Below are 102,589 nucleotides of genomic sequence, written 5' to 3' on the forward strand. Positions count from 1 at the left end.
GTCATTTCTACATAATTCTGTCGTATTAGCTATATAGGTAATTTATATAACATTGTATAAAATGTTTTTGACTACAGAATTTGCTTAGTCACATTATTTTTACAAATTATTTTAGCTAATTTGGTAAATAAATAATATTAGCTACAGAATAATTTAATAATGTGTAAAATAATAATATAAATATATTAATAAATTAAACTGTTAGCTTTTTTTAAAATTATATTGTGTTTCATATTTATAAACCTACTTATACTATATAATCAGCTAGATCCTTTATTGTTAATTATTGAGATTTATATAATACTGAATTTTAATAATAAAAAAAAAAGTAAGATTAGTTTATTTAACAATCAGATATTATTAGGGTTAAAATTATTTCATCAACTCCATAACATGGTTTTAAAATAATAGATAATAATAATTTATAGCACAATGCACCTTCTATTAATAATGATATACACTTTTAAATAATAAATTTACAGCTGTTTATATATATTATATATTATCAGAACGAATGTGCTCTATAGAATTAAAAAAATAAGATAGCAAATATTTAATTTAAGCTATTAATATTTTCAACTAATTATTCAACTTTGAGCAAGTATGAATATTTGCAGTATAATTTGGCATGAGAAAATGAATATTTTTTCCAATTTGTTGATAGTTAAATACCTTTGAACGGCACATTTTTAACACGTGTTCAAAAAATTTGATAAATCCAATATACACGTGACTAATGAGAGGCAGACATATTTTCCTCGCCGTTAAATAATATACTCTTATTATATACAATCACACGCTACACGTCATTTCCTATTATTATTATTCAGGTGAGTAATTGTATTATTATATACTTGTATGATATGAATTACGTTTTCTCATTTGTAGCTAGTTTGAATACATATTATTTATCTTTAATCGACACTTATAAACAGTACATATACAACACTATCAAATTCAAATTATACGTCAAGTTGAATAGAACTTTGTGATTCGATAATATTTATACATAAAAGATACAAACATGTTTATTCATTATATTATACAAATCTAATACAGTAATACATATACAAGTATAATATAATACATATCATATACAGTGTACCCCACACAGAACTGAGATCTAAAAGCTTTTATTCATTTTAAAATAATGAAGCCAATGATGATTAATAACCCACATGATCAAATTATGGTATACATTATACATATAAATCATCAGAACATAATTAATATTGTAAATATATAGAATAATTTGTTTGCAATTAAAATAATTGAATATAAATGTTTAGAAAAATTAAATATTATTACATCTACTTAATTAAAATACTACTGATAACATACTAATGAGTAATGACATATGACAATTAGTTAACATTTATTTTATCATCCACCAAGTCTTAAATACGACCCCATAAAACTGGAAATAATTATAGAATGTGGATTTGTATATATTTTCATATATTTTGTTGAGACTATACTTTTCGATGGGATTAAACGAATAAAAAATCACGATAATTTGTTAGAGAACTCATAGAAAAAAGTGTATTAATGTATTATGCATATTGAAGATTTTTTCATAGGTATTTAAGAAGCTTATTTCATGCCTTCATGGGCCATGGCATATTGTATAGTAAAGTATTTTTTTTCTTTTTATACCTAGATTTGTTGATGTATAAATTCATAGGGTTAGGCTAATTTTCATTTGAATATTCAATCTTGTCAAAATTGAACTTAAAATGCCCATAAAAAGTGTTTAAGTTGCAGTAAAAATACAACTTTCGAAAAATTTTATAGGTTACAAATCCAAATAAATTTAATATTAAACTACTGGAAAGTATAAATATGATTATTAAAATTAAAAATATCTATTAAAACTATTAAATTCTAATATGAAGTTATATGTTACATAAAAAATTTAAATATAATCTACCTTATTGAATATTTTTTAATTATTTATATTAAATTTGTAAGTCTTAGCTTTAAAAATTGAACATTTTACAAAATTTTATTTTCAAAATAATTTTCAAATATTCGTAATTTTAATGAATTTGGTAAAAATTCTAATTAAGAAGTTTGTAAAAAAAAGTTTAGATATCTATAAATAGCACAAATAAAAAGATAAAATATTTTGAAAACTATATCATATTTAATAAATGCTAATATAAATATTTCATGTCTACAGTTATAAATTTTTAATTAAAAATAAAAAGAATTTGTCGAAAATTAGTTCTCTAAAATGTTGAAATTATGAATCTAAATTAAAGTGTGTCAGTTATTAAACTCGTCTGTGACGGAATTTGGCAACTTATTATACATCTACTTCATAAATTTTGATTTAAATTAATTAATATATACAATTTTCCCCATCAATTTAATCTTGAATTTATTTACGAGTACATTGCTAAATATTCAATAGTATATACATATTATCCATCAACATTAAAACAAAATAATATTTATAATATTTGATGTAATTTTAGTATTCATCCGAATTCTTTACTTTTTTTTTTTTAATTTATAAAATAATATTAGCCTTTAAATAAGTTTAAATACGCACACATTTATAATTCGAGATATTTTAAGGAAAAAAACAGATTCATTTAATAATTCAGAACAATATTATTTTTTTTTCGGTAAATCAAAACTTGTAACTTAATAATATAAATTCTAAACAATATAATAATATAAAAGGATAATTAATTTATGGATAAAATAAATCAACTTAGTTTACATTATAAGTTATAACACATGTAAAGTCATTTCTAAATTATAATGTTAAAACTATGATTTTAGTTTTAGACCTATTGAATAACATAAAATATATTATAATACAATTCAAAATAATAATTTATGTAAAATTGATTTATAAATATGTACCTATAAGCAATGACTAACTTTTAACTATAACTTAAACTTTGAATAATTCGAACGTGTATAGACTATATTTTTCACCTGCTATGTAATTACAATAGTTATTTTTGAAAAATAGTTTTTATTGCTAACAAAACGTGAGCATCATACAATAACAAAATAGAGTAATTACTTAAAAACTGTTTATAAAAAACATAGGGTAAAAAGAGGAAAAAAATCAAGAATTGCAATTGTTAAGGGAACCATATTTACTTATTATTACTATTATAATACTTTGTATAAGTACTGCTTAAAGCAGAGTGTACTACAGGAGGTGGTCAACGGGAAGGAAAAATATTTTATAACCAATCATATTCAATATATATTTTATATACAATTTGACGTTATATCTACGCTATTTCGGTTTTATACAACATCATAATAATATATAAAATAGTATTATATTACAATAATCCTGATTACATAATATTCAATACGTACACGACTATCGATTCTATTCAGGGTTGGATAAAAAACAATATTTTATTCAAAAAGTCAAAAAACGTAATTTCTTATGTTTTATTTGATTTAAACATGGATTGTTTTTTAATTCAAATTAATTTATAGGTAATATTGTAATTTAGACATTTAATAAAATCAATTAATATTTTATAAATATAGTGTAATGTAAATGATATGCAAGTATACATAAATTGTAAAAAAAAATCGTCCTTTTACAAATTCGGTTAATTATGTTCTTAAAGAACTTAAACTGACTCCTATAAATACACATTAAATTTATTTTTTATTGTACATATTTTCGCATATTTCAATTATTACAACTAAAAAGTGTATTTTTCAAATTTTGTTTTAAAACATGCGTTGAAATAAAATTGTTTTGTATATGAACCTTGTTTAATACGATTTTGCTTAAAACAGCCGACCCTGAATTACTATTACAATTTAAAATATAAATAATATTATAAATTTTATAATAAATATTAAATAGCCACGTCTCATATATCATATTATATACCTACTTATATAATATTATTATACGAGTGCGCGAGGTATAACGATCGTATAGTAATAAGGGTACACGAGTGTGCGAGTAAAGTCGATGACAACGTCCGCGCGCGACAACGTTATGTATCACACGACGCCGCTGGTGTGCAGTGTGGACGTTCAGTGCGCCTCCAGTGTAGTATAGTTGCCAGTGGTGGTGCTGTTGGTGACCGCGGCGGCGGTCACCACCACTTTCTGGAACGCGCCAAATATCTCGTAGACGCTCGCGTACGTGCCGGTAACGAACCCGAGCGCGCCCAACACCAACGTGGTGCAGTTCATCACCAATTTCCAGCTGAACAAGCCGTAACCATTGCCGCCATCATTAGCGCTGGTAACCGCCATATGGCATAGCGGCGGGAATATCAGCGCCAGGAACGTGCTGGCCACGGCACCCATCATCGATATGAAGAGGCTCAGATGTGGTATAACGTCAGCCGCGATGACTGCAACACGCAAGATAATGCACACACGTTATATTATAATAATATTATATACCTATGTTATTTATTAGCGGGGCTCGAAAATTCTAGCGAATGCATAAATATTTTTTTTTTTTGATAAGTCATAGAACATCGAAAGTAAGATACAAATTGTTTCACACTTTCCGACTTTCGTGATGTTGTACAAGACATTTTATTTTGATAATTTACACTTATTAACGATTTCTAATGCTATTTTGCTAATTTAGAGTTTTAAGTACAGCCACTAGTTATAGGCATATTTTTGTATAGTAAAGAAAATAAATAATATAATTCCAAAAAAGTAAGATGTAAATATACATGTATTTTGATCTATGAAATATTTTAAATCTATATATACATATATATTATGTAAAAAAATAATTTTAAGGGTTTCTTCATATACATATTTATATAGAGTGGGATAGTTAGTCTACATTCGGTAAAAATACCATATTTCCAGTTATACATTTGGTATGGGTATTAAAATTTGAAATACTGCTAGCCCTATAACTGATGTGAATTTTAGAAAAAGAAGATATTGTAGTCATGTACTTAAAATTTCCAGTTGTTGTATTCTTTATCCAAATATTTATGAGAACTGATTCAGCTATTTTCAATTTTCCATATTTCAATACGAACAGCAAAATGAAAATAGAACTTTGTCATATCTTACAACAATTTGTTTTATTCACATTTAATGCTCTTCAAATATTAAACAATATATATTTTTTTATTTTTTCCCTCTAATAGAATTTAAGATACCGTCAGCAAATACTAAAATCTATCTTGCACGGCTGCACATTACAAGTATTACCCATATGGACATATATAAATATTACGTATTACTGTATGATCATTATGATATTATACCTGGTAATCAAGAATACAATAAGGCACCGCGTACACGTGTTGTGTTAAGCACTCATAATTCGTAAATAGATACCTACAAGGCAGAATATATCAATACGACTTACGAGACTAAAAATATGTTGACATAAAATCCTAATAAATCCATAACATGAATGAAATATCATAAAAAATTGAACACGTGAACTAGACGTTTTCTTATGATCTGGCACGTAAGCTACAGAAAAGATTTTCATTCACGTCAATCATGTCAATAGGTACGTTAAAATCGTACATATAATAAGCATATATGTATTATGTATTATCAAAGCATAAAATACAATTATAAGCCCTATTTAAAAATTTAAATAAATACTAACAAGTAATGAGCACCAGTACTACACGTAAACCAGTTTCCCAAAGTAAAGGTGATCTGAAAGGGCCAAATTTTTTCTCGACTTTTGGCCATAAGATTTCAACTGGTACGTAGAATTGCAATGTATAAGTGCATATAATACCAAACATCATACTCGAAATTACAACTTTAGATAACCTGTAAAATACAATGATATATATGTACAATAAATTTGGTTTTAAAATCATATAAAATACTTACAAAAATTCTTCAGGTAAATTTAAAGTAAGGCTGCCTCGCACTGCATCTCCAAATCTTAAATACCCCATAAAACCGGTAAGAACTATAAGACTCGTAACAATTACCATGCCTACGTTCAATACTCCGAATGGAGACGAAAATTGTTTTGGTTTTTTCATTTCTTGCTCTAATGGTAAGACCTGAGAATATAATAATAAACATTAATTATAAATTTTAAAAATAGATACATATTTACAATAAAATTGTATTCCAGCAAAATTTACCAAACTAATTCCTTCGAATGAAAAAATACTGGTACCAAAATATAAAGGTATTGTTGTCCAATGAGCAATAGCGGATCTTGAAGATAATGGTGGTAGATCAATAGTACAATAGTACAGAATTACAACCAAACCCACAAGCATACACATGTTTGCTATTGCAGACAACCGTGCAATGAATTTTAAACTTCTAATAAGCGATGAAATCATTATAGGAACCATTGATATTAATATACTGATGTGCACGTCTAATTGTATATTATACCAACTCAACACCTGAAAACACATATTAACATAAGTTAAATTTGTTACTGGTATTCCTGTACAAAGTATTAATGATTTATATCCTGTTACTGCAATATTATGATTACCTATTTATTATTAATAAATTGAAAATTAAATAAAGTTGAACAATTATTATAAAATTAATGTGCTAAATTGAAAAGTACAGTAGCGTCGCTAATTCGAAGTACGTGGTAATCGGAACGGCTTCGAATGTACATCGCCACTGTTTTATTATTGCTTATGTAAAACAATAAAATAATAATCATAACGATTGTTACGACTGCATATCACACGTTTGAGTCGTTAAGATTCCATACGTCGATATCGATTGTTTGTCGCATGTCATACTTTATAGTGATTTAATTTTTTTTCGAAAAATGTAGCTACATGAAAATGGTCCCAAATAGGCAAATTTTAAATATATATTTACTTATAACCTATATTCTATTATATTGTAAATTATGTGATTGATTAAATATAATAAATTCTAGCGTATCTTTATTGTTAATATAGATCATAGGTAAAATTACTTAAATACAATATGACTTTGGCAATTGTCAAAAAACTTAAGGGACGTCATACCTATGTTGTCACTGAAACATACAACATATTACATTTGAATTCATCAGAATCAAGTTTGAGTTGTTAGCTTCAACATTAAAATTCATTAGCCTATATTATCAAGCTTGGTTACGAACATTATCTATGTAAACGTTGAATTTTACAATATTTCAATTTTTAATCGAATTATGATCATTTTAAATTTGTAATATATTATGTATTTACTCAAAAATCACTTAAAAATTAATGTACCTACATACATTTTTTATAAGAATATTTTAATTATTTTAAATTTAAAGTATAAATTGTATATAATATACTTTTGGTGTTAATTACACAATTAAAATTAATTAATAATATTATAAAAATCATAAATCATAATAATAAAGTATTATATTATATACAAGTATGTATATTTATAAACATAAAAGCAATTTGATACGATATTCTAGTTTATTTAACTTTTTGTAGAATATAAATTTTTATTTTTATTTTCATCTAATAAATAAAGAGCTATTAAAAATGTAATAATGTGGTGTTAATAACATTAAAAGACTGTTTTAATACTCGTTGAATAATTATAATAAATTAATGAAGCTTAATTATATCATCGATTATATCTTTCCTGATTTATTGTTGAAAACCAACCATAAAAAAAAATTGATATCTAATTATAAGTTTGCTATTAATTATGATACAATATAAATTATCGTGCATTTACTTGTTTAATATTATCGTTATCGCGAAAATAATACGATATCTCCACATTTAAATAAAGTAGAAAAAATATGATATAGAAAAATACATTTTGGAAACAATAGTTTACTTTACCTGTTGAATAGATTTTGATACAAAGAGAATATAAACACAACAAAATCCCAACTGAGTGATGACTATAAAACTGTTTACACTATTCCTGTACAACAAAATAAACATATTTACGTAATTAGTAAATCATATTACAAAATATACACATATATACATAAATATAATTTTATTAACGAAACAATTTCAGCACTATTATTAGTTAGAAATAATTCTTTAAAAAGTTATAACCATTGAGGAATATTAATTTTACAGTAATCGCAATATTAAATTGAATAATTTATTACATGTTGTTAGTATAATTGTTAATCAACATATTTTAATGTTTTATATATAAAACTATGATAACTATATAAGTTAGCTGATTGTCACTAACCGGAAAAACACTGAGTAACTTTGAAATCGCTGTGGTCCAGTTTGGAAAGATAATTCTACTGTCTCGGCAAATTGTGGATTATGTTGTAATTTAAGTTTTTCTTTAACACTTTTTGAACACTGTACCTAAAAATATCGTTCTGTTTAATAGGTATGTAATATTTTTATATAGTTAGTCCAGCACAGAGTGATTCACCAAGCATACTCATTTCCGTTTTTTATTTTAATCATACTTTTATTCAAATTACGATTTTTGGAATTTCTTAGTATTGATACTTAGACCATATTATCAAATACTTTAACTATTTTATACTATTCTTTAGTGATACAATGTCCATATTTCAAATAAGAACCATCCTTTTTTACTAAAATTATTAATTAAATGATTTTTTTGAATATATATATAAATCGAATGAATTGTTTCTACGTTTCTTAATGTATTAAAAATTAGTCCATAGTAAGTTTAAAAAATACCTATGACCTTAATATAGCTTTGATCATTTCAAAGTTATAATAATTAGTTATTAATTAATACAAATATATTACTAAATAAAAAATTGTGCTATAAAATATATTAATAAGGATTATTTACCTTAGTGCATTAAGTTTGATAACTCAGAAACTACTCAGACACTGAGATTATCAACATTTTCAAAAATATTATGAACGCCATATACCCGTATGTTCTTTATTATTTTTAATACTAGAATGAATTAACTCATTGCCCATAACTTTATAGTACCTAGGTACATAGTCTGTCTTTTTATGTTAGTTCTTTTTCGTCATTTTAATTTTTCAGTGAGTTATGAGCACTCTTATACTGTACTCATAATTTATTTATAAATTTAAATTTCGTAAACAACTAATCTAAAAGCACAATTATTGTTCTTAAGTACATTTAATTTTAATAATAGTTCAACTCACTGTAATATTAAAGCAAATAACATAAAACTGATTTTGCTTAACTCAAATTTACTATGTTATACGTTTATACACAAAGGTTATATGGCGTCTTCTTAAAAATTTACAAAAAAAAAAAAATTATTCTTATTTAAAAAGATAAGTCTAAATTGTCACAGATAAATAGTATTAAATAATCGAAGTATATGAAAGCGTGGTCTTGAATAAGTATACTTCATAATTCGGAAAATTAGAATTGGTATGAATAAATAAATTAATAAATAATATTAAAGCGATCGATTATATTTGGTGAATCGACTTATCAACCTATGAATAGTAATAAATATTTTCTTTCAAGTTTAAATATATAAAAACAAGTATCCATATTGAAATATAAAAATATTGTCCTGAAATGCCATAAATAGCACAAAATCTATATTCCCAAAATAGCTATAAATACGTTAAAAATTGGTCATTGATAATTTTTTTTATTTTATAATTATTAGATACAAGAAATTTGGAAAATAGCTACGTAAAACCTATCTGAAAATGTTCAAAGTCGTATAATTATATTTATTATGTAATTTGAAAACAATAAATAACCTAACTGGCCATCAACTAGACCAAAAGCAGAGAAAACACTCCTATTCATTACCAGTTAGAAAAGTAGCCAAGTAGGTACCTAATTATAAAATAATCTAAGTTTTGAAAAAATGTAATAAGAAATTAATTTAATAAGCACCTAATAATACATAAACGTATAAATACTCGAGTGACCTTTAGTTTTGTTTAGAATCATTTTAATTAGTGTTAATTTAATATTAATTGTTTCACAATTTAATATTTATTTTGGCACACCAATGGCATCCTCTAGAACCATTTTCTCCATATGTGAAAAATACTTTGTACTTCGTTTTATATACAAAATACAAAATATATATACATACTATATTTATTATATTAAATTTGAAAAAGTGTTTATTATTTGTTAACTATAAATTATAAAACATACCTACACTACAACTGTTATCTACTATACACATTTAATATATTTAATTTAAAGATCATATTTTAAAATATTTTTCAACATTTTTTGATTCTTTGAGACCAGGAAGTTCTAAGATTGCGAATAAATAAGGAGTGCATTATTTTATCAAACCGATAACCCATTAACTTTTGTATTATGAAATGGTGTTATTCATACTTAAATAAATAAATATAAATAATTTGACATAATATTAATTAGAATGAGAAATTTGGAAAAATTATTTATTTTATTACATTATTAGTTATTTATAAAATTATAAAAATAATTTATTAAATTATATCAAATCAATTATTATTATTTTTACTTGATATCTTAAAAAAAATATTCAAGTAATCTAAATAAATAATTTCAACGATCATATACTTGTTTTTTACCCAAAATATTACATTTAAACTATATTTACATTCACTTTTAATTTAACTAAAAATTTAAATAACATTTCCAATACCAAAAAGTATTTTTTTTCATTTTAATGAATAATATTTCTGTGAGCAAGAACCAAATCCCTCTTTTTTCAGTTTAGACAAAAAGGACATTAAGGCCAAAATCAAAAGGTTAATTTTGAGCGAAAACAAGTCCAACAGGTTTAACATTTTACAATAAACAAGACTGTAATGATCATATTATTTTTACTCAATGTAAGATAGATCGACTAAACATTAAAAAAAAAAAAAATTATTTATAATTTGATTTATGTGCGGGTATCCCATTTAATGTAGCACTTATTATTTCAAAAAACTTAACGTTTTTGAAAATATTTCTTTTAGATAATTTTAAATCGTTACAAAACATACATTTTTATATTTTTACTAATTTTTACCGTTAACATTTTTTAAGTTTTTTTCATTTAAAATGTAAAATATATTTTCTAAAAAACGTTCATAATTTTTTAAATAATCAGTGACTCCGTTAAATCGATTACCTTCAAGTATAAGTATATGTATAATACTATAATGTAATAGGTATATTAAATAATAAATATTATTAATAATTACCTACTCATTAAAGATTGAAAATGCATTATATTTTTATGAATAAGTTATAAAAATGATTTACATCGCCGGATTTCCAAAAAAATTAAATTATACACTAATAATACTTCATTATAATTATTGTAAAAGTTTACGTTGCAGTTGCATATTATCTACAATAGTAAACAATATTTAATGTTTATTATATTATTTTTAATTTTGTAATCCAACTTGTTGTCAGTATAAAAGTTATTAAAATATGAACTTAAAATTTACTAAAAACAGCTCTCCTTATTTATTCACTTAATATTTATTTAGTTTTAACAAAAATATTTGATTATTTATTTTAAAATTGTATTTAAGTTATCTCATAAATTATAATTATATTTAATGTAAGCAGATAATAAACATTTATGCAATTGGTAAAAATCTAAATCATTATTATTTATCAGCAATATAAAAGAATAAAAATAACTTGTTTTATAAATTACAAAGCTGCAATAGTTACCTACTACCTGAGTTAAAACCTGGTTTAACCATATATAAAAAGTTGAAATACTTTTGTTGAATAAAATAATTTTATAATAATTTCTTACTAATACATGTTGATTGTAAACACAGATAATTCCAATGATACATGTTAAAATTGGTGACAAAAGTAATCCTCCGTTTTTAAATGCATCTCCCATAGCTAAAATTCCACATCCAACGTTTCCTTTCAACATATTTATCAGTGTATCTAGATAACTAAAACAATTTTTAATGTTTATATAAATTGTATTTTATTTTATCAAGAAACGTATTATAGTTTATAGCACTTACGATGTTGGATGTGCAGTTGGATTATAGACTATAGACAATATGCTAAGTCTGTGTTCGGCATTTTCTCTTTTTATCTGTTCGTTTTTCCCATTTGACCGAATATTAACACAATCCGACTTCCATTTCTCTTTGGCCATATTACCGTTCTCAATCATTAAAAGCGACAAAGTCTCGTCGTCTGCGGATTTAGCTGATCTCGATTGTATGGATAATTTGTCACTTTTCTCAGATTGATCACCCTATAAAAGTAAACAAATAAACAGATAATTAACATTTTAAATTCTATACATTATAATCCAATCACATATTTACACTGTATAAAGTATTACAATTATTTAATTATTATACTGTTTTAAAAATAATTAAAAAAACAACAGGTTAAGTTTATTGAATAAATGCCTAGATATAGAAATTTAAGAACCTACTATAAAATGATAATTTCATTAAATTCCAGTTATATTATACAATAACCACATGTCATACAATATTATTTATCAATATTCATAGATTCAGATCAAATTAAAATAAATACTATACTTAATCAACAATATAAATTATATAATATATATATATCAATTATAATATAGATCAATATTAATGGATAACACTATTGTATCGATGGATCAGTAATACTCTTAAATATATATTTCATTTTTAATTATTAAACTATTATAAAATTCAAAACACTTATAGTCTTCTCTGTTGAGCATTTGAGGAAGTAGAAAAAAAGAATAAATAGATAAATAGATTCAAAAACAGCGTTGTTAAATTTCTATAAAATAATACATTTTTTAGTTATGAACTAAAATAACCATATATAATCATTCCAAAAATGTGTACACTGGTATTATAATATATTTATATTTTTAACAAAAATACTAAATGTAAGTATTTAAATACATGTACAATCAATGGTTTATTATTATTTATTAGGTAATTGTTTATATATAGTTTATAAAATGTATCAATGAAGGTACATAATTATAATAAAATATATATTATATATACTATGCATAAAAATATTGTGACTTTTTTTATATTTGTATAACTTGAATTAAATTTTTATTGTCTACCATTGTAATTTTTAACTTTAAATTGAAAGCAATTTTTATCTATATTTGTATTAACACTTGTTATTATATTTATATCTACAATAGAAATTAGTAATTACGGTATTAAATCAAAATATTATAAGTTTATATATCTACATTTATATTACTAAGTGGATTACATAGATAATAAAAATAAATTCGTTTGTGTGCATGTGTAGTGTGTAATTGTATATTGTAAAAACTATCAATACCTAAGTATATTAAATAATTGTAAATAAATTATCATTGTTTTATTAAAGTACTAGATAACAGCAAAGCATGCGTTCAAGCATGAATTCTAAGACCTAAGATGCATTTCTACTGGGCTTTCATGAATTAACAAAAGGTTAATTAAATAGAAATGTTCGCCTGTGTTGCGACTTTCAACTACAACTTCTGACACCAACATAATATGTATCAGCATTCAATGTGACTAATGTTTAATTATAGTTAGCAGTTACAGTACCTACTGTTCAATTCTGTTATCATATCATGTGTAATTATTTTTAGTAAATATTAATTGGTTAATGATAATAAATAGATTTGTGTATACATGATGAATGGTTTAATTTAATTGTAATTTAAATACCATAATTATAACTTTAAAAATTGAAATACAACTAGAAATCATAATTTATTTAACATAGTAAAAAATAACTTTTTTTAATATTTATGTATAGAACTCAAATATTGTAAAACTTTAAAATTTAAATATTATTAACCTATGTAATTGATTTATTAATATTTTTAAATTAATCTATTACATTTCTAGTGAATTAAGTAGGTTAGTAGGTATGTGACTAATTAATACCTAAATAATTGCATGTACTTGTAATGCATTTTTAATATAAATATTCATTTGAATTACAATAATTTATTACATTCACACATTATAATACACTTTAATCGAAGAATCAAGAAATAATGTTTACTAATATATTATATTTAGGGACTAGTATGCAATTGTATATTTCTATTTATTGATAATCTGAGCCTAATAAGTTAGTGGACGAAATTTGATTCTGCATATTTTCGTAGATTTATAATTATCACAGATATGTTGACATTTTTTAAAAATATAATGCTTATACTGAAAAAAAATAGTATTAATCTAATATTATTACCTAATAAAAGATATATACAAATAAAATTAACTATTTTTACCCAAACTTTGAATTTTTGAAAAATTGTATAGAACAATTTTCGATAATGATTTAGTATTTATTTATTCAAATTGTGGAATTTTAATACTAACTATAAAATGAGCTTAAAAACACAGATTTCTGTTGGCTCATTCAATCGAGATTTAAAGAGGTAACTATTGTGCAAAAGGCGTTGAAGTAAACAATAAATTTAAGCAAATCATGAAAAAAAATTATGGGTTTTAACAATTATCATACATATCTAACATTATATATCTAGAGAAGAGACTGCGATAAATAAAATACTAGAACTAAACAACAATGACTTTATAATATACTTAAAGTATGCCCAATATCTTCTACGGGTGTAGAACAGTTTTTCCGTTCAAAAACATATATCGGTCTGTATTTTACTTTGAAAATGTATCCAAGCATTTGTTATAAACTTTAATTTTCCAGGTAATCCATAAAAAAAATCTACTATTTAATACATATTTAATTAATTGATTATTTGTTCATACATTTTTTAGACGAGTAAACTAACTGACGACAAAATGTGCTAGTCAATACACAGTTCATTCAATTATTTCAACTATTTTTAATAATTTACAATTATTTAATACATCATAAAATCTTTTATACTAAACTTGTTTCAAAAATTATTATTAAAATAAATATTTTTTATACATATCATATTTTGCATATTTCAATAATAGTGAGTGCATGCATATTTCTTTCGTTTTTAGTGCATTTAATTCCGAGCCCTAAATTTATAATATCTATAATATATATAATACCAAAAAGTAAGCTAATAATTGTATTTCCTAAATAAATGTTTTTGAATTCTAGTCTCTACCAAATTTATATAGAATGAAATTCAATAATTTATAAGTTGTCTATATATTTTCATATTCACATAGACATATATAACTTTTATAAAAATAAATCGAAAACATTCTTGGAAATATAATTATAAGCTAATTAAAACTTTGATTTTTTTTTTCAATAAAGTAACATGTTTTCTCAAAATTTAAGTTTAAATTCTTACTGATTTTAGGTCGGCAGAAGCCACTAATTTTAAAATATCATTCCCGTTTATTGATGTAGTAATCTCTTCTGCGGGTAACATGATTATTCCAAATAAAATATCCTGTATGGAAAAAAAAATCTTCCTGGGAAACCAAACTTCGCCGAACTACCGAATCAAATAGCGTCTAGTTATGAACTAACGTGACCCTCCATTTAGATTTAAAGCAAACAATCGACTATACAAAAATAGTAGGTAAAATTAATGTTAACGAACAATATCGCTCCTCGTATCACCTTGATAAAACCTACCTCTTTAATTTTTCGTACAATCTAATTGAAAAATCAATTATTTTTATAAAGAGCTACTTGAAAATATACAACGTTTATAGATAACTCATAAGTACAACAAATACCAATTTATTTTACTAAAATTTAACTGTATAAATTAGTGTTTAAACTATTACTAAACATTAAGCACTAGGCCCTATGTATTTGATATGAATTCATAAAAAATAAAGTTTATTCATAGAATAAATAGTAGATATAAATATAAAATATTATGAATGCAATTAAAATTAATTTAATTATTTTACTACTTAAAAAATTTAAATTATGAGAACTAAAAAAAAGTCTTAGTTAAATGATTTTTATTGCATTGAATTTGAATTTTATTTATGTACAATTAAATAAATCCCTAATAGTCAACAACAATTTATTGGTTTTTTTGCAGTTACATCTAAAAGAAAAAACAAATTGTATTTTTAGTCAATTTAAAAAAGTAATAAAAATTCTATTGGTACATTTAGGCCATATAAATTTTGTTACATGTTGTAATTTGTAAATCGTAATAGTTCAATCATCATTACAATATCTTTATATTAAATCGTTAATACCTTACTTTACAACTTTATATTAAGTTTTAAAATTGAAAGAACAAAAATAAAAATAAATTTTCTTTTATAGCGATTTTTTTTTTAAATTTTTATAATTGATAGTATAAATGGGATAAACTGAAAACGGTGTTAATCAAAAAAGTTAAGGTAACAAACAGGACTTTTTGGAAAATTATTAAACAATCATGCTAAAATCTCACTCACACTTTTCAAAGGAGATAAAAAGTATTTTCTTTAAAATTATTAAAATATATTACGTTTACGACAAAATTGTCTATAATACCTATACGGTAGTGATTCTTCGCAAAATTATCTATTAGTTTATTTCATTATTTCAAATATATTTTTATGTAAGCGTAAAGGCTAGGTCAGACAAGCAGACTAAAGTTAACTAAATAAAATGTTTTATTTTATTAATTGTCTAATTAAATGTTTTATTATTTAAAGTATTTGTTCCCATTCCAGCGATGGAAACATATTATAATTGATATTTACTAATTATTTATTTAATTATTAAACATAATAAAAACGTACTCAAATATTCAAATGAACTTATTTACATTAATATTTAAAAAATAATCAAATACAAGTATTCAGTTATATTTTGTATTATAAGTCTATAAACCAGCGGTTCCCAAACTTTTTTCTATCGTGGCACATTATTATTAGTTATTATAAGTCACGGCACACTTTGAATAAATATTATCCACTTGTCGAATAATAAGTAATAATTAATCATCTCATAATTTAAAAAAAAAAATGAAAAAGTACTTCCCATATTTGCCTATTAACGAATATGATTGGGCGCGCAATCCTTTTGCAGTAACATCAGATATAATATCACATCTACAGGATTAGTTGAACAAGAACAACTTTTAGAACTTCAATCTGATCGTTCATTGAAATTAAAATTTATTTAATGAACTTAAACTGTTCCAGTTTTGGAGTCTTATTAAAACATAGTATCCACTATCCGATTATTACAGAAATTTCAATAAATATATTATTACCATTTTCTACAACATACCTACCTCTGTGAACTTAGGTTTTCCGCACTAACCAATATTAGAAATAAAAAACATGAACTACTTTTATCAGCTGAACAAGAAATGCTGGTGTGTTAATTTGTCAATCCCTCCTAGAATTGAACTATTATGCAAACAACATCAAACACACGGTTTACACTAAAATTTATTATTATATCTCTTTTTTTTGTAATTTTAAAGTTCATTTTTATATTAATTATATTTAAGTATTTGAAACAAATCATTATAGATTTTTTTTATAAAAAAAGTTCAAGTTATCGCGGCACACCTTTCAAATTTCACTTTGGGAAACACTGCTATAAACTATAGTCAATGGTCTAATATATAAAATGTTATTTACTATTACTAGGTATAAATAGGTATTATTTTAATAATAGGTATTAATTAGGTATACCATATAGACATAGAGATATAATATTAGTGAAATATAGGTAGATACCTGTAATATTATTATAAAAACTTGGTACTTGTTTTATCATAAAATCGTCTTTTAAACCAATAATTTTAACAATCAAATTTTTCATGTCTATTGCGAATAGAAATGTTAACAAAGATAAATAATAAAAACTAAAAATAACGCTGCACACGAATTGCGTCCCAAAATCCCTTTTCTACATGAATTGCGTCCCGGTGATATTAACGACTACATTGTGTCCCAACGTAAAAACATTATTTTCTTCCTTTTTATATAGACTTAGGGTTGTCAATAGCAAATTATAACTATCAATAGATTAAAAATATTAATTTTTGTTTGTAATATACAATTAGAAATAAGTAAAATGAAAATGTGTAGGTTTAAATTATAGCAGTGTGCAATATAATAATTAAAATTAAAATAAGAAATAAAAGTTATAAATATAAAAATTAAAAAAAAAAACTAGTAAAAACTTGGATAGAAAACCTAATTTTTTTTTTAATTTTTGACTCAAACCAACCGTTTAAATTATCCTCCACCAACTTTGACCTAAATGAAATCTACATCCTTTAATTTTAATTGATGGCAATACAATTAATAATATATGATGAATGAATTGCTTTTTCGAGATCGAAAAGTAATATTTTAAATGAAAAATTGATATTATTTTTTAGAAATTCAGATTTGAGATGTGTAAATATTTTAGTATAAATATCTATATTATATGTATATAATTTTTTTTGACTATCATTAATTACTAATTGATTAGTTATATAGATATTTAATGAAAATAATACTAATTAGTTTTTAATATTATAGAGTCCATATGATCAAATAAATAATACTGTCACATTAAAACCATTTTTAATTCTGAACAGAGCAATAGTAAAATTAACGAACGGACCTAACCTGGCATGTTTGTTTGTAAGTCAAAAAGGTTTAAAAATGAAATACAATATGTCAATATATCCCTAATAAGTTTCTCTTACAGCAAATAAAAAATGAATAGCCACAACTTATTAAGTGTTTGAACTGTACGAAGCTTAAATTTTGAAGATTTTAAAGCAACCTAAAATGTTTATAAGTAATTAAAGTTAAAATATTGACTACATAGGATAATCTAACTTACGCATTGGTATAATAACGATTCTTGTTTCTTGCTATTATTCATATATGAACTTAACATATCTCACTATTATTTACATTATCTGTTTTCATACGGCATGCACAGTGAAATTTCAAATAATTTAGAAAATAAATAAGCTATTAGTAATTAAAGCCACAAATATATGAAATTACTAACACTACCTCATGCAATATTGACATAAAAGTTAATTAATCACAGTAATATGATACACCAAATAATAAAATAATTAATAATATATTATACTCTATGTTTTTAGAAAAATAAATTAGTACCTATAATAGGTAGATAGTAATTTAAAGATGTATTTAAAATTCCTGTACGGCTATACCCTTCAACCATAACTTATATAATAAAACCGGTGTTTCCGAATTACATATGAAATTATTATTTAGGTCAAATTGCGTGCAATTTTTTCTTTACGACAGAGCTGATATTTGTATGCGTGGTTCATTTACGACAGAGCTGATTTACTCGAAATCAAGTGACATATTATTTAACATTTAGACATTTAGTAATAATGATAAAATGTATAATAAATTGTACATAGCAAAAAAATTAAAACGGGGAAAAGTAGGCAACCACTCTGCTGTACAATATGAGTCGAGTGTAAGTACCTCATCATTGAGTAGGTCACTGTTAAATTTGAATTCAATGATAAATCATTGCAAACGGAAAATAATACTGAGTGGAAACAGTCTGTCAGCCTATTATTATATAAATTACTGTATATTGCTATTAATTATTATAATATTTTTTTTTTTACTATTAGTAATACAGTATAAATTATAAATAGGTAATTGTATAAAATTAATCAAAATGTTTTGTGTATATGCAATGTAATAATATACGCGTGAACGTTTCAAATTCCTATAAAAAATATTTTTGAATTACAACAAAATAACTAAATTTGTTGTTCTTTATTTAAATATTGAATTTTGTCTAAACTTAAACTTCTAATGTTTATATAAAAAAAAAATAACTTAAATATTATTTAAATATTATTGTTTCAGTATGAATTAATTATGATGAACCTTGTGTTAAACTTTCCAATTTTAGGCATGAAGATTAAAAAAATTAAAAATGTTTATCTACAAAATAATATTCACGATTTTGACAAATTTTAAATTTGATGGATTCTTCGCTCAAGTCATCAGTCCCTTTTATTTTATTTTATTTTATTTTTATTATATTCCTATCTTATCAACACTTATACTCATTGTAAAAAAAATATATTTACAGATTGTATAATAAAACAAATTAAAAAAAAAAAAAAAAACTATTTATAAAAAGTTATTATGATGATGTGACAAGTTAAATTGTTTATTTAAACTCTTTAGTACTTATCAAGAATTAATAACTTAAGTTAATTAATTTTTATCTCAATTTTGAATTTATTTTAACATATATAACTTCATGGATTAATCATAAAGAAAAATAGAAACTTAAAATCTATCTTTGTGACTTAATTGATGGTATAGATTTACTATTCAACTAAATAACTTTATGTAAAGATGCAATAACAGTTAAAAAGTTAAAAAGCACTTATATCAGCTTGAAAATTAACTTTAGACACTTAAATACAAATATATTTTAAAATATTTATTACACTTATATAGTTATATGTCTATATAAAGATAAATAAATGTACATATTTTATATTATAAACAAGTAAAATCCTGAACTACGAAATGTTATGAATATTTTATTTTAGTTTTATAATTGTAGTACAATTTTTAATCGATTATTAATCATATTAATAAGTAGAATAATGCATGAAGTAAGTGACACTATCAATTTTCTACCTTTACAAATTATTGCTTAATCAGTCAAAATTATCATCTAAAAGTATTTTTTTTTTTAAATGAAGTAAATATTTATGTAATACTAAAATTTAATATATTTATCAGTTTATCACAATACAATACCAATTAAATATTTGAACAAAATGTTTGGTAACATAATAGTATACATCAATATACGTTTATAGGGTACTAAAATTGAATAACAAAACATTGATAAAACCAACGATACACATTACTTCAAAGTTCAAACCACGAAAAGATACACGTGTTTTAATATACTGACCCACATGAGAGTACCTACTGCTGTAAAAAATCCAGACGATTTTATTTATTATTATTGCGAAGGATAAATTTTACTTACTCAATCAAATGGGTACACATTTTTTTTATTGGCGAATAATAGAATCAGTTAAATAATTATTATTGGCTCATCCTGTTTAATTTATTTTTTATAAGTATAATAAGTTTATCTCGTGATAGTTTATTTTAAGTTTAATATTAAATTTAGAGTTTTTTATAAAACACCTGATTATATAGGTATGTTTAATTATTTTATAATTTCAAAAAAAAATCAATCAAAATATAATGTAATATTGTTTTGTTTTTTTCTTTAAGTTATGATTATGATAGTATAGTTTAAATTTCTTAGTCATAAGCACAATTTCAATAAAAAAAAACTGAGAGTGTTTAAGCTCTTCATTTTCCGGACATAGCGTTGAATCGCTGCTGAATGTGATATTATAAAAAAATATTTGAGGGTACTAATTTTAATTGCGCCTATGCTCTTATAAATAGTTCACTTTGCACTGCATTATTACGATATTTGTTACAGCAGGTTTATCATTATTAATTTAACTATGTATATTATATTAAGCATGTTCGTATTTAAACAGATGTAATTTCAAGTCGTACTTATCTATGTAAAATAGAGACCATCCCGTAAAAAATAAAATAAATAAATAAGTATACTTTAGAGTAGGTAACGCAAATTTCTCGGAGCTCTAATTACGAACTAATTACATAGGTTTTCATTATCATTAGTCAACAAAGATAAACAAGTGTCTCGGATTAATCAATGAACAATAAACTTGGATAAACAAATAATATTTATAAATTATAACAATATAATATAATCTGTTTATTATGTTGATTTCAAACAAGTACCTAGTACCTACTTATTATTATTTGCTTCTAAGTACACCGTACATATTAACTTAAGTTAAATACTAAGCAAAGAATAAAGTTGGTATTTCCACAAGTTTTTTAAGAAAAAAAATGTTTAATTGTTGTTGCATTAAACTATTATTATTATAATAAAAATACAATTAAATTAATAAAATACTAAAACATAATATAAGTAATAAGTTTTAATTTAAATTTTAAAATTATAGGACTTCACTCTATTACACAATATTATGAATTAATTCGTTTATATTTATGTAAATCACACGTAACTCAAGTGCATATACCGAGTGTCCGAGTATCAAAATATTACAATTAGTTAAATCATATATGCCAATATTTAATTAAGAATTTATTTTTACATTGAAAGCAGTTAGTTCATAATTCAAATGGAACAATACCAAGCATGTATTGTTGGAGAAAAAGCGCCTACCAATAATATTTCTATTCAAATACTTCAAAGACACAACTGAACCTTTTAAATTACTCAACAATAAACATCCGTGTGCAAACCTTTATTAATTTTGAATAATAATAGATGTACAACTTTGTTTTAATAATGTAATAAATTATTAATTTAAATAATTAAATAGATTTTATGATTTATACTAAAAAAATCATAGTAATGATAAGTCTCTATCAACTATTCATTTATAAACTATGATTATTTGTGTGAGTATATTTTATATTTTTATTCAAATTGAGTAAGCACATTAATTACTTGAAAAAGTATGGTTTTTAGTATTTTTTGAAAATTTGATCAACTCAATTTGTTATTATTTAGAATAGCCTTTATACGACTATTTTTTCTAAAATAATTTATATTTAAAAATCATTACAATTTTCAAATATAAGTGCTTAATATATATTTTAAAGTTTCAATTAAACGATTACAATGTATTTTTTTATTTTAGTTTATATCATCACACTTTAGAAAAGACATTTTACTTCAATCATGGCTTACAGTAAAACATTTTATATAGTTGGTACTTTGAATGGAAAAACCTAAGTAACTTTTTAATTATCGAGAAAACTAACAAAAAACAACAGGAGAATGAAAATATTTATGCAATGAAAATTTTGACAAAACCATTTTATTCTTTTTCGTAGTAATTCAAAAAAGAATAATTAAATATTAAAGATTTTAAATACTTGAAAAATATTTGTATAAGTATTTTCTAGACAAAATGACATTTTCAAAATGGTTTATCAATTTTGACAATTTTTAAGCTATTATTTAAACATTTTAAATGTTAAACTTATTTTCGATATATGTTGATAAAAATGTTATTCTTCGATTTCCGGTCAAAAAGCTTGACACAATTAATTCTCCATAAGTTATTGGTTTTACACCAATTTAAAATATTTAAAATACATAATATGTAAGAATGTTTTTTTTTTATAAGCATTAGAACATTTAAATGTTGACATTAAAAAATATTTAAACAAGAAATAAGATTTTAGTTGAAATTCAACAAATATTTAGCAATAGAAATTCCCTTCAATTTGGTGTATTACTCGTATTATTTTCTAAATGAAATTTTTAAAATATTTAGAAATAATTTTATAATTTTAAGGTATTTATAAATCACACCATATATTATATTACTATATCCATACAATTTTGTGGTACCTACGTTAATTTTGACTTTTAACTTGTACCTAAGTTATAAATATGTGTACGATGATTACCTGTGTCATTTGCTTAGAATCGTTTGAAATGATTGAAATAATTGAGATTCAATTTAACACTTTTGTCGACTGTTTAAAATACACTCAGTTTATATACTAATGAGGTATATATTCAAAACCTACAATATACGTTACTTTACTACGTTAGGTATATCATATTAAATAAAAAATATACGTAAGATCACCTTCATATTATTATAGATACTTAGCCACAAAGTAATAGACTGTCGCTAAACAAATATTTTACACTTAAAAACTTAACTGAAGAATAGTCTGGATAAAAAAAAAGGTACAGTAACTGTTGTAAAGATTACTTTTCTGTGGTATTGTCGTATTGATGGATCAACTAAACAAATATAACTGCAGTAAAGACAAACATATGTTATACTAAACTTCTAGCACTGGGTATTCTAAAATATGTACGTATTATAATTTATAATATCTATAACAGGATACAAACGTATACACACGATCTAGTTTGTATTGTATAATATTATACGTATCTAAACCAATTATATACTTGAATGTAATTAAAAATACAATAAATAATTATCTGTAATTTGTTTCCAAATTAAGTGAATTGCCGTTCCAAATTCTACATGGTCCATGGAAATGTTTAATAGTCTAGTGTTATTGCTTATTATAATATAATAATGTATCTACTGTAATAACTGTTATCCGTTTTAATTTTAAGTAACATTTTTATAATAACAAATGAAAAGTCATCACGATAATAGGTAAGTACATACCTACTATAGTAGTACCTATACCTACTGTTTATTGAATTTTAAAATTATGGGTTATAATTGTACAAATATTTTATAAAAATGTTTTATTTTGATTTTTAAACAATTTAGGAAAACTCACTCTTCGAATATACTAAATTCCCAATTTCTAAACATACTTATCTTAATACAACGAATTTAACTATATAGTTCTTTCATATTTTAATACCTATTTATTTCATATTGGTTAGTATTAGTATTAATTTACTTTGAAAAGAACCATTATAAAATCAATTTTTTATTCAAGTAATTAACTGTAATATTAAAATCAACAATCATAACTACGTATATAATGGCACCCGGCAGATGGATAGACGGAAACATCGGATTTTAAGGGGCTCTTGTTCTAAACCTATGTTTGTAAACCTAAAATTGATATATTTATAGATATGAGGTTTTCATCTAAATTATAATAAATTAGTAGAGTAGTTTATTTTTTACAATATTATTTATTCAATATCAATAGTACCTAATGTTTATCAGTTACAAATGATTTAGCGTTTATGAATGATTATCAATGTACATATTATAAATTCGAATATTCACGTTAAGTTTAAATGATTTAATTCATTTTTTTAATAATTCTCTTCTTAAATTAATTTAATGAGTTTTATAAAAAGTGTTTTAAATAAAAATAAATAAATTACTAACTTACGTGAATTGCCGATTATGTATAAAGTTTAACAAGTTGTAATTTGTTCAACTTAATTTACTGATGTTTTTGTTACTGATACTATTTATTACTGATGTTACCGTTGTCGTTTGAGTTTTCAACCAATATAATACATAGGATCAGCGTGCACGCAGTATTAATTTTAACATACAATATATTATTATGTATACATTATACACGTGGTCTTGAAAAATGGATCCATGCGCAGTCCGACGTCCGCTCAACAATGATAGCAACTATGTGGGCTTAACAATTTTTATATTTGCCTAATAACTGATGTATTTTATTTATCAGTAATATAAGATGTTATCTTGACACTTGTATAGTTGAATGCATTACAGACTTTTATTATAATCAGAGTCAGTCGGTCGGATTAAAGTAATCACGGGCTGTATAGGTAATATAATTGTTTAAACATGTTTGTACCATCAAATATGATTTATGAGTTACCTATATCAAAAATAATTATGAAATAATCGTGAATATTTTTGACTATACATAAAACAAATACAGAATGAAAGTAAAACACTTTGAATAAACAGTTGAGGAACTATGTATAGGCAACCATTATAGCACATAGGGTTTCTACTTTTTCGCATTGTAAACTAAAAAATATAACACTGTTAAATGAAATATGTGTCTATATAGTATACTAAAATCAATAAAAAAATGTATAAGTTCAATGTGATTTTGTTTATAATAATTTAAAGTTTAAATTACAATATAATTTATAAGGTTTTAGCTGTAATCCCAAACATATACGCATATTATGTTAACTACAATTTACATAAAATATTCAATAATGCAATTGTTATTCAAAATCTAATTTTCAGAATTTTAAAATATAATTAAAAAACATATTATTACATTTTTTAGATTTTATCTACTACTTAAAAAGTTTTCTATTATGATACAAAATTGTTCATACTAAAATCAAAATTTGAACGGATAGTTTTTGATTTATTTAATTTTGTGTAATACTGCATGCGAAGATAATAGGTTTGGAAGAATATATGGGAACTATGATAACTTGAATATGTTAACTATCATATAAGCATTAATAATTTGTTAAAATAGATAAGTATGATCAATACGAAATCTAATATTACATATATTTATTTATTTTATTAAACCTATTTTTTATATTATCTTTAATTTATACATTACATATTTTAATGACTGAGAAACTACTCGTCAGAATTTTGAATTAGGTAGGTATATCAACAATTTCAAAAAAAAAATATCCACTAAATAATTTTAAAAAAAGAGAGAGTTTTCATTTAAAAAACTGAATTTTGATTACCAGACACTCTTTAAGCGACGATCATTATAACCACACGTTATTATACATATATTCTGGATAGTTTTCCAAAATCAAACCATTCAATACCGCACAAACTGGTAAAATAACGCAAATATTTATCTAAAATCACTTATCAATTATCTTTTAGAACGACGCAAAAGTTATCATATTTAATCAAAATCACAAAATCATAAGTAATGAATTAATTTAATAGAATATTTGAAAGCACTATAAAATGTACATTTATTCCAATCTAAGTAATATCTACTATACGTGTATATACTGAATTTTATCTAATTATATTGAATTACTTTTAATTAGTATTAATATTAAAGAATCTCATATATTGAATTATTTTTACAACGTTTAAAATTATTAATTTTTAATTGTTAATTGCCAATCAAATGTGCGTGGTTTTGAATTATCAACCTTCCTGATTTCTCTTTTTAACAATATAAAAAAAGTATGTGGTATTAAACGGTCGAAAAATGAAAATGTGTGGTTTTGAACGACCTCTTTAAGTGGTACAAAAAAAATTCAAAATTTCGAAAATAGAGTTTTTGAATAAATCAAGAATTTAATAATTCTAAAAATCAGAATTTGAATAAATTTAAAAAGGTGAGCATACTTAGTGTATCACTGTGTATAGTGTACAGAGAAGCGAACTAATTTTGATTTATAGAGCAAATAGAATGCAATAATTATTTGCAAATATTAGTTTTTCGAAAAATAAAATTTACATTATTTATTTGATAATTATGCTTTATGTAAGGCAATAAATAATATTATCATAATAGTAGGTATAGTAGGTACCTAGTAAAAAAGTGCATTATTAGTACCTATAATTGATATTAGGTAAATAATTCGTTACTTTATATTTATTAGTCATTACTATAATTATTATTATTTATTCATTAAGACATCTAATGACTAATTATATATTTATTAAGTATTACCATATAATATACTATACTAATTGTATTACTTATCCACTAACTATACTACTCAAGACTAATGATCATTGATCTTACAATATTTTTACTTGCATATCCAATATTTTAAATCAAATTAATAAAAATTGACATACATAATACATTATAAAAAAATACGTATAATAGACAGTCAATTATTCCCCGATTTTTACAACGTTATGATGTTTACTGCCGATATCTTCTAAACTACTAACGCTTTCTCAAAGTCGGCATGCTATACATACGCACCAAACACATAAATATATAGCTATCAGTGAAAATTCAATCAAATTTAATCAAGTCAACTATATACTTCAGGATAACACAAACATAGGCAAAACATTGATTAATTTAAATTAATATCGAAAAATCTGTACAAGTGACTTATTTGAAAATATCTATCCAAGAAATTCCTTAAATAATTAATTATATTACTAGTTAAGGTATATACGTTTAACATGCAGGGGTTCTTAAGGAAAAAATAAAATCAGGCAATAAGTGATAACATCTCTTTTGTCCTCTTAAAAATACTAAAATATTATTAAATAACAAATTTCAAATGTACAAATTATAAAACAATCATATAAGGCCAGTCTAGTTCTATAAAATTAGAATCTCGGATCTTGCCAAGACCTATAAATTATTTAAATTTTAATATGTATCTATTAAAAGCTAGATACTAGCAGAACATATACATATTTGGCTATATTGATTTAATTACGATATAGGTATTAAGATGTTACCAGTTATTAGTGATTTCTTCATAATTTTGTTCTTGTGATGTATTATTTACTATAGTTTATCAAATGTAATTATTATATTATATTATTACCTATCATATTATTTTAAAGATTGTAAATTGTCTAATTTTAAATAAAAACAAAATAAAGTGTAAACACGAGTATCTAGGTAATAGTTATCCAGCTATGCTTACCCTTGAACCCTTACCGTGCAATAATTATTAATTCTTTGTCATAATTGCTTACCTACATATAGGCATATAGCAGAAGTATTTAAAGTGATACAAAATACAAAAATCGTCTTGATTATTCATATCTACAGGCTAAAGTTGACAACATGGCCCCTTAAAATATGTATTGTTCCAAATCAATGACTATATAGCCATAAAGATACGAGTGTTTTGCTCAAATGTTTTTAACTATATTGGAATGGATATTTGTAATTTTTAGCATATGTAATCCATAATAATATACATAATTAAACTTACGGACCTATACTACAACAATCCCTTTCATTCATGAAATGCTCGCAACGTGGATTAATTGTTTACAGTTGGTAGAACTAACACCCTAAGGGGTCACGATGTTTTGTAACGGCTTTGTTTTGGCCATATTCCAATAATGGTCACAAATATGTAGATGCACGGAACTCGTAAATTGTAGGAATACGCACGCACAGCTTATATAATTAGTCAAATTTCAATATTTGAAGAATTTTTGAAAAGATCGTGGTATTTAGAAATTCACCGAATATCGACCAGAGACAACAACATAAACCACCCAGTTACCAACACAAACAATTATTTTTAATAAAATAATTTAAATGTTAAAAAAAATAACAATTAAAAATTTTTAATTTTCTTCTTGGATTGTGAAAATTTCTTTGATTATCATAATATTGATAATGGAAGTTATATCACTCTCGATTTTTTATTTTTTTTATTTTTAATACAACACTTATGCTGATGATAATTTTATAATAAAATTATATTATATTATTTATAAACTATGGTAAAGAATTACAATTTACAATATATAAAAATATAGGCAATATTAATTTTAGAAAATAATTGAATAGAGTTTATGAGAGCCGAGAGGTTAAAAGAATGGGACTTTAAAAAACATTAACCACCAGGAGTAACAGGGGCTGGTTAAACAGCCCCTTGTCGCCCCTAAATACGGTCTTGACGATTATGTAGGTAATATAATAATATAATATAATATATATATAACCAATTAAGTACCCGCGCAATTAATTATTATGCGCACTTTGCGGTAAACTATATTAAACTCTTTAGTCTTTTATTAATGTTAGTGTGTTAGTCGTTACAATGTTACATTATATTGTTGATGATACAATATTACTCATTGGCTCTTACCTTGGTCGACAGTGTATTGCAAATTGAAAGTCCACCACTACTAATCGAACAATGAAAACCACGTAACTATAAACTTATTGTGAACGATATTATAAATTATTTAACTCGTAAAAAATTAATATGACTTGGCAGACGACGCTGAAGTGCCGAATAAACCCAAAATGATCACTATAAGTTTCCCGTTGATACTTTAGAAACTCTTAGGAATTACTCTTTGTTTTAATTTTAATTTACGTCAATCACGCGCCACCGCCACGGCTGTTGCGCGCGTTCTTAAATTAATCCGATGGCCAATCCGACCATCTGATTTAAACAATCAGCCGTCACTACGAATCGCCGCGCGTGTACCTAACATCGAAGCCATAATCCACATCATACGACAACGTATGCCCGCCTGCATAATATGGAACTTGTCTTCGTCTTACTAACGCATTACATTCACCAAATTTAACATTAAAAAAAATCCACTTTACTTTGTTATTTTTTTATATTATAGTAAATCAACCTATTACCAAATTTACAAGTAACTGAAGTAAGAATATTGTCTATAAAACCAGGGGAATCTAAGTTTGATATTTTAGTTTTAAAACAAATTATAAACATTTTAAAAATTTACAAAATGTTAACAACTTTAAAATAGGTACTCATAACTCGGCAATAATTAGCTTCAACATTAAAATATCTACGACGTGCCCTTTCTCTGTTATTAAAAATAACAGTAAAATTGATTCTTTTAAACGTTAAATTGGCTATTATATATTTATATGCATTATATATTCAGACTGCAGAGATAACACATGTGGTCTGGTGGTCATGTGGGCTTAACGTCTTATAGTCTTAGTGCGTACCTAATATGCCCAAAGAAACAAGTGAAAAGAATACTTAATGAAACATTCCAAGATTTCTGACGGAAAATGTTTGCAATTCGATTATCAATAGCCACAATGACCGAAATATCAATGAGCGTGTGTATAATTTACGCCAAAAACAACTAAAATAAAGTAAATTACACCACATCTAAAAACTGATTTTGATAATTTTTGCCACATTAAACTAGATAAAAGAGTGTACCTATTATGTATAAGTAATATAAGTAATCTGCGCAATTTCGTACCTATTACCTATTATACGTAAATTGTAATTATCACCAGCCACTAATTAATCAGGTAATATATTTATATATATTATAAAGTTAAATTAAGAAATATAAGCTAATATAGTAATAAGTATAAGTATAGCCTTATATTATATAGTATAGCGGTATAGGTACCTACATAGTACATAATATATTTTATGTACAAATGAGTAATATTTCAGACCGATTAATAATGAAATACCTTATACCTACCTACCTATTTATGTAAAAATCAGGAATTCATTGTTTAAATGTTATTTATTTACGTTTTATGTGCGATTCCTATAACTAATGTAGCCTCGAAATTTATCTGCTTTCCAACAATTGAAATTGAAAGCGTGTGGCGCAGATTACATAATTGATAAGCTATTTGCCATTATGTTCTCCGTCGTGCTACAGATTACCTAAATTAATATTTATTTAGACGTGGCGCAAATTACATGTTATTTTGTACTTAAGACGCATATTACATAGATGCGTAATACTTAAATATAGGTATCTATTTGTGACGTAAATTACAAATAATAAGATTGATGCAAAATTCCATCTCCCAGTCCAATTACACCTATAGTATAACCTAAGCCCTAAGGAGTAAGGAGTAGGTGGTGAACGTCCTTGCAGCATTTTACACGGTACACTTTTAGTAAAAGACGTACTTGTACCTATATTTATTGGTACACTTGATAGGTACCATAATCTTAAATACCTTTTTTTATATATAGAATATTTAAGAGTAAGTAGGAAAACAATTGAAAAATGTTAAATAGGTAATATTTTAACTTTTAAGATCATATTTTGAGTGTTAATTTTCAATTATTCAAATACTTGGAGATGTTACTAGGAACTAGGAAGTGTTCTACACAATGGCTGAGTGGCGTATTTACAACTTACTTTTGGGAGGGTGAAAAGTTCATTACAAGCTTTCCGCAGGTCTGTGTTAAGTATTTGTACACTTGGAAGTTGGAATGCAGTTTTTAAAACAGATTGAACGCCTGCGCCTCTACTTAATTTTTCCCAATTTGAGCACTGACCAATACTACTATTAGACATTAGTACTATTAATACCAATTGTACTAAGTTAATAGCTATTATTTTGTACTACTACACAGGTCTATGCTATATTTTTAAAATAGTTACATCTTACATGATCATAATATTATAAGTAATAACAATGGAAAATGGCTAGTGGGTATGCTATAATGAAAGTCCGGAAACCCCTTCCAATAGATTACTGTAATTCACGAGCTATATTGAGATTTCAGTAGAAACAACTACTGACGTCTCTTATTTTATTCGAAAAATTATAAAATATACCTACCTTATTTTAACAGATCGTGTGTCGGAGATTTCTGTTGACTTTATTAAATTTAAACCATAGAGCAGTTATTATTAGTAGTATAGTAGACAGTAGTATTAATTTATGGTCTTAACACTTAATATTCTTACCGGATTCTTGTGCATAGGGTTCGTAATCGGTATTACATAACATAATAAAACCGATCATCGTGATCCGCAAAAACAAAATAATCTGAATAATCTAATAAACTGCACGCAGCCATTGCACATTAATTACTAGCGTTGTTCTGATTTAGTTCGTGTACTATACAGCGACTAGTACATGATCTGAGACATAATTAATTGCCTTTTCAATAATGATCTCAGACCTCGACGAGTGATGACGGTAATATTACAACTACATAGGGCATACTGCATAGTCCATATTGCCTAATCATAATGGTTTTATGTGTTGCGTAGTCAGTAGTCACAGTTATTAAAATTATACCATGCGAAAACATATAATGCGAAAAAACGATTATTTCGGTCCAATCATTATAAATTATAGGTATTTACCTAAAAAAAAACGAGATTAGCGATCCATATAAAATATATTGTTCTATACTAAAACACAGAACAATACCTCTATCGAATAAAATCTAATAAATATCCAAATTTTTTACAAAAAAAATAAAAATACTTTTAGTCAATACTTTAATAGTGAAATACATTACGAAATATGGCTACCCCATCTATCGACAAAATCTACCAATCTATACGTGTATGTTTAACATTACCTATGCTACAACAAATATGAAATAAATGTATCTATCTAAGGAAATAAACGTGTTGTTGAATGTTGAAGCCTAAAATAAAAAGATAAGCATATGTCTTTATGATTACCCACGAACAACTTTCAATGATCAATTTCTTGACATTGGCCTTAGCCAAGAAGTAGGTGTATAATGTTATGGTTTAATGAGCTGATTATCAGTAGTACCACCAAGATTAGCATAAACTTATAGATTGTACTAATCAAAGCATTATTACATAAAACATAGGTAGGTACTAAACAAATAGTTATGAAGTGTTTATTACGTTTATATCATTTAAAATAATTAGAAATGAAAGTCTTTGTTTGAATAAGAAAATAGGTAAGTTAATATTAAAAATAAAAGCAACAGTCAACTGGCTAGTAATTTTGTATCTTATTTTTATACCTATCTACTTCCAGTTTACTTATGTTTAGAAATATTAGTATAATCAATAATTTTAATAGGTATAGACTTTAAAACATATTATACCTAATTATTTTTCTTTCTTCAAACTAGAAATTTTTAATAAAATTAAAACACATTACATTCAATATTTTACACATTAGTATTTAGTTAAATAGTCAATAATATAGTTTAAATTTTAGTGCGTTAAGGATTAAATTATTCAAGAAAAATAGAATATTAACTCATTAAGTAATCCAAATTCCAAGTAAAGAAAATACGTATAAGCGAGTATAAACTGAGTTTTATTTTTAATATCTTATGTGACACATAAACATCACTTTTTAAACATTTTTGTACAAGATCACATAAATCCCCAATACTCTGTAAATTGCTTTAAAAAACCAAATGAAAAAAAGAAAACAATGTTATGTTATTTCTATAAAATGTATGTAGAGTAAATAATAGTGATAAAATTTAAAAAAAAAAAGAACAGTCACTTTTAGTATAAAATAATTTATTTAAAAAAGAAATTATTAATAACTCCAAATACAATTAATTTTTTTTTAATAGAAATGCTGCGGTATATATTTAACTATTCAAATGCTTAATTATGTATAAAATATATAACTATTTAAAATATTAAAAGTACATTTACTGAATTACTTAATGAATCATTACAGTTTACAATATTAAATTATCTACATTGGTTTGGTTAAATACTCAAAAATAATGTGAAATATTATAAATATATTGCAATAATAAAGTTTTTTATAACAAGAATCTTTAACAATTCTGAGTTTTTAAATAATAATAATAATTGATAAATTGAAAAAAAATCATTAAATTAGATGTATTTTATTGAAAAACAAATAATAATTTAAAATAAAATAAATTGTAGAAGAGTTACATCATAAGTCATAACTATAATAAAAATAAAATTATATAATAACGAATATACATGCTACTCTAAAATATCCAATTACTTGGAATGTCAAATTGATTTTTGGGAATAAATGTATTTAATCCCTACTCTCTAAATCTAAATATATACATTATATATTTTAGTTTTGAAAGAGTAAATTAAATTAAATAATACTTATTAATTTTTTTTTTTTGCCAATCATGATCAAATTTTTAACTATAAAAATATTATGGCATGTCATAAATTATTAGAACATACCTGCATGAGGCTGATAATTAATAACTGATAGTCAGATAATAAAATATAATTTAATTGTCAGTATCAAGATATTAGGCATATGCCATTTTTTGTATTAAATAATTGGGAAAAAAATTAACTGAAAAATACAATACAATATATTAGTGTAATAATATTAGGAACGTTGTTGGTATCGTTGGATAGTTTGTTTTCCCCCACCAAGCTTCTAGATCAAAGGGTTTAAATCCTGAAAAAAAAGTGTAAAACATATTACTTGATACTAAAAATATTACAGCAACTTTTTAAAATTATTCCTTCTCTGAATCAATATATATTTTATTATAAATAGGTTCTTTGGTTTCACCCGAAATGTATGATAATTATAATCAGTATCTATTTACAATCACTTTTCACATTATAGATTTATTGCTCAATTTAATGGGTAGATTGATAAACCAAACTCAAATTATTATCTAAACTATTAAAAACATATTGCTTTTAGGTATCTTGATTAAGTTCACAATATTTTGGAGAGTGCTTATAACTATTTGTTCTTGTATAATTATGTAATAGAAATAATAAATAGAGATGGTATGTTTTTATTAAAGAATTTTGTATTGGCAATAGTCGCTATAATGACATATTATTGAATTATATTTATAATATATGAATTTAATATTTTGTAAATTATTTAATAAAAAAACTCATTAACAGTTAATTTATTAATTTGCGCTGTACATTAATGTTTAATATTTTTACTTTTAGTTTATTATCCGAGGGAGAAATTGTCTAGTTTGGAGGGTGGGGGAAACGTCATAGATTCAAGTATTACTTTTTATATATACTATAAACAACAGCAAGAAATGTTTTGTTATTTTAGGAATTATGCCAAATTAGTTTATTAAGGAAGCCAGTTTTAAAATTTATATATTTAAATTGTTTAAGTGTCACAGTGCCAATAGCACATCAAGTATTATTCTCTGGCATATATACCTACCAGAAAGGTTTAGCAAATTTAATAAAAATTTGACCAAACCTCAATTTTTATTTAACAGTTGGATGATTCAAATATTTTTATAATCTAAATAAGAGGTAAGTAGTTCAAATAACTACAGCCATTACATCAAAAGAATGTTATTATTACTTATATTATAAAACATAAAACTTTAAATAAAAAAAGTATTATACATGGCATCTAGGAATTAAAAAAATTCTTAAATTTAAAATGTTTATTACTAGCTAAGAAATTTAAATATTAATCAAAGCATACGAAATACTTTAGAATTTTAGATAATATTTTTACTTTTAAATTTAAATTTAATAATGGATCAATCTACTATTAAATTGAAAATAATAACACTAAAAATATTCTGGTGAACACAATGTCTGTTAGATGAAGATAACATTATTTACAATATATACAAGAACATTTTTTTTTCAACCAAATTTTAAAAATGACTTAGTTATTCATTGTTTATATTTTATAATTTCATAAAATTTAATAAGAATAAAAAAACAGACTAGTTTTAAAATCATTTATAATACGTAATTTGCAGTGGTACCGAATACATACTTTTATGTGTATTTAATTATAGTGGTGGGAGGGTGGATACATTTACATTCTAATCTGTAATCTTATGAATATACTGATTGTGTGGCTTTGTGATGGTGGAATTTAAAATATAACCATGGGGATAGTTGTTATAAAAATTTAAATGATTGCACTGGCTCCTAACTTTGTATATATTTGTATATGTAACTATTTTTGATAGTTTGTAATAATTAATTTTTATATTTTGCCCCCCCCCCCCCCAAATGAAATATAGATTGGCGCCAGTGTAAAATATTTGTCTCTACCATAAATAAATATAGATTTAAATAGGCACAAAAGGGGTAATTACAGCTCATATTTTAGACAGTTTTATGGAAATCATTGAGAAATACCCACATTTAAGAAATAACTAAACCATAAACAACTGATAAATTAAATTATGTTTTAACTACCTATGCTTTTAAATTTTTAATGTATTTTGTATATTTGTTAAACAAATGTGTAGAATATTCACAGAAATTTTACAAAAGTAAAATACATAAACTAAAAAATATTGAATTGTAATATCTTAAAATGTATATCTGTTACTGAGCATAAGAAGTGAAAGACAATGACTTGATAAGACAAATATTTTATTGTAATTAAGAGTGTAGGTGGGTGTATGGCAGGATAGTCTAGTACTTAAGTATTGGAATTACTAAGTACTAAGAACATATATATTGTTTAAAAATAATATTTGAAATAAATAGATAGGTTGTAAATGATTAGGTCAAATTGTTTTTGCTACCTACTGCCCTACATTAAATAACAACTTAACAAGATTGATATTAAAATGCATGAACCTGCAAGCTCTGCCTATGATGCTATAAATAACAATAATTATAATATAAATAATCAATGTGTTATCATAGCTATAAACTTAATTTTATAAATAATAAAGAAAAATAAATATGATTTAATAAAATGTATGCATAATACCTTTTAATGTATCACTATTTCCTTCTTCATAGAACTGTATATGAAAACGACCTAAAAAATTATAAATTAAGCAATATAGTATAATGTATTTTTATAAATTGTCATTCTCCTTATTTAAATTAAATAACTATATTTAGATTTAATATGGAAGAAAATTATTATTTATTTATTTTTTTAGTATAATTGTATCCAATCTTTTACTAACAAAGCATGCAAAAATAGGTGCCTTAGTTTTGCATTTTGAATAATTCAGTTGTAGTTGATTATGAATAACATTAATTAAAAAATAAAACAGATAAAAAAAACAAAACAAATTTGACAAAATTACGTTTTGTTACTTGTTAATACTAAACTTTAGTTTAGTTTTATCTATATACATAATTAAGTAACTCCATAATTCTTGAATTTTAATAATTTGTAAGAATAAGGAACTCACCATTAGATCCTTGGCATCCATTTTGATATTCTTGAAAAATAACATTCCATGCTAAAACATTAATAATAATAAATTACAAATTACTTTTAACCAAAGATATGTGTGTAAGATTTTCTTGCAGAATAATTATAGTAGGAGATCTTCCTTGGCGCATCATAAACAAGATATACATAGGATAATTATTAATTAAGTTAGTTTCTTTTAATTTATAATATATGTTTTATATTTTTTATGTTATACATTTTAGTATTTTACCTGCAATTAATTAGTTATAATAATTATAATTATATTTGTAAATACAATTGAAATTAAAATTATGTAGTATTATCACAGGCTAATGTTTTTATAGGTAATTCTAAAAATACTCTTAAATATCTTTAAATTATTTAACTTTAATTTATAAATGTGCAGTACATTGAAAAAAATATTACAAACCATATTTTTTAACATTGAATGACACTACTGTAGCTATAAGGTTTAAGCATATCAATGTTGAGTAAAGTTATAACTTAATATATTTAAGATTAGAAAAAAACGTATTATTAAGATGTAGCCATTGAGTGATGTAGAAGATAGGACATATAATTTTTACCATACATATACCTAACATATATTATTTTATACACAGTATAATACTTACAACCACCAACAAAATGAATAAGTTCATCATGTTGTGACAAATTATTTCGATCGTTTGTCGTAGATGAATTATGTTGTGTTGTTAATGGAAGAGGTTGTGCATCACGAGTTCTGGCAGAAGGTCCAGTTAAACGACGCCCCATGATAAATGTATTATTTATCCTAAAATTTAATGAATTTGATCAAATTAATAATATTGTTAAGTATATTTAATAGCACTATACAGTAAAAATGTTTAAAATACTTTAGAATTGAGGAAAAAAACAATGGAACTTAATTGAGCCAATTTCTATTATCTGAGAGGAAACCTAAATCAAAACAACGTAGCAGTGGAGTGTCACGAAGAATTTGGACAAGTATCCCAGACACAAAATGTATAGGTAGGTACTGCATTACTTATCAGCGGGCAGTTGATAGTTGTCAATGAATGACTTTTGAATGGAGGAACTGACAGTATCAGTATTTTATGAGTTGGTGAGTTGAAACAATTATATTGTTTCTAGAACAAAAATTGTTTTTTGCTTTCAATACAACTCAGTGTATCCTGAAGGCTGAAATGGTCTATAAAGATGAAGGTACAAACCAATGAAGAGAAATAACAATTTTGTAAAATTCGGAAAATAAATGTAGTAAGTCGAGAGAAATTATTTACTGAACGCCACATATACGCTGGTCAAGTATGTGGTAGGTGGACGAGCGAGTTATCTAAGGGGTTAACTGATTAAAAACGAAATTCGATTTTGGAGCCCGATTTATTTCACCTCACCTTGTGTCACAGCCCGTAGGCGATTGGATACTTGAAGTTATAGTATTTATTGTTGCTGTTGTTAAAAAGAAGTTATAGTTTTACAAGTTTTAAAGAAAAACTTACCCAGTAATCTGTGTCATTGGCTTTTGAACAGCCTCAGGTCAGTCTTATACAAGAGTACAAGACTGTGTGGGGTTATGGTACAACAGTGATAATATTAAGTGATGTGGATAAATATATTTTAATTGTGAAATATTATTCACGAAAAACAAAAACAACACAAAAGAAAAGTTTGTGTCGTCAACTGCGACTTGCGAGTGCGACGCACTACGATAATAGTAGTTACTATCACCGAAGAAAGAATTTATTATTGTCAAACAACACAACTTACTGTACCACGACAGATTGCTAAACGCATTTTGAGTAATAATTGTGACAACACGGGCAAAGTGATAATACAATATGCAATGTTATAGACCACGGTACATGAGCATGTTGAACCAGACGATGAAATTTCACTATAGAAAATAAACGGTTTTATTTATTTAAATATCATGGAATAGAAATAAATATTATACCAGGACGTGTCAAAACCATTATTATTTTTGAAAATATTCTTTTACACAAAATTACTCTAAAAAAGTATTATATTTTTACTGTTTTTTAGATTTTAAGCGGAACGATAAAATATGTACGCTGTATGATGTGTCTAGATACAGGGTGACCGTGTAGATAAAGTGCACACAGACAGATCTTTTTTCTATGGACCCATCGGTGTATATAGGTATTCGATGCCCGAATTGTTATTGCGCATTCGCCTTAGACACCATAATATTGTTTCATATTTATATATGTTCATACTCAGTCATACATACCTTATCCGTACGTAAAATGTTTAAAAATTATTCAGGGGAAAATAATGCATTAGAAGCTCATCGTTCATTTATATAATTTTATTTATTATACAATTGTATCTATATATTTATATTATTATTTATTAGTAGGTAACTAGTCTATCAAGTTAAAGATTTATTGAAATAGATATGATAGTGATGATACTGTAGAATGTAGATAGATACAGTATATCTACTATTAGTAGGCTACTAACCAACTTAGTACTTACTAAACAAATCCAAAAATATATTTATCAAAATCAACTGATTCTTATTATGAGTGACATGATGATGTCATTATGTGTTTTTCTACCGAGTATAGAACATGTAAATAATTTTAATAATTTTTTTTTGTTAATTTTTTTTTTTTTTTTTGTCATATTTATTTTTATTTGTACAATCTGTATAAAATATATTTACAATAAGCACAATAGATGGAGAATATATATAATAGGTCAAGGTTGGCTTGATTGAAGGAGCTATTCAGTAATAGCACTTCATGGCATGGATGGTAGTGGTTAGTTGACTAGTCGACAAGCAGGTCACGGCACTAACTGCGCTTTAAACGTCGGCCGGGGAGTGTTTGAGAGGAGAGATTTTGGATGAGTGGGTTATGATGATTTGCAAGTTTAAGGTAGAAACGTTTGTATAAGATTTTAGCGACGTTTTTTTTGACTGTCGGAATAAGGAGGTCCCTGTGGAAAGTATCATTTGATACGTAAAAAGGAGCTTTGGTTATCTGTCGGAGGCATTTGGATTGGAATGTTTGGATTCTGTTTGTGTTAGTCTTTGGCTGTTCCCCAAAGTTGAATTCCATAGGATCAGATAGGTTTGAGGAGTACTTTATAGATGAGAATTTTATTATGCAGTGTGACATATTTGGATGAAAGGAGGAAGCGAAGCTGTCTTAGACGATTATTAAGTACTAGTCGTTTGTTACGTATATGGGCAGCCCATGTTAGTCGGCGGTCTAGATATAGACCTAGGTAACGCACATTTTGGGCGGTTGGAGAGGTTAGTTGTTAAGTGTGATATAGGGCAGTTTATGGGTCTGAGTGTGAAAGTGCAGTCTATAGATTTAGATTCATTTAGTTTGAATCCCCATTATTTGTACCACGCCGAGAGCATGTCGAGGTGGGTTTGGATTCTATTGGATGCCTCGAGAGGGTCATGGTGGAGGGATAGGATGGCTTTATCGTCAGCGAAGTCACCAGTGGTGGTAAGGTTGGTAGTGGGTTGGTCTGATATGTACAGGTTGAACAAAGTAGGTGCTGCTACAGCTCCTTGCGGTACTCCAGCTCTAATTGATGATATATGTCAGATAAGGCTGAGCAATATCGTACGGAAAAATATCGGTCTTTAAGATAGGACTTGTAGATTAAATAGAAGCTGGGAGGAAATATTGACTTTAATTTGAAGAGGAGGCCATCATGCTAAACTTTGTCAAACGCTTGTGCTACGTCTAAGAAGGTGCCTGTGCAGATAAGTTTCTTTTCAAGTGATGAATAGGAAATTTTGTCGACTATTCGATGAACCTGGTGTATGATGAAATGGTTACTACGGAAGCCGAATTGATTGTCTGGGAGGTCTGTGTCGATGTGGATGTTTGAGAGGAGCCGTTTGAGTGTGAGCTTTTCAAATGCTTTGGAGAAGAAAGGTAGAAGGCTGATTGGTCTGTACGAGCTGGGGGAGTCAGCTGGTTTTCCGGGTTTGAGCACCATAATTATGATCGAGAATTTCCACAGCACGAGAAAGTATGTTTTTTGTTATATAAAAAAAAAAAAATTATAATTATAATTCAATGTATTTTACGAATTTGTTACAAAAAATTGATGATGGGTACAATTATTAATCATAAATAACTAAAAATATAAGTAAGCTTAGGTAGGTGACAAAATTCGACATGTTTCGACTTTTACATACATTGATTTAATTGCACAAATCTCTAAAAAATTGTGTTCAGAATATAGAAATCAATATCATTAATTTCAGTCTTGTAAAACTGTAAAAGATCATTTTTAAAAGTATTCAAGTACAGATACATAATATTATACTTGTTTTAAAAAGTATTTTTTTTCGTTTATTATTATTAAAATGTTTCAACACAATGGGTGCTATTACAAGTACATAAAAAAGTATTTAAATACTCAGTAAAAAATGAATTTGGACTATAAATACAACTACTTTAAAAAAGTATTAATACTTTCTAACAATTTAAAATTCTTTTTACCTTATAAATTAACAAAACCTATTTTCGGGAGTTTCCTGAGTGCGTCCCGAAATTACCTATTTTTAATGTTCCGAGTGCGTCCAAAATAAAGTAACACCCGAGTGCGTCCCCCAAAAAAATGGTCATATTTTTGGCATAGCTTTAGTGCGTCCCAAAAAAATTGTCATATTTTTGAAATAGTCTTAGTGCGTCCCAGTTCATTTAGAGTTACCTAGAGCGCACCACGAGGAGGTGAACTGGCTTACACCCAAAAAATATTTTGTGATTTTTATTCATAATAATATATTTACTATATATTGACTACCTGCATTGGGGAGTCAATTCAATTGCACCGCTACCGATATGAATTTTCGGTCGATTATGATTCACAGTAAAAAAAATGTGTTATTATAGATTATATTCTCGATTTGAATTTTTTTTTAAGTGATAAAAATTAAAACAACGAAGTTATAGTGTTATACGTTTTTCAAGGCATGTTTTCCATTTTTATACACACCACCGTGTACACATATATATTTTATAATTTATACATTAGTACTATAATTGTTGTGGGGCATTAGCGTCTTTTCCAGCTGGATATTTCGCCTTTATAGATTCTTACGTTTTGCAATAATGTTCTACTGAAAAATTTGTTTTTTCAAAGAAGTTTGAATCTTTATATTATTATAGTTTAAGCACTCTCAAAATCTTAGAAATAGATAAATTCGTCACTTAACTTCATCTTGAGTATGCAAACACCAAAATTAATATATATATATAAAAACTTAAAAAGTGTTAATTAAAAATTATTCACTGAATAAAAATGCTTAAAAATACTATACACATCTTCAATCCTCACAAGTTGTTAATATCTCATCTACAAAATATCGAAAATCTATAATAAAAAAAAATATTTATATGCATTTAACGTTAGAATTTTTACAAAATTCATAAAACCTGAGAAAATTATCAAATTATTTTGTAGTTAGAAATTCATAAAGACCTTTGTTCTTATAGATATGAAAATGTTGTACAAAGTTTTTTTATCTTCTCGATTTCTGGCGCCGGAATTATTTTTATATTTTGTAGACTACAAGTTGCAGTTATAACTTTAGAAGTACCTACGTAATGACATGTCTTTCTATCCACAAAAACGCATATCTAACCTGATTTAACATTTGTAATCGGATATGCGATGTTTCGAATGGGATGTCCATTTAAATGGACTTTAGTTTTTCAACCTATAGGTGTAGCCGTATATAAGAAACCGAAATATTAGTGTCAATTTTCTGAGCGCTATTTTTAGATCTTTCGACAGTCGGATTTGTCTTCTTATCCGTAGTGCTCTACTGGGAGGGTGACGTAGGGGGATCGAGTATGCCAACTATTTTTCAGACATTTTATCATACCTCTAAAATCATTTTTAAGGAGAGCACTTCATCATTCTAAATTTTTTTTCAAATTAGGCGAAACCATCATAATTTGTATTATTTCATAATCGCAGATCTAAAATTATATTTATATATAGTCAATTTACAACTTCTACTATAACGTGGTAGTGCGCCAGTACGCCTCTTTAGTGACATTTTAGGCCCCACGGTTATCATTACTCACTAATATTTATTATCAATTATCAGGTAATTATTTTTTATTTTCATCATTGTCATTAGTTATTAACTTTCAACAGTAAACAACATATTTAGGCCGTTTGATTAATACAAAATAATAATAAAATTAAAATTGATTCTGCAGTTAACGAAAGCTTTCAGTCAACTTAGTTACTAAGTCTTGGAATTTTACAAAATATTTACGTTATCATTTTCTATATATTAATATATATCATAGTACTAAATTTTATAAAAATGTTGATTCTTTTTGAGCTATTTATAGATATGTTAATATATTATTAGTTTTTTTCTATAAATGTCCATAGGAATTATTTGCCGACATTTAATTCTTAAAACTTTAATACAAGATAGCTATCCAGTGCTCGAATAAGGGGGGGGGGGGTGCGTAAGGAGACACCGTACCACTATATTTTTTTTTCACTGGAACGGGAGGACGGCACAAACTGATATCCAATATATTTTTTTATTAAAATGTGAATTTCAATTTATGTCAATTAATTAACGAATTTTACTGTCAATACAAAAAACAATAATTGTCAATTTTTTTATTTTCTACTGTAACATGTAGAACGTAGGTATTACCATCAAAATATATTATAATTTGAATTAAAATTTCTGTGTAGCTGAAAAGTGATAAAATCCCCTCACGGATCCGAGTTAAGTAATTGTGCACTTGAAACACAGTTTTTAAATAGTTGGATTGAGCTCCTTTACTTCATTTTTCCCAATTCAAGGACTGGATAAATTCTATATAATATAATAATATTAGAAAAATAGTCCAACGTTTTTTTTGTGCATTTATAGTTTAAAATACTTCTCTTAACTCATAAGTAATTCATAATGAAACCATAAAATTAAAGAAATATGTATATTACCTATATATTATTATCACAATGTTTATGAAATGTTCTCTAAAAAAAATTAAATCAATTCACTCTGAAGAGTAATAACTCTAATAGCAATATAAAAAAACATATATTTATTGAAATAATGGCTGACACAGGCTGCAGACCAATTACTCGCACTTTTTTTTTAATTTTTAAATTCCATTAATTTAATTATCATACAATTAGTAGTAGCTATAGTATTTACAGTTGAGATTAGTGATTACGTTTTTATTCTATGTCTTGGTTTAAACGTTGATCTGTAATTAATAATTATGAAATAAATAATAAATTTGTCATATTAATGCTGTAATCGAGCATACTTACTCCGTAAACAATACCGCCTTAACAACTTGTAATAATTATGTAAAGGATTTAGGATTTACTCTCACACGGAACCTGTGCCCTAATATGCACATTCAGATAATATGTTGTAAAGTTCTTAAACTACTAGGTTTCATAAACCGTGTCTCTTCAGACTTTCACTTGCTCTCCCCTCTAAAAACTCTTTTCTGCTCCCTAGTCCGTCCCATCCTTGAGTATGGTTCCGTCCTCTGGGACCCATCCACTGCTTCCGCACGTAGTATGATAGAAAGGGTTCAAAGAAAATTCCTCCGTCAAGCTGCTTACAAATTAAATGTAGTCTGTTCACCTCACGATTACACGCCAATCCAACGCCTCTTTTCCTTGGAAAGCCTCGCCGATCGTCGTCATTCAGCTAACTTGACATTTCTATCTAATCTTCTTTCATCTAAAATTGACAGTCCTGAATCACTATCCCGTGTTTCATTTAATGTCCCCTCCCGCCGTACACGATCATCTGTTCCATTTAATATACCTTTCTCTTCCTCAAACTACTATCTTAACTCACCGATCATCCGTCTTATGCGCATTGCCAACACTGACCCTTCATTCTCTCTCTAAATTTGAGCCTCGTTTCCTAAACTTTTAAAACTATTATTATTATACTATTATATTCATGTATTAAAGGGTTCGTCCCGTATTGTAAAAATAAATAAATAAATAAATTTACAAATACTCGTGTTTATCTTTGAAACTACAATAAAAGTTCCATTTCCTAGAAATTATGAAATTAATTCATTTTTATAACGAAAAAAATATAAATTGTATGTATTTATTATAGCATAATAACTGCAATTTAACAATAATCTGGTAAAGAATATTGGTCAGGTTAAGTTTGAGATTTTCAGGTTGTATTGGTAGTATAGGTAAATATTACTCAGGAAATAGGATAACCTGTTTGGGTGAAAAAAATATAAAAACATATTATTGTACAATTACCATATAATTGTTATACATATCTATGATAAAATACAATAAAACAAGGTCTGCTATTTATTTTTCTTTATATATAATGTATGTATTTATAAGATTAATAATCAAATATCACAAAAATTCCAAATCAAACAAGACTCCATGAACATTAAACACATAAATTTGTACGTTATCCTTTAGGACAAACCGCACACAATTTTAAAAGGAGAAAACACAACTAAATAAAGCTTTAATTATTAGTATATTTTATTTTCTTACTAGATGGTCATGAAATCCAGTTTGAAAGAACATATTATTATTTACACCTTAACAATTACATAACCACGTTTATTCTTTTTTAAATATTCATATTATTATAATTATCAGTATAATAATAGTTTTTACGAATTTTTAAAAAATATAAATATAAATAAGTTAAAATAGTTTTCGATTAAAACAGAAATAAATGGATCAGTCAACTGGTTTCAAACGTTAATGCGATTTGAAATTATAATTATTATAATAACTGTACATCGTGTTACCGTTTGAATTCACATGTAACAATTTATTAATAATATATATTATGATCAATAAACACTCAGTTTTTATAAGATTATTATTATTATAAAATATTGTAACAAAAACAGTGGAATTAGGCACAACAGTACAGGTTGGTGGAAATCTGACAGGGGGGGGGTTATAATAATATCATGGATAATATTATATCTAACAATATGGAATACTAGGGCTGGCTGTAAACTCTAAAAATATAAAAACCTGGAAGGCCTACATAAATACTAAATAGGTAATGTCAAAAGTCGTTTATAATGATAATATGCTAAAACAAAAATGAAAACAATTTTATGAAATATATACTAGGTTTATGATGCATGCACCATAGGCTTAAATATTATTAATGAAGTAGTCTACCTTGGGAATTAATATTTTTGATTACCATAATATAATGATAACAAAGAGTATACTTTTAAAAATTATTATTTATTTATATATAAATTGAATATATATTAGTAAATTTGACTTAAATTATAAAACAAAACATTTACAACAAATAATGGAACTAAATGATTTCAAAACAAGTCATCAAGGCAAGTAATAGAAATAATAATTTAATACTATTGAGCTTCAATATTCATTTATTTTTGCAAATAATTCAATGACTACAAAAGAATATACATTTGACACCTAAGGAATATAAATTTAACAAAACAAAAATTAAATTTTCAATCTGTTGTAACCTGTCAATTAATTAAAATTAAAAAGTATTATAAAGAAACGAATCGATTTTTTTTTGTTTTTATATTTTTAATTGCAATATATATATATATTTTTTTTGTTTCCTTCAACTTGGAAGAAATATACATTAATACATATTTTCATATACGAATTGTGTCAGGACATGGTCAAAAAAAAATATTTAATGATAGCCATTAGGTTACAAAGAATTTCTAATTTTCCAATCAAGCAAACCCTTCACCACAATAACTTCCAAGAAATATTTGAAATAATGTAATTTTGAAACACTGTGCGCTTGTATTAATATTTATTAATTGTAATGATAAAGACTCAAATGTAATATTTTTCAGTCACATGACTAATAAAATATACATTTAATTACCAAGGCAGTTATTTATACTTAATAAGATATATACATTTTGTATTAATTTTATATTACTAGGTACATGGTTAATTATGTTCAAAAAGCAGGTTTGCAATCATATTCAATAATATCTTACACAATTTTTTTTTTATTAAAGTCAGATTAAAAATCAGATAATTAATGATTGGAAAATCAGTTAATAAATTAAACCATAAGCTAACACACATTGTATAGACATGTTATGTATAAATATATTATATATTTATCAATATTAGCCTCCCATGACTAGTACTAAGGGAAATTATTTCCTAATTCCACTTAAATATGTATGTGTTAATTATTTAGCTATTTAGGTATTTAAAAAAAAAATAACAAGTATGTACATGATTAATAAAAAAATATACATTTTGTCAAAAGAAAAAATGTCATCCCAGTATCCTTCCAACTAATTACATTTTAAAATGTTCTTGAAATGTAAAATTTTAATAATATCCAATATCGAGACATTCAAAATGAAAATTACAAATAACACAATATAACCCAAAATAATTAAACAACTAAAAACAAAAAAGATAAAACAAACAAACAATACTTAATGGGGCTTCCATTATGAGCTTTTTTTTTCTTATTTTCTTATTTTGTTATATTATATATTTTATTTAAGCCATATACCTACTCTATTTTTAAAACAATAAACAACAAACATAACACATATATGGCCATTACAATACATTGGCGAATGTATCAACCACTATGTAACAATAAACAAAATAATAATAAATTAATAATAATAATAATAATAATAATAATAAATTTTTGTTTTTAATTTTTTCATCCAAAAATGAAAATTAATAGAGAATTCAGTGGCAATTAAATTAAGAGCATACATATAATATTTACACCAGATAATTTTATATTCAATTTATTGATAATATTTTAATTTTTAAATTATGTTTAAATGTTAGCAAATTCAAATGACAAATATTATGGTAACTAAAAAGGCAAATTATGCAATATATTTTTGATTTGAAGAGATTTATCTTAGATAATATATTGTTATGAAAAAATGTATTATCATAAGACCAGTATACAGTTTTTAAATTATCCCAAAACAAAAATGTAAGATTTGATGAATGTCCAAAAAAAGTTGGTAGCAAAAAGAAATCAAATAAAGTAGGTATGAACTTGTTGAACATGTCACTTTGAAATAAATTCAGAAGGAATTTTTTTTTCTGAGAATAATTATTAAAATAATGTTAAATTGAGATTAATACATTTGCTATAAGTATTTGTGTAATTTGAGCAAAACCAACTAAGTAAAAATTTAAATTTAACTATTTTGGAATTATTCACCTAGCATTTAGATAAACAATGTTTTGTTCTGATGTTAATTTTTAACTTTTTGCTTGATAGCAAAATGTATTGTGTTAAGTTATAATGATAAAATTATAGGATAAAATAAGGCGAAAAACCCCAAACAGATAACACTCATCAAATAATTTACATTTAACTACATCATATTATAATAGATTAACTATATTCTATACATTTGAATTCAATTTATTAAATGTATTGTTGACCATTTGCAATCATGGCCGTAGTAAAAATTAAAAAAAAAAAAATCTAGTCTACTAACTATAACTTAGTTTTTAATATATATAATTTTTTTTCTATTATTTCATCTTTCATTTAAATTTGGGAACATTATCAGAAGACATGTAAGTGGTATAAAATTATAAATTAAATTTTTCTTCTAAAAAAATAAAATAAAAACTGATGTTTACTTATATGTTTAACCATAAACCATTGTAACATTGTTCTGCTATAACATACAACTAGAACACTTCCACTCTGATTTTAAATACGTAATATATATTTTTATATGAATATCAGTAAAAATTAAACTAAAAAAAAAAGTTAAATAAGAATGTAAAAAAAAAAAAACATAATAAATAAATAAAATTGGTCGAATAACAGATGTGGATGACAAATGTATCATATCGTTTCATGGGATAATTTAACACTTTCATCTAAAATAATACAATCAATAAAAATTAATATAATTTAGCGTAAAATACAAATAATATTGCATACATTTTAATGTTCATAAAATTACTTGCATGATACTGTTAAAATTAAAGACAAAACAAAACAACATTGCTTATAAGTATAAATAGAAATATACCAGTTTATAAGCATTTTGTAATTTAAAAATCATCTGAACTAAACAATTAATGAAATATATAACAACACTGTGATAAGCAAACATAAAAAAATCAAACACCTCCTCATAAATTACTTCAAGCTTTTACATTTTGTTCAAATCCATTCAGTCAATACTCACAGTTTTTTTTTATACATATAAAAAAAATGTATAAGCACTTATAATAACAATTATTAAATAATGTCAAAAAATAAATATCAATGAAACTGAAAACTTGAGGTAAGAATATTGCAAGCTTACTAAAATGTAATAACATTAGAAATTATTGATAATTAAGTTGAAACATAGAAGTTACTTGTTAATATTCAAAGTAATTCATAATTATACTATGTCAATGCAAATTATGATTACAAATAATTCAAATATTTATAAATATATATATACATATATAAATATAAATATAAATATATATATATACATATATAAATATAAACTAATGCATGTTAATGTATAATTTTTTATCACAGTTATGTTATTTAAATCTTTTAATATATACATAAACATAAGTATATATGAATATAATATATCTAAATAGGAGAGTTTTGTTTCAAGGTTGTTTTGTTTTATGCATTTTTTTTTTTCATAAAAGGAAACAATCATAAGGTATTAAACTTATGTAAAAAAAAAACTAACAATAAACATAATAATTTGGACAAATTGAATAGAATATAATGACAGTAGGACGGGGATATATTTATCTATCACTGTTGTTTTCAGCCTATCAATTTAAGCATAAAACAATGTTACAATTTGTGTGTCGATACTGTCCGGTTCCTTCCACTTATTTGCCATACTTGTAGTGCATTGTTTTTATACTGAAAAATTAACCATAGATGACCTTGTGCTTTTAAGCTAAGTTAATTACAATAAATTTACATAGCATAGAAATTAGGCTGTTACTAAAATAATAATAAAAATGTATTAATTGATATTATGGGTATAAATATGTACACTTCACATAAAATTAATTTTATTTATAAACGTCTTATCACACATTATTTTTACAAGAAGTGCAAGTGCTGAAAGAATTTATGATATTTTGGATGATTTTTTTAAGAAAAAAAACCATCTACTGATGGAACATACAAGCTAAGTTTAAGTGTTAGAATATTCTGTTTTAAAACTTAATATTGAGATGGTAAAAAATAATTTTAATACTTACAGAACCGTTTTTTATAAGTTGAGTTACAACTAACTAATACTCAGGCCTTATATACATTTTACTTAGGAGACTTGGTACGATTGAATTTTGACGATCTTTCTTTCCTGGGAATTGTTCCCCGTTCACTATTTGCTGTTTTGTGTCCTTTACCAGACCGATTTGTTAGAAGACCATCTGAAATGTTCATAATCAAATCAATATAAAATAACAACTACTATACACTACATTACTAGAAGAATTATAACCATTTCAATTTGATGACTAATTAGTAATTACTTAATAAATCTATTTACGCAGATAACATATAATTAATCAATTATAATAACTGTATTGGAAATAGTTTTAAATTCCCACTTAATAATCAAATTTATTATAAAAGCTACTGATAGGAATAATCCAGAGAAATTACTCGAAATATTTGACTGTATAATTTTATCGAATAATTTGATAGGTTTGAAAATTCTCGAGTGATTTTTTCGGTATCAAAATTAGCTAAAATAATCAAATGAATTGACTCATTGAGTGATTCTCTCGAAATTAAACTGACCAATGTCTATAACATAAAATATTGAAATACAAATTAGTAATAACTAGATTATTATAAATATACCTAATAAGATTAATAACCTATCTTACCTATCCTATTCAATTACTTTTTCACACTTCTCACTCATACTTTCGAAGTATTTGTATTCAAATAATTCATATCATTCATAGGTAGGTACATTATTTTATTTTTTATTTTTTATTTTTTGATATTATATTAAAATAAATTGTTGAACAAATAAAACTAATAATACTCATTAATTTAAGAGCTAATTATCTACCGAGTATTGAATAATATGAGTTGTGCTGAGTGTAATGAAATACTAAATTGACCAAGAAGTTGTTTTGAGCAAATCTCTCGATCGTTATAATATCTCAATATTGCAATCACTCAATTATTCCTATCACTAATAAAAGCTAAAAAATAACTATATTAATAATAAAAAAAGAATAAATGGTAAACAATTTGTATAACAATTAATATGATGAGCTATTTTTTCTCGTTATACCTAAAAAATTCCTATTTATCTTTTTTTGAACAGTTGTGCGTGTCACTTTGTGATATACACATCATAATAAGCTTTTATAGATAGAAATATTATATTATTATAAAACTTTAAATTTAAGACTTAATTTCAAACAAAATTATATTAAAAAAGCTGCAACTATACCTGCTGTAACGTTTGATTGTTTAGATTGGGGTATCACAATAGGTATGGTAGTATCTTCTTTTTTTTTCTTCTTCTACAATAGGAGATTGCCCAAACGTAATAATGGTAGGAATGTGGCTCTCATTCCTTTCTTTGTGATGCTGTGCTACTTGTGCATAACTTAGTTTATGACCAATATTTGGAGAACCATTTCCATTAAGAACGGGATTGTTGTTAGCCATATCTGCAGATATTGTAACAGGTGGTTGTGGTATGACACAAGCACATTGTGATGGCAAAGCAGCCTTATGATTTGATACAGTTGGTTTAGTATTAAGAGATGTACCATTGGCTTTAGGCATAGTAGGTGGCATGTCAGATTTCGCTGGCATTACAGTCTTATCTGTAGGATTTATTATAGAATTCGAAGTCGTAACAATATCTTGAACCTAATAAAAAATAAATTATTTTAATCTATTATTAATATATTAATACAATCATATGCTTAACAAATACCTTTGGGTGCAAATTAATAGAGCTCATAGACATATTTGATACATCATCAATGATTGCAGTCACAGGTATAGACCCAATAGGAGGCACTGTTTGTAAACCATTTGGTAGACTCTCTGAATTCACAGTTAGGTCCTTATCATCAGTCTTAGATACAGAGGGTTCAGGCAGAACTGCTGACATACTCGAAGATGAAATTACAGTAATCCTATATATTATAAATAATAATTAATAATGTATAAATAACAGTATACATAACAAAAAACACAATAGTCAAACAAAATCAAAATTCACTCATATCCGGTTGTATTACAAATTTGAAATTTATAATAATACTTTTAGTTCTTTATTTTTGAAAGTTATTACTGATGAATAGAGAAAAAAAATTAATATAAATAAGTTATTTCACTTAAAATTAAAAAACCCTTAATTAAACATAAAATAATATTAATATTTGTAATGGTTCTGTAACAAAATTGATCAAATAATAAAATATAAATACATATACGGAGTGTCCTACTTAGATCTGACAAATGAAATATTTTCATTATAATCAATATTTAAAAAAAATGTTTTTTAAATATAATTCATTGGACACTTGCATAACATTTTTTTATTTTTTAAAACCAAAAATAAAAACTTAAAAATTGATACAAAAAATTTCCAAAATATTCAAAACAGTAATTTTGTACCTCATTTAAAAAAAAATTAGATGGTAAAAATATTTATTTAAGTCAAGTGGCTGATTTTTTACAATTTTTTTTAAATATCAATATTCTCGTTAAGTAAATTATGATCTAGTTTATGTAATACAACAATAAAAAAATAGTTAGATTTTAACATGCACCCTATTTCAAAATGTTAATATAAAATATTTTTTGATATTATAATGTTTCTAACATAATAATAATAAAAATCAGATTTACAAATTGGTTATTTTGAATATTTTTATTTTATCAATTTTTAAGTTTTTTATTTTCGTTATTAAAAATAATAAAATTAAAATAAAGCGCAAGTGTCTGAACTATATTTAAAAGAATTTTTTTTTAAATATTGATTAGAACAGAAGTTACTAAGTATATATATATATATATATATATATAAATAGATGTACAACCCAAAATCAGGTTCTTATATAAATTTACAATGTTTTGAGTTTTGCCAAACTACAAAACAATCTATTTTAAAGAAAAAATATTACAGTTTATCATTAAAAAAATAAAATGATTTAGATCTTCAATCAAAAGTTTTAATAATTACCTAGGATCAATGTGATTACGGGGTGACAACTGGTCATGGGGCAATGAAGTTGGTGACTGGTGTGGTATTGACACAACTTGAGGTGGTAACGGAGGGAACGCATCAGCAGCTAAATCAAAACTACCAGTTGGCAGCTGAGGTATAGTACCTGTGGTTACTACTTCTGGCCCTATTTCCTCATCTTTCTTCCTTCGCCTATATCTATATGAGACACAAATTTAAGTAAAATTAAAAATTAATTGAAAATAAAGCTTAAAAATCTAATTAATAGAATTGTCTACTTTGATAAATAAAAATACAATGTCAAATCAATAATAAAAGAATATAAAATACCTTGGTGGCAATGTTGTAGGATCTTTTGGGATGTTGATTGTTCCCACTTGACTGTCTATCAACTACAGTAGAATCTTGATTGTCGACACAGTTTCTGGTTGCATTAGAAATATGCAATGATCCACTACTACTAGATGACTTAGTTAGACTTCCATTTGACGTGTAACTACCAGGACGAGATGGTAAACCACTATCCGAAGCTGAACTTCGGTAATATTCACTACCACTAACAGAATTATGACGCATTTTTCCATTGGTACGACCACTATTTGAAACATGTTAAATTTATCAAAATTGCAAAAACAAAAAAATTATAAAACTAATTTATTGTTATAGTATTATACTACTTACGGTGCACGTGAAACATTATATCTTGAATTCTGAGGTTTTAGAAAAAGCTCCTTGAGGAGCCAATCCATTCACAGAAAATATACCACTAAGATCTGTAGTATAATAGGCACCTGTTGCAGGATGAGCCCAATGTTGAATCATATTTGTAGGATAATATGGTGACTGTTGCTGCTGCTGTAACTTATTAATAATATTCAACATAATATTCTAATCAAAAATTATTCAAAAATATTAATATATCTCTAGAAAAATAATTTTATATACTTACTATACTTGTAGATTAGCAGCAGCATAATTGACTGGAGCATATTGAGCTGGTCCTCCATTTGTATAAAACAATCTGGCAGCTTGAGGATGATGTGGGGGGTGGAGCAGGAGGTCCAGATTGTGTGACACCTGGGCCTTGATCTATGTATGGGTTGATTGGTTGAGCTTGCATTGGCGGAGTTCTAAAACCATTTACTGTTTTTATACCAGGAATTCCAGCAACAGCACCAGGAGATATTGGTGCAGCCATTGCGATTCATTGGTTTTGCTTTGATACGTGCCATAATTGGTCGACCCTAAATTACATTTAAAAATGAATCATTTATATTCTAAATCATACAGTTTAATAAGAAACATTTTAAAATGTATATAATATTAATTATTTATATTATTTAGTAATATACAGTGTTTCCTTTTAGAGATAACACAAAATATTTTAGTCCTGTGACTTTAGATTGATAAGGTTTTCGGGAAGGGATTGGGAATACAATACAGAAATACTTGCGCAATAAAATTTACACTTTTTTTAAAACAGCTGTTTTTACCTTCCAACCATAGCTCGAAGAATTAACCACCTGTATTACCGGTTACAAGGTATTTTTGGTAATTACTGTAACTTAAGTAATCTAAAAAGCATAAAACATGTATATGTACAAATCAACTTTTTATTTAACTATGATTATTAACATAAATATATATATCTTGAAAAACACTTGTATTTGAAATGTAATAATAACAAAATACGACTAAGGTAATACAATAATATTATAACAATAAAATATTCAATGGAAGTACTAAAAACAGTTATTTTTGTTGAAAATTAAAGTCAACAACATACCATGATACTTGATACTGATGGGTGGTATTTTCGGTCAATACCGGGTTTACGGTATTTTAGTTAATAACAAAATCAATAGTATCGCAAACCACCAGCTCTAGGATAATTGTTGAAAAATTTAATGATTTAAATTAAAACATTAGCTTGTTGTCAATCAGTAAATTTTGATTTTTGAGCAATGGTTGTGAGGTCAAAATGAGTTTAAAAAGTTCTATCTGCTGAATTTGGTATTAAAAACCCTGGTTGCTATTTAAAAAATATAGAAGTTATATTACACATTGCACACAAACAGAAACATTAAAATTAAGTATATTTCTGTAGTCTTCATCTCTTCCCAAAACCTTCAAAATCAATTTGAGGTCACTAAACTAAAATATTTTGTGTTAACTTTACAAGGAAATACACTGTAAATTCTATAAGGTATATATTATTTTAACATTGAAAATTTCAAGTTCAAGTAAATAATCCTGTTAAGACAAAATAGTCAGAATAAAAACATCTCAGTAATCACAAAATAATCTAGTACTTAATCATTAATAACTTCTTAACTGAAATTTAACTGATGTGAAAATACGGTTAAAATTATATTATTAATAAAGTAAAAAATACAGTTTCAGTTGATAGTGTATGTAATTAACAATCAATGAAATTCAATTATAAGTAATCAATTAACAGCAATATAAGTATGAATATAACAATAACTTGATTATTCATAAATTTTTTTATAGAACTGACATAAAAACTATATATAAGGAAAACTTAAAAATTATAGAAATATTGCTTCAGTTGGTAGTGCATGTAATAAACAATCACTAAAATTCATTATATGTAATAAATTATCATCATAAGCATTTATTTCCTTAAATAAATTTAACTTTGAAATTTTCCTCACAATTTTCAAAAAATTAATTCAAAATCAAAAAAATACATCAGTTGGTAGTACATGTAATAAAAAATCAACAAAACTAATTAATGTGAAAAGTAATGATCAATAACATTAAATTATTGCTCCTATAATAAAGTTAAGAAAAGCTCTTTTTAAATAATGTATATTATAATAACAAACATGTAAATAAATATAAATTAAAAATAATAAATATTACTTCAGTTGGTAGTGCATGTAATGAATAATCATTTAAGATCATGAAATGTGATTATTTATCATCATTAGTAAATCAATTAGGTATAGAATATTTAAGTTAAGTAAAAAATACAATAACAAAAAAAAGTAACAAACTAAAATTGTTTATTACTTATAAAGCTATAAATATTAATTCATATAAATAATGCTTCAGTTGGTAGTGCATGTAATAAACAATCAACAAAATTCATTAATTGTGATAAAATATCATCATAAGCATAAAATTATATTTTTTAAATAAAAACAATTTAAAAACTATCCTAACAATTTTCAAAAACAAATATGTTCAAAATAATACTTCAGTTGGTAGTGCATGTAATAAACAATCAATAAAATTCATTAATTGTGATAAAATATCATCATAAGAGTGAAATTATATTTTTTAAATAAAAACAATTTAAAAGCTATCCTAACAATTTTCAAAAAACATAAATATGTTCAAAATAATACTTCAGTTGGTAGTGCATGTAATAAACAATCAATAAAATTCATTAATTGTGATAAAATATCATCATAAGCATGAAATTTTTTTTTTTAAATAAAAACAATTTAAAAGCTATCCTAACAATTTTCAAAAAACATAAATATGTTCAAAATAATACTTCAGTTGGTAGTGCATGTAATAAACAATCAACAAAATTCATTAATTGTGATAAAATATCATCATAAGCATAAAATTATATTTTTTAAATAAAAACAATTTAAAAGCTATCCTAACAATTTTCAAAAAACATAAATATGTTCAAAATAATACTTCAGTTGGTAGTGCATGTAATAAACAATCAACAAAATTCATTAATTGTGATAAAATATCATCATAAGCATAAAATTATATTTTTTAAATAAAAACGATTTAAAAACTATCCTAACAATTTTCAAAAACAAATATGTTCAAAATAATACTTCAGTTGGTAGTGCATGTAATAAACAATCAATAAAATTCATTAATTGTGATAAAATATCATCATAAGAGTGAAATTATATTTTTTAAATAAAAACAATTTAAAAGCTATCCTAACAATTTTCAAAAAACATAAATATGTTCAAAATAATACTTCAGTTGGTAGTGCATGTAATAAACAATCAATAAAATTCATTAATTGTGATAAAATATCATCATAAGCATGAAATTTTTTTTTTTAAATAAAAACAATTTAAAAGCTATCCTAACAATTTTCAAAAAACATAAATATGTTCAAAATAATACTTCAGTTGGTAGTGCATGTAATAAACAATCAACAAAATTCATTAATTGTGATAAAATATCATCATAAGCATAAAATTATATTTTTTAAATAAAAACAATTTAAAAGCTATCCTAACAATTTTCAAAAAACATAAATATGTTCAAAATAATACTTCAGTTGGTAGTGCATGTAATAAACAATCAACAAAATTCATTAATTGTGATGAAATATCATCATAAGCATAAAATTATATTTTTTAAATAAAAAACGATTTAAAAACTATCCTAACAATTTTCAAAAACAAATATGTTCAAAATAATACTTCAGTTGGTAGTGCATGTAATAAACAATCAATAAAATAATTCATTAATTGTGATAAAATATCATCATAAGAGTGAAATTATATTTTTTAAATAAAAACAATTTAAAAGCTATCCTAACAATTTTCAAAAAACATAAATATGTTCAAAATAATACTTCAGTTGGTAGTGCATGTAATAAACAATCAATAAAATTCATTAATTGTGATAAAATATCATCATAAGCATGAAATTTTTTTTTTTAAATAAAAACAATTTAAAAGCTATCCTAACAATTTTCAAAAAACATAAATATGTTCAAAATAATACTTCAGTTGGTAGTGCATGTAATAAACAATCAACAAAATTCATTAATTGTGATAAAATATCATCATAAGCATAAAATTATATTTTTTAAATAAAAACAATTTAAAAGCTATCCTAACAATTTTCAAAAAACATAAATATGTTCAAAATAATACTTCAGTTGGTAGTGCATGTAATAAACAATCAACAAAATTCATTAATTGTGATGAAATATCATCATAAGCATAAAATTATATTTTTTAAATAAAAACGATTTAAAAACTATCCTAACAATTTTCAAAAACAAATATGTTCAAAATAATACTTCAGTTGGTAGTGCATGTAATAAACAATCAATAAAATTCATTAATTGTGATAAAATATCATCATAAGAGTGAAATTATATTTTTTAAATAAAAACAATTTAAAAGCTATCCTAACAATTTTCAAAAAACATAAATATGTTCAAAATAATACTTCAGTTGGTAGTGCATGTAATAAACAATCAACAAAATTCATTAATTGTGATAAAATATCATCATAAGAGTGAAATTACTTTTAATAAATAGATGTACTTTCTAAATTACCCTGACAATTTACAAAAGAATATCAATTACAAATTCAAAATAATACTTCAGTTGGTAGTGCATGTAATAAACAATCAACAAAATTCATTAATTGTGATAAAATATCATCATAAGAGTGAAATTACTTTTAATAAATAGATGTACTTTCTAAATTACCCTGACAATTTACAAAAGAATATCAATTACAAATTCAAAATAATACTTCAGTTGGTAGTGCATGTAATAAACAATCAACAAAATTCATTAATTGTGATAAAATATCATCATAAGCATAAAATTATATTTTTTAAATAAAAACAATTTAAAAGCTATCCTAACAATTTTCAAAAAACATAAATGTTCAAAATAATACTTCAGTTGGTAGTGCATGTAATAAACAATCAACAAAATTCATTAATTGTGATAAAATATCATCATAAGAGTGAAATTACTTTTAATAAATAGATGTACTTTCTAAATTACCCTGACAATTTACAAAAGAATACCAATTACAAATTCAAAATAATACTTCAGTTGGTAGTGCATGTAATAAACAATCAACAAAATTCATTAATTGTGATAAAATATCATCATAAGCATGAAATTTTTTTTTTTAAATAAAAACGATTTAAAAACTATCCTAACAATTTTCAAAAACAAATATGTTCAAAATAATACTTCAGTTGGTAGTGCATGTAATAAACAATCAATAAAATTCATTAACTGTGATAAAATATCATATGTATCAAATAATTTTCCTTGGGTAGATTTGATTTAAAAATTATCATGATAAATTTCAATAACATCAATTAATTCAATAAAATACAGCAGATGGAACTGCATGTTATTAATCTTCTTATTATACACAACGAATAATCACCTAAATTAATTAATATATGATTTATTATCACCGACCAAATTGGTTAGTTTATAAAAACAGTATAGTTCAATTTTAATTATTTTAATCTAAATCTAAAATTTCAGACCTTTAATTAATCATTTTAAACAAAATTTAGTTTAAGAATAGAATTTCTAAACATTTGGCTTATTAACAAAAATAAATTAATTTAAATTAATAAATAATATTCAGTTGGTAGTGCATGTAATGAATAATCATTTATAATATTGAAATGTGATTATCATCATTAATTAATCAACAAAGTATATAACAGTTATGTAAAATATAAAATATATAAAGAACATGTAACAGATAAAAACTGTTTTATTATTTAAATACATATCAATTCATATAAATAATAATGCTTCAGTTGGTAGTGCATGTAATAAACAATCACTTTAATTTTCATAGAAGTGTGAATAATTTCATCATAAGCATTAAATTAATTTTCTAACTAAATTCTCATATAAAAAAAATAATTTTAAACACTGAATGTTTGCAAACACATACATAAATTTGAATTCAACATAATAATGCAGTTGGTAATGCATGTAATAAAAAATCACAATAAGATCCATAAGTGTGAAAAACTATCATCAATAGCAATGAATTATTGTTTTTAACAGAACCAAGTTCAAAAAAGTAATTTTTAAATTATGTATATTAACAAATATGTAAATAAATCTAAATTAATAATAATAAATATTACTTCAATTGGTAGTGCATGTAATAAAAACTCTAAAAATCATCAAGTGTGATAAATTAAAAGATTAAATTATTTTTCATGAAATCGTAATAGAATATTATCTTAACGAATTACAAAAACAGAGAAATAACATTTAATAAGAAAATATGAATAAATATTTTAGAAAGTAATTTATGAATTGATTATTCGATTAAGAGGACATTACAACTGCACATGTTGTCTCCATCTCTACCATTTTAAACTATAGCAAAAACTTTTTTACGCAAGATAAAATCACTCCAGATGTAGTGATAGTTAATATTCCAAATTGATACACAGTATATTTTAAAGTTGAGAACATTACCTGTTAAATATCATAATTTTTTTGATAGTACTAATACATAACTTCTTATTGTTTCAAAATCCATTATTTTTGAACTTAAATAAATTATAATATTTCATAGCCAATATTTTCTTTTTTATGGAGAAAATGTAATTCCTTAGTTATGATTATAATAATCGTCTTAGTTCTTTCCCACAAATAATAGTTACAACACATGCAGGTATAGCGTCCTCTAAATATAATTAACTTAATTATTATAATTGAATAGGATCTGGATTTTTCAGGTTTAAAAAAAGTTTATATTATTATTAAATTACATGAATAACTTCCTGGTAATTTCCTAATAACTAAAAATAAAGTTAATTATATTTTGGAAAATCATAAAATGCTATGTATTTTTACGGTAAAAAACTAAAATTATTATATTACAAAACACAAATAGATCTCAACATAAAACTATATATTATTAGATTCTATTGGAAAATTTTTTTCTCACAATTGACAAAATATTTTATGATTTTACTAAGGAAATTAAATATTTCATAACCCCTAAAATATTAAAAGAACTTTCCCAGTTAAGTTTTTTAATATGCCAGATAATTACATATTTAGCTTAGTTAGCATAAAATTATACATCAAAACAGAATATAGTTTTAAAATAAAATTCCTAAACATCTTGTCTACTAACATAAACATACTTAAATTAAAATTCATAAAAATGTGATAATTTATGTTGAACATAAAATAAAAATTGAAAATGAATCTGAAATATTAATTTATTATATCATATTAAATAATTTTTTTAACCAGTGGTTGGCAACCGGCGGCCCGCGCGTCTATTGTATATGGTCCGCTTTAAATTTTTTTCTTTTATAAATAATTTGGAAAATAACATTTTTATTTTTGTCTGGCCCGCAAACTCTTATTAATTTATGAATGTAGCCCGGGAGTCCAAAAAGGTTGCCGACCACTGTTTTAAACCATTAATATTTCTAGTTTTTTTTTTTTTTTTTGTTAATTTATTGGTAAATTTGTTATTAAATTATTTCATAAAATTAACATTTTTATTACTATTAATATTGAAAAAATCTCTTATGCGTGTGTTATATTAATAAGAAATAATAATATAATCCTTATTTTTACAAATAAATATTTACTAACCTGAAATTCTTTAACCTCTTCACGAAGATACAAAAATGCTCTTTGTGCGTCTTCATCATTTTCAAAAGTAATATACCATGAATTATTATGAGCAAACTCACATGATATCATTTTAGGACATGATTCACCAGCAAATAATCCCTGTAAAAAAAAAATAATTTTAATTATATAACTTTTATAAATTATAAGAATTATGAAAGATGAAAAGTTTTTAAAACTATTTTAATAATATTCTACATGGAATGTACTAATTAACTTAACACATATAATTTAGCAGAATATCTCCCAAACATTTAAATCATATTATATTAAACTAAATTTTTAATAATTATTAATTAGTTCTAATAAAAGGTAACAAGTTTTCTTAGTAAAATAAAAAATAAATTCTTAATAAACAAAAAACAAGGGGAAGAATTTCATTTTGATTTGATCAATTAAAGTCTCAGCAAAAGCAACAAAAATAAAAACAAACTTATTTTATGAATTGCTTTTACAAATATTAACCTAAAATAATTTGTAATTGGTACACTGTTTTAATGTTGTTAATACTTTGTTTAAGTAAAATAAAGGATAGCAAGTATGAATTGGTTAGAAAAGTTAAAAATATTTGTCTAACTATGGAAGATTATAACAGGCCAAGGATTGAAAACAATTGTTTGATACAAAGACAGAGAACTATATAATATTTTAACCAACCTTTATGTCTTCAATTGGAGTAGTTTGAGGAATTTCTCGTAAGATGACAATACAACGTTTGTGATTTGGGCGGACTTTTAATCCTTCATCATCAACTTGTACATTTGGCGACTCTAATTAAGGATTATTAATTATTAAAAGATTATAAAAATATTAAAAACAAAATTTACCTCTCAATACTTCAGTAATCAGCTTAATGTCTTTAGTCAATTTTTTTACTTGATTAAAATTGGCAACTGTCCATATTGGAACATATTGGTCATTGTCCATTTGTGACAATAAGTACGCATCATTTGCCAAATTTTCTCTATTTATTACATTTTAAGAGATAATTTTTTTTAAAAAGTAAAAATAATAAATATAAATTATAATTTTACCTTGAAAAATAATATTCTAACTGATTTGATAGAAGTTGTTTGAGTTGTTCTACTGATTGCGATGGCATATTTTCAGTAGAAGTCTCAGCGTTAACCATTGTGCTATTTTTTCCAGTTAAAATTACTGTACCACTTCTACTATCCGATACCGACACTTCATAACTTCCATTTATGGAACTAAAAATAATTTTATATATTTTAATTATGTATATATTAGGATATTTTAGAAATAATTAAGGATAAAATACAAATATATAAATATTAAAATATTAGAATAATTTTAATCATTATATTCACAATTATTGTGATTCTATCAAAACTAAATTATAATTTTGTAAATTAAACACATATGGCTTATTCATCTCAATGATGACATACATTATAAAAAAATATTAAAAACAATAATTTGTCACTTACACAAGGTATAAACGTAAAACAAATATATTTATACAAGTATTTGTATAAGATTATTAAATACTTTAGCAACATTTCGACACCATAATGAAGAATTTTTATAATTCATTAGGTTCTAATAATGTGCGTTATTTGATCCTAGTAATTGAAAATGTATTCCTAAAATTAAAATAAATTATAATAAGAAAATTGTAAGATTTTTTAATGTATCCAGTTAATTTAGATGCAAGACATTGTAAATAGTGAAATATTTTGTCCAATATAACAGAAATGTTAATTATTTTAACATTTTTCAATCTATTGTTTTTTTATTTTTATAACACTACAGTAAAGAAGTAAAATATTAAGTACCTACCTAATTTAACTTCACTTACAATACTAGACATAATATTATTAATAGTAAAATAATGAAGTATTTAATTTACAGAGAAATGTTTGCCAATACTTGTTATCTATAAATATTTAAATATTTATTTAAAAAAATAACTGACTTAGAATTTTTAAAAATAAAGTATTGTATACCCCCTTAAATAATTTAAGAATTATAATTATACTACAAAATTGACACCACAATGAAAATATTTTGATATTATTAAATTCTAATTATGTGCATTAAAACAAAATTATGCAAATAAAAATTAATATAGTTTGAAACGACACTTTATTTATAGTTTATAAATAGTATATAATAATATAAAACATTAAAATTGAATAAAAGCATATATATATCATGAAAAACAGTAACAAATATAGAATTAATAATTTATCCACAATAAATATTTATTCAGATTTATACTGATAGGTAACATGCTTGGCTATCATTAATATATAATAAAAACAAAATTTTATATTTTTATATACAGAAAACATCTAAAATATACAAAACAAATTTTGAATTTAGAATAATAATGTGTTGAATAAAATTTGTTTCCCACTAATTATTTATTCTAAATTAAATTTATCGAAATACATTATCTTTAAAATTAAAACCCTGATACTAAACAATAAATACCAAAACTTTAAGCAGTTATAAATAAATAAAAAATGTGTCACTTACACAAATAAAAAAGTAAAATAAATATATTTATACAAGTATTTGCATAAGATTATAAAATATTTTAGCAACATTTCGACACCATAATGAACAGTGTTTTTAAATCAGTAGGTTCTAATAATGTGCAGTTAAATTTACTAGTAGTTTTATAAATTTAAGAGGATGTCAGTGCAATATATGTTTCTATCAGATTCACAGGTACTGGTTTAGATAACTATAAATACCAAAAGTTTTAAGCAGTCACAAATAAAAAAAAATGTCACTTACACAAATAAAAAAGTAAAATAAATATATTTATACAAGTATTTGCATAAGATTTATAAAATATTTTAGCAACATTTCGACACCATAATGAACAATGTTTTTAAATCAGTAGGTTCTAATAATGTGCAGTTAAATTTACTAGTAGTTTTATAAATTTAAGAGGATGTCAGCGCAATATATGTTTTCTATCAGATTCATAGGTACTGGTTTAGCTAACGCACACCAGCCAGCATATTCCCCCCCCCCCACTAATATTTCTCATATTTGTAATGTTCTAATAATCTTTTATACAATTTTTCTTTTATACTGCAGATAAAAAAGGTACGAAAAACCGAGGTAACTAAAATTAATAATAATAATAACAATTAACAGCACAATAAATATTAAACTTTCATTCATCGCCATATCAGTTTATTTGTCAAAGTAAATTAAAAGGACGCGATCCGTTTGAGAAATAATGAAAGATATATCCTAATTTTGGCCACCTGCATAAGTTTATCTATTTTTTATTTTTATTTTATAATATTATTCATAAATATAATTTTACATACTTTTATATTTATTGTGTTTTTTAATACTGCGGTTTTATGTACCTTTTTTTTATCTGTAGTATAAAAGATGATTAGCACATTGAAAATACGAAAAAATATAAGTGGCAGGCGTCAACTAAACTAGTACCAATTCATTTATAACACAGACACAACTTATTCATATAAAAACATTTTTTATAAAAATCATCAAAAATAATATTTTAGCAGATTTTTGTTATTTTTTGACTTAATACTAGACTTTAAAAAAAAATGTATAATTAAATAAATATTAATTGCTTTAAACCAATATGTAGATTCATGAATATGTCAAACCCTCAAAAATTGTATTCTCTATACATTTTATAAAATTATAAGTATACTCTAACATAAAAAAAATTATTTTATGTGATTGTGTTTTATCGACAACGTGGGTAGAGGATTAGAAAGAGGGATCAAAATACCCTAACATACTCTTAAAAATATTTCAAAATTATAACATATTATATTTACCTGTAAGAAGTGTTCGTGGCAGTAGAAACAGTAAGTGGTTCGGAGGGACTATAATGTGTCCCAATTGAAATTTTTCCTACGTCTCCATTCATATACATATACCCTGTAAAAATGATTTATTAACTAAATATCAAAATGTACAACATCATATAAAACAAATTTAATACTTGAATTATTTCATGTAAAGGTAAAAACAAAGTTAATGGGCCAACAAGGAAATTACATTTTACTAAAATCCCACTTTCTTTGAAACTACAACATGAAAAGCTAATTGAATATACCAATAAACATTTTTTTATACAATAAAATTGTAATAATATCATTAATTTATCTCAGATTCTCAAAATAAAGTAATTACTGTTACCTAATTTAATATCAAAATATTACTTGGGTCATCTATTCTCAAAATCTTTCCTACATCTTACTTAAAACCCTAAATCAACAAAATTATTTGTATTTGAAAGTGTGACAATTTTAAAAAAGGTTCCTATAACTATAAAATTACATTCAAAATGTACATAGGAATACCTGGTTATATGACAATTTCTGAAATCAAATTATCAACTAATAACAAAATATAATAGGCACTATATTATATATAAATAAAATAAGGGTACTTAGTAATCTAGAGTAGCTTAATTTTGAATTGTATAGGTAATTCTGGGTAATTCCTAATTGGATATTTAAATTATATTGAATTTATGATATATAAAAGTAACATAGGTTACATAGAATATATTATATATATAAAAGAGGGGTTTATGTAAGGATAAATGTTGAACGAACACTTGTTTTGAAAAATATTAAAAAGTTTAAATGAAAATATTAATTTAACTAAGTCTGTTATAGTATTCTAATATTTTAGTAAAAATTATGACTTGATATTCATGTGAACTGTAAATAATGCAATATTTTCAATATTTGTATGAAATGCATCGGTACTATAACCAATGTTAGAGCTTTGATTGCATAATTTTAATAAATAATATTGAGTTTTTAGATTTTTGAATTTAAGTTATGATTAAACAAAACCTGTACTACAAATATTTTCAAATAAGACTACTATTTGGTACCTTGCGTAATGTACTCATAACATCTATTATTTTGATAAGTTGTCCTAAAAAACATTATTGTTGATATTAAGCAACTTTACCTTAACAGTTAGAACAAGATAAATCAATTGTATTGGTAAAAAATACACTTAACAAATGCAATTACTGAATTTAAGGTTCACATTTTTTGTACAATAAAATTAACTGTTTATGCAGACAAATTATATCAATTTTATTTATAATTAATTGAAATTATTCAATGAAAAAATGTCATTTTATATTTTTGAATAATTTATTACCTTATTCAGTATTACCATAAGCAATGCATAACAATAGACAACATTAAATCATACCAAAATAAGCTATACTCCAATAAAAAAAACAATAAGAACTAGGTATAGGTAGTGGACAATTTCAGATAAAATATCAATATCTCAGATAATACTCAACATATATATATATATATATTCACAACTGCTTGTCTAGAGAAGGTCTAAGACAAGAATTATTTAGACGTTAATCATCTAGGTGATTAACAGATACAAAACCCAAGATTTTGAGGGGCGTGGACCAAATGAAAAACAAACTAATTTATATGACAAGTAACATAATCAGATTTAACCGGGCAAGTCGATATACTGGTCAAGCCCAAAAGAAAGAAAAGTCAACCTATTGATCTCTAAAAAATCTACCAGCAAACGGGTGTTTTACAGTACAAAAAAAAATTAATAATATTATCGGAGATAATCTATAATAACGTCAGCAGCAAGTGTGGTGGCAATAATAATAATAATAATAATAATAATAGTAATAATATGTACAATCTACCTACATGAAAACGGTGCAAACTACTTACACGATAATATACTAAGTACGAGTAGGTAGCACAGTAGTGTAGATACGTAATATAGGTGTAAAAAACAAAAACCCGTATAAAGGGCGACGGACTGGAACCGACGGACGAGAGCAAAAATCGCAATCGAAAAAAACCTTCAGTGTGGTGCAGTGCACACATATATATTTGTAGGTTATCAGCCAGCCGAATACGACTTCTCGACGGGTTAACCTATACACACGCCAGCAGTAACATTGTGTACGCCTATCACACCGAACCTATCGAATGCCAATGGCGACCGATTTGATTATACATACATACACATACACACACACACACACACGCACACATCCACACATACAAAACTGAATTTATAAAAAAAAATTACCGTTTGGACTCTCGTACGACGATCCTGTGTCGTGTCACACGAGCGTGCGTGCAGAGACACGCTCGCAGACCGGGCATAAAACGGACACGACCCCAAGAATATTTGAGGGGCTACTACAACTACGGTATAACTGCAAACGCGGTCGCGGTCGCCGGGCGCTTACCTGCTGTTTCAGCCACCTTCTTACGCAGCAACATTTAGAAGAAAACAAACCAAAACAAATAGTCGACGACGGACGGGATAAATGATTTGACAGAAACTCGAAAAGAATTTCGTATGAAATATGCAGGCACGTAGTTTTCGACACAGCCACGACGGCGAGGATTTTTCTCAGGTGTGGATCACGGTGCACATATTTTAACCGTAGTGCTGTGGGCGACAGCAGTTCGATAAAATAATTTATTTTTCGTATACTAATATTCGTCCACCGCCGAAGAAGAAAACCATGTGCACGCACGCCAAATTCCACCGAGTAGCCTTATATGACTAGACAGTAGACGGTGACGACGGCGGCGGTGGCACGAACGTACACACACACACACAAATACATTCGCACGCGCGCGCGCTCGCTCACACGCACACGTCCACTATCACGAGAGTCCAAACGTAGCTATATTAAACTGTGCCGGACGGGAGATTTTTGTAGTCTTGTTACTACTCTCTTGGTCATTTGCTATTCGCATCTGACTGCTTAGTACTTACTACTTACAACTCGCGTTGACGTGCACCCGATGATGACTATGCCTGTACAAGTAGTGGTCCGGTACTCCGTACAAATTTTCCGAAGTTGTCCGTCCCGAAAACGCGTGCGTTGAAAAATCGGTCACCGCGCTGACCGTCGCCGAACGGAGAAAAACCCGGACGGGACAGCGATGTGAAAGAAAACAACCGGACGGCGCCACTCGAGACGCAACGTATTTTAGTGGGATATCATTCGTGCGCGTAACGATAGAAAAATTGTAGCATTGCAAAATGGACGACAACACGAACACATGCCACAGAGTTCACGGCGAACATGGAAGATAAAATGCAGACTGTAGCGACATCTGTGTCACTCCCATAGTCCTATCCTTTTCCGCAGCTTACACAAGCTCGCAACGAGTAAACAGTGTTGTGTAAACGCAGACGGTGATGTCTGCTATCGCCTATCACTTATATTATCACATACATATTTCGGTATCACTCGATCACCATTCACTGCCAGAACAGCTGCTGTAGGCTACTTACTCCAACTGTGCGTGGTGGGGTGCCGGTGCCGGGAGCATTAAGTTGTGGAACACTACCAGTTACCACCATAATATAATATACAACATGGACACATGGTATGATCGTAATGGTTCGGAGTTAAGTCAAGCCTGCGCACACGCCACTTGCTTACCCATATTATCACATTGTTTGTTATTTATTGTCATTAAATTATTTCTACTATGTGCTACGTTACGTCACGTGTCTACCGAAGGATCTGACCGTCGAATAGTTCGATCATACCTTATTATTTATATTTGTATGATGATTGATGAGCAATACAGTCAGTGCAGACAGCAGTGGCGACCGCTGATGTGTGTCTCACGCGGAAAGGCATTATTACTTATTATTAGGCACGACGGCCGCCGACGTATTGATTACACACGGTCGTCTCCATCTTTATCACGATTGACAACAAAATGTAGCTCATTGTCATAAACTAAAGTCCGAATACACAAAAAAAAGCTTATAATAAATATGTATTTATGGCTTTATGCATCAAAAATCATTAAAATATACCTATGCTTTTACATTTTTTAAGAATTACTAATTTGTACTAAAAAAGTGCTCTTATTGCATACTGTTTCTATTATAAATATTTTAAAAACCGAATATTTTATTAGTGAAAATTTAAAAATAATATTACATTAATACAGGTTAAGGCATTTTACTTTCTTGAATTTTAATCAAGTAAGTATGGTAATTGAAATGAAAAAAGTCTGAATTTTTAAAATTTCAAGAATTTGTGTTAAATAGTAAAAATAGTAAAATGGTAAAAATGTAACTCAGTTGTAATGAGTAGGTGGATAATTAAGCTAGCTTTAACATAAAATATTAATGAGAATAATTGAGTGATTATGGGTGTGATCCTCAAGTGGTATAAACGATTTGAATCCACAAAAACGTCGGAGTGAACAGTCCCAAAATGTCTATTTTTTAACTTTTTTGTAAAACTATTATAACTAAAAGTTGGTTGATAACTCATGAAAAGGGGATTATCAAGTAGATACAAAATGTGAGATTGAAAATTTTCAAAAAAATTATTTAATTTGTCACAGTTAAAAAAGTAGTTATTTTATTACTAGATTTACATTTAGCATGGTAGATTACCGAGACTGGAGAAGGGATTTTGTTATTTGGGGTCTTGTTAGATTCACATTGGCTAGGAGAAGTGCAGTAAAGATTTTCAGAACCTTTTCTTCAATCGTTAACTCACTACAAAGCTATAAAGCTGAAAAGCATAAAAAAAGCCCAATAAAATGTGTTTTAATTTTTTTTGAAGCTCTATAGTGAATTAACTATAAAAGAAAAGTTCTGAAAATCTTCACTGCACTTCTCCTAGCCTGCAATGTAAATCTAACAAGACCCCAAACAACAAAATCCATTCTCTGGTTTCGGAGATCTATCTGACTTAATGAAAATGAAAATAAAATACATTATATATTTATATGTACATACATATTGCATACAATTAATAAATTTCTAATAATTGAAAATCAAGAAAGTATACATGCCGATCTCTAACTAAGCAAGCGTTTTTCTTTTATTAAACATTCTATTAAAGTTGACTATCACTATTGTTCTATGTTACTAGACTCCAGTACGATGTGATATAACATTAAACTATAAAATAATTCGACGTACGACACTACGACATTGTTTCACTTGTGGATTGTCAAGTTTTTTCCAATTGGTGTGAAATAAAACTGTTGCAAGAAAGTATGACTAATATAAAATTACGAATTAATTTAAAAATTTTTAAATATGCCGTTATCCTTAATACATTTATATGCAATTAGATACTTAATCTTTTTTTATGTATTCTCTGCTAAACAAATCGTCGACATTTTTACTTAAAAAAAATATATGAAATTTCTATTCAGATTTCGGACTTTAAACATGATATGATTATATGCGGTGTAACAATTGTCCAATGATGAAAGACGTCCTAGGGTATATTTGTTCCCCTCTCATAACTGTCAACTTAATTTTTTTTTATTGTATTCAATACTTGAATACTTCATTAGGTAAATGATTATTAATTAATAAGCTATGTAATAATTTATTTTAGGAGTAACTTAATATATAATAGTATTATACAAATTGTAAATGCAGACTTATCATTGTCACTTGGCAAGGCGTGTAATACAAAAACTTAGAGATAAAAAAAAAATAATAACAAAAACAGTAATAATATTAAAATTTATATTACCATTAAATTTTAAAATTTGTTAATTTTTAAGTTCTTATAAAAAATATTTAATTATTTAATTTTAATTTATTGATGAAAATTTAAGTCGCCTTTTTAGTATGACCATAGGCGTAACTAAGGCGGGCTTCAGCCCCCCCCACAATTTTTGGGTAAATGTATGATGTGCATATAAACAAACTTTACATTTTTTTGTCTACAATATAACAAAATATAATGTTTCATATAAACGAATAATTATTCAAATCAGTTGTAAACACCAATAGAAACAATAAATAATTATCAAATTAAAAAAATTGTTATAAAACATTTTTAGGAATTTAGCTTCCTCCCCTTAAAGCACTATTTACGCCTATGAGTATGACAAAAGTTATGAACTCTTCTATAACTATACTTTAATGTAATATATTTTCAGCCATTTTTGGAAAATTTAAATTCATTATGACCTACTGAGTTCTTTAAAGAAAAAAGGCCCCCTTCTAGCAGATTTAATATACAAATAGACTCTTTTTTAGATTCATAGGGGCAGGGTATGCAGATATATACCTTGAGTGCTCTTACATGAATCATAATGTACAAATTGTAAACGCGTTCTGTTTATAAAGGGGAGTGGTTAGGTATAAATTCTAAGTAGATAATATTATGCAATAATATTTTGTTGCAAGTTTTTACCCCTCCTCTTATCTATATGATCGAAATATCAGTTACGATAATGATGATAGGTATTAATTGCGTAAGTACCTATGGATATGTATTTATGAAATGGATAATATATCTCACGAGTTTTCTCCGATCAATGTCGCTATATCGAGTCACCACTCGCTACTTCGCTAGCTTTTTATTGTCATTGTGATGTAAATATGTACCTACCTTATTCGTTTTTTCAACATTAATAAGAGTACTTCATAAAGCCATAATCATATGAGTGGACTTGGTAACTTAGATGTTAGACATTAGAGTCATTAGACCTATATCTATAGTATGATATAGCCGATATAGGTATATTATTTATAGTTCCTATTTAAATATAATATATATATATAAATTGCATATTATCCTATGGTCCTAATGTACACCTATAATGTTGTATTGTTATGCACCCAAGTAAAAAAAACAACAAATTGTAACCAATTTGCATATTATAATATGTGCAAATGTGTACACTCTATTAACATTTAACCTGTGTTACTTGTTAAAGGATTGCTTTATAATATAAAACGATTAAACTGCTATATTACTTGGGTAGTTATTTAGGTTCGTAATCGTGTACTCGCTAACCAATTATTATCAAAAAAATACGGTTATAGTTGTGGCTTATCGTATCACAGTTTTTGTTTCCGACGAGAACGTAGCGTCGTAATCTCCCACGCATACGTAATTTGCTATCACATTTTTTAGGGTGAAAGTTTTCCTCAAGATTATTTTTCTAAAACATTGTGTTCGACATGGAATTTTTTGAATCAAATAATTTACGCGTTCAATAATGTCGATACTATTTTTCAGCTCGATATTACGTTCACTTCGAAAGTATATTATAGCAGCGGTGCAGCAATGAATCATTGTCAAACTTTTACATTTTCACAAACCACAAATGAAATACTTATAAATTGTTAAATACTACACGAATTAAATATAATTTTGAATACAAGATCATTTTTATTTTCAATTCTATTATAATTAATTATTTCCCTAATGGCTAAGTAGTACAATACTTAATACTTATATACGTTGTATTAACATAATATATATTGGTTCATATTTAAATAACACATAAACCCGTGTACAATACTACAAAAGTAAAGAGAAAAATCATATTCATTTTTTTTAAATTCAATTTACCTTTAGTCTTTTTGTCGTTTTCCGAAGTTTTTTTATTTGGTTCATCGTTAGATTTTGATAGATTTTCAGACAATGTCTTGTACTTGAATTCGTGTGCTTCAGGATTCAATGTTCCATTAGAATTACTAGGAGTAGTTAACACCTAAAATAGTAACATTTTTAATGCATTGAATTCATTATTTTTAATATTATGTACTCAAGATCTTAATAAGTAATAGCAGTTTATAAGAATTTAAAAGTTTTTCCTTATAATACCAAATGAGTGTGTATACACAATACCTATATTTCTAAAATGTTCATGCACATCACATGTATATTTCATTTATACCATTTATTATGAATATACTAATAATGTAAATAAATATCAATATTCAATGTTTATACATAATAGATATAATATTATAATTATCTAATTTGAATAGATGTATCGTATATAATATAATTGTATTAATGTATTATACATATTATAATATAGGATAAAACGTTTATAGCAATATAGGTATAAATACAAATAAAATACTTATATAATATTATTAATTATAAGTAAAATAATTATTTATTTTAAGAGATGCATATTTTAAATATTTATATTATTGGAATTTCCAGAAATGTTAATCACAATTTTCACAATCATGAATCATCGTATTTAAATAAAATATATATTATATTTGCTAATATTATATAGGTATAGTAGATACGCATATAAAAATTACGTAAAATTATTTGTAGTTATAGACTATAGTCGTCCATGCGACAAATAAACCTAAGTATGCTCTTATACACACGTATTAAAAAATATGTTCTATAATAGTATATTAATATATATAAAGTCTATATACTTTTATGTACCACAAGGGAGGAGGGTCAATTCCCTCAAATAACTTCATGCAACTACAGCTAGACCATCAAATGCGTAATTCAACAAGTATAATTATTTAGATTATTAATCAATTTCATTTAACTACAATTACTCGATGTATTATTAATTATTATAGTCAATAGTTATAACCTACTTTTGATAATGAACCACTCTATGAATAAATTATTTATGTAAGTATATTTTATTCTATTAATTATTTTGGACAGAACATGTTTGTCAGTTGATTAATAAAAAAAACAAGACTAAAATATTGTATTAAAATAATGTGATATTGTAGAATTTAGCGTGACAACTACTACAGAATATTGCATAATAAACCATGAAATAAATTATGATAATTTAACACGATATTCCGTTATGAAATGTTTCAAAACCACTATATTCGTATATTTTTAGGGAGTTATTAAAAGTTAAAAAGTTCCAATAACACATGTTCGATGTTAGATAAATAAAATCAAACATATAGTATAATAAATCAATTATTTGTTTAAATTTATATCAAAACATATTTAAATGACATACCAACTATACAAATTACGTACTTCACTGCAAATTTTAGTGAAACCACAGTGCAATGTAAATATTATATGTCTATATAGCAATGGTTATATGGAGAAAATTTTCTTTTCATTTTATTAATTAAACAAACTGAAATTAGAAATACAATATTTCGAAAATATGAAACTTAATTTAGTACCACAATACTGTATGACGTATGTTGTAAATTGTACAATATTGTCCCACTACTACATGTTGGCACAATTCAACAATTATACGCGCAACAAACCAGTTTTCTGGGCATATACATTTTATTGAATAATGACGGATTTCCTCAATGGTCTTTTGTATGTACACAAAAGTATGTCGGTTTGGATTTTATTTCAGTGGTACTAGCTACCATTTGATTTGTATAATGATATATTATGCATATCTACATAAAGTTCGTGAATCGGAACAGCTTAATGATGAAATAAAAAATATTCATCATATTTGTTGTTAAATAAAATCTCAAGGTTTTATATGTATGATGTTATAGTATTCCACATATTTATATAATTTTGCTTTTTTAGACTATGCATTTATGTAGTGTATAATATATTGGTATATGTATTATATATTATGTATACTCACAAGTCGCCACACCGCGGTGCACCGGTCACCACTGTTTACTGAATTTTTGATATTATAGACTATAGTGTTTAATTACCGACTTGGAATATTCCGTTTATTTCTACACGACTATAAATAACAAATGCAAATTTTCCGTACGTACCTATCATGACAACTGTCTGTAGTATGTATACATGTTAATTCGTCCAACTAGGTATAGTGCGTCGCCAAGAGCATACAGTTAAACCAATAGAGAGAAAAACCTGTTTGAACAGTTGTTAAAATACCTTGAAATCATTTAAACAATAGACTTTTGAATTTTTGTTACAAACAAGTTCATTTTTACATTTACTTAAAATTATTATCAGAATCGGAGCTCATTAAATTAAGATTTTATTTTAGAAATTCATAAAATTCTATCATTAGATGGCTCTTTCACTCAAGTCTTTAGTATTTATACAATTATTTAGCTAATATATTTCATCTTATTTTATAAAACATAATTTTATACTTATTGTAAAATTATATTTACAGTTTGACAAAAACTAAAAATTAAAAATAAAAAAAATAATTAGAAATTAATTTCAGATAGGTAATTTGTTTTAAGGATTTATATGTGTATAATCGATATGTAGGTGTAACATTTATCAATTAACAGAGTTTAATAAATACCTCCTATAGTCCTATACGACTAACTAAAAAAGAAAATATTTTCTTTTATTGACTTAATAAGTATAACACAAAAAGTAAATAGGAGTGCAACTAAAAATTAAATAATCTTTTGACAAATTCAATTAAAATTGAAAATACTGCAGTAAATGTTTACAGTGAAAAATTAATAGAAAAAAAAATATTTTATGTAGAATCGTATGATTAAAAACCGAAGAAGTCATTCTGCTGTATAGTAGGTGTAGTCGTGTAGACTGTCGAGGATCCTTGTCACTCATTGAATAAGCCACTGTAATGGATGTGTTAAATTTTAACTCAATGATAAATCTTCAGTATACCTACACGAAAACCAATTCTAAGCGAAGACGATTTATGTTACCTACTAAAGATATTTTACCACTGGAATATAATATATAGGGTGTCATGGTGTAACAGATAAACTTGACCAAAAAAAAAAATATGCTAATTAAATGTATGACAAAAATTGTTAATATTATATGATGAGTAAATAATTTAAGAAATATACTTATCAGCAAATTCTCAAAAATCATATTTTAAAAAAAGTTACTTGTTACTACGTTCCAAATTAATTTAATCAAAAAATATAGATATTTTAAAAAAATTCTAAAAAATAAACTATTTGTCTTAGATAAATTGTTTTACGATCAAAATTGTTCTGATAATCAAATTCACAAATTGCAGGCTATTTTAAATTTATCCAAAAAAATTTAAATAAAATAAAATTTTTTATTTTTAGTACTAAAAAATAAACATAAAAAAATTAAATTATATATAGCTAGAGTCTCTTAATGATAAATAAAAAAAAATGAAAATACTAATTAGAACAAAAGTTATTCCAAAAATCAGTTCTATCTGTTACATCCTGTATTGTATTAATTTTGTTATAAATAATTAATTTTTCAATTAGATGTTGGTAATCCAATAATCAGTAGGTATAACTGTATACTATAAAATATTTTAAAGTAATTGAGAAGATCAGTATAATATGTCGTCTAATTTCAAACAAATATCGATGATCTTGTATATACTAAGTACCGGGTAACTTAAAAATGAAATTATAATTATACGGAGCATATTATAGAAATTTATGTTATACAAAAATTATTATATATCTACCTAAATAGTTAGAGTTCAATATCTCATAGTATAATGTTTGTGATGATTAGTGGTAGATATCCTTTTGGTCCAAAAGTTCTACTTTTAACTATTTATAACCCACTTAAACCTATACAGAGAGAAAAACAAGTAATCAATAGTGAAATTTGTAGGTAAAAATATAAAATAAATAGTTATATTAAACAACTAAAAATACATTTTTATGTTTGTCTCTGAGTCACTCTATCTAACTATATCTACTGAGGCTATGACTAAAATTTATACAGATTTCTGAAAGAAATTATTATTTATAGGTAGTTTACGATGTCTACTGTCTAGGGGGCCCATGGTGCAGCGTATGCCCCCCCCTAAACGTCGTGTCTATTGACGAATAACTTATTTTATTATACTATATAATACTATATTATTTACACGTTGTTATGAAAGGTGGAAGACGAAACTTATACAATATACAAAATCTATTATATTTCATAATAAACATATTTTTGATGTGATTATAATCACATTCAAAATTATAATTGTTGAGATATAATGATAATTTGTCAAAAGTTAATAAAAAAAAACTTCGTAGCATAGACGAATCATAACTAGGCCGTTGAATTAGGGAGGCCTGAGTTTTACCTAAAATTATGTCATATAATAAATATAGTCATGACTATATAATATATAGTCATATATTATATGACTAATATAGTTTATTTTTTAGGAAATTATAAATATCTTATAAAACTCTATTATTTGTACATATGTTTGTTTTTTTTCACTAATTCCTCCCCTTCATCATACAAAAATAATGTAAAATAATGTGGTATATGTAGTGTTGCAAAAATAATTACAATATGTATACATCCTATGGTTTTGTAGAATATGAACAAAATATTGGAACGTAAAAAAATGTATAGTAAAAGAGCTATGGTATATATTATACGCGCAATAAAACCGATGCACTTTCACTAAAATCCCCATCAGAAATGTATACAATTATAACTGCTTTACAGGAATACAGTGTTAAATAAAGACTACGTCACACACTCACATGACACACATACACAAATATGTCGTGCTCTATTGTCGGATTATCCACATCTTTTTTAGCCGCGCGTCGTATATTATATAGATATTAGATAGGCACTCTCTAGTCCCTCTTAAACTATGGGTACTATAGTACTATACACTATTATATATATAGTGATATTACAGGTATGAATTATTACCACAACTATTATAGTTAACAACTGGGTATATAATATATATATACACTAATATCTCTTGTCCTCATCAGTCCCCTCTGATCAAATCAAAATACCTGTCGAGGCACATGTTAATATTTTGCCGACTGATTTACACTACGTATTATGTATACCATATGTATATTGTTGTATATACGTTCTTTTGGATGACGAACGATGTTTTCACGAACTCAAAGTTTATTATATTATACTCGTTTAAAACGATTTCGAAGGTCAAGGACCGCGACGGCGGACATCCTCTTCTCTCCCTCTTTGTCCGTAAAATAAGTGCGCTTTTACGCACTACAATATACGCTACACATTATTTTTCCCCTTCAAATTAATTATTATTGTTAAACTTACCGTTAGACTGCGCTACTGTCTAAAGTCCGTTTTACAATCACACGCGCACGCATAAATATTTCAAAAATATATAATTAGATATTCATAAATCATAATTTAATGTTTTTGATTTGTATATAAGTTATTTACCATCAAGAGCCATACTTTGACCATACTCGATAGTAGTTTCCACTCTCAACTACTGCATTAGTGTACTGGGAAAACGTCATATTTTGTAAATACCTACATCGCAATCCATCTATTGGATATATTGGCATATTATTACAGAACGTACATTTGTAAATGTATATTTCATTTTTTTGATCAAGTAGTGATGTTATTTTACATTGGTCACTAGTCGACTAAAGTGGTAGTGACAAATAAACGAACAAATATTATAACTTATCTGACAACAAACAAATTGGAATAAACTTAAAAACATTAATTTTCCCAATCGTTACTTATAATATGATCTATCATCGCTGGTGATTGATATTATGCGAATCATAACGTATGTATATTCCCTAGGGAATGTTAACATACTGTTTGTTTTCTCTCTCTAATCATTCGCAACATGGCAAATTTGCGATTTTGTATTATTTATTTATTTATTTTTAACTAAAGTGAATTAATATACCTATTATATAATTTAAAGTTAAGAACTTTATGTTTGTTTTTACACTAGATTTTTCACGATATTTAAATGTTCCTATTTATAAGCATTTTTAAATAATAGCAATATTTTTCGTATCATCATTACTTCATACTTGTAAAAGAATTGAAATATCTTATAAAATCCAACTAACAAAAATAATATTCTTAATTTTAAGTTGTCTAATAGGTCTCACCTACTTAATTCACTCTAATATTAAATCTAATAATACGAGATTGGTCCTGCTGTATGCAAATTTACCAAAAGCACGTGGGTCAGAAAGAGAAAATTGGTGTAGTACCTAGTATGTAGACATCCTCAAAAATAAAGTCAAGTATAGTTTTTAAGTCAAGATGATGACCATTGATCATAATACTACATGATATCTATTTAATTTGTACTTTTGTATCTTTAAATCATAATACAGGGTGTAACAGAAATACTTGACCAAAAAAATAAATAAATTATGCTACTTAAACGTATGACAAAAATTGATAATATTATATGATGAGTAAATAATTTAAGAAATATACTCATGTCAGAAAATTCTCAAACATCATATTTTTAAAAAAGTTATTACGTTCTAAATTAATTTAATCATATTTTAAAAAAATTCTAAAAACTAAACTACATGACTTAGATATATCTTTTTACCATCAAAATTGTTTTTATAACCAGATTCATAAATTAGCTATTTTGAATTTATCAAAAAAAATTTAATTATAATTGTAGCGCTAGGGTCTCTTAATGATAAAAAAAAATAGAAAATATTAATTAGAATAAAAGTTATTCCAAAAGGCAGTTATCCTGCCTGTTCTATCTGGTATACCTTGTATAGTGTATCTTAACAAATTCATAATACATTTATTCATATACTTAAGAGTTAAAACATAAACTTTAAATTTAGTATATAACTTGTAAACATTAGATCATAATTCATAAACATTAATAAAACATTTTGAGATGAAATAGGTAATAATAATAATTAATAAAATAAGTATTTAAAAAAATATATACTGAAGTTTATTTATTTACAACTTCCTGTTGTAAAAATACAAAAAATAATTATCATAAAAACAAATAACAGAATATCAAATCGTGAAATTAATTGATTGATTAATTTTGAAAATAATGTTATTTCCAAAAATTAAATTTATTATTTCTGTACATATAAATACTAAATTAGGTACTAAAATATAGAATAATATACACTTTAGGTGCTATTTAGTATTTCAATAATTTATCATCATACCAAAGTCTAATAATATTTAAGTTTTAACGGCCATTAAACAAATTATTCGAATAAATGCTTAATTTGTTAAATTTCATTCCAATATTACAATAAAATAATTTGAATAAATTGTATACTGTTTTACAATATGATGTATACACTATACATATACAATTAAACATTATAAATAGTATAATGGAAATTAAATAACTAACGTCTAACTCTAACAGATTCAAGTTTTATAGTTCCTAAAAAAAAAAAACAACGCTTTATCTAGTTGGTGTCAAAGGTGTTTACCATATCATATCTATATATCTATTATAATATATTTTTGTATATACATAAATATTAAATATTAATATGTATAATAAATAATAATATTTATGTAACATGAACTATACCCGGTAAATTGTCATCATTACATTGTTTATTATTTATTAGGTACTTATTACCAAAGTCTAAAACAATAAACCAACAAAATCGATAATGTGAAACGTTTATCGGTCAATGTCAAAACCGTATGCTATAATACAATAAGACAAAAACATCATTAAATTAAACTAAACTTTGTTTTCGGAATGCAATTAATGGAAATAATGCATAGAATGAAAATGTATTTCAAAATTGTAAACAATATTACAATTCTCAAATCTGTCGTATGATAATCTAATAAGTAATTAAATGTATAGTGTACACATATATTACATATTATTCATACATCATACATAATATAGATTATAGATAGGTATAAGTTGTATTATAATTTATGTTAAAACAATTTAAATGTGTATTGTTTATAATCATTTCCATTTCATTATTCAATTATAAATTATTACAAAAACCAGTTTTATATTAAAGGGAGAGGATAAGACTTTTTATGTACTACTGAACTAGACCCAGTGGCCGACCCATAAAATCATATCAAAACGGCAAACACTTTTAACAACAGATACAATATAATATATTATTCATCGATTATTTTGTTAAACATTTTTTTTGTTGCCTTTAATGGTTATACTAGCACAGGTATATAATTCTAGTATACTATAAAATATAATTTATACAAATCGTATATGAGCAATACAATTTGAATATGATCGTTAATAAAAAAATAAAGTGACTTCAACGATGCAACGTGGCTAGATATATAATAATTAGTAATTAACTTTGGTCTTTAACCATAGATTATACTTAATTTTATTATTTGAAAGATATATATTATGATTTGTAGAACGTAAAAATGTACAATAAGCGTATGCGACATAAGTAATGTTGACTTCAATAGTAATATATTATTGTTTTTAGAAAGAAGTAAATCAAAAGCTAACTAAGCAGAGTTAGTGATCTTCAGTCATAATTAATAAAATCACGATAAAAAATAAATAATCTTACATAAATACCCACAACACAAAATTGTTAATAATTAATATTTTATTTTTCATATGTATTATTAGTATAAACATATTAGTTTTAATTAAATTAAATGGTTTGATTCAATGGCTGATCCAGAAATGATTCAAGAGGTGGAGAGCGATTTTTAAAATTTTCTTATGAAGCTTCAAATATTTTTAATATTATAATAATGTAAGGAAACTGGCCTTCTAATTCCATATAAGGCTTTAATTAACAGTATTGTTGATAATTAGATTAATAATGCATTATGTAGGTACCTATATTATTTAATATTTTATACACCTAGTTATCTACTACTAATGCTTAAGAGTTAGTCTTGGCTGAGTTTACACCAAAATAAATCTATCGTACATGTAAATTGTATAATATTTGTACCGACTATAATTTTACGACCAATTCTCCTGAAATAATTGGATGCACCAGCAAGTTTACTTGAAACCAACTTTTCCATTTATTTGAATTTGAACTCTTAAACTCTTCAAAATGTTGTGTACTAACAGTTAACTGATTTAAAACTTAAAAAGTGTAAGATAAGTAGGTAAACTTCATGAAGTAATTATTAAATAAGGTTTCAAACATTTTATCGAGTAATTAGATTAGTCAATATAATTGGCAAAAAGTTGATACAAACTAAAAAAAAAATAATATTTGTTTAAGCGTTTATATATGCGTGCACTTGCGGGAGCTTCCAACTATTTCTTTTACACAAGTGACACTGCACAGTGCACACTATATCTAATATTATTATAATGATCACTTATTACGCTACATATTTCCACGACACGCACGCATACACTTAGAAAATTGCCTATATTTAACTCCTTAAAAACAGCCTGTATCAAATCCCCTTATAACTTAATATAATGTATACATAATTAAATCTTTTTTTGAAACTCAACCCAAGGAGGGGGTGATTACCCTATCTAGTATCCATCACCGGTTTGATTGTAAATTATTATAATAATATATTCTACTACAAATAATTATAATACTAATTACTAATAGCTAGTAGACATATACTATATACACACTCTAAATATATTTAAACATGGTTTAGTAATATTATATCGATCTCTAAAACGCGGCAGTTGGAAGCATGCAATGATTGATATAATATTATATGAATACACAATTTGGTATATCGCGGTCAATTTCATTGCTTTTCATCCGTGACTACCATTATTTATAAGTGATTTTTTTCTTTACTTTTCTTTGTGCGTACGACTTATATGAACATAATATCTCAAGACTCTACTGCGCATTCTAAGGCGTAGCCGTACGGAAACATATGTTTGCTTCCGTATTTTTATTTTACTTGTATAAATTATTTTAAAGTATATTGATGTTATTTTTATATAGCTACAGAAATAATATGATTAACAGCTAATAATATATAATATATTGCAACTTACAAAATAAATAACGAATATAATAATATAATATATTATAGACTGATATGTTATTCGAGAATATTACTGTATAATAATTATTTTAAATAACGTTAAAAAGCAAAAACCCACAACCTCAATAATATTTTTTTAAATAACCAGTTATATTATTAACGTCGGTATCTCTATACAAGTATAAGAATTTAGAATTGTGTTCGGCTCAACAACATACAGCTATAATATGAATTAGTCCGAGACGTACACAATCATGTATAGGTAAACGTCATAATCATAATCAACGGTAAAACGTCCGTATGGAAATTGGAAATGCAATTTTCGGCGACAAATATTATGTGGTTAATAAATGGTGATTATAATACAGTTTACGGTGCATTGACTATATAATATGTTTATATGTGTGTGTGTGTGTGTATATAAGCAAAACGAGCTGCAGTAAAAATGCGGGTGTATGTATTATAGACTATAGGGTCATATAAAAATTTACATTATTATATATTATAAACTGCAGCTGGACACTGCATTACTGTAACGCACCTACTCAGTATAACTGCAGCTCTATCCAAAAATTGAAGAATATTTAACTAACTTTTTACAGACAAATCAAAATATAATAATAATAATAATAATTTTTTTAATGAAATCTCCAGAAAAATATTTTGTACCTCACACTATCTTATGTAGATTTTAAGTAGTCGCGTGGAAGTTGTTTACGACTAATATATATATACCTATACCTATTGAACGATTTGAACGTATATATTTACACCTAAACATAGGTATTACATGAATTTAATGCATATACCTATTATACCTATACTATTAGGTATGAATAAATATGATATAATAATACATACATAAATTGTACATTTATATATATATTATATATGTGTGTGTATAAATATAGCCAAACATCGAGAAAATTGATTTTTCCGAGAAGACCTTTCGGCAACAGACTAAATATATATAGATATTTTGCGTATAAGCGGGTGGGAATACTGGGAATCGATGGGGAGCGGTTGTACGACGGCGGTTCCTCCCGATCGGGGTGCGTCCGCGTCCGTTCTCCTGCCGAGACTTCGGCGCGGCTACCATATGTTAGCGACGACACGATTATAATGTACCATACGAGATATTCGTATCCACTAAATTATATATATTACACATATTTTATATGTCTGGCGAGTGAATTACAATAATACAATATTTATCACGTGCACGTCCGACAACCGTTGAGACTTATAGTCGTGGCGTGTACACGATCTGAATTTGGGAGGGGGAAGTTCCTCTTCTTTTCGTAATAGAATATTTAAGCGTTCCCCTTTAATATATTATAATTAAATCCTAATTTCTAATCAATAAGACATTTACATTTTTAGGCTCGCACATCATTTGTTTACACTTTTGCATCCCTCTTCAAATCTTTTTATCAATTCCAGCACTGACTATAATTTATTGTTGGACCAATCACAATAATGCAACACATTGTTATTTATTGTTATTATTTATGATACGTCCTCGGATCACGGACGGTGGTGTCTATGATACGATCATCCACCTTCATCATCATCATGTCTCGTTGAGTTCGCTCTCTCGACCGTTCGTACACGGAGAAAGGCGCGCGCCAATATACAGGTTTCTGTTTCCGCGAGCGCACGCGCGCGTTTACACGCAAACAGCGGAGGTTCCTCTCACTTTAGACCTAGCTCGCTCGTTCACTCGTTCAATCTCTCTTTCTCTCTCTGTGTTACTCTTGCTTTAAAGCCGCGTTCCGGGTTCACGGCGCGGAGTTCTGATGTCGTCCGGCACGCTCGCGACATCACTAAGTATATAGTGTATTATACGTATTACAATAACAATCATACAAGTACACTATATGGTACTTATATAGCTGTCTACCAAAAACAAAACAACATAATATATATATATATATACATACATATTATGCTTATGCGCGGCGATGTCTGCTTACCTTGTGTATACATGTGTCGGCGCCGCCGAATGTTACGAATGACGGTGGCTGATGGTCGGCCGCCGTGCCGGTTTTGTCGTCATCGCCGCCGTCATCGTAACGGTTCCGGTGCAGTCGGTGATTGTTGTTGGGATAGTGCGTGTCCTGTTGTCCGCGCTGTAGCTGTTGTTGCTGCTTGTTGAGGCCCTTGGTCCGGAACGTCATGACCACCGGCACAGTGCGATCCGCAGAACCGTCCGCGGACGAGTACCACGGCACCCGTCGCTCACGCGCCGGCCGGAGATTCGATGAACGAACCGTTTTTTATGGGGCGCGCACGCACCCACGCACGCGCGAAGAGTCGCTCTCTCGTTATAGCCCCCCGCGAGACAACTATATGTGTGTGTGTGTGTGTGTGTGTGGGAGTGCGAGTGTGCGGAAGTATGGGTGGGTGTGTGGGTGCACGGGACGAGCGACGAGACACGCGCACTGCAGCACAGATTAATCCCCGGAGTGAGGAAAACAAAATACGACGTGGCAATGGAATAATGTTGCTTTTCGGCGCTAAATATTTACCAGGCGCACGTTGACGGTCTATCCGCCGGGATATGGCACGCAGTGGGCACACCACTAAATCTGCTTGCGAGCAGCACGTCGCGAGGAGATATAACGCCGGACCTGTTGAGCGCGAGAACGGTACGACTTTGACTCGCCGCCGTCAACCGACACGCTCCCCGTGACCGATCCCTTCCACGTTCGTCGCCACCACCGTTGTCGCGTCGTCGCCCGCCGCTCACTATCGCCCGTATAATCTATTATTCTGATGAAATATGCGTCGTCGCCGCCGAAACTGTTCAATATAACACAACAATAATAAAAATAACAATAATAATAAAAAAAATAATAACAACGACGACGTCGACGGCGACGACGACGACGATGGTGATGATGACAGCAACATAATGCGTCGACGCCGATCCGTCAATGGAAATTATAATATGCGCCTGCGGAGTCAGGCCGTCTGTTTGCACAGCCGTATGGATTTTACGATGTGTACTTTGAGGCGTCTGCCAACCCCATCTCGTGACTAGTCTGATATTATTATCGTCCCGGCCTACTTCAGTATTAGCACCACGTAATACAATATATTATTGTATAATATAATTATCTTTTACACTTCCGGTCCAGATAATAAAGTCTATAGCATGCGCCAGTCGGGTGGACCTATTACAGTTGTATTTTATACTATGATTTTTGTAGCAAGTTGTCCTAATGTAAAGTCGTGCGAAGCACGTGTGTTCAACTTAGATAATATAAAATTTATTTTACATTACATAATGCATTCGCCAGCGTTCTGCGGTTGCGCTTTGTACATTTCTTATTATTAATGACTGTGAGTTATGACACAAAGATGGATTTATCAACAACTTAATTTAATCGTTGTATTTTTAATACCAGTGTGGCACACATCCCTATTAACAGGTTAGGACTCCGCCATACATGCCTTTTTTTTTTGGAAAATGATGTAAATGCGGGGTTATGTCAAAAATGTTTGTATATTAAATTAAAAGATACTTTATATGCATTTAAAAATTTCTGCTTATTTATAATTGAAATACTTTTTTAAATGTTAGTGGGTAAGTTATTGTTTTAACTTACAAGTCAATGCCGATTGACCATAGAAGAGTGTAAATACTGTGAATAGGTTCGTGGAATAAATATTAGCTTATTAACACTAATCTAAATATTCTAACAATTGCATTGCGTAGTATAATAAATAGTATAAATATTAATATTCGTATAGTAATTGAAAATTTGAATTCATTACAAATATTTTTTAACTATAAAAAATAATTAAAATCTTTATTTTTCGTTTAAATATTCAATGTTATCTCAAATTAAACTTAAAATAACTATACAATAAAATTGTACATACCTATAGTTCCTAATATATATATAAATATATTTTTTATTGGCACCATTGAGTTTCTTTTAATAAAAATAATCGGTTCGCGTTCACATATACATTTAATTAGTTCAGAACGATGTATTGAATTAGTATATACTTACATAGTTACATTAGTATACCTGCAAATATTATATTATGTTATATTATTATATAACACTCGATAAAATGAAGTAAATTGGACATTAAATCTTTTCATATTTCTATAAATTGGAATTGGTCAGGTTTTTATCTCGTAGATGAATACACTTGACTCAGGGCCGGCTTAATGCAGCAATGTGGTAGCAAAATACCCAGTTGCCCAGTCGCCTAGGGCGGAAAAAATCTAAGGCTAGCCCTACGCTTGGCCTATAACGCATTATTTAATTAATATATATTATATGTATAGTATATTAGTATTGTTTAATAAATGAAATATTGTATAATATTTAGTGGCATGAAAAGCTACGCGTATTTAAATTTTAAATGCAGGCATCCACGAATGGACATTATAATATACAACTATATACTATACTATATCTGTTGCTTAATTGTAAAAGCGGCGCATAATAATAATACATACAAATACTGTAAAATTAAGCGCGCGGTGTGCGTCCCGCATAAACTACATAATGACGACAGATAATACGATAACGCTGTGTCAGAACAATAATAGCAAAACTTTAAAAGTTAAAAAAACTATTTATTATTTATATTTAAAAATAACTAACATAACACAAAATATATTATATTATTATCTTAACTATATATAATATTAATGTATATATATGTTAAGGTGTATGACCGCAGTAGGCGAATGTTGACAGTCACCGGTGTATGTCGACATTTACCAAAAATCGTAGTGTATGTTGACAAATGGTCTTAACGCGTTCTTACACCGGTGATTGTTCAAATTTACAATTAATGTTGGCAAATGTTGACCAGTGACCACACATGAAGCGCGATGTAAATCACTATACTAGAAGGTATTTTCTTATTATTTTATAGAATTAAGACGTTATTGTCCAGTCAAAATATGAGTTGGAGACGTTTTAACGTTAGTATAATATTATGGCATGATTCGCATGAAATAATCCGAATGATATTATGGATAAACTAATCGTCCCGTTGAAACTAAAACTATTAATTATGTAAAGAACGAAGAACTACTCGAAGTTCATATAAAAACATATGCTCAACGAATTGCGGAACCAATTCAAAAATATATTACAAAAAAATATAATACAAACAAATGTAACTGTATAAGAATGGGGTAATACACTAATACTCTGTAACAGTAAATGCCACGATAGTTAACCGTTTTGTAATAAATATAACTTAAAAAATTAATACTACTTAATCTATAAGTTAAAAAATTAATTTGTTAAACTACGAGTATATTTATTTATGAATTTATTACCTATATATTTGATTATATATATTGTCAGGCATGTCAATATTCAGTAAATAACTATTGCATTTATCAACAAACACTGGTAAAAGTCTACATTCTAAGATATTTGTGAAAATTGATAACATTCACTAAAATGATCGGTAAATGTCAACATACACCGGTGACTGTCAACATTCACTGCCATGCGGTCATACACCTTAACATATATATATATGATAGGTGTAATATATCCACTATTATACAGACTTATTCATCAAATCATCAAGCATTCAACTATTCAAGCATGTTTACCCTATTTTTTCAGTATAAATATACAGTTATACAAAATTTGATTTTTGGAATTTTTAAATATACTTTAAGACCATTTTTCCAAATCTTTGATATTTTTCATACTATTTAGGGGAGAATATAGGTATACTTTTTTTTTACTATTTTTTAAATAAGAATCCGCTTTTCTGCTGTTATTTAGTGACTAATTATCCTAAAAATGTTGACTATCAAAATTTAAATTTAAACGAGTAGCTAATGAAACTATTTAGATAACTTTATGTTCTAATAGGTCCATGCTAATGAAATTGGAAGATATGGGGACTATGGTGTTGAAAATTTTAGTCATTAATATTATAAAATCTGTCAAAAATTAATAAATTTTTTTTAATAATCCTATAATAACCTTGTAAAATAAACTCTAGATCGACTAGATCCAATATTATATCTATTATTAATATTTTAAAAACTATTATTCTCGGTAGGTAAAATAAACTTTATAAAATAATAGAAAAAATACTCGCCCGAATTATCAATTAAGCGTACTTACAATGCTCAAAAAAATATACAATAAATAATTAACAGAAAAAAGAGATTTTAATTTGAAAAACAGAAGCCTGTATTGTCACATATAACACTCTCCCTATGTAGCATAAAACATCTCAACAATTCTAAAATATCGTCTTTTAATATAATTAAAAGTCCCAAAATCAGAATTTGAATACATTCATCATTAAATTAAAAAATGAAGAAAACCAATAATTATTGTATTATCATTTATTATCATATTCAATTATTAAATCTATTTTATTAAAATATTTTTTGATATTCATAATAGGTCATAAATCATAATCTACAATTAAAAAGAGAAACATTTTGAATTTTTCATCAAGCTTATAGATCGACATGAGACTGCTGTATTTGTAAGATAGGCTGCAGAACAGTAATAATATTTTGCTACTGGTTAACGATGTCATTGTGCAGGTATGGCAGTGGCCATTCCGTCATGGGTGAGATGGATACACTCAATAAGACAACTGACAAGCTTACGCGTATCTGTAATATAGCAATATTAAACAAGGTAAGTGCGTCGTCCATGGTGCACATATTTTAATTCAATATGGACGGTCGGTGGCAACTGGCAAGTGACAACGGACGTTGAGAACGCAAAGGCGGCAGCGGCGGAATCGCTATGACGTAGTCGCATAGTGGCTAATGGTCATACCGATTACTGTATTATAAAATATAAGTTATAACTAATAACTTATTAGTAATAAGTAATAACAAGACGCAGGGGTATGCCTAGGGGAGATGGGGTTTGGGTGTTCAACTCCCCCCACCCCCAAAATATAAAATAATTATTAATAAAAGTTATTCATAATATAATATATATATGCAAAAAAATATTGACCCCCCCCCCCCGAAAAATTTCTAGGCACGCCCCTGACAATACGTGTATTTAAGTCACAGCTACAGCCAGCAGGTACACATAATATTATAATAATAATATGTATCGCGATCCCAGCGGAGGTGTGTGTTTAATGTTTATATACTATACAGAGTGATGCGCTTACTGCTTAGTGCTTAGTATGCCAATACATTTATCATTATTCTATAGTAATACAGTTTTTATTAAAAATCTGATTTATGATGTATTTAAATTCAAATTTAATCGAGTTGTTTCTAAGTTACATTAAACATTATTTTAATAAAAAATAAAAAATTCACTAACGTTTAAAATTAGTAATTACCTAACATTTAATAAATCATCACTTAATAATTTGTAAAAATTGTTAAATACTAGATTCGATATTACATCAATTTTATATTTCTGCAAATCCATTTATCCTTAGTAGTTAATACTTATTTAGGTAAGCACATTTAAATAACTAGGAAACTCCAAAAATCTAAATTATCTTGAATTATTATTAATTATTATTAAAGAAAAAAGGAACGTGGGTATGCATGGTAAATCGCCCAGTATATAGGTACTTACTGAATACCTACTGGCTACTTCACTACTTCATATTATAAAATGTACAGTATTTTTCTATACGTCCGTATTATACATAATACAGAATGTTTTATCGCATGTGTCTACCCAGTGGTGGTGCAAAATATTAAATCTTATAAAGTATAGGTACCTACAGGTTACAGTATTTATTTTGATACCTATCTTGTGGGGACCAGTTTAAAAAATATAAAATACATTTTGTATTTGAATATACTGTTTACTATTTAGAACATTAAAACAATATCCAACGTTTAAAATTTGTTTTTTGAAGTCGGGCATCTGCAAAAAGTTATTTGTGTAGAAAAAACGTGATGAGATACCAGCTTGTATAAACTATATTATAATAGCCATTAGCCTGTAATAGGAAAAAAGAATTGAAATATTATACTGAGAATGTGACAACATCGGTGTGTTTTCCCTGCGCGGACTGTGCCGCTATGGTAGCCGGTAGGTACCTATATATATAGTATATACCATACAGTGTGTCAGTGTATAGCATACACCACGGCCCACGGCGTAAACCATAATTAATATAGCCATATAGGTAATATTACTAATATTAAAGACATAAGATAATTTTAAATTGTGATCATAACTCACGCTAAGTAAAGTTTGTTCGTAGGTTGTAGCCCTCAGTTACGCTCAGGTGGCCGATGGGTAAAATCACTAAAATGTAATATCGATCGAACGATGTTGTGTTGTCGAAATTTCGACAGCTATATGCGTACCTAGTGCTTTAGTGCTTTTCCATCTTACGGTGTATACACGTATACGTATACGCATACACTCACACTGTCATATGCTGATATAAATTATTGTATGTATGAAAATTGATTCTAAACGAAGACTATCGTCAGCTATAGCCGACAGATATTTTACTAAGATTTATTTTTCCATCTGTAATATACTGCCTATGGTAAGTATAGTCGTATAAAATACAACTTTCCCTTATAATAATTATAATAATATTATATCATATAATATATTAATATATTAATATAACTCTTATAGCTGTTTTAAACTTAGGTCAAATATATAGGTACTGACAATACTGACATAGTGACATATACCATAGAACCAGGAGCGGATCCAGCCGATCCCTGTGTGGTAATTGTGGCCTGTGGGCCAATCGAACTTGTTAAGAAAGGCCACTTCTAAAATAAAAATAAAATGTTTTAATGCAAATAGCATTCAGATATGACGATATTCAATTAATATATAAATATAAATAAATATATTTATACTTGTTGTATTACTAACGAAGAAATGACACACATTGACACATCACACATATGACATTAACTTGAATAGACAGTAAGTCAGTAACCACTGTCATTAGTCAATAGCTTTGTCTTTGGCCTTATTAATTTTTGTCATTATACAATTCTAGGCTTGTAGCTGTCTCGTGTAAACTTTTTTTGACAAATTAATAGCAGTACTTCTTAAAAAATATTTTTCGCTCGAATAAATATTGTTCTAAAAATATTTTTTAAGTTTCTATCGACTTTCTAATATTTCTTTGTAAACTGTATTATTTATTTTTATGATCTGGGCATAGATGTATAAATTGTTTTTCTAGCTTACATGATGGGAGGAAGCGCCAGCCACCAAGCAATGAAGCAACATATTGCAGTTTTCTTCGTGCATTTCGTTGCCTAGTATGTGGTTCAAACTTTGTTCAATTGGTTTTTTATATTCGTCGTTCATAGACAACATGGCGTTACTTTTGTACTTACCTTATGTGCGTATTTGTCAGTTTGTTTAAGAAATTAATAACTTGATTGATATTATCTTATAGAATCAGAAATAGGCTTAAAACTTTCTCCGTCTGAGCAAATACATAGTGGCATAGTGCTATATTGTTGTATCTCAATTTTCTATCGGTTAATTAGAACTTGAAAGACAGTTAATTTTTTAATATATTTTTAAAATTATTATTTTAAAATTAATTGAAAATATCAAGTTATTTTTCTAATTGCATTAGGCTCGACTTCGCCAGGAAAAAAGTTTTACTATTTGTTGTATTAAATTAATATTTTATTTTCCTGGAACGACGATTTCACTAATATATATTCAAAATTTGTTCCGTACTTCCGTAGTATATGTTCATCCGTTTAAAAAAAAAAAACCACAGGTTCCTTAAGATTCACAAATGTGTTATTAAAAACATATATTTCAAAATTTATTAGAACTCGTTTGCAGCATCACCTACCGGCTCCAATTGTGAATCCAAATTATTCATAGGACCCACTCAAACACACATAAAAAATTCATCAAAATCGACAAAATCACTCCAGCGCTATTCGTTTAGCAGGAGTTCAGTGACACACGACACAAACGTACAGACGAATTATATAATATGTAAAGATGGGAAAATAAGAATTATTGTAACTACTTATCCAATCGTCATGCAGTTTATTTTGAAATTTAAAATTATAGAGTAAATCGCAAAGCAAGATGTAAGCTAATAAAGCATAGTTTTATGGAATACGGATTCAAATCCCACTATAGTCTTGTCTACAGAAAATTGAGATAAATAGGAGTATACCAATGGCGCCATCTGTCTAGTAAAATAAATATATATATATATAAATAAAATTAAATGATTTATCCAGAATGAATTTTTTACTAACGAATAATCTCAAAAATGAATAGACTGAACCATTTAAAATAAGTTTTATCAATAGATTCTTAAGATTCAGATGATGTTTTTTTTAGACGGTTTGCACACATGATTATTGTTTTGACTAACGAAAATCGAATATATTTTATTATTTAAAATATAATATCAGTCTTCTATTGCCTATTGGTTACATGTATTATATTTCTACAGAAATAATCAATAAATATAATATACCTGGTATATTATTATCACAAACGTACCTACAATACTACAGTAAAACTTCAAATGTCTTCGTTTTCTTTTATTTGTATGTAACAGTACATAACATTTTATTTTTAATGTATGCGATTTTAGAATCTGTGCAGTTAGTAATTACTTTATTAAGTATTTTTATTTCTAAATGTGTAAAAAAGCATATTTAATTTTAAATTTGAATATAATAACCGATAACAGTCAAACTTAAAATAATATATCTAACTTAAGTCTAAAAGCTTTTTAAATGAATTAATACTATTTTATATATTAATATATTAATAATAATTTACAATATCTTTATTTACTTAAGATGAACAATTAATTTTTAAATTTCTTCTTTATACTTTTTTCGGAATGAGATTGTACCTCGGCGGCCAACGTGCGCACAGGCGTGGCTTTACTAGACAGCAGGCGTACTTACAGATAGTTGACTCTGTGGCATAGACGTTTATGGGGTGGACAAACGGGTGTTGTTTAACTGCCGCTCCACGATAACTGGTTGCCGCCGAGGTACGATCTCATTTCGAATAGAGTATAGAACTATAGAATTATTTAATATATGCACACATATTATAAATTATAATGTACACAAAATCCGTATCTCGTAATCGTTCATTTATAGTTTCCAATAATTCACGTCATAATATAAATACTAATATATATCAACGAAAATAATCAATAATATTTAGCGTTTATTTTAAGAGACCAAAATAAAATAAAATAACAACATTTCAGACTTCAGTGATTGGGTGGCACCCGTTTCGCCCGAAATCAACATTTCCCGTTTCGACCAAAGCCATTTTAGTCCGTTTTCAAATTAAGTTCGCAATGGTTTTTAAATAATATAATACAGTATGTTATTATTACCTATTTTTTAAAAAAGTCATAGGAAAAGTTTTTATAAAATGCATATTTAATTATACATTATTATAATTTATAGTTATAAGGCATCTTTTTTTCTGGTGTTTTGAAACGTTGTGAGTATAAAATGTGTTTTGAGTGATCGTTTCACTTGTATTTCAATAAAAAATTTTATTCTAACTCTCCATCAATCATAAGCTGGTTAAATTATATCCAGACAGAAACGTATATCAAAATGAATAGCATTGAAATTCCCAAAAAAACAAAAGTCAAAAAACGAAGGAAAGACAAGAATACAACAAAAAAGTATACTTTTATATAGATCTGGCGAAAGTACTAGGTATAAGTTTGTAAAAAGCATGTATAGAAATTTTAAAAAATAATCATTTTTATAAATGTATTTTGTGATGACTTATAGTGAATTTTAGTAAAAAATAATATAGTGTAAATTTTCTAGTGCTTATTTTTTGTATCAAAACTGACAATTAACTGTAATAATGTATAATTAAATATGTATTTTATAAAAACTTTTCCTATGACTGCTTTTAAAAATAGTTAATAATTTGTGTACCTATTATATTATTTAAAAATCATTGCCAATTTAATTTGAAAATGACTAAAATGGCCTTTGTCGAAACGGGAAAAGTTGATTTTGGGCGAAACGGGTCGCGCCCCAGTGATTTTACTTGTAAGTTCTGACTAGAAAAAATATAATTATTGATAGTATTTGATAATTTATTGAAAAAAAGTCGATAAAGTATTTAAATACAAGTAATTGATTTTCAAATACAAATTCATCCAAGACCGTATTTAAAATATCTACTTTCCAAATACTTGATTTAAAAAAATTCTAAATACATACTATAAAAGTATTCTAAATACTATAAATGTATTTAAATACATTTACTCAAATACTTAGACTGACTTGACTACTAGACTACTTGACTTAGTCACATAAGACTGATTAATTGGTATCTACCTAACCTTCTGATAATGGCAGTTATGTTTGATGATCTCATTTTGGAACAATAAAGTATTTTAGTTGCAAAATCCCTCCATCATAACATATACAGTAAAATCCCGTTACAACGAACTCCAGGGGATCGAATTTTTTTTCGTTATAACGGAAATTTGAATAAGCTTTTTATAATCCCTGCTTACCAGCAGGGGACTTCTATGACTTTCGTTCTAACGGGATTTTTCGTTGTAATGGGATTTTACTGTATATATATATAAACAAGGCCAGACTTAAACTTTCAGATGCCCGGGACAAATCTTTTTTTTGTGACTTCTAGCAGTAAAAATATTTAAAATATCCATTGTCTAAGTAGTTAAGGAAAAAAAATTAAAATAAGTATTAGATATAATAATAATTATAAAAGTGGTAAATACGGCTCGTCTTAGGGGTAATAATGTTCCACTAGAGGCGTCATTTGGGGGGCGCAGGGTATACTTGTGCTCCCCTATTTTTTCCGATTCTTTTTGGCCTGGATTAAAATTTATCCACTTAGCCATATAACTATTAAAAGTTTATATCTATATACTAAAATATATACAGCGCTGGATGCCCTAATGTCGTTTTCTTATCAAATGACATCTTAACGTACTAATTTTAAATCCCGAGTCTTATAAACATAAATTAATGTTGATATTTTTGTATAAATTTCCTAAACCTAGGATCAAAATGTTTTAAATTTTTTCATATAAATATTTTGATATCTGAATGCTCTTCAAACATCTGCTGCTCGGGGAAAGTGCCCTTAAAAGTTTGAAACCCTTCGTCAAATCTGGTCTTGTATGTGTGTTATACTTAGGGCTCGGAAATTGATGCATTTTGCATTTTTTTAGGAACTTTTTAGGCGATGCTCTCCTGACCACAGATGTGTTTCATTAGTATGTGAATCTGAATTTTTTGGTGCTTATTACTTTTTAAGACATTTTCCCACATTCACTTCTTATCATTATGCCGATAACTTACTTAAAACTTTGAAATTACCACAGACAAAGATTAGGACCTATTAGATTTTATCTCACTAATTTCATCGTTGTCGTATTGTAGTGAATATTATATACTTACCTAAATTTTATTATTTTTTAGTAATATTTTGAGTAATTTGTAAGCTTTGATAAATGTATATAGAATTTTATAGTAAAATAGAGTACAATTTAAAAAAAATATATTTTTATTAATTTAAAACAAATATTTTTAACTTTTTGGTCATTTTTGAATGTTTTTAAGGTCATAAACTTCTGGGCTCTAGTTATACTGTACATTTTTTTAAATACAAGTTTTAGTGGAACATCTTTGTCAAAGGCAGCTGGTAGATCATAAATGATATTAGTACCAACAATTAGGTTTTTCAGTAAAATTTAAAACCTAATCTACGTCAAGAAATTTAAATATATCTATTAACACATTTAATTTTTTATGCTTATTAGTTTATTCAATTTTTTTAATAATAATATTGTCATATTGAATTTATAATTTATATTTCTTAAAAAGTATTTTATGATGTTCAAAACTTTATAAAAAAAATATTTTATTAGCATTAAGATAAGTAAGAATTAAAGAAGTTGAGGAGCATTTTGTATAGCAAATAATGATATAGATTTATTTTAAACGCAGATTGTGTTTAATTTAAACATTTGTCTTGCTGTTTGGCGTTTGAGGGTAAATCATTTTTATAAATCATAACAAATGGAAACTTGTTCAACATCATAGGAAATAATACAAGCCAATGTTTGAGTATTCAACAATAAAGATTAATGCACACATATGAATAATTAGTGTAAGATTTAAAACTACATTTGAAAATTTATTCTTCCACTTCTGGTATAAATTCATAAGTTTAACAAATCAAGTGAGCAACATTTTCTACAATTTAGTATTTTAATGTATATTATTAAATGTATGTAAAAATGGACGTTTAATTAGATTTTATACATAAGTTATGTTTAATCATATAAATATATTTATAACTATTTATTGATATTTTGTTTTAATTAACATAATTTTAGTGTCCTAGTAAATAATAATCAGTAAATCCTTGTTTAATTATAGGGTTTTCTGAAAAAATGTAAATTTAGATATCAAATAAAGAGTCTGTAAAAATCAATATTAGAACACCAATGAAATAATTAAACAGTAAATACCAAGTAATTAATAGTAAAATTGATTAAGATTAAACGAGGATGTACTGCATTTGTTCGCAATGTTTGTATTTATTTTTTATTTTTAATAATTTTACTCAGTACGTAATAATTAATTACAATTTATAAATAAAAGAAAAATTATTAATACCATACATATCATGAAGTTTATAAAAACCACATCATATTAAACATGGGGATTCAAGTATAATACAGAATAATTATTTTTTCTTATTAGTTATTACATTTAATATTATGGAAACAACAAAAAAATGTTCTCTAAATATGTCAGTAGCATTGATATACATAACACTAACGCTTATTCAAATCGACACTTGAAAATTAATGATTTGAAAAAAAACACTAGGATTAAACATTACATTTATTAAAGCATGTTATGAAATTGAGAATTTTGAATTTATTATGATTTTTTTGACTGATTAATGTAACAATCTAATGTATTTTGTAGCATGATTGAATTGTTTTCTTTAGAAACCGTGGACCTTAAGTTGATCAGACTTGGCAAGACCACATTTAGTTAACCACTGGCAAATGTTTTCTCGCTGATCTCCTTGTAATTGTAACACTTCACCGTATTCAGGATGTTCAACTACTGTACCGTTGCAAGCAAACTCCTGAAATATTGAAATTATTTTAAAATTTAAGTAATCTAAAATAATAGTAACCGCAATATTATAAAAGTTTATAAAAATTAAAAATGTATACAATTATTTTCATCTTTAAGTTACGTTTTATTGTTTTGTGCATTAAGCAATGTTAAATTTAAATAGGTTAATTTTAATCAGACTTTTTTTTGTGATGCTTTTTTAACATTTAAAGTATGACAAAAAAAAAAAAAGATGTAAAATACAATAAAATAAAAAAATAGGTATAAAATATTTTATTTTATAATTATAAACTGGTCGAAATCTAGAAATGTTTACTACTGTATATAACTTGTTACCTTTTTGCAGGCACGTACTATCTTCTTTAAGTCATATTCTGACGAGAGACCTTGGACCGTTGTTAATGTTTTACGACCATTACGTTGTTGAATTCTTATGTGAACAAGCCCGTCTTGAACGTCATCGTCTGCACCCTTGATTGCATCAGCAAACGGGTCTTAAATATCAAATATCAACAATAAGTTATTTTTTAACATTTACTAGTTAATTATTAACTAATCAATACAAACATAATTAAAATGGCATAATCATAGTATGATGAAACTATGAAAGTATATTTTAAGACTATTAAACTTAGTATGCAGTGTTGGGAAGGAACGATTCCTGGAACGAGTTCTTTTTGTAGGAACGAAGCTTGGAACTGCTTCCTTTAAAAATAATGAAAAAAGAATATGAAAAAATTCTTTATATTGAGGAACATGAACGAAAATCACAGTTTCTGTTGAAATTTTAAAAAATAAATTTTTTATTTAATTTAGTTTTTAAAAATTAGATAAAATAAAGACAAATTAAATCAATAGTTTATAACTTAGTTCCTGTAAGGATTCATTTTTTAAAATTCTAATTGATTTATCATTTTTATCATTAATTTATTGACATCAAAAATAAAAAGGTAATATTCTAAAACCATTAGATTGGGTAAGTTAAAAAAATGGAACGATAATAAGAACGAGTTCGTATATTAGGAACTGACCCAGATCCATTTAAAAAGGAACTTTTTCAACACTGTTAGTATGTATCATTAAAAAAAAAAAAATTGATTAACAATAATTGCTTGTTAATTCTGGGTAGGTGCTACCTATAATTGAATTCATAAAAAAAAAACAATTAATAACTAATTATGAATTATAAATTGAAAGAAAAATATATCTATTTCTATATTCTTGATTATAATGTTTATATGAAATAAACGAGGAAATAAATGAAAAATTACTTAATCACTCATTGAACCAGGGCATAGGATTGGAGATATTGGTTAGGTTCAGCGCTGTATTTAAAAATTTTCTGCCTCTGGGCATAATTTATGCCCGCCCCAATTAACAATATTAGTATTAATATTAATATTACACTAATTATTTCATCATTTTTATTCATGATCAGGATTCTATAATATTAAAATTTAGCTGATCAATTAATAAATGAAATTCGTTCAATAGTTAAAAAAAACTTATAATTAACAAATTAAAATATGATAAAACATACGTTTTTTTTTAATACAATCTTTTCCAATAATTCATTAAAATGTGATTATTTTCTTTTCCTTTACATTTTAAAAATTAATTTTGCTAAAATATTTTGCCACCCTCGAGCATATGTCTACCCGTAGCCCCCCCTAAATACGGGCCTGGTCGGATTCCAATATTTAATGATTGTGACCGAGATATAAGTTGAGTACCTAATTATGGAGTTGTTTAGAATTAACACAGAAAAGGAAATTTTGAAAAGCTTCACCAGTTTAATTTATTTAGAAGATGTAAGATGATCAAATTAAAAATTTCCAATAGTTATCAATAAAATGGTGTTCATATATAGTTGATGTATGTGGATACTGGTAGGCTGTAAGCATATTTTTTAACTTTATTATGTGTAATAAATAATAATCATATTAAAAATGTGTAATATAATATATTAATATTGTGTATAGTATAGGTATACTGTATCATTACAGACTCATAAGACAACAATCTATAAATGGATACCTAGATTACGTCGTATAACTGACGAAATGCAACAAAAACAAATGACGTCAACTAACACCCACAACGAAAATGAAACTGATCAAGTTAGTTTCTGTTCTTTACGATGGCCTTGTAAGACACGTTTGGCCTTAAAAAACGACAATGGGTGTCATTGGGAAATTGAGGAAATGAAACGACGCCCGTTCATTAACGTTATAAGAAAATGTGAAGTTTCCTGTTATCGGTGTCGGTGACACTCGTCGGACGTGTAGAAAACTAAAATATCAACGCAAAACACTTATAACTTCTGCATCGAAACCGAAAATGGTCTCCTGCAGTGACACCGAATGCGTTTTGCGGGCCGTGCACGTAAGATGCTAATTTGCACTTACCGAATACGTTAAGATTCTGGATTGACATGCGTATGTTCGTATCTCCTGTGGTAATGACTGGCCTCTTGTAAGTCCACTCGGTGACAGGACCGTGTCTTCCGCGCTTGTGATCTCGCGACGTACTATGCTGGTTAAACGGGATAAGGATAGAGGTGGTGTGAAGTTAACCAACAGCGTTCAGACGACAAGGTCCGACAATATTGCGACAACAATTGAGAGCAGACTAGCGAGTCGCCGGAGTACCAAGCTCAAGGGAAAATTGAAACAACGCACAGAGAATTAATAATTATAGTTCGACGACGTCACGACTTCACGAGGAGAGATAATTGTGAATTCCGTATTGCACGGGGGAGGGGATAAGCTATTTATTGTCGTTCATACGGTGTGTACGAGAAACATGAAAAAAATAATTGTAGCAGCTCAAAGAATGTTTGAATGTGGTAGGGTGATGGACATGACGAATAGGATGACGGGTCGGAGTCGTACATATTCTTGCCGTTGAACAGGTCGACCATTACGTTGCAGCCGCTTCGAGAAGTCCAAAGATATTGCAAAGACGGTAGTCCGTGCGAGCGCGACATGACAACGTCGCAATCGCTAACTGTGATGAACGCGCGCTCTTGGCATTCATTTAAATCGTTTTTGAAATGGTCGTTGCGTTGTCCGGCAATCTTATAATACATTAATTTTTATCTGTTGGTCGATGTTACAATTTTTCTAGATGAATTATTAACGGATCAAAAATTGAATTTACCGAATATTATCCGTGAACGGTTTTGTAAATAGCAATAATAACTGTTTGTATAATTCATAGATACTATAGGTATACTACGGCAATCGATATCATCAAAAATGTACGACGTCACTAGATGGCGAACCTTGTAACCTTATTTAAACAAGCTTGGTGGAAAACTAACAAATTTAGATAAAGTATGATGGAGTTTATTGTATCTTGTAGATCGCTATTTTGAAGGCTAAAGTAAGTACCCTATATTTGTAAGATATAAATAATAAAATAATAACTAATAATTAATAAAAGCCAATAATAATATTAACATTTATTATATCAAAAAATCATTAAACTTAGATTGTTAATTCTGACAACAGTGAGATTTAATTAATTTAATTAGTTACTAATGATGAATTGTATAAAAAACTAAAACATTTTTAATACCTACTAGATATTTACTTTTAAAAGAAAATCATAATATAAGATAAATTTTTATAATTTAATCTTCCAAAGTTAAACATACTTAGTAGGTATTATACATATTTAGTGCCGTATACTATTGCAAATTTTGAAATGAATTCATTTGCCATAGGTAGTATATAAATCAGGCGCATGTATCAAAGGGGAGGGCAAGGGCCAAGAGGTCATGCCCAGTGCCCACTCTGTAGACTCTGTCACACAGGTACATTTTAGGACGTCTGTTTTTGGCAGCCGATAAAATACGTGTATGATCTCAATTGATCTGGGTTTGCTATTATTGCTACACTGTTTTTTTCTGTAAGCCACAGTTGTTAGTAATTAAATCCTTAAATTAAAATAAATATTATTTGATAACTAAATTGTTTAAATAATATAAATGTATTAAATTATTTATAATAACTTGGTAGTTTGGTACTTACATTGTCACTTCCATTATCAAAAATTGAAAAATCTAATGATTTGTAATTGAAATTATCTACTTCATATACTTGTAGGTACTTTTATCAAATGTTGTGTTAAATCGTACATAGAAATGTATTGATTGTGCATGCTGAATTGAATAATTTTTAGGAAGACGGTAGTAATACAACTAATACAAGTAGGTAAATTTAAAAGAATAAATATAAAAACAAAATGGTAGGTACATACCTAATGCGCCTACCTTATAAAGTAATAACTAATAACTATTAAGTGATAAACATAATAAAGGATGTCATACATATCTTTATAGTGTAGGTATATTGAAGTATTAATTAGCATTATCTTACTTCGAAAGTTAATTTGTACGTACAGGAAAATTTTTATTTTGTAAATTAATTTATGCT

The 102,589-nt window shown here is 26.2% G+C and overlaps 4 protein-coding genes and 3 non-coding genes across 11 annotated transcripts; all 7 read right to left on the minus strand.

Annotated features, from left to right (window-relative positions):
* Nucleotides 1-1,000: 1,000 nt before the first annotated feature.
* LOC132921113 (proton-coupled amino acid transporter-like protein CG1139) lies at nucleotides 1,001-31,876 on the minus strand. 5 transcript variants are annotated; one of them, XM_060983958.1, is made up of 9 exons: nucleotides 31,632-31,876; nucleotides 11,889-12,127; nucleotides 11,663-11,813; nucleotides 8,149-8,273; nucleotides 7,779-7,863; nucleotides 6,105-6,377; nucleotides 5,842-6,020; nucleotides 5,606-5,778; nucleotides 1,001-4,361 (listed from the first exon to the last, which is right to left on the minus strand). In XM_060983958.1, the coding sequence occupies exons 2-9, from the start codon at nucleotides 12,041-12,043 to the stop codon at nucleotides 4,036-4,038; spliced, it is 1,467 nt and encodes a 488-aa protein (XP_060839941.1). In that variant the 5' UTR covers nucleotides 12,044-12,127; nucleotides 31,632-31,876; the 3' UTR covers nucleotides 1,001-4,035. The 5 variants fall into 5 exon arrangements, with proteins under 5 accessions (XP_060839941.1, XP_060839939.1, XP_060839940.1 ...); XM_060983956.1 differs by lacking the exon at nucleotides 31,632-31,876 and adding an exon at nucleotides 24,768-25,023; XM_060983957.1 differs by lacking the exon at nucleotides 31,632-31,876 and adding an exon at nucleotides 24,764-25,023.
* Nucleotides 31,877-32,949: 1,073 nt separating this feature from the next.
* Nucleotides 32,950-38,758, minus strand: LOC132922780 (MAPK regulated corepressor interacting protein 2). Its single transcript, XM_060986475.1, is given in 6 exon segments — nucleotides 32,950-34,181; nucleotides 34,183-34,214; nucleotides 36,498-36,548; nucleotides 36,934-36,984; nucleotides 37,574-37,734; nucleotides 38,444-38,758. Coding segments are annotated over 6 exon segments (351 nt in total). The 5' UTR covers nucleotides 38,461-38,758; the 3' UTR covers nucleotides 32,950-34,142.
* Nucleotides 38,759-50,242: 11,484 nt separating this feature from the next.
* LOC132922781 (la-related protein 4) lies at nucleotides 50,243-85,940 on the minus strand. Its single transcript, XM_060986476.1, is given in 19 exon segments — nucleotides 50,243-50,387; nucleotides 51,431-51,485; nucleotides 51,487-51,858; nucleotides 51,926-52,130; nucleotides 53,183-53,383; nucleotides 53,516-53,559; nucleotides 53,561-53,780; nucleotides 53,867-53,904; nucleotides 53,906-54,046; nucleotides 54,131-54,232; nucleotides 54,234-54,383; nucleotides 54,385-54,429; nucleotides 61,558-61,698; nucleotides 62,254-62,366; nucleotides 62,424-62,560; nucleotides 62,631-62,807; nucleotides 65,403-65,505; nucleotides 72,971-73,112; nucleotides 85,012-85,940. Coding segments are annotated over 19 exon segments (2,706 nt in total). The 5' UTR covers nucleotides 85,216-85,940; the 3' UTR covers nucleotides 50,243-50,271.
* On the minus strand, nucleotides 56,070-56,146 carry LOC132923565 (small nucleolar RNA Z195/SNORD33/SNORD32 family). The gene has a single exon (XR_009661219.1). It is a non-coding gene; the product is annotated as a small nucleolar RNA Z195/SNORD33/SNORD32 family (small nucleolar RNA).
* LOC132923564 (small nucleolar RNA Z195/SNORD33/SNORD32 family) lies at nucleotides 56,257-56,333 on the minus strand. The gene has a single exon (XR_009661218.1). It is a non-coding gene; the product is annotated as a small nucleolar RNA Z195/SNORD33/SNORD32 family (small nucleolar RNA).
* Nucleotides 59,729-59,807, minus strand: LOC132923566 (small nucleolar RNA Z195/SNORD33/SNORD32 family). Its single transcript, XR_009661220.1, has one exon. It is a non-coding gene; the product is annotated as a small nucleolar RNA Z195/SNORD33/SNORD32 family (small nucleolar RNA).
* An 11,943-nt stretch (nucleotides 85,941-97,883) lies between the features above and the next one.
* Nucleotides 97,884-101,002, minus strand: LOC132921624 (eukaryotic translation initiation factor eIF1). Its single transcript, XM_060984752.1, has 3 exons — nucleotides 100,556-101,002; nucleotides 98,484-98,641; nucleotides 97,884-98,154 (listed from the first exon to the last, which is right to left on the minus strand). The coding sequence occupies exons 1-3, from the start codon at nucleotides 100,581-100,583 to the stop codon at nucleotides 98,008-98,010; spliced, it is 333 nt and encodes a 110-aa protein (XP_060840735.1). The 5' UTR covers nucleotides 100,584-101,002; the 3' UTR covers nucleotides 97,884-98,007.
* Between the last annotated feature and the right edge of the window lie 1,587 nt (nucleotides 101,003-102,589).

The sequence above is a fragment of the Rhopalosiphum padi genome, chromosome 2 (assembly GCF_020882245.1).
Source record: "Rhopalosiphum padi isolate XX-2018 chromosome 2, ASM2088224v1, whole genome shotgun sequence".
In the NCBI taxonomy this organism is placed as follows: Eukaryota; Metazoa; Arthropoda; class Insecta; order Hemiptera; family Aphididae; genus Rhopalosiphum; species Rhopalosiphum padi.

Excerpts from the sequence above, each read along its gene's own strand:
- LOC132921113 (XM_060983954.1), bottom strand. The coding sequence starts at position 15,250 with ATGTTACCCGCAGAAGAGATTACTACATCAATAAACGGGAATGATATT. Across the intron at positions 12,128-15,169 it reads CTTCTGCCGACCTAAAATCA|GGTGATCAATCTGAGAAAAG; the intron begins GTAAGAATTTAA and ends TTACTTTTATAG. Across the intron at positions 5,779-5,841 it reads AATTTACCTGAAGAATTTTT|GTTATCTAAAGTTGTAATTT; the intron begins GTAAGTATTTTA and ends TGTATTTTACAG.
- LOC132921624 (XM_060984752.1), bottom strand. The coding sequence starts at position 100,583 with ATGTCAATCCAGAATCTTAACGTATTCG. Across the intron at positions 98,642-100,555 it reads CCAGAATCTTAACGTATTCG|ACCCGTTTGCTGATGCAATC; the intron begins GTAAGTGCAAAT and ends TTGATATTTAAG. Across the intron at positions 98,155-98,483 it reads TAGTACGTGCCTGCAAAAAG|GAGTTTGCTTGCAACGGTAC; the intron begins GTAACAAGTTAT and ends TCAATATTTCAG.